The following is a 110003-nucleotide window of genomic DNA, read 5'->3' as shown; positions in this document are numbered from 1 at the left end:
AAGAACAGATCTTACCAAGAAAGGATGAATCCGATTTTCCTGCAGTGCACATGATTCTAACTGGCAAGAAATCAATAGTGGCTTTCCATAAAGAGCAACATACAACCCAATTGTAAGAAAACCCAACTGGAGCCAGCATCATGGTGGGTAATGCTGCCACCAGTGAAGATTCCATATCAGAACACCAGTTCAAGTCCCAAGTACTCCACTCAGGTCCAGCTCCTTATTAATGCACTTGGGAAGGTGGTGGAAAATGGCCTAAGTACTTGATCCCCTGCCAACCACTTACAAGACCCAGATGGAGTTCTGAGCTCCTGGCACCCTCCTGGCTCAGCTGGGGCTATTGCAGCCATCTGGGGAGTGAAGCAGAAGATAGTCATTCTCTCTCTCTCTCTCCTTTCAAATAAATAAAATAAAGGTGGCATGTACCAATGCCATCTCACTTAGTCCAAGTGATCAATTTCTGTTCACATTGATCAGAATGATAGGACTAAGAGTCAAAGGGATCATATAAACAAGACCAGTGTCTGCAAATACTAACCAATAGAATCAAAAAGGGAGAGAACGATCCAACATGGGAAGTGGGATACACAGCAGACTCATAGAATGGCAGATGTCCTAAACAGCACTCTGGCCTCAGAATCAGCCCTTAAGGCATTTGGATTTGGCTGAAAAGCCCATGAGAGTATTTCAGGCATGGAAAGCCAAGACACTCTGGCAAAAAAAAAAAAAATGACCTAAATGAAAGATCTCTGCGAGTGAGATCCCAGTGAAAAGAATGCGTCATCAAAGAAGGAGGTACCTTTCTCTGAAGGGAGGAGAGAACTTCCACTTTGACTACGACCTTGTCTAAATATGACCTGAAACATTTTTGAGGGAAACTGGAATGGCCACACTTGACAAAAATTTTAAAAGTGTCTTCATGTAGCAAAAGAATGATTTACACCAGACAGCTTTTATATTCATTACTGTAACCATAATGGCACTTTCTTAAGGCTAAAGCTGAAATTACAAGCATTTTGGCATTCCAGGAACAATAGAAGCCAACATTTGATTTCTCATCAGAATACTTGTTTATCAATAGATCTCTGCAGACAGTTATTATTCTTAGGTCACTATGACACAAGAACAGAAGAATAGTATAAGGTGGAACACAAAGAAACTTGTACATGTTCTTGAGTCTCTAAATTACACTCCACACAAAGAAGAGGTGAGATGTTTAAGACATTTCAACAGACATTTAGTGTTTTGAGAAATGTATGCTGACCATAAAAGAAAAGAGAAGGCAATCCAAGTAGAACGGCTTGGGTACAGGTAAATGAAATGGCTCTGGCTGTATTTCATTAAGTTCTCAGAAAGCTGTGTAGGCACTCCTTTCATGGTGATGTATTACATAATGCCATGTTTAATTTGTTCTGCTTATAAATTAAGAAACAATTTATTGCTCAGCCACAAAAAAAGAATGAGAATCTTTCATTTGTGGTAATATGGATGGACTGGAGGACCTTCTTTTAAGTAAAATAAGTCAGGCACAGAAAGACAAATATCACATGTTCTCATTTATGTGTAAAATTTCAAAAGATGATCTCTCGGAAGTATAGAGTAGAAATGTGGCTAGCAGAGCCTACGAAGGGTGGTGAGAAAAAGGAAATGGAGAGAGGATTATTAGCAGATACAAATGGAGAGGAGTAATAAATGATCCATAGCAGAGAAGGCTAACTGGCATGGACAACATTTAATTCTATACTTCAAAATAGTAGAGAAGATTTTGAATGCTTCTAACAACAAGAAACAACAAAGGCTTGAAGTGATGGGTAGGCCAGTTATTCTCATCTTATCATTATGTGTTGTATGCGTGCATTGAAATACTGCCTTGTACAATTATCATGTATCAAATAGAAATAAAACATTTAAATATGAAAGAAAACTGAAAAGTCCTGGTACTCAAATATTTATATGAGGTGAGGCCAAATACTCCAATAAAAGGAGGAAAATATTGTCAATTCATTCAATTTTAGCTTTGTTCTTAGGATACATACCAAGTGGATAGCTGTTCATACAAAATAAGATTTTTTAGATTTTTCAAGATGAACGAATTTCAGAAGAACATCCCTGGAAGTTCTTTTACCACTTAAATTTATGTAATTTCCAGTTACTCAGAAAGGCAAACTATGCATATATTGCATACCACTTATTTTATATGACTATTACAAATATTTTGTACCATAGGTAACCTCTCTGGCTGACTTGCCTACAATATTTGATGGTTAGTTAGGTGGTTTGGAAGTTCATTTGGTTAGAAAGTTTTGTATATATTTATTTTTATTATAGTGAAAGAGAAAGTAAATTTTGAATTTCTTGCACAAAAGTGAATGATATCTAAAATCAAACTTCTTACACAAAAAAGTGATCAGCAGTTAAAAATCTTGGTGAAACCCACTTTTAAGCCAATTTTTTCCTGTTATGGAAGGATTAAACCCCAGAAGCATCCCTAATGTAATAATCCCACCTCCTCCTAATACCCTTCTTGCCATAAGCTATAATGAGGCTTTTGAATGCCTCCCCATACCACTCAGGGTGTGAGAGAGGGTAGTCTGTGGGACATGTGATGGGGCTGACCATTGTCCTGAGGCTTACTCTAGAGAAAGGGGAAAATGTGGTGTCTAGAAAGCTACAGTCACAGTTCTGTACCGAGTTTGCTTGAGCTGCAGTGATTTAGAAATGAGACTGGTCATTTTTGGCAAATATGACTGTTCAAAAATGGTCAGAGAAGGTAGGCTTGGTTTATGAGCAGATGATCATGACTTTATTTTGCTTGCTGTTTTGATTTTCTTTCTTATCAGAGGATTTCATGTCCGAAACGTTTATAATAGAGAAGATGACAAAGAGGCTCAACAAGCTTCCTGAACAGTAGCTCACCCAAGACTGTTGGATGTCTGAAGTGTCTAATGTCAGTGCTTCTGATGTGGGTGACTTTCAGATACCTCCTGGTCCTGAAATGGATCAATGTATCGGTTCTAAACGTATCTGAGCAATTCTCACACTTGCGTTGGTTACCTAATGGGGAAGGGATGTTAACTCTGGAAACACAAGAAAGATGCCTCAAAATTGAATTTGTTTCTCTGCTGGGGATGATGTGCTAGGTTGGATATTTAAAGTGAAGATATTATATTTGAGAGAGAAGTGTCAATTTTCTGATGACTTTGGGTCAAGTTTACATGTAAGTTGAAAAACAGTCACAAACTTACATATAGGAAATAACTCTGTTAGAATCTAGACATCCTCTGGATACATAATAAAGTCTAGAGACTTTATTAGAGTCCAGAAGATTCTGTATAAGTATTAAATCAAAGCTGTCTATGAGCGCATGCCCCATGCTTGCTAGTTATGGCACTTAGTCTGTATATGGAATCCTAGATGGGTTGAACGTTATTTGTATGTATAAATATGCATAAATAATGCCTATTATTTATAGTAAATAATATATCCTTACTATCTTATATGTTTATTAATTTTATGTTAAACATATATTATTCAAATATATCATCCATATGTAACACGTGTTATTCATATGCATTATTTATATATGCTCATTATATGAATATATTATACACATATTAGAATAGGTAACTTGCTCTTTCAAATATGTGCCTACATTTAAATTCTCTTGGATTTAACCTTCAAACACGTCAAGATCTAAGAGAATGAGAAGATAAATTGCAAAGGATTAGGATTTAGGCTTAAACTTGAATTTAATTCTAAGTAATCTAACCTAAATTCAATTGATTCAATGCATAGTTTCCCAATAGCTACCATTTTCTTTGTGAGTTAACCTTAGTCATCATCTCCCCACCCACTCCGCATCTTTCCCAACTACCTGGACACAGTGCTCTACTCCATCCTACTAGAGCTCTTTCTCCCAGGTTTGCTTGCAACTATAGATGATCATATGACCTAGTTGTAGCCTATAAATTGCAATAAATCCACTGATGATGATTACGGAGATGCTTTTCCTTTGCTTAAAAAGGGATAGATGTGGCTGAGCTGAAACTATTCTCTGACACCCCCCCCCCCTTTTTTTCTATTTTGAATATAGATGTGATACCTAGAGCTATGAAACCAGTATGTGACTCCAAGGAAAGTCAAGAGTCTCACAGAAATATGGGCTTGATATCCTTGTGTCACTGAATTCAATGCAGCCACATGTGTCAAGGCTTCTTATTAGATAAGAAAAATAAAGTCTTTTTTCTTTAAGCTACTATAATCAGATTTTCTGTTGCTTAAAGCTTAATGTATCCCTGGATGATACACCCTCTTACAAAAATTATTTGAAACTTGGTTTAGAATGTTTCTCATTTCCTAATGATTGAAATTTCAATCTTATTATTGAATGGGAAATGCTTTTCCTCAAGTAGAAATCATTTTTTATACTTTCATACCTGGAATCTACTTTTAAGACCATAGTCTTTCAATCAAAAACTCCATTTTGGAGGCTGTGTGCATAATAAAATTGATGAAATATTCTCATTCAGGAAAAGCATAATTAAAAACTAGAGCACAGGATAAAGAAGGAAAACTAAATTGGCTAGCTGACATTTTTATTACTTTCTTCATATATATGAAAAAATTCATCAAAGTAGATTAATGACTCCCAATATTCCAGTTTCAGGTCCAAAATGGGAATACTCTCAGAAATAAATGAAACCAACATTAATAGATTATTTTATGTGTGCTGGGCACAAATGATGAGAATAGTTAGACCTGATTCCTGCTTGGAAGGTCCTTACAGTTGTTGGGACAGAGTGGAAATAGAAAGTATAACAGTTAGAATTCAGTAAGTGAATAATGAAAGTATGAACATTCTAGAACAAAGTAGAGCTACATAGACATACACAAGGGAAAGTTTTTTATCCCAGGAGTCATATTCATACTGTAAAATATTTCATGCATTCAACATGTCTTCATTGATCCATTCAAATATGTTCCTTTTCGCAAAAGTTCATGATTGACACCGGACTTCTGGCTTTCTAGGTTGTGAATTCTCATGGTTCCCATATATGTGTTGAAGTAGGGATTTTATGCTGTATTTTGATACTCTATCATAATGAAAACTTTAGGGCAAGAGACAGGACAAGTTGAGAAAGTCATTACTTACAGTGGTCACACTTGAACTGGTAGGGAAATTGCAGGGGCTCAACCAAAGTCTTGGCAAAGCCATAGAATCTTTATGAGCTTTGCAACCTACTGGGAAGAATAGGTAAAGAATGGAAATAACTTGAAAACTGCCCTAGAAAGAAACCTCTACCGCACCTATAATTACCACTGCATTATTTTCATTTGGACCAGCAGGAAAAATATGAATGACTACTCCTGTATCCCCAAATAACTTTCCTTTTCCACACATTTTGGAATCAACACTCAGTATAATCTGAATACTTCACTGTAACTTGTCCTTATGAATTTGATGACACTTAAAGAATGACTCATCCACTTACCCCAATAGGCATTCCAGGAAATTGTCCTTGTTTATTGCCATTTTCAAATGATGCAAAAGCACAAAGGAGTGAGAGAAAAATAATTACTTTTATTATCTTATCCTAAAGGTTAAAGAAACACCTTGTTCTTAAAAGCTGTCCCCATCATTTGCAAATTAATACGATGCTAAAGATGCAAACTATCTATATAACTTCTCAAATTTCATTAAAGTTAATCACAAGTCCTTTTTAATGTCTTTGAGAATTGCTTCAAGTGACAAAAAATCAGAAAATATTCCCATATGACACATTCAGTTAATTGCAATTTACTTTTCAGCTCATTCTTTACCCATAGGCTGTACAACTGCATAAAACTGAAAAAAGTCTTTGGAGGACAAATGCCAGTCCAACCAGTTATTTAGTATGATATAATTTTAAATGACCTATTGATTTCCTGTATATTTTTAATAAGTCAGGGTGATGATGGAACGAACTGAGTACAGATAAAATTTGTTAAAATTGCTTTCTCTGTCAAGTCAGACTTGCCATCTATTTTATCCTTAGTTGGTACAGGAGGCAGCAGAGAAATTACGATAACCTTTACAGTGACGAGAACAGAGAGTGACAGATAGTGCATATGTTTGTATGTGCACACTGCTTGGACAAATAACTGATGACAATGAATAAGGCTAAGTTTAAAACAGAACTATGCTCTAAATCTTACTAGCTAAGTTACTAAGTTACCCTTAGGAAAATCTTTTAAGTTAGAAGCCAACTGGGGAAAAGGGAGGGTCAAAATGATATTTTCCTTAGGATTACACTAGACCATGTGTATGAAAACAAAATTTGGTAAAATGTTAGGTGCTAACCAGATGGTAGTCATGGATAGTATAATCTGTAAAAATGAAACCACAAGGATGATATCAAACTGAACATCCATATGTATTCAACAGAGGAAAAATATTTCATTGAAATGGTTTGATTGTGACTTTATCTAAGCACAAGTATTGATACAGCATTTTTTTTGCAATTACCAAACTGATAGTGCTGTAAAAAATCTCTTATATTTTCTTTCCCAAGTATCCCCCCAAACTGCCCTAATACGTGAGGAATATAAAATACATGTTAAACAGAGTTCTTGTTATTAGGGCTTATTTTTAAATAAAAATACTGAATAAGAGGACTACTTAATTTTAAAGTGCAAGTAGATAATTTGAATTTATGAGAAATATTTAATCAGAGCATTATATTCCAGGATGGCAGTACAATAGTTTTGCTGAAAGACAGCATTTCTAGTCTTGATTATTATGGTGGGAAAAGATAAGAAATGAGCAGATACCAGCTATACTTACAAAAAATTGTTTTAGAGCCTTTACTCCCATTGTCCACAGCAGTTCTGGGGATACATGTTTGGCTCAGTGGTTAAGACTTAGTGGTTGAGATGCTCACATTCCTTATCAGAGTCCCTTCCTTCAATATTCAGCTCTAAGTCTTGATTCCAATTTCCTGCTAATGTGCATTCTGGGAAGCAGCAGGTGATGGCTCAAGTATTTGGGTCCCTGCCACTCAATTAGGAGACCTGGATTGATATCCTAAATCCCACCTTCAGCCTGGTCCGTCCCAGGGCTATTGCAGGCATTTGGAAAGTAAGTCAACAGATAGGAGTGCCCCCCTCTCTCTCTCTCTCTCTCTCTCTCTCTCTCTTTTCTCCCTCCTCCTCTCACTCTCATTCTTTGTTTCTCTCTGTCTCTATGACTTTCAATTAAAATAAATTTAAAAAGAGCTGTTCTTAGCCATCTGATTGTGATAGCGATATCATACATCCTCAGCTTCTATAAAATAAGGATGATCATTTTAATTCATTGTCTTCAGACTTAGGAGAAAGGTGAGACTCAACTACAATGGCTCAACTACAATGGCCTTCAATTCACTCTGTTTAAGCTATCCATTTCTTTCTCTCTCTTTTTTTTTTTGACAGGCAGAGTGGACAGTGAGAGAGAGAGAGAGAGACAGAGAGAAAGGTCTTCCTTTACCGTTGGTTCACCCTCCAATGGCCACTGTGGCCGGCGTGCTGCTGCCAGTGCACCGCGCTGATCCGAAACAAGGAGCCAGGTGCTTCTCCTGGTCTCCCACGTGGGTGCAGGGCCCAGGCACTTGGGCCATCCTCCTCTGCACTCCTGGGCCACAGCAGAGAGCAGGACTGGAAGAGGAGCAACCAGGACAGAATCCAGCGCCCTGACCAGGACTAGAACCCAGGGTGGCAGTGCCGAAGGCAGAGGATTAGCCTATTGAGCTGCGGCGCCGGCCTTAAGCTATCCATTATCTATCCTTATCTATCTGTGGTTGTTCTCAAGATTCAGAATACAGAAATCAGAAAATCTGCTTCACTTACATAATCTGAGTCTTAAATTTCTTCCTCACCAGAAACGGCCTGACCTTCAGTATTATCTTTATTCCCCTTATACTTGTTTCTCCTTTCAATGAGACTGCCAATTTCCTTCATTTCCTTTCAGTCTTTCATTTCTGTATCCCCAGCCTCTTCTTTTTTCTGATCTGCTTTACCTTGATTCCTTTGTATCCTTATTCTCCACCGCCATGTGCCTAAACAAAATTCTAGCATTGAATCAATGTCATAATGATCATTCTTTGCTTTTATACCCAGTGAGATGAACTCTACAGTAAAAACAAGCAAACAAACCAAGCTGGTATTTAGCATGTACATGTAGCACCATTCTAAATATTTTCTGTGCATAATCTTCTTTCACCCTCAGCATGAAGGTGATTTACGCTCAATTCACAGGTAAAAAAATTGTTCCAAAGACATTAAATAATTTTCCAAAGTTCATATTAAATTGAAGTTACCATCAATTATAAACATCCTATTATTTGAAAAAAAAATATGTGGGGGCCAGCAGTGTGGCATAGTGGGTAAAGCTGTGGCCTGCGGTGCCAGCATCCTGTATGGGCGCTGATTCCAGTTCTGGCTGCTCCACTTCCGATCCAGCTCTCTGCTATGGCCTGGGACAGCAGTAGCAGATGGCCCAAGTCCTTGGGCCCCTGCACCCACATGGGAAGATCTGGAGGAAGCTCCTGGCTCCTGGCTTCGGATCAGCACATCTCTGGCAGTTGCAGGCATCTGGGGAGTGAACCAGTGGATGGAAGACCTCTCTCTCTCTCTCTCTCTCTCTCTCTCTCTCCCTGCCACTCTGTAACTATGCTTTCCAAATAAATAAATAGATAAATCTTTTTTAAAAAAGAAAAAAATGTGGAAAATATACTTACAATGTACCATAAGCTAACAGATATAACCTGATTTCAACAGTGTTAAAAATGCAAAAAGTGCATCATCAAAGCAAAAAAAAAAAGTTCTTGTCAAAATTAACAAAATATAAGTGCTGTATTCAACACCTGTTCCTCTACTCACCATATCACCTCCAGACGTATCACAGACCCCAGAAGCCTCTCTTTTTCCCTCAGGTTGAGAGGACAGCTATTTTAACTCTGCCTCTCCTGGCCCCTCCCTAGTCTCTTATCCCTATTGCTTCTTATTTCCTCTGAGATTGTTCACTTTCTTTCTGTATCTTCAACCCTTCCCTATATATTGACCTCTCTTCCTCAGATACATGTAATCAAGACCCAGTTCCTGCCCTTCTGCTCCAATATTTCTCTCCCTTTTAGGCTTCACAGAGAGTGAGCGTTCCACAAGTGCTTCCTTCATGCCCTCACTTTCTCCACTGCGACTTCTCCTTCCCAAATTCTCAGTTGAAATTGCTTTAATAAGGTCCTTAGTAAGATATTTTTAGATACAAATGAAATACTTTTAAAAAGATTTATTTATTTGAAAGGTAGAGTTACAGAGAGAGGGAGAGGAGAGGAGGGGGAGAGAGAGAGAGAGAGTGAGAGAGAAGTCTTCCATCTACTGGTTTACTCCCCAAACAGCTGCAATAGCTAGAGCTGGGCTGAACTGAAGTAAGGAGCCAGAAGTTTCTTCCAAGCCTCCCACGTGGGTGCAGAGGCCCAAGCACTTGGGCTGTCCTCTATTGTTTCCCAGGCCATAAGCAGAGAGCCGGGTTGTAAAAGAGCAACTGGGATATGAGCCAGTGCCCATATGAGATGCCAGCATTGCAGATGGAGGCTTAGCCTATTACACAATAGTACCAGCCCCAAAAGAAAGTTCTTTGTCTTCATTTCATTGACCCTCTTTACAGATTCTGTTTGACGAGGTTGGTTTCTTCCTTGTTTGTGAAAAGTCCTTTCTCATTGGTTTCCAAAGCATCATACTTTCTTGATTCTTCTTACCTTTTTAATAATCACTTAATCCCCAGCTTCTACCCTTAGGCTACTACTGATCCCACTTTCCACATGTTGATATGCCTACATGGTGACAACATCCCAAATCTAGGTTTCTTTCCTGTGCTATGTATCTCAAATGTTTGTCTGCATTTCCCAACTCTTCTCTGTCTATATGGCATCTCCATTTGGATGTCACTTGCTTTATGCTTTACATGTTCAAAATCAAATTCTGAATTTTCCCTTTCCAAAACTTAGTCCTCAATTTCTCCTCTCAACTTGTGTTAATTACAAACTTAGAGTTGCTCAGCCCTCAAAACTTGGCATTATCTTTAATATCTCTATCTTTCACCTTATATTCAGTTTAGCAATAAATATTTCCTTTCTACCATCAAAATAACTTTGGGAATCTAATCATTTTCACAGATTCTACTGCTACCCACCTTTATCAATTACACCATCATTTCGCCTGGGTTATTGAGAGAACTTCTAACTGTACTCCCTGCCTCAACCTTTGCTCTCATTCAGTCTGTTCTGTACTGAGAAACCAGATGGATTTCCGACTGCCTCTCTGACCTCATCTCTTACCACTATACCTTGGAAACACTCTTCTCATATTACATTTGTTTCTGTGCTGTTGTGCTGCCTTCCCCCACATCCTATTCCACCTAGAGTACTCTTGATATGACTCATCCTTTCGCTGTACTATGATTTTTACTCAAATATCTTCTAATCAAGAAGCATTTCTTTTAGTATTCTATATGAATTCCTCTTCTCTAATCCTACTTTACTTTCTCTCCATAACCTTTTGCTTTTATCTTCTCACATCTGACATATTACACATGGCTCCACCTCCCCCACCCCTTGGGCTTCAGAATGATAGATAGACTCTCATTATTGATTCATGCCTGGCACCACATTTTAATTTAATTACTTACTTATATGTTTGGTTCTGTAAATAGCTGTAAACTCCAGTGCTCAGTACAGAAATTAGAAGCATAAATCTTTATAGATGAGAGAATTTCAGAAAGTGTAGAAAATAAAATTAAAAGACACTTGCTTTTGTGCAAAAAATTTTGAAATCCACGCATAGCTTTTTCATTTTCTATGAACATTTTTAAGATCTTAGGTACATGCACATGTGTATGCATATATGTGTACTTACATATGTGTATATATATAATTTTTAAATTAAAATTTACATTTATTTTTCTTTTTTTCTCTCCCCTCTCTACTAGAATATTAGCTCCATGGGTGTCAAGGACTTTGTTTTGTTCATTGTGCATACACAACAGCTAAAATAATGTCTAACATAGAGTGCTTGAAAATGAAGCATTGCATATTTATATACCATTTTTTAGATTAGTATGCCCCAACCAGAATTAAATCCAAATCCTCACACCAGATCTGTCTCCTCTCTCTACTCTCCTTTTCTTGGCTTGCTTCCAGAAGCTTAGACCTTTGCACACCTTTTTTCCTGCTATCTTCTGCACCTGGAAGAGACCCCTCATCACCCTTTGATCCCAGTGTGACTATAGATGTCCTTCTTCCAGAAGTTCTACAGTCATTTCCTCCAAAATGCTTCTGTCCCCTCCTGCTCCTTTCCAGTCCTCTGGTCTCTCCTTCACCAGTCTCTGTCCCTGGGCACACTGTTTTAAAATGCCCTGTGTCTCTGATAACCTTCTCCAGAGTCCTTCAAGCATGTCCACGATATCACCTTTGCACTTTCTCCGTATCCTTAAACAGAAACAGGTGCTACTTTGCCTGGTTCACAGATGAGAAGCTGAGATATGCTCTAACTAGATGAGGGCAGGTACCAAGCCTCTCAAGACAACTCTTCCGGGACCCTTCTTCCTGTCACTTGAGGCGGGGGGCGGTGGGGAGGGCTGGTGTTCCCTGGCTTCAGCAAACCTCACTGTAAAGCTTAGTGCCTCTCTGGAAAGTAACGGTGGATTTAACTGTGCTGGCACAAAAGCCTTCCGTTAAGGAAGACCACAAGTGCTTTTCAGGACATTGAGGGGATTTTGGGGAAAAACCTGCAAACATTAGCGAAAGGAGGACTTTAGTCCAGGCTCTCTGGCTGGGCGGGAAGGCTCCACAGAGCCCTGGGGAAGTGACATTTCTCTAATCTGAACTAAGGTATGAGCTAGCTGTGGGGCTAGAATTAAAGAGGATCCAGGGAGCTTCCTTTCTTAGAATGCAGAGTCCTTGCCGTGAAATCTAAAGCAAAGAGCTGAGTAGGGTGATGCCAGCAACCACCCGGGGTGGAGATAGTGGGGTCTCCTGGCAGGACAAATTTACACCCAGGAACCTTGAGGAGGCACTGTACTCCCTCAGAGCTTTTTGGGCCGCCAAGGAGTGCAGAAGATGGGGGATGCCCATATTCCTTCTCTCGTCCTAAGAGTCCAGAATTCTTATATCCCTTCATTCTCAGACAAGCCACGCAAGGGGAACTGGGCAGCCCCACTGTCCCTTAGTGCGCGGAGTTGGGCCCCAACTTTTAAGTCCCTCCTGCAGAGTTACGCCTCCCGCTAAGCCACACAAAGGCTCAAATCCTTGAGAGGAGAGTGTGCAGCGGTCAGGGTCAGTGAGGGTGTGTGAGGTGAGGCCATGCCTGTTTGTTTCCTAAAAGAAAACCCTCAAGAGAGGGCAGAGGAAGACGTGGGAGGTGGACTTGGAGGCGCGAGGTGGAGGCATTTCCATGCGCTTTGACGTAGACTCCACGAGGCACGGGGCACTCCCACTGCATAAGAGGAAGCACCGCAGCGTTGGGGACGCGGCAACCGGGGACAGCCACTCGCGCCTGGAGAAGCCGGAGCGCTGCTTCTTTCATTGCCTCTCCACGCACTCAAGGGAGCCCGATCCCAGCACTCGAGGGACCCCTGAGGGAACAGGGAGCCTGAGTGCAGACAGGCACCCTTCTGCAACCTGGGAGCAGAGTACAGCTTGACGAGGTAAGTGGGGAGCGCAAAGGGCAGAGTGAGACCCTAGCAGCTCCGCCCAGAGGTGGGTGAGGCCACGGAACTAGATGCCGGGGCCAAGACACTATAAAGACTCACGGGGCTCGTAGCGGTGCTCACGGAGGACCCCAGGGTTGAGGAACTCCGGAGGAATAACTCTCCAGGCTTGAGGCAATCTTTACTATAAAGAAGTGAACCTAAATGAGCTCGCCTGAGTGTGGTGGAGTGAGTTCCGGACAACGCCAACTTCAGCACCCAGGACAGCACCCCGCCCTTGGCTTTCTAAAACTTTGGTCTGACAGCTTACATTTAACCCTTGAGGAAAAGCATCCCTCGGGGAACCTCAACTTTGATATTTTAGTTGAGAAAAGGAAAAAAATAAACATAACTTTGTTCAAGTAAACATAATATATAAATAATATGAGAAATTATATAATTTTTTATTTCAAATACACTTTTCAAAATAAGAGTGTGAATGTTCAAATATAGCTTTTGAAATGTTTATTTATTGGAACCTCAAAACCTTGCTACTCCGCAGAAGAGAAAGATTCCATATTGTTGTTACCATTAAATGCTCCAATAGTCCTGTGAGATGTAACTTGCTTACCTTCATGATACTAACATACAAATGTTTGGAAATATAAGATAAGTCATTACACTTGCAACATAAGAAAAATTTCAAGGTGGTAATGTGGATACTTTGATTTTTTTGTAGTCAGCATTGAGAGCTAGAGAAATTGAAAGAGAGGCAAGTCATTTTCCTTAGAATCTTTGAGATCCAAAGTAAGAAAAGAGAATTTAGAAAACAATATCTTTCAGAACATATTAGCTGTTAATAAAATGTCAACAAAATGTACTCAAATGGAATGAATATAATTCTCACATACATTAACTTGTACTTTTAGCATGTTATCTTTCTTTTATTATAATATTTTGTAATTATATGCCTTTGTTAAAAAATTAAAAGTCAGTGTAAAAAACAAAGCATCTCAAGGGTAAAAATATAATCAAATTCCCAACTGTGTAGGAATCTTATATTAGGATAGCAAGGTTTGACATATTGTAGAATACTTGAAACTGCATGTTAAGGTTTAAATTTAAGCATTTAATACTCTTTAAACTTTACTACTCTGGACCAGCAAAAACCTGTTTTACTGATTAATCTTACAAAAGACCATATCTTAAAGATCTCTCAGCTGATATATCTTAGTTTTACACTCACTACCTAGCCTGACAATGATTAATTTTAGCTAGAACGAGACTTGTTAGATGGTGAGTAAGATATCTTTGTTACTTAGTGACAACGATGTGTTTCATTTGCTGTGACCAAGGTTCTTAAGGACGTATTTATTTTCTTTACTACATGGAGCACAAGCAGGGACTGATATGAGATATTTCCATCCTGTGCAGTTTCAGGGCCATGGCTGATCCTGGGAACAGAGGAGGGATCCACCGCCCCTTGAACCTCACCTGCTCCCTGCTCATTGTGGGAATGTGCTGTGTGCCTCCTTTCTTCTGTCATAGCCAGACAGACCTGCTGGCTCTTAACCAAGCTGATCCTCAGTGCTGGGAATCCTCCTCAGTGCTTCTCCTGGAAATGCGAAAGCCTCGCATTTCCAACACTGTTTCAGGCTTCTGGGATTTTATGATCTACCTGAAGTCATCTGAGAACTTGAAGCATGGGGCTCTGTTTTGGGATCTGGCCCAACTCTTCTGGGACATCTATGTGGACTGCGTGCTTTCAAGGAACCATGGCTTAGGAAGGAGGCAGTTGGCTGGAGAGGAAGAGAAAATCTCTGCAGCACAGCCACAGTACACAGGGAGTAAACAAGGTGGTCAATCCCAGCTCCCATATCTTTTGAAAGGGTCAACCAAGTATGAATATGCTGAATCGTGAGGAGGGAAATAGCTTCAGGGTAATCCAGTGTCATGTATAGTTCTGTCAAAGGAACGAACCTAAAGCACACATGATAGGAGAATAGAAAATATTTCCTTTTGCATTTTATAGTAGGAGTTTATGTAAAAATGTCCTTATCCTCATACTTTTTGTGGACCCCATCAAGGAAGAATCAGAAAAGACAAGCAAAGACAAGCATAATTCCAAAACGCAACATGAAAGTAGAAAGAGCTGCCCTGAGATTCACACTGATTTTTAATATTAACTCAAACATAGGTAGTCATGACCTGATGTTTACTTGCTGCGGGACTGGGGAGTGTTCACAGCACACAAATTATTGCCAGTTGGAAATTGAAAAAAACAAACCACATTGTTTTCATGTAAACAGAGAGACTTTCTGAGAAGTACTTACCTGATGAAGTAAAGAGCAAAAACAGTTAGCTTTTTGCAGGTTCAAAGCTTGTTGAATTTTGAATGAATCTTCTATAAGTAATTTACATCCACCAAGATGAGTAATTAATTATTAGTAAGTTGGAACTTCCTACAAATTTACAGGGTCTTCTCTGGCATTGTAGAATCAATATTCCTCCTAGAATTGGAATGAGTAAGCCCCTATAAATGAGTGAAGAGATGTCCTGGGCCCTATTCATGCTGTTTTTATTCTTTCTGTGGTGTCATTTCAACAAATTAGCTTCCAAATCTGGTAGCAAGGGCTATTTATGAGGCAGTATCTCCTTAGAATTATTTATGTACCAGTGAACAACTGAGTCATAGCTAATTCTTACATTTGTACATTTGATTATTAAAATTGTTATATATTCCTGTAATACGTCTATTAAAATAGGAATGAATGGTAGTAATTCTAACACTGCTTTTCTAAGACATTATTGAGTATTTATATACCTAGCTGGTTTTAAACTCAGATATGAAAAATTTTCCTGATTTTCTGACCCACAACACCAGGAAATCCGCTTTTATTTATATATAGGTTTATTATTTTGGTATGTATTACTGTACTTTGAAGTAATTTCAACTTTATAGGAAGTCTCCTTTGGTAGCTTTGGTATTAAAGTAGAAATTCAAAATGAAGGTGTTTAAATAAGGTTGCGAATATTTTAAAAATACTTTGAGGAGAGGCTGCTCAGGCATCAGCATGAGGAAGAATCATCTAAAGCCATAAATGTATTTTCTTCTCTACAACAGGGTGCTCTCTGGAACCTTTTCCCACCCCTCCCATTCATGTTTAACTGTTCAAATCATTACTAACATTTTTTCTATCTTTTACTCTCTGAAAAATTCAAAGAAATGTATACAAAATAATATGTTTAGTAGGAAATGAAAATAGTTATTTATTATTAATTATATGCATGTGTGCATAATATTTCTCCAAGGAAATTTTTGGCTTAGAAGCCACTTCATCTTGCAACAAAGTTGCTGTTGACTCAGCTGGTCTACAAACTTTAGAGAGAGTTGCTATGCAAGAAGCCCAACAGCAGAAGCAAGCATTCCATTTTATTGATGTTATTTTAATGTTCAACAAAACAATTATAGATCATCAAATAAGACTTTCTATTTGGCTTGCATAGTCATAGTCAAAGAAGATTTTGGGTCAAGGAGATACCATATCCAAAAGTTAAATAGTTACAGGAACATTGAGATTTCATCTCAAGAGGTTTCATTAAATCTCTAGTGCTTCAACAGGCTCTGGATGTACCTGCAGGGATCCTCTGATAATAGTTTCTTTTGTTCCTGGGAGTAACATGTTGCAAAGTTGGGTAGTGGTGAGGGTGAAGAGGTGTTTATCTCCACAGTTCTCAGGAAACTCACATCATCAGGGCATAAGGGGAGAATAACTAAAAGAAGTGGCTACACAATATGCAAAAGATTTCTTGTTCTGTTGATGTCTTCAAATCAATAGTTAAGATTAATTTGTGAACTCTCCCTAAGACAAATGTTAAAAACATAAAATTCATATAATTTTATATGTTAATAAATATCATATTTGTTAATATTGGGTCACCAAATACTAGAGATATCAAATAACTATGTAATGTTTTTCTATCAGAAAAAGGGGGGTATGGAAAAAAGTAGGCAGCCCAAAAAGTTTCTTCACATACTAAAATTCTCTGATTCTATTACCAGTATGAAAGATATTTGTTTAACTGTTCATAAACCATGGAAGCATGTTGCTCCAAGTTGGCCAACCAGGGAGATGACATGGACACTGAACAATGGTAGGTAGGAACAGAGGAGGGACAGAAATGAAATTTCCAGTAAATCTGAGGGCTAGAAATGTCATTATGAGAAAAGACTCTAAGGATTACTGTTATTGAGTCTAGAAAGACATGAGTTATTAGTTGAATGCTGAAGTATCTCGTGGAAGGTGTATAGAAGGTGCATACAGGCTAAATTTTGATTTTATGAAAAGGAAGAGACAGACAGTGAGGGATAGATTGATTCGGGGAAAGCATACACAGGTAACTCCCAAAGACAAAATAATGAATTGAGATTAATTGATGGATTAGTAATGGCCTCAATGAAAATGAAGAGATTTTAAAGTACATCTTGTGTAAAAAATGATGATCTCTTCCTAGGAAAAATCTAATTCTGCTTTTAAGAGGACAGAAAAACCTTCCTTCCTGGACCTTGCAGGTTGTATGTTGTAGAAAAATTGTAAATCTTTGTTTTCCTCCATGATGAGAAAATCAAAATTTAGATTTATATCTGATATTGTTTGCAGTTGGGATCTAACTAGCTGGCAAATGTTTATGGTGCTTTTAAAACACTAAATACAAAAGAAAACAATAATTTAGAAACATAGATAATTAGACTCACAAATGTTTGATTTTCTGTTTTACTCAATTCTAAGAAATGTCCTAAACAACCTACTTAGCAATTTCTCACCTTGCAATCTTAGGATACATTTAGAGATATAGCTCATGATGAAGTATAAGGCCTTTCACTGCAATGTTATTTACAGTAATGAGGAATGTGGAAGTATACTAGATGTCCCATAATAGGGTAATTATTAAGTAATCTATGGTATAAAGTATCTGTGCATAAAACTATGGTTATATGGAAGATTATGTGCTTTAAAATTTTTTGTTTATGTTTTTAAGCTGAAATTGTATAATAACCATTCATTTTTAATTAGATATACTTTAGTGCGTATCAGTTGATAATAAATATATTTCATATAATTTATCTAATTTAGATTATATAACAAAACTTCTTAGGACATAAAACTTTGTGCAAATACTGAAATTTTACATATATACCCCGTCAACAAATTTATGTGGATTTTGATAGCAGAGTGGCAGAAACATAAAACTTTCTTTTAAGAAGCAATTTATTGTTATTTAAGTAACATGAAAATAATTTAGTGGCTTTATGAAGTTCTTTTTCTCTACTTTCAGATACATTTTCTCAGCTCCCAAGAACACTTTTCCTAAAGAAGAAAGAATTGATTGGAGATTTAATAAGCATGCATGTCCAAAGGAGTGGATCTAGGTTCGTTGGAAAAATGAACTTGGAAATAAAGAAAAAATAAATCTGACATCAGAGAAAACTCCCACCTTGGAATATATATATGTGTGTGTGTATATATATGTTCATAACTGTTGATCCTTTATTTTAAATGGTGAGAATGCCCAGAGATAAATATTAAGCCACATTCTCTCACAGTACTTAAAGATTTATTGTTTAGGCTGCTAGCATGTAACTTCAAATAATGACATTACCACCAGACTATCCTACTGTCTAAAGGAGTTAAATATCTTCCAAAGATGACTTGGAGATTAGGGTACTCAGATCTTTGTATTCATCTGATAATATGTTTAGGGATGCTTCACATTATTAATAAGGTAGAATGTCACATCTGCATGACTTCCTAGTCACTGCTTAGGGATTGCTTATGCACAGACACATAAGAGAATATATCCATAATTGCCAGTTTCTCTGTGGTATGTGATATCTGAATCTTGTTTGAGACAATATTTTTTCATGCTGAGTAAAGCAAAATATGAAACAAAACAAAGCAACAAACTGGTGAATAAAACATTCATCTAGTGGAAAAAATAAAAGTTCTGGACTCCAAGTAATGTTACTTGATTCTCTTTATTTCATCATTTAATGTTACTACTAGAGATGTCCAAACTGTAACAAGATATCATGAGATAAATAAGTAAAAATTATTTCCCAATTAGCATATTTTCTATTTGATTAAATAGTAATCCTTGATAAGTTGCTACACTTTGCACTGAAAAACAAAATAAAATGAAGAATATTATAAGAGAAAAATTCAAAATTTTTTTCTTGTTAAGTGATTAAGCCTGAATGAGATTCATAGTAGAGAAGTACAATTGGCAAATTCCATAGAGTTCTAGATACAATGTTATTTATCTTTAATTATTCCCATCTCTATTTTTTCATAAATATAATTGACAGCTAGATTAAATTTCGGGTATGTCAGAAATTCCTTTGCTTTTTCCAGGTCCAAAGGAAGTCTCTGTAAGTGTTTCCATTGAAGGTTTAAGGCCTTCCTTGCACACGAAATTTTATCTAAAGGGGCTTTTATCAGAGAACTCAATTTTTCCTATGAGGATTGGTGATAGGGGAAGAAAGCCTATGGATGCAGCAGGGGGAGAAGGAGGCTCAGCTCTCACTTTTACTTGGCTGGGAGAATGAGCACATTAAAAAGTTTTCACCCTTTGACGGCTTTTCCTACATAGGCTCATGATTTTTGCTTTTTTTCTGTTTTTCCATGTCATTCATAACATCCTTCAAAACCACTGGGTAACCTCATTTCCTCTTATAAACAGTTGAAAAGATGTTACTCTCGGAGAATGAGCTTGCAGAAGAGACTGCACTTTGCTCCTCCCTCAACTTGGTATGCCACAATAAGGTTGACAATATTTTTCGTGGAGAGGTCAGATAGTAAATATTATAGGCTTTGTGGGTCATCCTGTCTCTGTTGCAAAGCATCAGTTCTGCTTTTGTAGAACCAATGCAACTATCACAATATATAAATGAATGAGTATGACTGTGCCCCAATAAAACTTTGAATTCATCATTAAAAATTTGAATACATTCAATTTTCAGGTGTTTTAAGTATTATTCTTTTGATTATATCAATCATTTTTTAGAATGTAATAACCACTCTTAGCCCACAGTCTGTCCAAAACAGCAGCTGAGTAGGATTTGTTCCATGGATTATAGCTTGCTAATTCATGCCCTATCAAACTTGTAAGGAATAAGTAGGTATGAAATAACAAGAAGAGTGAATATCTTAAACAAAATCAAAACAAAAAATCTATATAGGCTGGCTGATTATTTAAAAAAATATTAGGATTAGATTGAACAGGGATAACCTAGTTCTCACCCTATCCAACTGGATATCATTTCATTTGCAAATAGTTCTAGGGATTATAGATTGTATAAATAAAAACCCACAAGTTCTCCAAATGAAACCAAAAGGCAAAACATTGAAATCATAACAATATTTATTAAAAGACACTAGAGAGTACTGGCTGGAGTACAGGCCCAGGAGCTAGGTTCAAATCCCAGCTTCTTCAAGTGCTGACCAAATGACTTTGCACAAACTACCAAACCTCTTTGTAACTTAGTTTTCTCATAAAATGAGACACCTATTTCCTGGGTTTGTCATGAATGTTTAATTAGTTGGTACACACAGAATGTCCAGAAAGAAAGTGTTCTGGTAGTCAAAAGCTTTCAGCTATTACTTTGGATATCATCAAATTAAGCATCTATAATCTAATCTGCCACTAAAAGAAAGATGGCACACAATTGATGAAACTCATCAAATGTAGGGTTTCTTAGAGAAACATTCACATAATTTTTATTTTGAGATATTTGTTGATTCATATGAAATTGTAAGAAGTAATAGAGAGATATCTCTTCATCCATTCTTGCCTAGTGTGAACGTCTTGCATGATTATAGTACAATATCAATCTGGAAACTGACATTGGTGCAATCCAGAGTTTATTCATATTTCATCAGTTTTACACACATCAAACTGTGTGTGTGTGTGTGTATTTAGTTCTTTGCTAAGCAACTGGACAGGAAATTAGGTCATTAATTCAGTGGACTTGAAGAACTAAGGATACATGAGTAGAGAGATTAAAAAATAAGACTTCCCTTTTTCATAGTTCACACCAAACTATTGGGAGACCGAATGTCTAATTCTTTTCATGCAGATCTTAAAAATTCATTTTGTCATCACAACAAGGAATCTTTGAGCCTGGATTCCTTTTCACTTCAAGCTGGGCAAGGTGATTTGATCCACAAGGGCAGAGAAGGCTCTGCATACCTGCTCAGCTCCTCCATACAAATCCATGTTTACTGAGGACTGTGGACCTGAAACCCACAAACAAGAGACACTTTCAGAGGGATGAACCTGCAGGTTCTCAAGCTGATCTGCATAAAGCTCTCTCACAAAGAAGAAATAGGATCCATCCCCTCTCAGTTACTGAGTATAATAGCATGATTAATACTACAAATCCAACTAGGTTGTGGTTCTTTTCCCACAGCTCCTATCACTTTTGGGAAACAGGTGGTATGCGTGGAGTGCAAGATAATGAATTCATTTTTAGGAAACCTGTGCACTTTGGGATGTTAATCTATGATGTGCTATTATATTGTATTATATTATACTGTACGTCATTGATAAAAATGATCACAGGAAAGGCTTGTTTTTGCTAGTTACATAATTTTTACCTACACAATTTATACTGTGGCTCAATCTTTGCTGTTTTATGCCCAGCATAAGGGAGGGCTCATGTTTTTTTTACTCCATCCATCCTCTAACATTGTTCCACAGCTCCAAGGACCTTGAATAAATCATATTTTATTGCCTGACTAAAAAGCCTTGTCTAGAGGCAAACTTATTCTCAGATATTCTGTTCCTCAGACTACAGAGATAAAGATCTTAAAATACAGCAATAATGGAATATGGAAGCAATGACCCATTTCATTTATAGCAATTTTTCTTGTTTGGTTATTTTATTTTTTTAACTTCAGTTCCTTGAAATGTTAACAAAGGCCAAACATAAACACCTAGGAACTAGTAGATTGCTTAGCATATACTGGGAGTTCAATATTTATCAGTATTGAATTAATATAGCACATATAATCCTAATGAGATGTTAAATATGATACCTATGAAATAGAACATCCAGAGGAAATCACAATGGCAAAATAATTCACTAACATAACAAAGAAAAGCTACCTGGTCTATGAATAGATTAGAATGAAAGAGAAGACTACAAGAATGATGAATATAGAAATTATAAATTATTAGGTTATCTTGTCTATGATTAATCTTTTTTGAAACTAAAATACTGAGCCTATGTCTTCCTTCCAACAATTATGAATTAAGTAAATTAATATCTATTGAATATCTATTCTGTACGGAGACCTCTCCCTTGAGATCCAGAATGTATACACCAGTTGTCTCTCTGATCTCTTGTTTGGCTGTCTCTCAGGCAATTCATACTTTATATTCTCAAAATAGGGCTATTGATTTGCTATCTCCATCTTGGTTTTCTCACCTTTTCTCATTACAATAAGGGGGACATAACGCACTCAGGTCAATACTTATCTATCACCCCTTGTCAAGACTTTTCTCACTTCATCGCCCTTTTCCAAGCCACTCTCTACACAATGTCAGAATTTAAAAATGCAAACCTACCCCATTTCAACACAAGTGCTCAGCACACCAAGCACAGTGCTTGAAAAATGGTAAATACTTGTTGAATATTTGCCAAATGAATTGGTAGTGGAATGATGAACCAATGGCTTTTTTTCTGCCTTCATGGAGCTTAAATTCTGTAATTCTTTGTCATTGAACAATTACTTCCATTTTTTCATACACATACATATGTATTAACAAATATGTATATTTCAAATATAATCATGTGTAGCTTAATGACAAAGACACATTCTGAGAAATGTGTCATCGGGGATTCCATTACTGTGCCAAAATCATAAAGCATACTTAATCCTAAATGGTATAGCTTAATGTACAACTAGGCTATGTTATTTATCTCTATATCTATCTATCTGTCCGTCTATATACCTACACATCATCTATAGAAATTGTAGCCTACTGTTCCTAATGCTCAAAGTAACATGAGAAAAAGTCAAGCACAAGTAAAAATGATGTAATCAAGAAACCCAGTAAACAGGAAATATATGAGGCTACTGCCAGTGTTAATACAGTAAACTGTTTACAGTACATTTTAAAAATGTAGTTATTTATATAAGAGAGTGAGAAAGAGAGAGAGTAAGTGAGCAAGAAGCTTTCATACATTAGGTCACTCCTTAAATATCCACAGTGGCTGGTTGTAGCCGAAGGGTGAAGAAACCAGGAGCTAGGAACTCAACCCAGGTTTCCTATCTGGGTGGCTGGAACCCAACCACTTGAGCCATCGTCTACTGCTTCCCAGAGTCTGCATTAGCAGGAAGTTGGAATAAGGGTACCCAGGCACTCAGATATGGGACATAGGAATCTTACACAGCACCTTAACTGCTAGGCCAACACTTACCTCAATTGTTTTTATAAGTAGAAAGAATACATTCTCAAATAATGATGAAGAGCATAGAACAGGAAATACATAAACCAGCAATGTAATTGTTTATTTTTATTATCAGTTTTATGTATTTTATATAACAGTATATGTTATACCTTTTTAGAATTAGAAGTAGGTTTGTTTATACCAGTAGCACTACAAACAGGAGTAATCTGTTGTGCCATAGCATTATAATAGCTATGGTATTACTAGCTGATAGGAACTTTTCAGCTCCATTATACTTTTATGGGGTTGTTGTCATATGTGTGGTCCCTCATTGTCTGAAATATCATTATGCAGCATATGACTGTGTGTATATGTATATTTATGATAAAATAGAACGATAGAGAGAGATGCCATTAAGATTCCAGTAAAAACTTCTAGGAGTCCTAGGCAATATCTGAAATTACTTTAAAAGTAAATGAGACAAAAATTCAATGTTGAACTTTCTCCTGAGCTTGCTCAGGTATTTTTTCTTTGTTTCCTTGGAATTTATTTAATCTGAAGCTTAATTTTTTGATTACTTGAAATAATAACTAGACTGAAGGTACTAGGTAGGAAGAAGGACTAGAAATAACCCTTCCACATCCCCATCCTCAATCATGCCCTTGAGATTATGTCATCTGGAAATAGAAATCATTTTACTTACTCCTTTCTGAAGTGAATGCATTTCATTTTTTATTGCCTAATTATGTTGTCTAGGACTTCTAGAACTGTGTTGGATAGAATTGGTGACAATGGGTACCAGTGCCTTGTTCTCGATCTTAAATGAAAAGATTTCAGTTTTCATCTTCAACAAGATGTTAGTCTTAATTATGTTGAGGTAACTTACCGCTGTTCCTGGTTTGTTGAACTTTTATCATGAAATGGAGTTGAATTTTGTAAAACGATTTTTTTCTTATTTTTAAATGATCATGTGATTTTTTATCCTTCATTTTGCTAATGTGTTGTATCACATTTGTTGATTTGTGCATGTTGAAACATCCTTGCATCTCAGAAATAAATCCTACTTGCTTATGGTAATAAATTTATTGCATTATTGAATTCAGTTTACTAGTACTTTCTTTGAGAATTTTGGTATCTATATTCATTAGGTTAATTTATCTGTAGTCTTATTTTCATGTGGTATTTTTGTTTGATTTGGTATCAGGTCAATTCAGAAAGTTATTTAGGTAGGGTTCTCTCCTTTTCCATTTTTTTCGAGGTGTTTGAAAAGGATTGACATTAATTACCAAAGCAATTTATGAAAAACCCATGGCCAACATCCTATTGAATGGGGAAAAGTTGGAAGCATTTCCACTGAGCTCTGGTACCAGACAGGGATACCCACTCTCACCACTGCTATTCAATATAGTTCTGGAAGTTCTAACCAGAGCTATTAAGCAAGAAAAAGAAATTGAAGGGATACAAATTGGGAAGGAAGAACTCAAACTATCCCTCTTTGCAGATGATATGATTCTTTATTTAGGGGACCCAAAGAACTCTACTAAGAGACTATTGGAACTCATAGAAGAGTTTGGCAAAGTAGCAGGATATAAAATCAACGCACAAAAATCAACAGCCTTTGTATACACAGGCAATGCCATGGCTGAGGAAGAACTTCTAAGATCAATCCCATTCACAATAGCTACAAAAACAATCAAATACCTTGGAATAAGCTTAACCAAGGACATTAAGGATCTCTACGATTAAAATTACAAAATCTTAAAGAAAGAAATAGAAGAGGATACCAAAAAATGGAAAAATCTTCCATGCTCATGGATTGGAAGAATCAATATCATCAAAATGTCCATTCTCCCAAAAGCAATTTACAGATTCAGTGAGATACCAATCAAAATACCGAAGACATTCTTCTCAGACCTGGAAAAAATGATGCTGAAATTCATATGGAGACACAGGAGACCTCAAATAGCTAAAGCAATCTTGTACAATAAAAACAAAGCCGGAGGCATCACAATACCAGATTTCAGGACATACTACAGGGCAGTTGTTATCAAAACAGCATGGTACTGGTACAGAAACAGATGGATAGACCAATGGAACAGAATAGAAACACCAGAAATCAATCCAAACATCTACAGCCAACTTATATTTGATCAAGGATCCAAAACCAATTCCTGGAGCAAGGACAGTCTATTCAATAAATGGTGCTGGGAAAATTGGATTTCCACATGCAGAAGCATGAAGCAAGACCCCTACCTTACACCTTACACAAAAATCCACTCAACATGGATTAAAGAATTAAATCTATGACCCGACACCATCAAATTATTAGAGAACATTGGAGAAACCCTGCAAGATATAGGTACCGGCAAAGACTTCTTGGAAAAGACCCCAGAAGCAAGGCAGTCAAAGCCAAAATTAATATTTGGGATTGCATCAAATTGAGAAATTTCTACACTTCAAAAGAAACAGTCAGGAAAGTGAAGATACAACAAACAGAATGGGAAAAAATATTTGCAAACTATGCAACAGATAAAGGGTTGATAACCAGAATCTACAAAGAAATTGAGAAACTCCACAACATCAAAACCAACAACCCACTTAAGAGATGGGCCAAGGACCTCAATAGACATTTTTCAAAAGAGGAAATCCAAATGACTAACAGGCACATGAAAAAATGTTCAAGATCACTAGCAATCAGGGAAATGCAAATCAAAACCACAATGAGGTTTCACCTCACCCTGGTTAAAATGGCTCACATTCAGAAATCTACCAACAACAGATGCTGGAGAGGATGTGGGGAAAAAGGGACACTAACCCACTGTTGGTGGGAGTGCAAACTGGTTAAGCCACTATGGAACTCAGTCTGGAGATTCCTCAGAAACCTGAATATAACTGTACCATACAACCAAGCCATCCCACTCCTTGGAATTTACCCAAAGGAAATTAAATTGGCAAACAAACAAGTTGTCTGCACCTTAATGTTTATTGCAGCTCAATTCACAATAGCTAAGACCTGGAACCAACCCAAATGCCCATCAACAGTAGACTGGATAAAGAAATTATGGGACATGTACTCTATAGAATACTATATAGCAGTCAAAAACAATGAAATCTGGTCATTTGCAACAAAATGGAGGAATCTGGAAAACATCATGCTGAGTGAATTAAGCCAGTCCCAAAGGGACAAATATCATATGTTCTCCCTGATCGGCGACAACTAACTGAGCACCAAAGGGGAAATCTGTTGAAGTGAAATGGACACTATGAGAAACAGTGATTTGATCAGCCCTTGTCCTGACTGTTGATGTATAATTTAATACTTTATCCCTTTTAGTATTTGTTTTTGTTCTAGTACTATTGGTTGAACTCTGTAATTAACACACAATTATTCTTAGGAGTTTAAATTTAACTGAAAAGTGATCCCTGTTAAATATAAGAGTGGGAATAAGAGAGGGAGGAGATGTACAATTTGGGACATGCTCAATCAGACTTGCCCCAAATGGTGGAGTTAGAAACGTGCCATGGGATTCCAATTCAATCCCATCAAGGTGGCATGTACCAATGCCATCTCACTAGTCCAAGTGATCAATTTCAGTTCACAATTGATCATAATGATAGGTCTAAGAGTCAAAGGGATCACACAAACAAGACTAGTGTCTGCTAATAATAACTGATAGACTCAAAAAGGGAGAGAATGATCCAACATGGGAAGCGGGATACACAGCAGACTCATAGAATGGCAGATGTCCTAACTAGCACCTTGGCCTCAGAATCAGCCCTTAAGGCATTCGGATCTGGCTGAAGAGTCCATGAGAGTATTTTAGGCATGGAAAGCCAAGACACTCTGCCAAAACAAACAAACAAACAAACAAAGAAGATCTAAATGAAAGATCTCTGCGAGTGAGATCCCAGTGGAAAGAATGGGGCCATCAAAGAAGGAGGTAACTTTCTCTGAAGGGAGGAGAGAACTTCCACTTTGACTATGACCCTGTCAGAATAAGATTGAAGTTGGCGAACTCAAAAGGCTCCATAGCCTTGGCAACTCATGACTAGAGCCTAGGGAGATTACTGATGCCATAAATAAGAGTATCAATTGTTAAGTCAACAACAGGAGTCACTGTGTACTTACTCTTCATGTGGGATCTGTTCTTAATGTGTTGTCCAATGTGAATTAATGCTATAACTAGTACTGAAACAGTATTTTACACTTTGTGTTTCTGTATGGGTGCAAACTGATGAAATCTTTACTTAATATATACTAAATTGATCTTCTGTATATAAAGATAATTGAAAATGAATCTTAATGTGAATGGAATGGGAGATGGAGCGGGAGCTGGGAGGGGTGCGAGTGGGAGGGAAGTTATTGGGGGGGAAGCCACTGTAATCCATAAACTGTACTTTGAAATTTGTATTTACTAAATAAAAGTAAAAAAATGAAAAAAAAGAAAAGGATTGACATTAATTATTTTTTAAATGTTTCATGGAATTCACCAGTAAGCCCTCTGGTTCTGGGTTCTCTTTCTTGGGAGATTTTTGATTACTGATTCAATTTTCTTATTCATTATTAGATTGCTCAGCTTTTATATCATCTTAGTTCAGAATAGGTAGGTTGTACGCTTCTAGGAATTTATCCATTTAATTCTATATTATACAATTTTTGGTGTATTATAGTCACTTGGAATCCTTTTTATTTCTGTGGCATTAGTTGTAATTTTTTTCTCTTCTTGATTCTATTTATGTTTCTCTTTTTCCCTGTTAGTCTGGCTAAAGTTTTATGAACGTTGTTGATCTTTTCTACTAAGTCTTAGTTTTGTTTATTTTTCCATTGCTTTGTAGTTTCTGTTTTATTTAGCACTACTCTAATTTTTAATATTTCCTTTCTGTTATTAACTTTGGGCTTAGTTTGTTTCAGTATTCCCAGTTTCTTGATGTGTAAACTAAGTTGTTTATTTGTGATCTCTCTTTTTTAAATGAGGCATTTATCACCATAAACTTCCCTCTTAGGACTGTCTTTTCTGCATCCTGCAAACTTCAGTATGCTGTTTTCATTTGCACATGTGTTGAAGTGTTTTCTAATTTCCCTTTTGGTTTCTTTTTGATACATTGGTTATTCAAAATGTGTTGTTTGATTTTATATTTTTATTAGATTGTTTTATTATTCTTTCTGTTACTGTTTACAGTTAAATTTTATTATGATCAGAAAAGATACTTGATATTATTTCAATCTTCTTAAATTTTTTACAACTTGTTTTGTGATACAACATGTGGTCTATCCTGGAGAATGTTTCATGTGATCATCAGAAGAAGGTATATTCTGCTGTCACTGGGTAAATTATTTGTGTGCACCTCTTAGGTCCAGTTGGTTTATAGTATTTTTCAAATACTCTGTTTCCTAACTGACTTTCTGTCTGATGGTCTATCCATTATTGTAGGTGAGGTACTGAGGTCTCTTAGTATTATTGTGATGCTTCCTATATCTTCCTTTTGTTCTGTCAACAACTGCTTTATAATTTTCAGTGCTCTAATACTGATGGATTGACTGAATTGAATTTTATCACTATATCATATCTTTCTTGTCTCTTGTGTCAATTTTTTACCTAGAGTCTGTTTTTTTTCTAATGAAGATACAGCCATCTCTGATCTCTTTTGGATACTATATACATGGAGAATTTTTCCTTTTCTTCTGGCTTGTGTGTCATTAAATCTAAAATTAATATTTTGTAGATGGCATAAAGTTACATCTTTTTTAAACCCACTCAGAAACCTTGTTTACTTTTATCTATTTAGAATTATATTAATTATTGATAAAGAAGGACCATTTTGCATTTTGTTAACTATTTTCTCTTTCCTGAAGTTGTTTTGTCTCTCCTTTCTTCTTTTGCTATGTTTCCCCTTTTCTTTTGTTCTTTCTTGTTTTGTTTTTATGTACTGAAATGATTTGACTTTTTTTTTGTGTGTAACTCTATTGGATTTTTTTGTGCTTACCATGAGGTATACATAAAATATTTTAGTTGATAACAACTTAACTTCTATTGCATACAAAAATTCCTGCTATTAATTTCCACACACTTTGATATCACAATTCACATCTTTTTATATTATATATTCATTAACATATCTTTCTATTCACAGCTATTCTTTTTTTAAAAAGATTTATTTATTTATTTGAAAGGTAGAGTTACAGGGGAGGCAGAGGGAGGGGATGAGAGAGAAAGAGAGAGAGAGAGAGGTCTTCCACTCCCCGGATGGCTGCAATGGCCAGAGTTGTGCCGATCCAAAGGCAGGAGCCAAGAGCTTCTTCCAGGTCTCCCACATATGTACAGGTGCCCAAGCACCTGAGCCATCTTCTACTGCTTTCCCAGGCCATAGCAGAGAGCTGGGTTGGAAGTGGAGCAGCCGGAACTTGAACTGGTGCCTATGTATATGGGATGCCGGCACTGCCAGCAGCGGCTTTACCCACTACGCCACAGTGCTAGCCCTTAGAGTTAGTCTTGTTTGACTTTCATATCATAATTAAACGCAATTTGTAAGTCATTGTTTCAGCAGCACAGTATTTTGAATTTATCTTTCTATTTACTTTCATCAATGAGTTTTTCTGTATAGTATTCATGATTGGCAGTTTTTTCTTTCAGCACTTTAATCCAATTTCTTTCTGACTTAAAAAAATTTCTGCTGATAAATCAGCTTATAGTCTTTTGAGGGCTACTTTGTAAGTCACTTTACTCTTGTTGTTTTCAAAATTCTGTTTTGTGGGTGCCAGCATTGTGGTGTAGCTAGTAAAACTGCTGCCTATGATATGGGTATTCTACAAGGGTGCACTTCATGTCCCGCTGCTCCACTTTTAATCCAACTCCCTGCTAATGGCCTGGGAAAGGCAGCAGAAAATGACCCAAGTGTTTGCATCTGTAAAGTCCATGTGGGAGATCCGAATGAAGCTCCTGGCTCCTGGCTTTGACAGTAGTTAGGAGACCCTCCCTCTCTCCCGTCCCGTAACTCTGGCTTTTAAGTAAGTAAATAAATAAGATTTTTTTAAAAAGTCTTTCTTTCAAAAAATAAACAAAAAACACAAAATTCTGTTTTGTGTTTAACTTTTGATAATTTTGTTGTAATTTAACTTGGTGTATATTTCTTTGAGTTCTTCTAATTTGAGGTCTGTTGGTCTTCCTATACCTAAATATCCATTTTCTTACCCAGATTGGAGAAGTTTCAGCCACTATTTTAAAAAATAAGCTTCCTGACCCTTAACTCTCTTTGGTTCTAAAATTCCTGTATTTCATATATTGGTCTACTTGATGCCATCCTAAATGTCCCTTAAGCTCTCAACTGTTTTGATTTCATTTTTTTCCTTCTCTGACTGTACAATTTCAAGTGCTCTGTCAGTAAGTCTGCTGATTCTTTTTTTCTGCATGATCTTGTCTACTGTTGAACTCCCTATTGAAATTTTCATTTCAGTTGTTATATTCTTCAGGTTGAAGATTGGGGCTTTTAAATTTTTTTTTGTTTGTTGAAATTCTAATTTTGTTTATGTATTGTTCTGAACATACTGAACATCTTTCTGATGTTATTAACAACTCTGTCAGGCAATTAATTTGACATATTTCATGAGGGTGCATTTCTGGAATTTTATCTTGTTTCTTTGTTGAATCATGTTTCCTCAATATTTTTTCACTTATTTATTCTTTGTGTTGATATCTGCACAGTAAAAACATAGCCACATCTCACAGACCTCAGGCATCATACAGATGAAGACCTCCCGACAACCAACCTAATCAGAGATTCTGGGACTTCACAAAACTCCCAGCTGCCTCTGTTGTTCTGAATAGCCTTTAGATATTTAGAGTATGGTGGTCTGTCAGCTCTCTGAGAAAGGTGAGACAGAAGTTAGTCCCTTGGACAGCCTCAGACGACTTAGAATGCTAGATTCACAGTCAAACTGTTTTCCTCCTATGTCAGAACCTGGGATCTGGGTTTTATTCTCCTACTTGTTTACACTAAGCCTGGGGAGGAGTCTTGGAAAATGCTTTCATGCTAGTCCAAAACACCATCTTTGTTCTCAAACCATGCTCTCCTAAACCTATCATCTCTTCTCATCACTGAAGCCCATCAATGGATGACAAAAAGGGATGGGAGAAAAGTTGGAAAAAATTTAGGAAAGTTATACATAAACTTTTGTTCTTAAACGGGAGAAAAAATTAATAAGACAAAAAACTAGGGGATTGTTTCTAAATTTTTCAACACAGGAACAAGGAATAATAGATACTTTTTGACATCTAATTTTTTAAATGGTAAATTAAAATAAGATTTATTTTATTTATTTAGAAAGCAGGATTAGAGAGAGAGAGAGAGAGAGAGAGAGAGAGAGAAATCTTCTATTGGCTGGTTTACTCCCCAAATGACTGCAACAGCCAGAGCTGGGCCTAGTCAAAGGAAGGAGCCAGGAGCTTCATCAGGGTCTCCCACATGGTTGCAGGGAGCATTAGCAGGAAGCTGCATTCAAAGCAGAGTAGCTGGGACTCAAACCAATGCTCTGGTTTGGAATGTGAGCATCCCAAGTGGTGGCTCACTTGCAGTGCCACAACGCCCACCCCTCATAGTCTCTTGAAATCTTATCATCTAAGATCTTGATACTGAGTGACTTTATGATTGTCCAAAAATGATTATCAGGTTTGCTGTTTTATTATTATTATTATTCTTATTAAACCTGTGGTTATCAGATGCACCTGAGATAGAGCTAGAAGCAAATAACATAACTTAAACCTTAATTTAATTTTTTTATTTTCCATGTCATCATCGGTGTGGTTTTCACACTTGTATCTCCAGTTAAGGTTGGTGTAGCTTTGATAAGCATGCATACATTTTTTGTAAATTCTGAAGTGTGCTTTTATAATCTATGTTGGAAATGGCTAAGTGGAGTTTAAAGCAAGATCCTATTTAATACCAGATTGAATAAGTATACAAGCTTAATAGAAATATGAATGAGGAGTGGTATATAATGCAAAACAGTAGCCTTGAGGATTAACATAGATTCTTGTATTTATAGGTCTCTCAGAAATAAGGCTATTACTTGTACAAAAGAAATATAATTATAAATATAAATCTGAATCATTATTAAGTATAGAATATTATAATAAAAGATGAGTACCTTTTGTTGATATTATAAACACAGTTGCAGAACAATATATATATTTCCTACAGAAACATCTCAGTGGTTCCACTGAAATGTAAGTAGAAGTAGAGGTGAATTTTTGAGACATATGTTTTTAAAATATTTTCTATAAAATTGGATAAAGCTAATTACATACTTAAATATTATCATATCATTTGAATTTAGACATATCTTTTTATTATTTTTATTTTAATGATATAATAATGCATTATATATATTTCAATGATATAATTATGCATATAAATATATCTCGATAAAGTTACTTAAAATGGCATGGATCTTTTAGTTTTAATTGTTAAGCTGCATTAATGTTGAAATATTATCTCCTAAGCATGTATAATAGATTTGGCCTATTATCTAAAATGCACAATTTGTGAGGGCTGACTCAACCCAACATTTTAGAAACTAGCAAATTTAATGAGCTCATTTGGAGAAACAACAATACATAAAACTAAGATGAAGATGTCAGACAGAAAAACTTTTCTATAAAGCCCAAATATTATGTGAAATTTCCAAAAAGGTCAAGTGGATTTTGACTTTGCTTTGAATACCCATCATGACCCCAAGGATATTTAGATAGAAATACAGTGGGTTGAATTTTGTGTTGGTTTAAAAATCAGGCACAAGGAGTTCCCATTTTCTTTGTCTCAGGCAGTCTGAGCATACTTCTGGCATCTTTGTGAACTTGTTTCCTCTAATAAAAAAATGATAACTCCCACTCCATTTACTGTAGAGCTTTTTAGAATCATCAGATACTTTTTTCACTGACTTGGCTTTACCAAGTTCTGCATAAAATTTACATTATCATGCCCCCAGTTTATAGCACTACAACTGTTCCGGGCACCACTGCCTCCCTATTTCCTTAAATTCATATACTAACATCCTAAACTCCAGTACCTCTGAATGTGAGGATATTTGGAAACGATATGTTTAAAGAGGTAAGTTAGGGATTGCCATTTGGTACAGTGGGCTAAGCCCCCCACCTGCAATACTAGGATCATTTATGGACACCAGTTAGAATCTTGGCTGCTCCACTTCTGATCCAGTTCTCTTTTAATGCACCTGGGAAACAGCAGATGATTGCCCAAGTGCTTGGGTCCCTGCCACCTAGATAAAAGACCCCAGTGGAATTCCAGTCTCCTGGCTTCAGCTTGGCACATTCCTGGATGTTGAGCCCATTTGGAGAGTGACCCTGTGCATGGAAGATCCCTCTCCCTCTCTCTACCTCCCTCTCTCTCCAATCTCCCTCTCTCTTTCTCTCTGTAACTCTGTCTTTCAAACAGTAAATAAATATTTGAAGAGGTAAATTAAAATGAGATCATTATGGTGGGCCCTAATCCAATATAACTGGCTATCTTTAGAAAAAGAAAAATTTAGATATAAACATACTCAATGGGAAGATGATACTAGGTCACAGGAGGAAAACGGTCATCTACAAACCAAGGAAACAGGCTGTAGAAGAAACCAGTGAGGCTGACATCTTGATCTTGGACTTTTAGTCTCTAGGAGCATAAGAAAATCATTTTTTAAGAATTTATTTGAAATTCAGAGTTACACAGAGAGAGAGGAGAGGCAGAGAGAGAAAGAGAGAGAGGTCTTCCATCCAATGGCTCACTCCCCTATTGGTCGCTGCACTGATCTGAAGCCAGGAGCCAGGAGCTTCCTTCGGGTCTCCCACATGGGTGCAGGGGCCCAAGGACTTGGGCCATCTTCTTACTGCCCTCCCAGGCCATAGCAGAGAGCTGGATCGGAAGTGGGGCAGCCAAGTTTCGAACCAGCACCCATATGGGATGCCAATGCTTCAGGCCAGGGCGTTAACCTGCTGCACCACAGGGCCAGCCCCAAGAAAATCACTTTTAAAGCCACCTACTCTGTGGTGCTTTGCCATGATAGTCTGCAAACTAATTCCCTAACTCAGGAATATTTTTTGGAAGGCCTCCTCTGATGCAGAAACACATCAGAAGGTTGTCCCTCATCTTAACACAAATCTCAATGATCATTATATATCCCAGTTAGAAATGAGACCATGTCACTTTGAATCAGGAGAAATAACTATAGTAAATGACTATTTTTTTAAAAAGCCTTCCGGATTACTCAATGAGCTGTAACTAACTTATGAAGAAGATAATAATGATGCCACTTATAATATAGAAATCTTAATTTTCTTCTAGAGAGAAAAGATCATTATTATCACCATTTTAAAATGATGACATCAGGCTGCCCAATGTGTATGATTTAGGGCTACTGACAATAATAATTGTAGTAAGAAAATGAGAAATATTTATTGAATGTTCACTATGTATTAGGTGCTATATTAAATTCTCACATAGTTTATCACTTTTATTGTTCTCAATAACCTTGAGTTGCCGGCGCCGCGGCTCACTAGGCTAATCCTCCGCCTAGCGGCGCCGGCACACCGGGTTCTAGTCCCGGTCGGGGCGCCGGATTCTGTCCCGGTTGCCCCTCTTCCAGGCCAGCCCTCTGCTGTGGCTAGGGAGTGCAGTGGAGGATGGCCCAAGTGCTTGGGCCCTGCACCCCATGGGAGACCAGGAAAAGCACCTGGCTCCTGGCTCCTGCCATCGGATCAGCGCAGTGCGCCGGCCGCAGCGAGCCGGCCGCGGCGGCCATTGGAGGTTGAACCAACGGCAAAGGAAGACCTTTCTCTCTGTCTCTCTCTCTCACTGTCCACTCTGCCTGTCAAAAAAAAAAAAAAATAACCTTGAGTTAAGTAATGCCAGCAATCAAGCTCACAGATACTACTGATGTCCGAAAGATTCAGTGTTCTGCTACAGCCTAGATAAATGGTAGCCGTTGGTCTTGGATAAAATTAAGTGCTTTCCAAGGCAGCCTGAGTCTCTAGCCATCTCTATGTCTATTGAGTATGAAAGCCTTACCTGATGGCATTTCTACATTGAAGGTATCCATAAGTTTTGTCAACAGTTCTTGCAATTCCTCTTCCTCTAGCTCATCCTTTCTCTCATTGACGTTAACTGCCTCTTTATTTTCCACAGATGCCAGGGCAAGACTGCCCATACCTGTAGGAGCAATTTGCGAGATGTCTTGCAGCAGTTCCTTCTGGCAAGTGGGTAGGGAGCTAACGTTTTCCTTTGACATCTTTTGTGCTTGATTTTGCACCTTTGTGCTTTGCAAACTCTTCTCTGACGATTCTGGATCTGGGAGAGCATGCTTCACATATGCTTGACTTCGGAGGTTTCTATCAATCATGGCAGGGTTAGAAAGAGATTCCCAATCTAAACCATTCTCAGTGGTGATCTTGACCTGGGAAGAATCTTCTCTCTTTAGAAAGTGTTCGGCTGAAGAATGGCTAAACCTGGACTCTCTATTTTGACAGGAAGAAGATGAAGGATGGTGTGGCTGCAACATATCCTAGATTTCAAAAAATTATGAAAGAGTTATCATTTACCTAACTTTATCATAATGCATTGAATTTCAATATTCCAATAAGAAAACTACTGCAAGAATTTTTCTAAATTCATTTTATTAATTTCATTTTGTGCTGTTAATTTGCTGTTAATCTAAAGCTTTCTACAAGATTGGAACAGCTCAGATTCTAAGATATCACATAAAATATAAACAAGAAATCTGGGAAAACTCTGAGCTTTTAAAAGCCCAATTCCTAAAAATATTATTAGAGATTATTATGCTGAGATAAATAAGATATTCTCAAAGAGACAAATACATATGATTGTTGTTGTATAAGGTATCTAGAGTAGTTAAATTCATAGAAATGGAAAGAAAAATCATGCATTTCCTGAGGCTCTGGAAAGGGAAAAGGAGAAGGGGTTGGTTCAGAAGAAAATGAGTTAAAAAGTTATTATTTATTGTTATGAAAATATGTTTTTCCAAATGAAAATGTTTTTGAGGTTGATTGTATGACAATGTGAATATACTTAATACTACTAAGCTATACACTTAAAATGAAAAAAAGTTTTGAAAACAGAAACGTGTGTTGAATTGTTAAATAAAAATTATAATATTAAAACATGTTCATACAGATCTGTCTGGCAGGTGTGTTATGGGGAACATCGTAATAAGCAATAGGCACAAAATTCAGAGATGTGCTCTATATGAAGCACAGCTCTCAACCTGCAGTTCTGTGTGATTCCCAGAACATTGGAAATTACCAAGACCCTTTTAGGGTTCTGTGAAGTTAACACTGTTTTCAAAATGATATTTAGATATTATTTGGCTGTTCATCTTATTGACATTTCTACTGATGGTACAAAAATTAACAGTAAGTATAGCTGTTGTTGTCTTGGCACACCATCCAACAGTCCTAATAATCAGTGGATACTTCACCATCACACATCAGCAGTTGGAAAAAAAGCCAGTTTCATTGAGAACATATTTGACAGGGGCTGGCATTGTGGTATGTGGGTGACACTGGCATCCCATATTGAAGTGCCAATACAAGTCCCATCTAGTCTGTTCCTCATCCAATTTCCAGTTAATGTGCCTGGGAAGGCAGCAGGACATGGCCCAAGTGCATGGGTCCTGCACCCACGTGGTAGACCTGGAAGAAAATCCTGGCTCCTGGCTTTGGATTGGCCCTGCTCCGGCTGTTGCAGCCATTTGGGGAGTGAACTAGCTGATGGAAGACCTTTCTCTCTGTCTCTCCCTCTTTCTGTCTGTAACTCTGCCTCTCAAACAAATAAATCTTTAAAAAAAATCTCCAATGCACACCAAAATACAAAGTTTTCCCCTTGTGACAAAGAAAACTTGACAGATTAGTTAGTCTGACTTGGGTATCTGGCAAACATTTTCCCAAAAATTGAACAAAATGAGAATGTTGTTGCAAGTAAAAGAATTAACAGTTTTTGTTGTCAGTTATAATAGTTAATGTTTCAAATAAAAATTGGGACTTTGGAAAATTTGCATCTGTCACCATAAACTTGATAGCTTTCTAATCCTTAAACATTTTTTTTTTTTTTGACAGGCAGAGTGGACAGTGAGAGAGAGAGACAGAGAGAAAGGTCTTCCTTTGCCGTTGGTTCACCCTCCAATGGCCGCCATGGCCTGCGCGCTGCAGCCGGCGCACCGCGCTGATCCGATGGCAGGAGCCAGGAGCCAGGTGCTTTTCCTGGTCTCCCATGGGGTGCAAGGCCCAAGCACCTGGGCCATCCTCCACTGTACTCCCTGGCCACAGCAGAGAGCTGGCCTGGAAGAGGGGCAACCGGGACAGAATCCGGCGCCCCGACCGGGACTAGAACCCGGTGTGCCGGCGCCGCTAGGCAGAGGATTAGCCTAGTGAGCCACGGCGCCGGCTAATCCTTAAACATTTTTCTGATAAACTAGTGGTGACATTAATGTATGTGATTTTTTATCTTGTACATAATGGAATGTGCATACTTAGAAAGTTCAACACAACTCCAAATGTCCAATTCTTGTTATAAAAAAACAATGTATGATGTTAAAAAAACACTCATGGGTAAAAAAATACATTCAAAACCAAACCAGCTACTGGCTTTTAATGACACAGTGTGAAATAGATATGGTTTCATATTCCATACTGCAACTATCCTTAAGAAGCTATAATTTATCAAGTTTTGCTGTAGTAGAAAATTATCTGAAAGACTATTAAAATACTCTATTTTTCAAGAGAAAATCTTTGTGAGGTCATATTTCTTTATGTGCTTCAACCAAAACATCTTGCAACAGACTGGTTGCTAAAAGTTATGAAAGTTCAGTTCTCTTTTATATTTAAGAGATTTGTAAAAATGCCCCTTCTAAGCTTTTCAAAGACCATATAGTTATTTTTAAAAGCTACATACAATACTTTTATAATTTTAATTTTTTTGGTTAATAAATATATTTCTAAGCCACTTTTCCCATATTTATTTATTTGTTTGAGAGGTAGAGTTATAGACAGAAAGAAGGAGAGACAGAGAGTAAGGTCTTCCATCCGCTGGCTTACTCCCCAAATGGCTACAACGGCCAGAGCTGAGCCAATCCAAAGCCAGGAATCTGGAGCTTCCAGGTCTCCCACTTAGATGCTCAGGCCCAAGACTTGGGACATCTTCTACTGCTTACGTAGGCCAAAGCAGAGAGCTGGATTGGAAGTGGGGCAGCCAGCCCACGTGGGATGCCAGCACTGCAGGTGGAAGCTTAGCTTGCTAAGCCTACAGTGCTGCCCCCCCCCACTTTTCTGCTTTAATTTTGATTTTGGTAAATAGTGACAGATAGAATTCACAGTAGCAAAAGCTCCATGTGGTCCTCAAAAATTTTAAGAATGTTCAAGAGATCCGGAGGGATTGGCATTGTGGTACAGAAGGTTAAGCTCCCACTTGCAACACCAATGTCCTATTTTGGAGCACTGGTTCAAGTTCTGGCTGCTCCACATCCAGTCTAGCTTTCTGTTAATGTGCCTGGAAAGACAGTGAAACATGATCCAAGTACTTGGACCCCTGCCACCCATGTGGTGTACCAGAATGGTGTTTCTGACACTTGACTTTGGTTGGACCAGCCCCAGTTCTTGTGGCCATTCAGGGAATGAACCAGCAGGCAGAAGATTGATCTCTCTCTCTCCACCCCCACTCTGTCAAATAAATAAATAAATCTTACGGGGAAAAAAAGAGAGCTCCTGAGACCCAGAGGTTTGAGAATCAATGCTGTAAATAGGAATTTCTTCCAGGTCTATGGTTTCTAGATGGTCACAAACCTGCTGTGATCCAGTGGTGCTGGCCTTTAAGAAAGGGTAGAATATAATCTGTTGTATTGAACTGGGATGAGATTAGGGCATGGGGAGAGGAGGGCAACAGAGGAAGCCAGTAAAGTGAGGAAGGACGTTTCGGGCTGCTGACCTCCAATGGCTGGGAGACTCAAAGTTACATTTATAGGTGGTCTACCTGGCCAGCATCTCCCATGCTTTATACCTGTAGATCCTGTTTCAGCTTCTGTAGCTTGGTCCATAGACTGTTCTGCTTAGTTGTGAGTTGGTGAATTTTTGCTTCAAATCTGCAACTTTTTTCTTCCTGGGAGATGTATATTGCTTGCAACTTGTCTTTGTATCTGTTTAACTGTTTTTTAAGGAGCCTGAAGAGAAAAGAGATTTGATTGATTTGGAAGGGCAAAAGGCTAGCATACTCCTAGAGCCCCAGAGAGCCCTAGTATGACAGACTCTGGGTCCTCCTTGTGGAAGAAGACATTGGAGAAACCTGTGCTGTGAATATTTTCTAACATTAATTGATACTATTTTATAGCATTTGTTTACCATATATAGCTGCCTTTTGTGTCCATTATGTATATATTCCACTAAGAATTTCATGGGCTTTAGAAATCTGGGAAGGGAGACTGACATTGTGACGCAGTAGGTTAAGCTGCTGCCTACAAAGCTGGTATCCCATATTGGAGTGCTATTGTGCCTGAGAAAGCAGTAGAAGATGGTTCAAGTACTTGGGCCCTTGCCCCAGTGTGGAAGACCTGAGTGGAGTTCCTGCCTTCTGGCTTCTGGCTTCTAGCTTCAGCCTGGTCCAGCCTAGGACTTTGTGACCATTTAGGGAATGAACCAGCAGGTGGATGAGCTCTCTCTGCCTCCCCCAATCTCCATAACTCTTTCACATAAATAAATCTTTAAAAATATATTTTGGAAAACTCAGCAGGCATGGTATGGATTCCTTTTGATGATATATCTTCTCTGCCTGCTTAAATTCAAATATTGTTCATGCAGTAACCTTTTGTCTAGAACACTCCATTCACAACTAGACACCCGACACATGACCAAGACCACAAAGAAACAACAGTGATAAACTTGGGGCTCTGTTTTGGCTTCTTTTTCCATCTGGTTGTTCATTGGCTTAACAATCAATCAAGCGGTTAGGGTAATTCTTGAAAAACATGGGGAAGATTGTGTCACTCCTCTGCTCAAAACCTTCTAGTGGTTCCCCTCCTTATTTAGAATGAACTGAAGTCCTCCCAGAGATGGAAAATACACAAAAAGGTGGCCAAGACCCACATCACCCCCATTCACACTTCCCTTGTTGACTTCAAAGGCTTTCTCTGGATCACTCACTGCCTTTTAGCCACACAGAGTGCTTGGCTATTTTGGAACACAGCAAGTGTTCTCTCTCCAGACTGTTCCTTCAACCACTTCTGCCTGAATGCTTTCTTCCTCCCTAGGTTCATGCTTGGTTCACTCCTTCCCTCCCTCCCAAGTTTGGCTTTTTTTTAATGCTTGAATAGATATATATATGTATGTATCTATATTTATTTGGATATATTTCATAATTACAACTTTAGGAACATGGTAATTCTTCCCACTATACCTGCCCTCCCACCCACACTCCCACCCCTCCTCCTCTTCCTTCTCCTAACAGCACATTTTTTTTAACTTTTATTTAATGAATATAAATTTCCAAAGTATGATTTATGGATTACAATGGCTTCCCCCTCATACCGTCCCTCCCACCCACTACCCTCCCCTTTCCCACTCCCTCTCCCCTTCCATTCACATCAAGATTCATTTTCGATTATCTTAATATACAGAAGATCAGCTTAGTATACATTAAGTAAGGATTTCAACAGTTTGCTCCCACACAGAAACATAAAGTGAAAAATAATAGATGATTTTTTTTAAATGATGATGAAATCAGATCAGACCTATTGTCATGTTTAATCTCAGTGAGAGGGCCGGCGCCGCGGCTCACTAGGCTAATCCTCCGCCTAGCGGCTCCGGCACACCGGGTTCTAGTCCCGGTCGGGGCGCCGGATTCTGTCCCGGTTGCCCCTCTTCCAGGCCAGCCCTCTGCTGTGGCTAGGGAGTGCAGTGGAGGATGGCCCAGGTGCTTGGGCCCTGCACCCCATGGGAGACCAGGAAAAGCACCTGGCTCCTGGCTCCTGCCATCGGATCAGTGCGGTGCACCGGCCGCAGCGCGCCGGCCGCAGCAGCCATTGGAGGGTGAACCAACGGCAAAGGAAGACCTTTCTCTCTGTCTCTCTCTCTCACTGTCCACTCTGCCTGTCAAAAATAAAAAAAATAAAAAAAAAATAAAAAAAAAATAATCTCAGTGAGAGTCAAGTTGGGAGTTGATAATTTCTTTTTTTTTTTCTTTTTTTTTTTCTTTTTTTTTACAGAGGATCAGTTTAGTATACATTAAGTAAAGATTTCAATAGTTTGCACCCCCATAGAAACACAAAGTGAAATATACTGTTTGGGTACTCGTTATAGCATTAAATCTCAATACACAGCACATTAAGGACAGAGATCCTACATGAGGAGTAAGTGCACAGTGACTCCTGTTGTTGACTTTACCAATTGACACTCCTGTCTATGGCATCAGTAATCTCCCTATGCTCCAGTCATGAGTTTCCAAGGCTATGGAAGCCCTCTGAGTTCTCCGATTCTTATCTTGTTTAGACAAGGTCATAGTCAAAGTGGAGGTTCTCTCCTCCCTTCAGAGAAAGGTACCTCCTTCTTTGAAGACCTGTTCTTTCCACTGGGATCTCACTCACAGAGATCTTTGGCCAGAGTGTCTTGGCTTTCCATGCCTGAAATACTCTCATGGGCTTTTCAGCCAGATTGGAATGCCTTTAGGGCTGATTCTGAGGCCAGAGTGCTATTTAGGACATCTGCCATTCTATGAGTCTGCTGAGTATCTCACTTCCCATGTTGGATCACTCTCCCCTTTATTTATTCCATCGGTTAGTGTTAGCAGGTACTAGACTTGTTTATGTGCTCCCTTTGACTCTTAGTCCTTTCATTATGATCAATTGTGAACTGAAATTGATCACTTGGAATAGTGAGATGGCATTGGTACATGCCACCTTGATAGGATTGAATTGGAATCCCCTGGTATGTTTTTATTTTTAATAAAGCTTTCCTTGACTACCCTCCCGGAAATGGCAAACTATAACCCCACAACCTCAGCCCCAGCACCACTCACTTCCCAACCGTCTTTCTTCATTTCCATGTCTAATTGCTACAGAGTTTCAAGAAATCTTAGCTTTTAGCTTGGTCTCCAGAACTCAAATTCTAGACAGTGCCACTATATGTTTTATTTAATATTTAGTTACATATGACTTTCTCTATCACTTAATTGCTTATTTTTCTCTCTATTCTGGTAACCATTTTTTGCTATATTGTTTATCACTGTGCCCAGACCCAGGCCTAAAATAGTCTCTGTCACGTAGTAGATAATTAAAATTGGCTGAATAAAGTAAAGTTCAGGCTTATTCTTTGAACAGTGCTACTGATGTATTTGTGGAATTTGTGGAAGCCAGCTTTCTGGTGTGAAATGCAACATTTACCAGGGTTGCAAGTTTTGAAATTTCTAATTGCCATAAAGCATCAAGAGGTCTTTGAATTAAATTTGAGAATGGAGCCTTTATATGGAATTCATTCATTAATCAGCCTCACACTGCATAAATTGTGGTGATATATTTTATTAGGGTATTATTGATGCATCTAGAGACGTGTTGTGTAAAACTGAATAGTTTAATGTAAAATAGTAACTTTGAAATAATTATTTTAAGAAAATTTTTAAATAATTAAATTTGAAAATTTCCTTTATAGTTCTACATTTTAACTTTCAATATTGCCTTTTTATTTCTATATCATTTTTTAAAATTCTAATTCCGTTTTTATTCTATGAAAAAAGATTTAAATTACTTTAAGATGAATTATTTTGGTTCTTAAAAAGTGTAAAATCTCCTTTTCTTTCTTTTTTATTTTTAACTTTTATTTAATGAATATAAATTTCCAAAGTACAGCTTATGGATTACAATGGCTTCCCCCCCATAACGTCCCTCCCACCCGCAACCCTCGTCTTTCCCCACTCCCTCTTCCCTTCCATTCACTTCAAGATTCATTTTTGATTCTCTTTATATACAGAAGATCAGTTTAGCATACATTAAGTAAAGATTTCAACAGTTTGCTCTCACACAGAAACATCTGTGGCTCACTAGGCTAATCCTCCGCCTTGCGGCACTGGCACACCGGGTTCTAGTCCTGGTCGGGGCACTGGATTCTGTCCCGGATGCCCCTCTTCCAGGCCAGCTCTCTGCTGTGGCCAGGGAGTGCAGTGGAGGATGGCCCAGGTGCTTGGGCCCTGCACCCCATGGGAGACCAGGAGAAGTACCTGGCTCCTGCCATCCGATCAGCGTGCCAGCCGTGGCAGCCATTGGAGGGTGAACCAACGGCAAAGGAAGACCTTTCTCTCTGTCTCTCTCTCTCATTGTCCATTCTGCCGATCAAAAAAAAATCTCATTTTCATGAGTTACCACAGAATTAAAAAATGTTTCTTATGTCTAAAACACTTAGATTATGCAGCATATCTCATCATCATATATAGACATATGTAGTATATACATACACAAAATCATTAATTCACTGAGCATCTACTGAATATTAGACATTAAGCCTGAGAACAAAAGTTTTCCCTCAGAGGAAACTTATGATTGAGGAGCCAGAAATTCTTTTAGAGGAATGCCAGTAGGTTACAGGAGCTCAAGGAAGGATCAGTTCCTTAAGATACAGTAAGAAAATGGTAGACATTTCCAATTGGCCTGATAAACCTGTAGAAAGTTAGATGCTGTTGGCTAAAGTATTGTGGTTTCTTTAAAAGTATGTTTCACAAATACACACACATGCACACACACAACCCATGTGATGTTATTCAAGGAATAAAATCAGACAATTAACAGTTAAAACTTAGTATGTCATTTTTGTTATGCTTAATTACTCACAAAGAATCAAAGTCCCTTTTTTAATCAATGTGTTGGAATCAGAATTTATCTGCTTAAAGAATTTCTTCCAAATTAAAAAAAAAAGAACATTGTAAAGTCTTTGTAGAAAATATTTTTTTATAAAAGTAAGGATATGTTGTTGATTTGTCTCTGCTGACAGTATTCCTGTATACACCCATGGTTCCTACCTTCTCTCCCTGTGGAGGGCAGTAATCGATTCCCGAGTCCTCCACAGTTCATTTTTGATGCTGACTATGGCCTAAAGAAGCAAGAAATGGATAACAGAATTTTTGGTTTGAATTTGACCCACGTTCCAAAAATTTCATGGTAACATGAACTACACTCTATGTTTGTGCTTATGAGTATGTCCAGGAACAATGAGGCAGAGGTTCACATATTCAAAGTACAGTTACACAATCTAATCCATATAAATTAAATTAAAATGTAGAAAAGAATAATTTTGACCCACATTACATTGCTGCCATCTCCTTCCCCAAAGGCAGCTACTAAAAGCAATTGGGTCTCATCGTCTCCCTTGACTGAAGCAGTCTCTCACCACTTCCTCTCGTCATCTACTTTAACTTTCTTGTCTTTTCATTGCTTCCTGCCTCAGCACTTACTTCGGGTCATCATTTCTCGTTGAATTCATTAAGCCTTTTGATTCATGCCTGTTGACTTAGCTTTTGTTTAGGATTTCTGCACCAAAACATGTCTGTTCCATCACATTATGCCTCCTGCACTTCAGTGCAAGAGCTTGTCCTGACCTGACCCAGCTTGGCATTGTGTTCCAAGCCTTAGCTCCTGTAGGTCTTCATGGCAGACTGACTTTCATTCCTTTACATTGGTAAGCGTCTGTGGCTATCCTTGGAAACTTCTCTCATCCCTGAAAATGATCTGAAGAGGGAGTGGCCACTTTAGGAACATCAGTCTGTGGGACCACCCTGACAGAGAGAAAGGCAAGAGTCATTCAAAGAAACTGACTTATACATGGACTGGAAGTCACATTGGTAGCTGGCACTTGTTTTTTGCGGCCTCTCTGTATTTATTTTTGCCTCTTCATTCTAATGTTCAAACAATTGCCACATGCTTAGCATAACCTGTGAAATAGTGAAATTTGAAAGACTAATATGGAAATATCAAACAAATTTTATATAAGTATTATTATATGTTACAAGCAATTAGGAAGTATTTCAGGCTAGCACATATGGACCTACCGTGTTATAACCATAGAATAGGTGTCATGGTTTCTTTAGTAACTCTTGACCAAAGAATGTTAGGCTGTTTCCAACATGTATCCTTGTGCCCAGGTGCAAGGTTCGGGGGTGTTCAGCTTAGTAGATACTACCCATTTGCTCCATTTGGGCACATATGTGCCCGCACATGCACACACATTTGAAAATGCATGGAAAAAATTCTGTAAATACATACTCCAAGAAGATTACCTCTGGAGAATTAAGGACTGGACCTGAGTTGGGAATTATGGTCAAAAGGACCTTAGCTTTACTGTTTAATATCTTACAAGGCGAGAAAATCCTGTATTATTTATAAGGTTACAAAGTTTTAGTCAAAAGAAGAGAAATGTGCTACACATGGAAGATAGGACATAGCAAGTTTAAAAATGGAAAAGAGGCCCTGAGAGGTAAAAAGGAAAGGGGAATAAATAAGGAAAACAGAAACCCCAAAACCTCTTCAGTTTCCCTCAGAACTCAGAAATGTGAGCAGGAAAAAAAGTTCATTGTGAAATGTCTTTTCTTTTGATGTCCTCTTTGATTCGAAGCAGGATATAGAGTAGCTCTTTACTTGTCTTCACACATGTGAGTCCAGCTCTGTGGAGTACTCTGTAAGAGTCATTAGGTGTCTTCAAGTGGCTTAGTCCACATGAGCTGATGATTAAAGGGGCCCACAAGTCCAGAAGGACATTGCAAAGAGGCAGCTTTCTGGGCTACGCAGCCCTGAGGAGTCACAAGATGAACTCTCCACTCACACTTGTACCAGGGCAGCTGCAATATGGGCACTCTAATTTCCCTTTGACGATGGAAGAGTATCATAGGTGATCATATTCTTTAAGATCAGACTGTACTGATGACAAGGACTTTACAAGAATTATTGCTTTTAAATGACTAAAACTTCAAAAAAGGAAAAAAATGGGGAGGGGATCGTCAAAAGCATAACGTTTCAGTTGCAGAAGTTAAGAAAGTTCTGGAAATCCTCTATTCAATAGAGTATCTGTAGTTAACAATACCATACTGTATACTTAGTATTTTTTCAGAGAAGATCTTTTGTTAGGTATTCTTAACCACACTCAGACACACAACAAAAATAACAGTCGTAGTGTGAGAGGAAATTCTGGGAGGTGATGCATATGTTGATGGCCTTCACAGTGGTAATGGTTATACAACTGTATAACTATTCCCAAACTCATTGAGTTGTGTGTCTTAAATATGTACAGCTTTGAACAATTTAATCATACCTCAAATATAAAAAGGAAAACATTGCTGTATAATATGTTAATAAGTATTATAAAGCTATAATAAGTCAAATAATGTTTTTATTTAAAAATAAAATGAAAAGCAATTGAGCTAAGTAAATAGTTGTAAAGCACATTCTAAATGGTGACATTTTTAGCACATATTGAAGAAACTGTTACACAGAAATTGACAAAGAAAAATCTATTTAAGTAAAAAGTAGGACTAGGGAGCTACTTCCATGTCCTGTCATTCATCAAAATAAAAGCCAGATCGATTTAAAAGTTGGACGTCGAGATAAACCATGTTAAAATAAAGCACAGCTAAAGGGTTATTTGATTTCTTAATGGGGAGATTTTTCACAGCCTAAAACTGCATAAAGAATTATAAAGGAAAAGATCAATAGCATTTTCATAGGAATTGAAATCATCTATGTGGGGAATCACATTATAAATAAGACTAAAAGGAAATAACTGGGAAGAAAGATTTCCCAAAGTTAAACTTAAAACATGAAAAAAATTAAATGCATTGGTAAATCTGGGGTAGGTATTTGGCCTAACAGCTAAGATGTTGGCTGGGATACCTGCATCCTATGCCGGAGTGCCTGGGTTCAACTCCAGGTTTCACTTCAGATTCCACGTTTCTGCTAATGTGCACCATGGGAGACAGCAGATGATGACTCAAGTAGTTGAGTCCCTGACATCTGCATGGGAGATTTGAATTGAGGTCCAGCTCCTGGGCTTTTAAAGAATGAACCAGTAAATGTCTCTCTCTGTAGCTCTCAAATGATGAAATAAATGAACAAATACAGTGATAAATCAAACTTGAATAAAAATGGAGAGTCCCAACAGAAGGAAAAATATGATTGTCTTCCAAACTATGTGGGGAAAAAGATTCATTTCACTTATAATCAGAGATATGACCTAAGGCATATAAAGTATATTCTGTGCTTAAAATTAACAAAATCCAAAACATGGCAATAGTCAATATTAACAAGGATCAGGTGAGATCCATGCTTGCATTCACTGCAAGTGTAATTTATTATTTTTTTCTTTTTTTTTTTATTTTATTTTATTTTTTTTTTTTTTTTATTTTTGGACAGGCAGAGTGGACAGTGAGAGAGAGAGAGACAGAGAGAAAGGTCTTCCTTTGCCGTTGGTTCACCCTCCAATGGCCGCCGCGGCCAGCGCGCTGCAGCCGGCGCACCGCGCTGATCCGGTGGCAGGAGCCAGGAGCCAGGTGCTTTTCCTGGTCTCCCATGGGGTGCAGGGCCCAAGCACCTGGGCCATCCTCCACTGCACTCCCGGGCCACAGCAGAGGACTGGCCTGGAAGAGGGGCAACCGGGACAGAATCCGGCGCCCCGACCGGGACTAGAACCCGGTGTGCCGGCGCCACTAGGCGGAGGATTAGCCTAGTGAGCCGCGGCGCCGGCCCTATTATTTTTTTCTAAAAGGCAATTTTGCCATTGAGCTCAAAAAGCCTTAACATGCTCCTTCCAAGTATTCTTCCTGCTTTGATTCCACTTTACAAATACATGCTAAGGCATTAATTGACTCTTTGAGGCAACTGTGTAAAGAATAATATATAAGGATTTTAGAAAGAAGCTCTTAATGGTGGAATAGGGATGGAGCTTACTGCTGCAGCCTAGGGGAAGAAGGTTAAAACAAAAGTGGAGAGAGTACAATCTCAAGGAAGAGTTAGGTAGAGGACAGCAGAGGAAACTCCATGCAAATTAGAGGGACACTGTGGACCTACGTGGAGGGTGTGGACACCCACAACTCAGGACTTCAGCAGCTGAGAGCCTCAACACCAGCTTTCAAGTGATGGGAGATCAGACTATAGCAGCCCAAGCTACTGGCGATAAAGCTTTGGAAAGAGCCAGGTGTGAATCAGGCTTGGAGCCCTGTGGGGACAGTGCACCTGCCAACCTAGAGGGGAAAAAGGGGGGGCACATTTCTCTCTCCCCAACTACACAGTACTGGAGTACTGTAATTTGTTGATAGAAGGTGGGTGCCGTTTTGGACATATGTAACAGCTGTGCCAGCTCATGTCCGCATGTCCAGCAACCATCTGAGATGAGATGCCTGAGTCTGGCTGGGAGAATTGGCAGGGGGCTGGGAGCTCATGCCTATGGGAGTAGTGTATGTCAGGACTGTGAAAATACTGTGGCTCTATGGGAGGGCACAGAGTGTGGCTAGGACTTTGGACAGTCACTTTGGGCAGCTCCACATGCTTGGGGATCCCTGATTCCCTGGTGAGGGTCATTGCTACAGGATCCAGGTTTACACAAGGGGCTGCATGGATGCTTTATTTTGGTTCTTGTGGCAGCATGGATGAAAATTGTACCCACCAGGGCTAGCACCCAGGCATTGGTTTCCTTTGAGGAGAGGAAGTAAGCATATCAAAGCTTATGGGATACAGCAAAAGCAGTGTTAAGAGGATAGTTCACAGTAATTGGTGCCTACATCAAGAAATTGGAAAGTCACCAAATTAATGAGCTATCAATGCATCTCAAGGACCTAAATAAACAACAGCAAACAAAACCCAAAATTAGTATGAGAAAAGAAATAATTAAAACTAGAGAAGAAATCAACAAATTTTAAACAAAATACAAAGATCAGGGAAACAAAGAGATGGTTTTTTGAAAAAATGAACAAGATTGACACTCCATTGCCCCAAGTAACCAAAAAAGAGAGGCAGAAGACCCAAATCAATAAAATTAGAGATGAAAAGAGAAAGGTAACAACAAATACCAAAGAAATAAAAAGAATAATGAGCAATGAAATGCCAACAGATAGCTGTATGCCAACAAATCAGGAAACATAGAAGATATGGATAAATTCCAGGACAGATACAACCTACTTAAATTGATCCATGAAGAAACAGAAAACCTAAACAGAACCATAACCAAGATGGAAATTGAATCAGTAATAAAGACCCTTCCAGCAAACAAAAGCCCAGGACAGATGGTTTCACTGTTGAATTCTTATAGACATTAACAGAACTAACTCCAATTATTCCCAAGGTACTCAGAGCAACTGAAAGGGAGGGAATCCTCCCAGACTCTTTCTACGAAACCAGCATCATCTTAATTTCTAAACCTGAAAAAGAACTACAGAGAAAGAGAACTACAAACCGATTTCCCTGATGAACATAGACACAAAAATCCTCAGCAAAATACTAGCCAAACAAATCCAACAGTATATCAGAAAGATCATTCTCCCAGACCAAGTGAGATTTATCCCAGGTATGCAGGGATGGTTTTTCATTCTTTACAATTTTTATTTATTTGAAAGAGAGACAGCCAGAGAGGAGAGAGGGAACAAAGAGAAAGAGAGAGAGAGAAAAATTGCTCACTCAATGGTTCACTCCCTGAAACAAGACAAGTTGAAGCCATGAGCCAGAAACTCACTCCAGGTATCCCATTTGAGTGGCAAGAACCCAACTACTTGAGCCAATACCTGCTTCACCCTTCAGGTTTCACATTAGCAGGAAGTTGGAATCAGGAACACAGCCAGAAACACAGGCACTCCAATAAACAGGCAGATGTAGTCACTAGGACATATGCTCATTCCCTAATCGACTTTTAAAACTTGTTTTTATTAAAAAAGTTTAATAAAGATGTGAAAATTATAAATACTAGGCAAGCATTGTGACCAGTGGGTTAGCCATCAGTTGGGATGCCCACATCATATATTGGAGTGCCAGTTCAAGCATCAGTTGCTCCACCTCTGATCCAGCTTCCTGCTAATGTACCTGGAAAGCAGTGGATGATGGCCCAAGTATTTGGATCCCCTGAAATCCACATGGGAGACCTGGATGGAGTTCTGGGCTTCTGGCTTCAGCATGGCTCAGCCCTGGCTATTGTAGGCATTTGGGGAGCAAACTAGCAAATGGAACATCTCTCTCCTCTAGCTCTCCTTCTTTCTCTGTCACTCTGCCTTTCAAATACATCAATAAATCAATAAATCTTTTAAAAATTGTATATAATTATGGGGTTTCATGAGATGTTTTGTTATATGTATACAATTCGCATAGGTCTAATTAATGTCTAATCATTAGGAAAAGGATAAATATACTTAGCTTTTCAAGCACTTAATGTTTTGTTATAGTGACAACATCCCCAAGTCCTATCTTCTAAATGTTTTTTGAGAGAAAAAACAGTAAACTGACATTGTCTATCTTTACTCTACTGTTAGTAGAACCCAAGAACTTCTTACACCTACTTTGTATCACAGCAAATAGTAGTAGTAATCTAAACATACAATAACAAAAGAAGGGTAATGTCAACAATATTATGCCAATTTAAATAAAAATTATATGACCATTAAGATGTTTTTAAAGAATTATAATGACAATGAACATGCTCACGATATAACTTACATTGATAGAAGCATAAAGTCAATAAATTTTTCAGATTATCTAAACTAATTTTAAAGTGTTTACAAGGAAGGAAATATACCAAAATATGGTTATGGTTATAAGGGTTATGTATAAGATTGTTTGTAATTTTAACTTTATTCTGTTCTGACTTTTCTAAATTTTCTACAATAGTCAGCAAATTATGATTAGAGAGAGCAAATTATTTCAAAAACATATTCTTAGGTTTTTTTCTCATCACATTAACATTTTGAGAATATCTGCCAAACTAGGGAATGATTGTAAATGGTCCAGATGAATTGTGCGCTAACAATGTTTCCTGTCCCTTTCGAACTCACCTGTTGCTGGGGATTGCGGTCATGCATTTGTTGAGCCTGAGATATCCTTTGAGGTGTGTATTTGAAGGGTTTCATGATTGCTGTTTCCACTGGTCCAGCTGACCTTACATATAATGGTACTTTGGAACTGTTGTACCGAACAGAAAGCCTGTGGTAAAGTAGATTTTTTATAAGAAAGTTCAGCAATTTTTAATTATCAGGTATGAGATTGAGGAAAGCCTTTTTAGAAAATGTTAAATCAGTTGTTGAAACTAATATATATCCCCCAAATAGCAATTAAATAGTCCAATTTTTTATGGTATTTTCCAGATGGCTTATTTAATCGACAGCTAATATCAGCAATGAAAATTCCATCTTCCTCCTCCTTGATCATCTGGAAGTGAGAACAAAAAGAAATTCAAGGATAATGGCAGAAAACCTCTCAGGTCATCTTGTCCAGGTCAAACACTGCAGGATCTAAGCATAAGTATGTGTTTATGATGTCATGTCTGGAAGAGCATAAAATTAACCAGATTAGTTTAAGGTCAGGCGTATTCTATTTTATATTGTTTCATTTTGCTTCATTCATTTGTTGAAAAATTATTTTTAAATCATCTTACCATGTTGAATTACTGCAGATAAAGAAAACAACTAGAAAGCAGAGTACTCCTTGCTCATAGAAAAGCCACATCTAACAGTCAAATATACAATCAATCAGGTTTGACATATTGTGATAATTTCTACAGGATGCAATGAGAGCACAGGAAAAGAATGATTGTTCTGTGGTGCACTCAGTTATATCATTAAAGGAGGGAATTTTGAGATAGAAAACCAGGGTAACCTATAAATTCTTTGTTACACATCTTTTTAAAATTTTTTTTGGACAGGCAGATTGGACAGTGAGAGAGAGAGACAGAGAGAGGTCTTCCTTTTTTCTGTTGGTTCACCCCCACCCCCAATGGCCGATGTGGCCAGTGTGCTGTGGCCAGCGCACCACGCTGATCTGACACATCTTCTGAGTGACACACTCCACTTCTATCTGAGGTAATTTTAATACCTTGAAGTTGTTCCGTGCAGTCTTAGTTCAGGCAGGTATAGCAAAATAACACATGCTAGGTGTCTTATATAATAGACATTTATTTTCTTGCAGCACTTGAGACTGGAAATCCAAGATCAAGATACACACACTGTTTTCTGAACTCACACAAACATCAAAAACACACATTGAATTTGCTTTTGAAACAAATATGTAGCCATTCCATACACATTATTTGTAACTTGCTTTTTTCTCATGAATGGTAAATAACTGTGAGTAAAGCAGGTAGGAGACAAAATTTGTTCTTTTAACTAGATTGATGGTGTTATTTTGTATTCTTTTTTCTTTTTTAAAGACAGAGTTACAGAGAGAGAGACAGAGAGAGAGGTCTTCCAGCCACTGGTTCACTCCCCAGATGGCCACAACAGCCAGAGCTGCGCCAATCCGAAGCCAGGATCCAGGAACCTCTTTGGGTTCTCCCACGTGGGTGCAGGGGCCCAAGGACTTGGGCCATCTTCTACTGCTTTCCCAGGCCATAGCAGAGAGTTGGATCAGAAGAGGAGTGGCCGGGACCAGAACCGACGCCCATAAGGGATGCTGGCGCCTCAGGCCAGAGTGCTAACCTGCTGCGCCACAGCGCTGGTCCCCCTTTGTATTCTGTGTTACATGTGTTCTGCTATTTTCCAACCACAAGACCCTGTTTCTTGTTTATAGCCTTGGCCATTCATGCTACAAGCAAAATTCTCATTTACTCTATGGTAGTGCTTTCTCTTCTATATGGTAGCATCCCCAAAATAGATCCCAGCCAAATCTTGTGTGTATATTAATATTTAGTTGATATTTTGTCCAAGCCAGTGTCTCCGCATTGATTGTTCCAATAGTTCTCTCCTCTTGAACCAAATTATCATTTTTCTCTTTATTAACTAATTTCTTTCAACATACAAATATGTTGTTATTTATCTTATCATTATAAAATAATCTCTGAACTTAGTCATCCAACAACTTACACTATCTTTCGATTCTTTGAGATTTAAAAAAAAAAAAACCTTGGATTTTCTTATTTGGTATCTTTAATTCCTCAACACTCTCATTTTATGCTTTTCAAATTTGTTTAATTTTTCATTTCATTTGAAAGGCAGAGAGACAAAGAGAGATACAGAGACAGAGAAAGATCATCCATATGCTGGTTTTCTCTTCCAAATGCCCACAACAGCTGGGGCTGGGCCAAGCCAAAACTGTGAGCCCAGAACTCAGTCTGGGTTTCCTCATACAAGCGGCAGGAACTCAAGTACTCAGGTCATCACTACTGCCTCTCACAGCATACATTAACAGGAAGCTGGAAACAGAGCTGGGAGTCAAACTCAGACACCCAGATATGGGATGTGTGAGTCTCAAATGCCCACTGCCCCATCTCTCTTAGACTGCCTGTAGTCTGACTTTTTCTACTACTACTGTCCCACAGTGCTCTTTTAAGGTAATCACATATCTTCTCATTGTGAAATGAAAGGTGGTTTCTTTTTTTTTTTTTGTAATATTTACTTATTTATTAGAAAAGCAGAGTTACAGAGACAGTGGGAGAGGAAGTGGGAAAATACCGGAGAGAGAGACTAGCAAAGAGCCTAGGAGAAAGCCGGACGGAAAAGGTGCCGGAAGAAGCTATCGAAAGCCTAGGCATAGACTCGGATATGGACTGTGGGAAAGAAGTTAGGATTTAAAGTGAAAGCAAGAAGAAACTTAGACTCAGATACGGATTGCAGGCTGAAAATGAAAGTGAAACCTATAAGAAACTTAGACTTGGATACGGACTGTGGGGAGAGGCCAGGAGAAATGAGGAAGGAATATTGTTGGAAGAAAACTTAGGGAAACATACTGGGTAGAGAAAAATATGTTAGGGAGGATGTAGCCGCGGGGGCAGGCTGAGGCAGAGACGAAAGCTACTTTGGGATTCGTCGAGTTAGCCCGGGAATAAGGGGCGAAAAGTTAAAACCATAAGCAGAAACGTAAGCCAGGTTGGAATCCGTCAGATTAGCCCAGGGAGCAAAGGACGGGAAGCCAAATCGTGGGGCAGAAACGTGAGCTGGGTTGAATTCGCCAGGTTAGCCCGGGGAACTTGGATTGAATGCTAGTGGTGGAAACGTGAGCTGGGGCTGTGTGACTCGCGGAGGCTGCCGCGCGCAGAGAGAGCGTGCGGGGCACAAGTAGATAGGGAACGCTGGGCTAGTGCGAGGCCGTGGTGCGGGCGCGAAGCTGGGAAGCCGCACAGATGAGAGAAGCTGGCTGAAGCAGCTCAGAGCCGGGAAGCCGCCGAGAAGCAGCCTCGGGGCAGGCGCCGGGAAGCCGCAGGGATAAGAGAAACAGAAGTTTTAGAAGTAAAATGAGAGAAATAGGAATGCTGGTAGATAGAAGTAAAATAGGAGAAATAGGAATGCCTGGAGATAGAGAAATAGAGAAAAATAAGGCCTCCCCACAACACAGCAATGAGAGAGCTTGGATTCGGTCTGCCTGATTAGGACGATAAGTACCTGCGGGCGGCTAGCAGCTTATGCGCCGCAGGTCACCGAAGACAGGCATGAATTAACATCAATAAGTCTCCCCACAATACGGCAATGAGAAGGCTTGGATTTGGTTTGCCTGATTGCTAGGTTTTGTAAGCACCTGCAGGCAGTTCTAGCAGAGCAGAGCATGCGCTGCAGGGCACCGAACACAGGCACGCATCAGCGCCTAAAAACCTCCTCACAACATGGCGAAGAGAGGACCCGGATTCGGTTTGCCTGATTGATAGGACTTGTAAGCACCTGTGGGCAACTCTAGCAAGCAGAGCAGAGTGTGTGCTGCGGGGCACCGAAGACAGGCGCGTATCAACGCCAAAAATAAAAAGAAAGGGGGATCTGTGGGGAGCAACTGGGAGCAACTCGGACTAGACTAAGTTACTGAAATTAAGACTTATTCTATGCATCTGCTCTCCCACAATATGGCGCTGGGAGAGGAGAAAACAGCTTCTACGCAGCTGCCTCTTGCCAACTTGAGTGATGACCTCCAGGAGCTGATCCTGCTCCTGATTGGAGGAGAGCAGCATACTTGGCGTGTGGGCAGCCGAGTTGGGATTGGCGGAAGAGGACTATAAAGGAGGAGAGAGACAACATGCACCAGGAACATCTAAGAGGAACATCTGAAGGAACACCTGTGCAGCCCCCGAGAGAGCCGGCCGGCGGTGTGCCACTCCCCTGCGGAAGTGGGGAAAGTGGCCAGGGGGAACCGCCCTTCCACGGAGGTGGAAGGGATGGTAGCCAACCCGGGAAGAACCAGTAGCAAACCCGGAAAGGGCCGAGCAGACGAAAGAACAGCACAGGGTCCTGTGTCGTTCCTCCGCGAAGACGGGGAGCGACAAAATCAAAAATGCAAAGTAGAGCCATTAGAAGAAAATTGATGAAAATATTGATATAATTTTGCCATTCTTTAATATCAACACAGCAACTAGATTGATGTTTTTAAAATAAGTTAAGAGTAGGTGTTTTGAGTAATGGTTTAGACTCCACTTGGGTCACTCACATCCTGCATTAAAGTGCCTAGGTTCAAGTCCTGGTTCCACATTCAATTCCAGCTTTCTGCTAATGTGTACACTGAGAGGTATCAGATGATGGCTCAAGTAGTTGGTCCCCTGCCACTCCCATGGAAGATTCAGATTAGGTTCCGGGCTCCTAGTTTCAGCATGGCCCAGGCCCAGCCATTGTGGACATTTGGGGAGTGAATCAGAAGATGAAAAATCTTATGTGTCTGTCTCTGTTGCTCTCTCGGACTTTTTTTTTTTTTTTGACAGGCAGAGTGGACAGTGAGAGAGAGAGACAGAGAGAAAGGTCTTCCTTTGCCATTGGTTCACCCTCCAATGGCTGCTGCGGCCGGTGCACTGTGGCTGGCGCACCGCGCTGATCCGATGGCAGGAGCCAAGTACTTCTCCTGGTCTCCCATGGGGTACAGGGCCCAAGCACTTGGGCCATCCTCCACTGCACTCCCGGGCCACAGCAGAGAGCTGGCCTGGAAGAGGGGCAACCGGGACAGAATCCGGCACCCCGACTGGAACTAGAACCCGGAGTGCCGGCGCCGCAAGGTGGAGGATTAGCCTAGTGAGCTGTGGCGCCGGCCTTCTGACTTTCAAATAAATAAATAAATAAAACTTTAGATCCTGTACTCAAAATCCTCCAAAATTTTCCTAAAGTAAAAGCCTAGGTCCTTACATTGGCCTATCAGGTCCTTTAATATCTGCCCCCACTTCTTCCAGTCTCTTCTCTTATTATTCTCCATCATTGCATTCAAGCCACACCAGCTTCCTCATAATTCTTTGGATCAGCTAAACACACTCTCCCTTCATGCTGACTGTCTCCTCAACTTCAGCATGATCTTCTCAGATAGCTGGGTGTCTTACTACCTTCCTTATTATTGCCTACAAGGTTTTTTTCAAATGTTACCTCCTGCTAAGTCACAATATGACAACCTATTTAAATTAGCCACCAACTTTCCCTTTCTACATCCTGATCCCTCTTACCTGGTTCTCCTTTTCTCTTTTACCTTAGTACTTAAATTTTCTAATGTAATGTAGAATTCATTTATATACCATTTGCTTTATCTGGTCTCCCTACTAGGATGCAAACTCCACATAAGCAAAGACCTTTTTCACTTTAATTTCATTAATATTTCCCAAGAACCTACCATAGTGGTCAATAAGTATTTATTGAATCCATAAGTGAATGGCTATTTTCAGAAAAGTCTATAGCCATTTGTATTTCTGCCAAACTGAGGGAGCACCTGTTTTCTTTCATCCTCACCAGAATGATTGCTGTCATTCATTTTGATCTATGCCATTCTAATAAGTAAATGATGGTATATCATTTTCCTCAAATTGTGTGGCATTTTTCTAACTTCCAGTGAGGACATCTTTTATGTATACAATAGCCATTTAAAGTTCCTCTTTCGTGGTCACTTATCTACCTATTTGGTATATTTTCTTCTTCACCTTTACCCTCTTAAGCATTTTTTCTTTGAATTTTCCAATACTTCTTTTGACTGTTGCATGTTCCATTCTGAAAGAGCTCATAATCCACATTATTTATCTGTTCACTATACAGTCCATTTTATTATTTAGTCATTCAACAAACATTATTGAACATTCATCATATTCAGACTTTTTTATAGATTCTGGCAATACATTTGGAAACAAGAATAGATTGCTCCCTTCATAGAGCTTATGCTATAGAGGCAAATACAGCAATAAATAAATTAATTAAAATAAACAGGATAGCCAATGATGGTGAAATGCATTGAAGAAAAATAAAACAAAGAAGGATGACTAGCAGTGCTATAGCAAGGGTGGCGCTGATATGGTGAATGGTTGTCAAGAAAAGTCTAAGGATGAGATGATGTTTTGGTTGGTCTTTGTGCATGCAGAGAGAAGCTGTACTGGGAGGTGGTTTAGGGTAGGGGTGGCCCAAGGTGGCAGCACACCTGGGGTGTTCAAGGAGAGCCTGCGGATGAAATGGAGCAAGAGAGAGGCACAGAAGACTAAGACTGGGGTGGGGAATGGGGTCCTTAGGGACAGGCTACAGGGCACTGGAAGGACTTGGGCTTTCTTTGAAGATGGGGGCCCTCAGAAAGTTTGTGTAGAGGAAAGGCATAATCTAAAAAAGTGTGAAAAAGATCACCCTGCCTGTGACACTAGGGGTAGCCAGTGGTGAAACAACAGAGGAAGCAGCGAAACAAGCTAGGAGGTCACTACAGCAATGCAGAAGAAAGAGGACGAGTGAAGTGGTGACCAAGCAGATAACAAAGCACAGAGTTTGGACCTAATTTGCAAGCATAACTCATACGATCTGTTGATGGACTAAGTTATTTTGATACTTTTATGAGTTACGAAAGTTAATGAAACCAGATTCCTTGATAGAGCTTTTAGCCAAATAGGAACACAGACCGCAAATGGTTGTATAGTTTCAAGATAAGACACATCCTTTAAAAAAAAGGTGTAAGTTTTGGCCGGCGCCGTGGCTCACTAGGCTAATCCTCCGCCTAGTGGCGCCGGCACACCGGGTTCTAGTCCCGGTTGGGGCGCCGGATTCTGTCCCGGTTGCCCCTCTTCCAGGCCAGCTCTCTGCTGTGGCCAGGGAGTGCAGTGGAGGATGGCCCAGGTGCTTGGGCCCTGCACCCCATGGGAGACCAGGAAAAGCACCTGGCTCCTGGCTCCTGCCATTGGATCAGTGCGGTGCACCGGCCGCAGCGCGCCGGCCGCAGCAGCCATTGGAGGGTGAACCAACGGCAAAGGAAGACCTTTCTCTCTGTCTCTCTCTCTCACTGTCCACTCTGCCTGTCAAAAAATAAATTAAAAAAAAAAGGTGTAAGTTTTAAGAGGAGATATTTGGCTTAGTGTTATTGGGGCTGTGAGTGGGGGCAACATCAGGGCTGCTGGAGCACACAGATTGGAGGAGAGGGATGAAACTAGAGAGGTAAACTAGAGAGGAAAACAGGAGGTGTCAAATGTGTAGGACTTTCTGTCATGTTAAAACTTTTAGTTTAAAAATAATGGGGAGACAACTGAGAGATTTTAAGAAAGGTAAGTGAGTTCCTTCTGGTGAGCAACGCCATCACATTTGTGTTAAATATTTATAAACAGGGGCTGGCACTATGGTGTAATGGGTAAGGCTGCCAGTGCTGGCATCCCACATGGGCCCCATTTCAAGACCTGGCTGCTCCACTTCTGATCCAGCTCTCTGCGGTGGCCTGGGAAAGCAGTGGAAGATGGCCCAAGTCCTTGGGCCCTTGCACCCACATGGGAGACCTGGAAAAAGCTCCTGACTCCTGGCTTTGGATAGGCTCAGCTGCAGCCGTTGCAGCCATTTGCGATGTGAACCAGCGAATGGAAGACCTCTCTCTCTGTCTCTCTGCCTCTCCTTATCTATGTAACTCTGACTTTCAAATAAATAAACCTTTAAAACAAAACAAAACAAAAAATATGCATAAACAATCAGTCCACCTTCAGTGGCCAAAAAAATGCAAATTTAAAAAGTATTAGTATTTATGTTCTGACTATGAGAACGGGGGAATTTACATAAGATTTCAAATATTTGATCAATCCAGCTGTTTGATTGATGTGCTTTATTGTTAGCCACCCAAGGAAAGTGAAAATAGCTGACTTGAAGAAGGAAGAACTGGCACCTAATATCTTTAAATTTGAATTTTTGTATTATATTAAAGATATATATCAAGATGATATCCAAATTTCGTATTTTAATTCTGTAGTGATTAAAAACTTCAAAGTAAATGTGACACAGGAATAATAAATGACATCTAATTATGAAGTCATTATGTATTCTTTTCTTTAAAGACCTGTAAAATACATTTAAATCATAAGAGTAATGTAACAAAATGACCACAGAACTGCAGGACTCATATTGAGGTGGGAATTTGCTGTTGGTTTCTGAGAAAAGATTAGAGAATTACAAAAGTAATTAATGAATATCAATCTGATTTAAACTAATGTAACACTCTTAGTAGATAAAGTGGAAATGAATACATATATTTTTTTCAAAGATGTTGTGACCATAACTCAAAAGAAATGACATCTCTTTTCTTTAATAACTTCTCTTTTAAATTACGGAGAAGTGGTTACACCAAAAATTAAGATCAGAAGGTCTTTTATAAAGTTTTCTTTAGATTGGTGTTCAGGTAAGTGATGGTGATTCCACACACTGTGATGGTAAGATGTGCTTTGGAGTAACTACTTTGGAATATAATTTGACACTCTGAATTTTGAGGATAAGCAAACTTCACAACTTCATGTCCAGTGATTTTACTTGTATGAGTTTATCCTAGTAATATCATAAAATATGCAAAAATATACATGTACAGGAACATTGCTACAGAATGTTTTGGAGAAAAATTTGGCAATAACCCAAATGTTCAGCAATAAGGAGTTGCTTGTGAATTATGGCACTGCCTTATAAGATGTGAGCAAGTCCTTTTAAAATGATGTTTTGGAAACAAATGACATGGGTGGGACATGTGCTCCATTTAATGTAGGTGTAAAGAATGAGAAATGGTGTCTAGAACATAGTTTCTGTCTTTTTTTTAATCGTAGTTATTGTCTTGATAATACTAAAATCTGAATAGTTCTTACCTGTGAGTCTGTGAGGCATGGGACACAGAGTATCTTTATTCTCCTTTGTTTGATTAATTAATTAATAAAGTATTAATTCTGGATTAGGCTTTCAAAAGCAAATCAGAAAAAATTAGTGTTATAAGACAAAGTTGATTAAGTATTTTAGTATTAACAATCTTCTGTGCCTAACAACTTTTAATTTTTAAAGAATGTTTACTTATTTATTTATTTTCATCTACTTTAAAGGCAGAGAGAGAGAGAGAGAGAGAGAGACAAAGAGACAGAGACAAAGAGAGATCTTTCCATCTACTGGTTCACACCCTAAATGGCCTCAGTAGTGAGACCTAAGCCAGACCAAAGCAAGGATCCTGGAACTTCATTCAGGTCTTCCTTTTTGGGTGGCTGAGGCCTAAGCCCTTGAGTCATTATCTGCTGCCTCCCAGGATGCATTGGCAGGAAGCTGTTTGGGAAGCATAGTAGCCAGGACTGGAACCTGCTCCAGTAAGGCGTGCAGGCATCCCAAGGGATGGCTTAACTACCATACCAAAATGCCTGCCCTCTGACGTCTAGTTGTAGGAATACCTGTAAGTATTTGGTTGGGTCATTACAAAGTATTATCTCTTGGATCTACTTTAACATGAAATGCCATTTCTAGAGAGTAAAAACTATCTCAATCCATTCCTCACTCCTCCCTCCTGTTATCTTTGGGATGTCAGCTTTAGAAAAGCCATGTTCTGCTCTGTATTGACCATGTTACCCAATACCCATGTACCCTTGGCTACCACCCTGGGAATACACACTCACCAGGCCCTATCCTTTGGGATCACCTGATCCAGCTGCCGCTGTCTTCCTCTAGCTTCCTTCCTTCCATAGTGCCCTCGCAGCAGATTGTTTCGGAGGGTCCCAAGGAGGAGTTTTGTGTTCTCCTTTGCTGACATCTGCTGAAACAGCCAACGTTATAAAGAGCACCTGAACACTCCATACAAGAACTCCCCTTACTTGATTGGACTGGCCACCCTCAATGTTCTTGGAATTTTTTCTCTTACTTCTGTCATCAGAAAAAACTAATTTTACTTCCTTATCTCATGACTTTCTTCGTATTCTGTCAGTATAAACATACACATTGCCTATCTCCAGATTAAATGCCCCCAAATGCCTCTATGACTCTTCTTCCTAGAGTAACCCAGCCATTTGGAATTCTAAAGCAGAAGAGGATATGGAAGAGGACTAAGTCTATAGTTGCTAACATTTGGGGCTGTGGATTCCTTTGTGCATTGGGTGATAATTCATGGATTTATCCTCAGAAAAATATTCATACATTTAACTCTGACTATAATTTCAGTGAAGTCCATCCATCCATCCTACGTTAAGAAACTCCACTGAAAAGGCACAAAGAGAGAAGATGTTTCCTTACAAGGTTTTCAGCACTTAAAATTGAAAGCATCATAACAAAGTGACCACAGGGTGTCACTCTAACATTGACAGCACCCTAATGTTTAGATACAGGAAGATAGATCGTAGGCCAATGAGCATGAAGATCTGGGTTAATACAGCTCAGTGAAGCCAAGCCCACTGTAAACTATTTGGCAAGAAGATTCAGGCAATTACCTTTGTGAACCATTCATGTTAAAGAGAGAGTGAGGGAAAACTAATCTTGGCAGCCTCCTTGTTATTGTGGTATTCAAGCGGGATGCCGTTGGCCTGGAGAAGCTGATTCTTTCTGAGAAAAATTAGAGTGCTTTTTGCACAAATTGTACTATTTTATTTTTTCTTTTTAGGAAGTGCTGAATTTATTTTGTGGGTATTAGTGGTTTTCTTAAAAACAAAGCAAAACAAAAAAACTACCTCAAAAACCAGCTGCAAAGTCTTAATTATACACTCCATTAGTCAAAACTAAGACAGTAGTTCTCCATTTTTCCTAACGCGAAAAATACTTGAAATTTAAGGCTCAGAAAGAGATATGTTAGAAGAGAAAACTTCTCCAAAATTATACTAGTAACTTTAGATGCCTTGTTACCTAATTACCAAATCAGAGTCCTTGTCTTCTTTATCTACACCATTTCCAAGTCTCTTTCCTAGCTTCTTACAGATACAATCTAGTACACAGTAGGGCATCAACAGCTTCAGACTCGATTCTGGCCTTTTCTTTCCCCCAGAAGCGTTTGTTAAGATCTACAATGTAAGTAAAGCATATTTGCATCAAGACATATTTAAGGCTGAATTGGCCACTTCCTTAGCTTTAAATATCAAAATGAATGATAGGAGGAGTCTGTGGTTTCACTGGAGCCAGTATTCCTTGATGATGATGATGGGTTACATTGATTGGATGAATGAGTAGTTTGGTACATTGCACTAAATCTTACCTGAACACAGTGTTCAATTACAGGATGAGACTTCTGATGGGACTTGCTGTGAAGACCAGATAAGAAACACACCTGGCAGATGTCAAAGTTCAGACACTTCAGACATTTGTATCTGCCGATTAAAATGGAAGTATGGTTTATATCATTACTGGTAGGTGAACAAAGAAACCAATCTTTAAGTGGATAATGAATACTCAAAAACATACAGGAAATGGGTAAACTATCAAGGGAGTATGGAGTTTCTCCCAAATTTTACAGACATAATAAGTGGCTTTGTTATTTTTTCTTTTTATTTTAAGATTTATTTATTTATTGAAAGGAAGAATTAGAGGGAGAGAGAGGAAGAGATTCCCTCCCCAAAATGCTGCAACAGCCATGGCTGGGCCGGGTTAAAGCCAGGAACCAAGATCTTCCTTTAGGTCTCCCGTTCGGGTGCAGGAGCCCAAGCACTTGGACCACCTTCTGCTGCTTTCCCAGGCACATTAGCAGGGAGCTGGATCAGAAGTGGAGCATCTGGGACTCAAATGGGCACCCATATAGGATGCTGGTGGTGCAGACAGTGGCTTAACCAGTTGCAACACAGGGCCAGCAGTTATTTTTTTTTCTTTTAATTTTTATTTATTTATTTGTCTGAAAAGCAGCAAGATAGAGAAAAGGAGTGGATGAGATCTCTCATTTGCTGGTTCATTCTTCAAATGTCAGAACAACTGGGACTAGACCAGGCTGAAACCAGGGTCTAGGAACTCAATCCAAAGAGCTTTTATCATCACCTGCTGCCTCTCAGGGCAAGCATTAGCAGGAAATTGGATTGGAAAGTACAGGCAGGACTTGAACCCAAGCATCCTCAGTGGGGGCATCCTCAGTGGTTTCCCAACTGCTATACCAATTGATCATCCTTGTTGCTTTTATTTAACCAAAGAAATGTTCTTTTGATAGTGTCTTCTATATGGTATTATATTAATATGATTTTATTAACAAGCTATGGTTAAAAAATCTGATCCTTCCCCAGAAGATACAGTGTGAATTCTTTAGGTAGAGTACTGTGTGCTATAAGCCTTATGAGAGATCTTTAAGTCTGCAAACCATATTTTGCATCATTGCATAATGCAATCAACTACCTTGAATTTTATTCACTAACAACTACAACAAAAACCTCAGGATTTTCCTTGGCTTCACTAGAAAAATCTATGAAATGCCATAATATTAGAACTACATTTTTGCATGGTTTTGGGGAGAATTAAGCCATTGACAAAGAATGTTGAAATAAGCTATGGTCATTTTCTAGGAGTTTGTACATAGGAAAGAAAGCAGAGGCAGGGGAGTTTCCCATCAGTCAAAAGTTGAGTGACACCATATCTGCATTTTGTGACAAGCTGACATTGCAGACTTTCTTTTATAAATGGTTACAAACTTAAAATTCCTTGTGGTCCAAAGAGGAGAAGAGAATCTTGAGATACTCTCGAAAGGAGGGATATCTTGTAACACTTGGAAAATACTATGGTGTCAAGGCAGAGCTGATGAGACCTAGTAGTCATGAATTAGTAACTTATAAGCATATGTGAATGAATCATACAGTTGTCTGTACAGTATCAGAACTCTGTACAATTGTTCCTGATATTTTGACTCTTCTATAGCTATGAGTTTATTTGACATAAAGCTCTGTCTTCCTCCATGCCAATGACTGGTAAGAACAAAGTGACTGCTAGTCCTTTTAACCTGGACATAAGCTCCTCAGCTCAGTACAGCCCCTAACCACCCTACTTTTCTCTTATATGTGACTTGCCTTGTCCCTGTAAGCATTGGAGTTTTCAACTTTTTTTTATATTTTAATTTTTTAAAATTTTAATTAGCTTTTAACAGATTCAATGTGCTTTGTAGATATGATTCTAAGAACATAATGATATTCCCTTCACCCTTAAAAAGTCCAAAAAACAAACATAAAAAGATTCCAGTGCTTTTCAAGTTTCTGGTCTTGCTTCACAAAGTTGACATGGAAGCTTGAAGTGTCAGTGAGCACAAGGAGGCGATATGTGGTTAAATGCCAAGTGCAAGTCAAGGGAAATTAGTGCTACCAGAGAGATGCAGAGGGGGCTCCCTGTGGGCTGGTATGGTTGAATGCGCTTCTGTGGAAGAAGTGAGACTAAGGCTGTCTATGAAGGCAGGGCTGAAGATAAAAGCAGAGGAGGGGCCGGCGCCATGGCGCACTAGGTTAATTCTCTGCCTGCGGCGGTGGCATCCCATATGGGTGCCGTTTCTAGTCCCGGTTGTTACTCTTCCAGTCCAGCTCTCTGCTGTGGCCCGGGAGTGCAGTGGAGGATGGCCCAAGTCCTTGGTCTCCTGCACCTGCATGGGAGATCAGGAAGAAACACGTGGCTCCTGGCTTCGGATCGGCACAGCTCTGGCCATTGCGGCCATTTGGAGAGTGAATTGTGTCAATGGAGGGAAGACCTTTCTCTCTGTCTCTCTCTCACTGTCTGTAACTCTACCTGTCCAAAAAAAAAAAAAAAAAAAAAAAAAATTGGAGAAAATCCCAAATAGAAAGAAGAGGAGGAATAAAGTAACACAGACTGCAGTAAACAAGAAGGGTTTAGAGGACATCCAATCTCTCAGTACCATTATTCATCCTGAAGAACAGAGGAATAAAAATTTGAGGCCAAGATAGCAGAAGATTTTGCCAGTCTGATCCAAGCCATGTGAAGGCAGAACAAGAGTATATAAATGCCTTGAGATCGACCTCAGCTGCCTTTGTTTACTGCTTTACCTCAACAGAGTCTCATGGCAGGATATTAATAAGTAACATTGAGTGGCTATGGCAACAGCTACAGTTTTGAGCACTTTCTATGCATAGCAGTTTACAGGTGTTGAGCAGTCAGTCTCCATGGAAGTTCTTTAAGGTAAAGTATTCTTGCTATTGTACTCTTTTTACAGATTGAAGAAATTGAATCAAGAGACTTTAAGTAACTTCCACAAAGTTATATAGCTATTTAGTGTTAGACAAGGTTTTGAGCCCTGGTATAACACTGGAATGAAGAGACTGCTGTTTTAACTATTAGATCAGACCACTAAGGTGGGAGGCTTGAGGTTTTTATTCATACACCACCATTAAGAACTGGAGTACTAATAACAGTTGGATTGGAAACTGAAACTCACTGCTTTAGAGCATACATGATATCTGGGAGCTTTTCAATGATTGTTATTTGAATGACGTTGAATGAATGATTAAGTTTCTTCAATAGGAAAGTGAAGCTAGCAAACCTGCCCTAGCAGCCTTGCAACATAATACCAAACTTTGAAAAGTGTTCATCAAGCACAAGAGAGAAGGCATTCGCTTTTCAAAACATGGGGAGGCATTCACTTTTTCAATACAGTGTATCATACAATAAAGGGTTATTTGATGAGCTATCCATTCTAGCTGCTTTGTCTAGCACTACTGTATAGCTACATTCGACATGTCTAGGACAATATTCTGACTCCAACCTTGAATCTGTTTCTCTATGCGCTATAAAATTCCTACAGGTGTATGAAATGAGAGGGGTCCATGTTGATGATTTTGCCCATAAAGAACCAAGGTTTAAGCAGGCACCACGACTCAATAGGCTAATCCTTCACCTAGCGGCGCTGGCACACCAGGTTCTAGTCCCGGTTGGGGCGCTGGATTCTGTCCCAGTTGCCCCTCTTCCAGGCCAGCTCTCTGCTGTGGCCCGGGAGTGCAGTGGAGGATGGCCCAAGTGCTTGGGCCCTGCACCCCATGGGAGACCAGGAGAAGCACCTGGCTCCTGCCTTCGGATCAGCGTGGTGTGCCGGCCGCAGTGCGCCAGCCGTGGCGGCCATTGGAGGGTGAACCAACGGCAAAAGGAAGACCTTTCTCTCTGTCTCTCTCTCTCACTATCCACTCTACCTGTCAAAAAACAAAACAAAACAAACAAACAAACGAACCAAGGTTTACCCCCAGTCACATCTAAACCTCACAGGGCTCATGGAGGACATGAACGCGACTTATCCTTCTAGGATTTAATTGCTGGTTTAGAAACAATCTCTGGTCTTTGTGCATTTCTTTCTTTGAAAGGCTAAATCTTTGTCTTCTTCCGACTACTTGTGGATCTTTAAATGCTTCTACTGTAAAATGGCTTCATAAGGTTCCCTAAAACCAAAGCTATTATTTGTGTTTTCTGAGAGCCAAAAACACAAGTTTAAGATTGGTACTGTAATACATCCAAGGCATCTTCAGTATACCCAGAAAGTTAGAGTTGCAAGAAGCCTCAGACATCATTTGGTCCACCCCTCCTTATTCACCTTTGCCTTGGATGTTTAGGGGGAAAGACAATTCACATGGAAGCATTTTTCAGAGGAAGCTTAATCTCACTTTTGAAAGATAAGGGTGATCTGAGATATTTTCTTAAACTCTTTGAGACAATTTTTTGCCATCTATGAAATAGGAATAATGTCAGATTTATGTTATATATAATGACTTTGTAAAAATTTCAACATAAAAGTGTTTTATGTAATTTCAAAGTTAATTTTGCACCTTTATGACATATAATAACTACAAAATTATATAAAACACAACTTTCACAATACTTTTTTGTTAAATGATTGCAATATGCATAAAACATAATAATATTCATGTTCCTTCATTGTCCAATAAAAAGAGTTTATTTTTCATTCTAGTATAGAGATTCCTTTGGTCATGCTTGGCTTGCAACAGTCTTTCTCATTTATATTACATAGCTTAATGTTGTTATTTGCAAGGAGTTTTTCATGAATGAAGTTTCACGGTGTCCTCCAAATTCTCTGCAAACTTAATTTGCTCCCTCAGTGAAACTAAAACCTGGGTTTTAGTAGACACGGAAGAGCGATTCTCTGGGGAGCATGTTTGAAGTCTGAGTTAGTGAATGACGGAAGTCCTGAGGCCCTTGGCTCCTTCCCCTTCTAAGGACCCTCAGCTTTGATGTGTTTTTGGTTACCTGGATGCCCTAGTGTATCAGTCCCACCTCATCTCCAGTCCCTACACCTGTGTTCACCCAACATGAGTAATTGGGTTCCCACACCTGGCATTTACCTAAGTTCCCTGCTTTATTCTTCCAGCCTTTAATAGAGATTCTTATTTTACTTCCTTATTGCTTTATTTATGGTACACATATAACTCTCTTTCTCTCAGATAAAATACTTTTCCAAAGATATGACTCTCTCATCCCCAGACCCAGCTTTCAGATATGCCTTTTCTCCTAGATGGAGAGAAGATCAGGCCTGTGTTGTTCTACCATATGCTGATCATTTGTTTGGACTTGAGGTCTTGTTCTTAGTTGTCTGTACAGGGAGACAGCATAGTATCAAACCATCAGCCCCTGCCACTTGTTAAACATGTGAACTAAGACATTTAACATCTCTGGAAATTGCGCATAACAGTATTACTCTTATAGGAGCTTATAACTCGTTTTAATGTTGTTATGAAATGTTGTTTAATGTTGTTTAATGTTATTTAATGTTGTTGAAATGTTGTTGTTTTTGGTGGCTCCAAAGTATTTAAGAGTTTTTTTTTTTCCTGCAACCAAAAATAATTTTTTTTCTAGGAGCAATAAAAATGTTACTGGCTGGGGATGGCGTTCTGGAGCAATGGGTTAAGCCACAGCCTGCAATGCCAGCATCCCATAGGAGTGCCAGTTTGAGTCCCAACTGCTCTGCTTCTGATCTAGCTCCCTAACAATGTACCTTAGAAATCAATGGAATATGACCCAAATACTGGGGCTCTTGCCACCCACATGGGAGGCCCAAATGGAGTTCTAGGTTCCTGGCTTTGGCTTGGTCCAGCCCTGGCTGTTGTGGCCATTTTAGGGGTGTGAACCAGTAAATGGAAGGTCTCTTTCTCTCTCTCTCTCTCTTTTTAAAGATTTTATTTATTTTATTTGAGAGTTAGAGTTACAGACAGTGAGAGGGAGAGACAGAGAGAAAGGTCTTCCTTCTGTTGGTTCACTCTCCAAATGGCTGCAACGGCCAGAATTGCGCCAATCCAAAGCCAGGAGTCAGGTACCATGCGGGTTCAGGGGCCCAGGGACTTGGGCCATCTTCTACTACTTTCCCAGGTCACAGCAGAGAGCTGGAGTGGAAGAGGAGCAACCAGGACTAGAACCAGCACCTATATGGGATGCCAGCACTACAGGCAGAGGATTAACCTAGTGTACCACAGCGCTGGCCCCCTCTCATTCTCTTCCTCTTTCTCTCTCATCTTTCTCTCTCTCTCTCTAACTCCACATTTCAAATAAATAATTTTTTTTAAAAGTCAGTTTAGAATTTAATATCAATCAATTACAGAATCAATCAATTATAGAAAATGAATAGAATTTATTGTCAACCAAAGTGCCTCATGCAGAGAATTATTGAGCCCATGAAGCCAACTGTGTTCCAGATGTATGAGAAGGACACTGAAGATAATACTGTTCCATGTTCAGAACCATTTGGAGAATGACAATCTGTGGATACTGATGGTGACTATACCTCAGTCCTAAGATCGGGAAGGTCCGACAGATGCTGCACCGGACAGGGTGAGTGACAATTTCAGTGACTGATAGTCTATAACAGGTTGGAAGCCACAGGAGGATCAGAGGCTCAGACTGCATCCAAGATAAGAATTTCTCCTCTTTAATTGTAGGGCTCAACACCTGAAAAACAATGGCTTTCTAAGATGCATTTCTAGGTATAGCTGTGTATTTTCATCCTTTTTTGTGGCTGTATTTCTGGCAACTCTGCTGAAAATGTTTATCACATGAAAAGTTGGAGGCAAGTCTACCTCCTAAATGAGGTTGTCTAGGATGCCATATGGGGTCCATAATTTAAATTAGTTGGCAAACTCTTCAATGATGTCTGTCCCCAACTCCTAGGGACATGTGCATGGCACTCACCCCTTGGAAACAGCCTCTTGTAGCACTTTCCACAGAGCACAGAGAGCAACTCTCGCCCACAACAGCTGGGATCTGCAAGAAGCAATCATGTCAGCTTTTAGAAAATGTAGAAGTATATGGCCACTTGAATCAGCAAACCTGAGTGAGAGGGCTTACGGCCAAGGAATCACAAGTATTTGTTTTCTGAGCTTGAGTGAACTGTCTCAATAGACGCAAACAAAATACATTTCTGTATTTTGGCAGTTTGAGTTGAGACAACGAATGAACAAGTTGAGGTGGGTGAGAGAAAAAAGTCTGGTAGTTGGGGCATTAAAGAGATGGCTTATGTTGTTTCACTTATTATGGCACTGTTCAACTTATTTTGACCTTTCTTTGCCCTTGTTACCTATGGAATGTATATCACAATGATACTTATTGCAGTTTAGGGTAATTTTGGGGGATATCTTTTAAAACTATTTAGCATCATCTTATTTAACAAACACCAATGTCTGAGGTAGGGTGGTGATCATCATGTTTATTAAAACAAGGAGTGAAAGGAATGAAGTCCGTATGTTGAAGAGACACCTGCATTCCCATGTTCTTTGCAGCCATTTTCACAATAACCAAGATGTAGAATGAATCCAAGGGTCCTTGACACTGAAGAATGAATAAAAAAATGGTACACACATACAATGGAATACAATTCATTCTTAAAAAGGAAGGAAATCCTGTCCTTTGCTACAACATGGCTGAACCTGGAGTACAAAATCCCAAGTGAAATAAATCAGACACAGAGAGACAAATATTGCCTGATATCATTTGCATGGGGTAAAGAGCTGAACTTATCAAAAGAGTAGAATGGTGGCTTCTAGGGTCTTAGGTGTAAAGGATATAAATGTTCAGTTATTAAATGATGACTAGTTAATAATATTGTATTTTATTCTCAAAATTTTATATAAGAGCAGATTTTAAGTGTCCTCAACCCTCATGTTCCATATATGGTAACCATGGGTGATTGATGTATTAATTTTTTTGTTGACTAAACATTAATTAAGTTGTTCACATTTTCATTTGAAAGACAGAGGGACAGAAATATAGATCTTTCCATTGTTATTTTACTCTCCAAATACCTGCAACCACAAGATCTAGGCTTCCTTCATGGGTAGCAGGGACCCCAGTACTTGATCCATTGCCTGGTGCTCCTCAGGGTACACTTTAGCAAGAAGCTGGAATTGGAAGTGGAGTTCCAATCCAGGCACGGTGGTATGGAATTAAGGCATCCCAAGGCGCATCTTAACTGCTATACCAAATGCCCTGAGTGTTCATTAATTTGACCGCAGTAATCATTACACAATGTATTCCCATGTCAAATCACCATATTGTACACTTTGAATATGCTCATATAATTTTTATTTATCAACCAGCTATTTTTTAAGATTTTTAAAATTTATTTATTTGAAGGGCAGAGCTACAGACAGAGAGAGGGAGAGACAGAAAGGTCTTACACCTGCTGGGTCACTCCCCAATGACTGCAATAGCCAGAGCTGGGCCAATCTGCAGATAGGAGCCAGGAGCCTATTCCAGGTCTCTCATGTGGGTACAAGGGCCCAAGTACCTGGGCCATCTCTGCTGCCCTCCTAGGCCATAGCAGAGAGCTGGATTGGAAGAGGAGCAGCCGGGACACACATGGGTTGCCGGCACCACAGGGTGGGGCTCAGCCCACCATACCACAGTACTGATCACTCAACCAAGTATTTTTAAAATAAAGAGAACAAGGGTTGATTGATAGTCAGCATTTTGTATAAGATCAAAAAAAGCAAGTGTGCTGCAGAAATGGGAGTCGCACTCCAGAGTGCTTTATACTCTTGGTTGATGGATGTCACAAAAATTTTGTAACATTTGAGTCTAATGTATATCGTAGTAGCTCAATGTATACAAACTTATTCAGTGCTTTTCATCTTTTAATCACAGTCACTATAAGTAGGTTAACTAAGAGATTGAGAACTCCTTATGACTGCCAAGATGGTGAGGGATTTGGCTCTGACATCATACAGATGAATAGATATATGTATTGTCACTTCTATTTGTTCCCATTTGGTAACAGGTCCTAATTTTGCATCTGATGTCTTCTGTACAACAGACTCTCAGCAGGCATTGCCTGCAAGCTCAAAAGTAATCTCAGAGACCCCCTGCTGAGTCCATCAACTTGAATCAACATTCTTCTAATCAGGAAAGTGGCACTTAGAATCTCTTTGCTGACAATTAGCCAGGCAGAAGTCAACAAACATTTGTGTAATGGTGACAAGATGGCTTGTACTCTAAATGGATAATAACCCTGTCGTGACTGTAAGTAACTACTCCCAGTGTTATTTAGCTTTTGTCTGGAAAAAAAAAACTCATTACACATCTTTTGGCCTGTGAGTACTGATGAACTAACTGGACCACTTATTTAGACTGTGTTGCTGATTCAACATTAAACCTCCTTTCCTGTCCTTGAGTCCCTAGAAAGGAATTTTACCTAATTTGTAAAATAAGGGAGGTAGATAATATGGCATTGACTTGCCAGTTCTGATTCTGACATCAGTGAAAATAAAGCTAATTCTGTCATGGGTTTTGGCCTAAATTTTTGCTTGTAAGTGTGTTCACAAAGATTTTGTGGATTAATTGCCCATTTGACTAATTTCTTGCAGGTGTTCTATGGAAGAATTAAATGTGGCCTGCTGGAACAAGCAGAGCACCACTTGAAATGATAATTAGGATACTTAGGGGAGGATTTGAATCACATAGTGGGGCTTGGAATTTTCTATGGGAATACATCTGAGTCCATAATGGAAGTGGATAGGATGATAATTTGCTATGCAAATCTCTGCCTTCCTAATAGTTTTCTCAGGAGTGCACTAACACATGGGATGTGTGGGCCATGTGGTGCTCAGGAGCTGCCATTTCAGCAGCTGACTGACCTCAGTTGAGTCTGAAACAAGGGCAATATTTTGGGACCCAAGTCAGGAAGGGAGTATAAGAAATTCTAATGAAGAAAGAAAAAGCTCCCTCAGCCCATATTCTTTCTTAACAACCATTTTCTAAACACGCTAGTCTTAACGGTTTGATCGTGTACATGGATGAACAGATTTTCCTATTCTCATAGGCTCCCCATCTGCTTGAGTTGTGAGATGTGGGGTTATTGAATAAGGGCCTATGCTGTGGTGGTTCCCTGAGACATTCCTGGGAGTCCTCAGAAAATGGGCATAATCACCAGAACAGATTGAAAGTGTCTATACCTGATGTTTTAGCCTTATACCATGTTTAAAAATCATCATTCTAATTAAGAAATATACACATACACATCTTGGAGAAAGATGAGGATGGTGGAGCAAGATGGTATAATAGAACTCTCTAGTTATCATCTCTACAGAAACATCAATTTGAACAACTATCCAGGCAGAAAACTACCTACACAAGAGCTAAGGAGACCAGGTACTAGGTCATAGTATCTGTTTATATATCATAATAAAACAGGTGACTGGAAGAAGGTACAAAAGAGAATTTTTATATTACCTGCAGCACCCATCCTCCCCCAAACCACAACAGTACAGCTTGGAAAGATGCCATCCACTTGGGGGAAACAAAGGAAAGTAGCATGGGACTTTACATTGGGCTCCATTACTGGGCTCACTACCAGTATTCAGCACTAGACAGAATACCATCATGCCTAACTGCAGGCCATACCTGAGAACAGAGCATTTAGATGTGCCCTGGTCCTGCATGGGAGATCATAGGCTCTGTGAGATGAACTCAAGTTCCACTTGCTGATTACATGGCTTTGGGTTCTAAATAACTCACAGTCATAGGCAGGACACAGTGGCTGGGAGCTTGAAATTAACCTTGTATGGCACAGTTGTGGTGCTCTTGGGCTTAAGGCGCCTCCTAGTGCTGTGATAGCTGCAGTGTTCATGGGTTTAAAGGCCACAACAGATGATCTGCCTTAAATTTCTAGACAGGCTTACAGCTGAAAGAGGTTCCCAGGCAGAGTTGGACCAGAGCCAGAATAACTTCTATGCAGAGATATCAAAACATAACTACAGGATCAAGAACCATCAGGAAATATTATGTCACCAAACAGACAAAATATAGTGCCAGGGACTGATGTCACAAAATAGACATATGAAGGTGTCAGTGATGTAGAGATATATGAGCTGCCAGACAATGGATACAAAACAACTGTTTAAGGGATGCCAACAAATTACTAGAACACACAGAAAGATAATTCAGAAGTTTATCAAAGAAATTTAACATAGAGGTTGAAACAAACAAAAAACTTCTTAGAGAAGAAAAATAAAATGCACAAAATGAAAAATGTAACAGAGAACATCAACAGCAGGATTCAATAAGCAGAATTATATGTGAACTCAAACACAGATGGTTTGGAATATGAGTTTTACTGTCAATAGAGAAAGAAGAAAAAGACTTAAAGGGAATTAAGAAAGCTTATAACTTATAGTATGAATCATTGACATTCAAGAGGGAGTATAGAAAGATAAAGTGATAGAAAGTGTATATATGAAACAATAAATGGAAACTCTCCTAACTTGGAGACAGATGTAAATATCTACATATTGGAAGATCAAAGGTCTATAATCAGATTCAATCTAAATAAGACAACTTCACAACATACAGTTGTCTTTTTCTGTGTATATGGATTAAATCAATCCCAGATTCAGGATTTTTTTAAAAGTTGTATCTGTACTGAACATGTGCTGACTTTGTTTTGTTTGTCATTGCTCTGTAGACTATATAGTATGCCAACTAATCTCATAGAACTTACATTGCATCAGGTTTTATAAATAATCTGGAGATTATATTATATTAGGTGCTATAAGTAGTCTGGAGGATGTTCATAAGTTATATGAGAATACCATGCCATTTAATACAGCATTCTTGGATTTTGTTAGCTGCATACATCAAGATACGACTGCATTATAATTAAATTTTCAAAGGCCAAAGACAAAGAGTAGATCCTGAAAGCAACAGAGGAAGAGCAACAAATCACATATACGGGAGTTTCACTGAGCAGAAAGTTTATAGGTCAAGAGAGAGTACTGAAGTGAAACTACAAACCAAGAATACTGCACTCAGCAAAGATGGTACAGAAGCGAAAGAGAAATAAAGACTTTCACAAATGGAAGCTGAGAGTATTCATTACCAATACAACTACCTTATAAGAAATATTAGTTTTTCAAGTTGAAAAAGTCTACTAATGAGTAACATGAAGACCTGTAAGAGTATAGAACTCACTGGTAACAGTAAGCACACAGCAAATTCAGAATGCTAACTTGAGGGTGGTATGTAAATCACTTACACGTTTATCTTCATTAGCAAAAAATTAAATGATAAAACTATTAAAATCATAACTGTACTAGCTTATTAAGGAATATGCAATGTAAAGAGATGTTAATTGCAAAATTCAGAATGGGGGGAGTAATTAATATGTAAAGGATTTTTTGTAATCAAAGTTTAGTTGATAGAAGTTTAAAATAACCTGCTATAATTGTAAGATTTATTTGAAAGCCTCTATTATAAGCAGCAACTTTTAATAGATGTACTAAAACAAAAAAATCAAGGAATCAGAACACATTACCAGAGAAAAACACTTACTCACAAAGGAAAAAAATAAGAGAGGAAAAAAGGAAGGATCTACAAAACAGCAAGAAAACAATTTTAAAAGTAGGAGTAGTTGTGGTAAAGTAGGTAAGCAGACACCTAGGATAACCAGCGTCCATAAGAGTGCCAGTTCTAGTCCCTGCTCCTCCACTTCTGATCCAGCTTTTTGCTAATGAGCCTCGGAAGGCAGCAGCAGATGGCTCAAGTGTTTGGGCCCAGGCATATGTGAAACTCTGATGAAGCTCCTGGCTCCCTGCTTTGGCCAGGCCCAGCTCTGGCCATTTCGGCCATTTGGAGAATGAATCAGCAGATGAAAGATCTTGCCCACTCTTTGGTTCTCCTTCTCTATCAAACAAATAAGTAAATAAATATACATTTTTAAAAAAATGGAAGCAGTAAGTCCTTATCTATTATTAATTACCTTGAATATAAATGGATTAAATCCCTCAATTAAAAAACATAAGGTAGCTGCTGAACAGATTTAAAAAAACAACACTCAGGTATAGCTTTCCTAAAAGACACTCACTTCACCTGTAAGGATACATACAGAGTGAAAGTAAAGAGACTTTTAATCAGCAACTACAAAATGAGACAAAGTCATTATATAATTAATTATAAAGGAATAAATTCACCAAGAGGAAACATTTTAAATATATATTCAGCCAACATCAGGACATCTAAATATATTTGAAGGGAGAAATTAACATAAATAAAATATTAGAGAACTTTAGCACTTGACTTGCAGCTGTGGAGAGATTGTTTAGATAGAAACTCAACAAAAAATATTGTATTTAAACTGTATTCATGCTCAAATAAACCAAATATCAACAGAACATTCCTTCCAATTCCTGCGAAATAACACATTATTCTCACATATGAAACATTTTCCAGGATAGATCGTATGTTAAGTGACAACATACATCTTTAAAAAATTTAAGAAAATTGGGGCCAGCATTGTTGTGTAGTATCTAAGGCTGCTGCCTATGACTTCCGCATCCCATAAAATATTCAGTTCTTGTCCTGGCTTCTCCATTTCCAATCTAATTCCCTGCTAATGGCCTGGGCAAAGCAGCAGAGATGGCCCAAGTGTTTAGGCTCTTGCTACCCAGATGGGAGACTCAGATGAAGAACCTGGCTCCTGCCTTTAGCCTGGGGAGTGAACCAAAATATGGAAGAGCTCTCTTTCTGTCTCTCTATCTCTTTGTAACTTTGACTTTCAAATAAATAAATCTTTAAAAAACTTAAGAATATTTAAATCATATGAGTAACTTTTCTCACTACAATGTTATACATTAGAAATCAGTAACAGCAGAAAACTTTAGAAATTCTACATGATATACGGGAGTGAAAGGGTATAGTCTACAGAAAAAGGAAACACTTTGGAATGAGAAAAAGAGACTAGACATCTCCTCAATTGTACTTATCTGAATCTACAGAGATGCACCATTGTCTTTGACTAGGCCATTTTACAACTCTGTAGAGATTAGAGTTGACTTATTGAAAATTGATAGCTATTCAAATAATTCTTATCTACATGGACATGTAAATAAATTCTGTCCTGGTGGAGAAGCAATCTGCCATCTCTGATAAAAGCCAGTCTTACATTTACTGAAATTTGCTTTTATACTCCTAATCTGTTAGTTGCTCCATATCTATCTGTCTGCTCTTTGTTTTCCCCCTTTTTGAGTAATTGTACATCTTAAGGTGCCTTCTTTTAATTAATGAATTAAATAGATTTAAAACATTTTTATATATGAATATGAAATGCAGAAAAAGAGAGAGAGAGATCTGAGCTGCTGGCTCATCCTTCAAATGGTGGCAAGAGCCAGGACTGGGCCAGACTGAAGCCAGGAGCCAGGAACTCAATTTGGGTCTCCTGTGTAGGTGGCAGCAGGACACTGGATCAGTGGTAGAGGAACCAGGGCTTGAACTCAGGTACTCTGACATGGGATGGGATATGAGCACCCCAAGCAGCATCTTAACTGCTGTGCCAAACGCTTGTCCCCTGACTAAATAAATTTTTAAAAATATGTATTTTTTGGGGAAAGAGGAAGAGAGAGACATAGAGAGGAAGGAAGGAAGGAAAGAAGAAAGGAAAGAGAAAGCAAGAAAAAGAGAGAGAAATAAAGAGATAAATAGAGTGCACTCATCCTCTGGTTCACTTCTCAAACACCTGCAACAACTGGGGCTGGGCCTGGCTGCTGGGAGCTGGGAAATCAATCCAGGTCTCCCACATGAGTGGCAGGGTCCGAATTACTTGACCCATCACTACTTCTTTTCTGGGGTTTACATTAGTAGAAAGCTGGAATCCAGGGCAAGATATGGGTATGAACTCAGGCACTGCAATATTTGTAAAAGCATCATAATTTTATGTTTTATTTTTAAAGAGAAGAATCAGGTAAATTCAGTTTGCTTCGTTATGCTAAGGAGCTCAGACTTCATCCTACAGATATGAATGTCCAACATAGAATGTCAAGCATAAGAGTAACAACTGCATTTTGGAAAGGCCACCATCTCAGTGTTGAAGAGTTGTGGGTGTGGGGGCAGGTGAACTGGAGAAATCCATTAAACTGCACTTGTAATAGGTCAGATTAAAGTTAATGGAGCCCATACTAAAATAATAGCAGTTACTATAAAGGGGAGAGTGCATGGAAAGCTATATAAAGATAGAATTGACACCGAACAAACCAGATTCTTTAATAATAGATGTGGCTACTATAACTGAAATAAATTTAGAATTCTTAAGTAGGGACTTACCTGCTGTAAATCTGTTAGTAGGTTTCTCAAAATCCTTCGAGTCATGCGTGCTCCAGGATCATAACCTCCCTTGTTATTTTCTGCATAGAGCTGAAAAAGAGCTAGATACATGGGGGAAGGGAGGAGAAGAAATCCTTAGGTTGAATTTTTGTGTTGTATTTTTGAATAGTATGTGATTTGAATGAACAGTTTGTGGGCATGAAAAGAAAGGGAGAATAAATTTATATTCTTGATAATTTACTTATTTTGAAGGCGTTTTACGCTAAATCATTGAATAATGAAAAGTCAATCATAGTTCAACCCCTTGATGATTCAGTGTGTCTCTGATGAATCATGATGTTGGTAAATGACAATATGAGGATCATGCCAGTCTTTAAAGAAATAACAATTACTGATATGTGAATACTTCCTAAACAAATAAGTGTCAAGGTCAACTCATTAATGCCTAATTAGAAAGTTATAGATCTTTTAAAAATCCTTAATTCTACAAATATTAAGCATTTTTCTTTAATAAACAAGCAAGTCATGCTGATTCCATGCTGAAGAATGAAAGTCATCATGTTGGGGTTATAGGAGTGGTTGAAGAGGACAATGCATCTGGGACTCCAAGTCACAGCAATTCAGGACACTCAAACCTCCTGTCCATTTACCTCTGTATTTTGTGAGAGGGCTGTCCCCCGAGAGGGCAATTAGGGCAGCAGCCACAGGCAGGAGCTTGAGAAAACCTGTTCCTGTGCTGTATGGCAACAAAACACATAAAAAGTGGAAAGAGTAATGTTATTCTCGATGAAGTGATTTATAAAAACTGTAACTATTAATGGATGTTTCTTACATGGAGTTATGAGTTCTAGTTTTCCATGGCCTCTCTTCCTGTATCTGGAATTTGGAAGGATGAACATTGAATTAAAATGTTTTATCATTCATTCATTCATTCATTCAGGAAATTTTTGCTGGATGCTTCTCTGTGCTAAACACTGGGAATGCAAGGACACATTTCGTCTTCTTCATGAAGCAGGCAGCCTAACTCCTTAGTTCTCAGCTGTCTGGAAACCAAGCAACAAAGACAAGCACAAAAACGCAAAAGGCGCAGAAGTTTATGTATCCATGCCCCAAAAAATCCCCAGTTCACAGCTCTTGCTTGGAGCCTAACCATCTTTTGCCTACTCATTATGTAGCTTATAAACCTGCAGAGCAATTTTCAAAGGCAGGAAGATGATTAGAGACAGGGACTGATCATAGAAATGACAGTCAAAAGTTTAAGGCAGCTAAAAGCATGAATGAGTAATTTGAAAATGTTTTTATACTCATATATTATTCATGCAATTAAAAATTAAATGATAAGCCAGAAAAGAAAACATGTGTAAGGAAATTGCCCAGTGGTTTAATGCTGTACTTGTCCCGGGAGACAGACTTAAGGGTACTAGGAGGGTACATCAAAAAGTTCCTTTAAAAACTGAAATTTAAAGATAAGATTATTTTGGCTCAAACATTGTGAAATTCATGCATTTTTATACACATTTTCTATGAGCTTTTTGAAGTCTCTGCATATTTCTTCTTCTTTATTCTTTTTCCCTACATCCCAAATGTTTTGCCCACTGTACAGTTTTTAAAAAGTTTATTTTAAAGAATGAGATCTACTGAGTCAGGACTATACAATATAAGGCAAACTGAGAAGGGGCAAAAGACTGTGAACCCTGCAGCTCAGCAAAACATATACTCACCACACACACACACACACACACACACTCATACTAGCAGAATCATTGACTCCAAAGCACCCACAATCAATGGTTTGATACACTCTAAACTGGCATATAATTTATCCAGTCATGTACAGCTTGTCTAACGTTATTCCAACTAAAAAGTGAAACAGGGTGCTTGCACTGTGGTGTAGTGGGTAAAGCTACCACCTGCAGTGCCCACATCCCATGCAGGCACTGGTTTGGCTCCCAGGTGCTCTACTTCCAATCTAACTCTCTGCTATGGCCTGGGAAAGTAGTGGAAATTTGCCCCAAGTCCTTGAGCCCCTGTACCCATGAGGGAGACCCGGAAGAAGCTCCTGGCTTCTGGCTTTGGATCAGAGCAGCTTTGGCTGTTGCGGCCATCTGGGGATTGAACCAGCAGATGGAAGACCTCTCTTTACCTCTGCATCTGCCTCTCTGTAACCCTGCCTTTCAAATAAATAAATAAATCTTTAAAAAATTTAAAAAAAATAAATGAAACAAAAATTGATAATTGGTTACAAAGAAATGAGCAGAGATTCAAAAGCAAAGGGTAGTTTTCCAGGGCTTATGTACAGAGGTATGATTGCCATAGCAAAAGTGTGTATGCTTCCCTAGAGTGGAACTGAGTTTATGTAACAGAATGAATAATATGGAGGCTCTCCCTCCCATCTGTTTTTTCTATTCCTGGGCCATTTACTGTAGTGAATCTGATAAGCACATATGAGTTTGTTGGCCCTCCTGAATAAGCAATAAATTTTTGGAGAACAAACAAGGTTTGTTATATGCCAAACATTAACCAAACTTTAGACAGCACAAAATAGTCAGTAACAAATGGCAAGTAAATATGGCCTTCAAGGTTGCAATGTGACATCCACCTCCTTACCTGTCATATATGGTTGTGAGAAGGCTCAGAGTAAGTTCTGACGCTCTGGGATGCACCTGTCCTGGTTTTTCCAGCATGGCTTTCTGAAAAAGCTCTTCGAGCACCTGAAAAAGCTGCTGCACAGAAAGTGAGCTCTTCCTAGCTTCCCAGAAACTTTGACGTAGTAGAACATGCTGAATCAGGGAGCTGTCTATCAAGTCCACTGTAGGAAGCAGATGGAGAATTGAGCCTTATTTTCTGATGGGAATAAAAGGTGTCCAATAAAGCACAAGCCATCTATTGTTTAATTGAGGCTTTTCATGGCAGTTATCTTCTATTTTTTTATACTCAATTCATCTTTATTCCTCTTTCTTTCTTAAAAAACTGTAGTGTTTTCAAGTATTTTCTATTTTTATATTTTTATTTAAGGTAAATAACTTTCTTGTAATTAATATATACAGACTTAAGAACATAGTGATATTTCCCACCTTACCCTCCCTCTGGGCCATGCTCCCACATTTCCCCCTCCTTCCTTTCTTACTCCTTCTCTTAATTACAATGATCTGCTTTCTTAATTACAAAGATCTACTTTCAGTTTACTTTATGCTCATAAGATTATCCCTATGCTAAGTAAATAGTAAGCAAATAGTAAGCCCTACACGAAGTAAATAGTAAGCAAAAATTAAACAAAAAAACCACTATTACTTGACACTAGAGACAAGACCTGTAAACAATCATCGAATCTGAAAATGTGAATTTTATACCTATACACTACAATTTTTAGTTTTTATTTTATTGATTTTTATTTTTTGACAGGCAGAGTTAGACAGTGAAAGAGAGAGACAGACAGAGAGAAAGGTCTTCCTTCCATTGGCTCACCCCCCAAGTGGCCGCTACAGCTGGCGTGCTGTGCTGATCTGAAGCCAGGAGCCAGGTGCTTCCTCCTGGTCTCCCATGCGGGTACAGGGTCCAAGGACTTGGGACGTCCTCCACTGCCTTCCTGGGCCACAGCAGAGAGCTGGACTGGAAGAGGAGCAATCGGGACAGAATCCGGCACCCCAACCGGGACTAGAACCCGGGGTGCCGGCGCCGCAGGTGGAGGATTAGTTTAGTGAGCTGTGGTGCCAGCCTACACTACATTTTTTATATATATTTGTTATCACAGATCAGGGAAAACCTATAGGATTTGTGTTTCTGGTACTGGCTTATTTCATTAAATATCATAGTTTCCAGTTGCATCCATTTTGTTGCAAAAGACAGGATTTCTTTCTTTTTTATGGGTGAGTTGTATTCCATACTATATATATATATGTGTGTACCACAATTTCTTTATCCAGTCATCACTTGATAAGCATCTTGGTGGATTCTATATATTAGTTATTGTGAATTAAGCTGAAATAAACATGGGGGTACAGATAACTCTTTCATATGCTGATATCATTTCCTTTGGGTAAATTTCCAGAAGTGGGATTGGCAGGTCATATGGTCTATCTATTTTCAGTTTTCTGAGGTACCTCCATAGTGTCTTCCACAGTGGCTGCACCAGTTTATATTCCCACCAACAGAGAATTAAGGTACCTTTTCCCCTACATGCTCACCAGCATTTATTGTTTGTTGGTTTCTGTATGAAAGCCAGTCTAACTGGGTTCAGGGGCAGCCTCGTTGTGGTTTTGATTTGCACTTCCCTGACGGCTAGTGTTCCTCAGCATTTTTTCATGTGCCTATTGGCCAATTGAATTTCATTTTGAAAAATGCCTCTTTATGTCCTTTGTCCATTTAACTGTATTTTTTATTTTGTTGTTGAGTTTCTTGAGCTCTTTATAAATTCTTGATATTAATCCATTATCAGTTTCATAGTTAGCAATATTTCCCCCATTCTGTCAATTGCCTCTTCACTTTGCTGAGTGTTTCCTTTGCAGTGCAGAAGCTTCTCAACTTGATTTAATCCCATTTGTCTATTTTGGCTTTGATTGCCTGTGCTTCTGTGCTCCTCTCCAAGAAGTCTTTGCCTATGCCAATGTCTTACAGTTTCCCCAATGTTCTACTCTAGTAATTGTACGGTATCAGATCACAGATTTAGATCCTTGATCCATTTTGAGTTGATTTTTCTATAAGGTATAATGTAGGGGTCTTGTTTCATACTTCTGCACATAGAGATCCAAATTTCCAAGCACCATTTGTTGAAGAAACTGTCCTTTCTCCAGGGATTAATTTCTTTTCTTTTCTTTTCTTTTCTTTTCTTTTCTTTTCTTTCTTTTTCTTTTTCTTTTTCTTTTCTTTTCTTTTCTTTTTTTTTTTTTTTGACAGGCAGAGTGGACAGTGAGAGAGAGACAGAGAGAAAGCTCTTCCTTTTGCCGTTGGTTCACCCTCCAATGGCCGCCACAGCCAGCGCACTGCGGAGGGCGCACCACGCTGATCTGATGGCAGGAGCCAGGAGCCAGGTGCTTTTCCTGGTCTCCCATGGGGTGCAGGGCCCAAGGACTTGGGCCATCCTCCACTGCACTCCCTGGCCACAGCAGAGAGCTGGCCTGGAAGAGGGGCAACCGGAACAGAATCCGGCGCCCTGACTGGGACTAGAACCTGGTGTGCCGGTGCCGCAAGGCGGAGGGTTAGCCTAGTGAGCCGTGGCGCCAGCCCAGGGACTAATTTCACTCCTTTGCCAAAGACTAGTTAGTTGTAGATGTGTGGATTGATTTCTGGAGTTTCCATTCTGCTCCACTGGTCTACATGTCTATTTCTGTGGCAGTACCAGGCTTTTTGGATTAAAATTGCTCTATAGAATGTCTTGAAATCTGGCATTGTGATGCATTCAGCTTTGTTTTTGTTATTTAAGATTGCTTAGATATTCAGGGTCTCTTGTGTTTCCATATGAATTTTATCATCTTTTCTAGATCTGAGAAGAATGTCATTGGTATTTTGATTGGGATTGCATTGAATCTGTAAGTTGTTTTCAACAGTATGGATATTTAGGTGATATCAATTTTCCAATCCATGGACATGAACAATTTTTCCATTTTTGTGCCTTTTTCTATTTCTTTCTTTAATGTTTTATAATTTTCATTATAGAGGTCTTTTACCTCCTTGATTAAATTTATTCTCAGGTATTTACTTCTTTTTTTATAGCTATTTTGAATGGGATTGATCTTAGAAGTTCTTTCTTAGTCATGGCATTGTCTATGTATACAAAGGCTATTTATTTTTGTGTACTGATTTTATATCCTGCTACTTTACCAAACTCTTCTATGAGTTCTAATAATCTCTTGGTGGAGTCTTTTGGATCTCCTATATATAGAATCATGTCATCTGAAGATAGGGATAGTTTGATTTCCTTATTCCCAATTTGTATCCCTTTATTTTTTTTCTTGCCTAATGGCTTTGGATAAACTTCCAGGACTATCTTAAATATCAATGGTGAGAGCAGGCATTCTTGCCTGGTTCTGGATCTAAATGGAAATGCTTCCAACTTTTCCCAATTAAATAGGACACTGGCCATAAGCTTGTCATCAATTGCCTTGGTTGTGTTGAGGAACATTCCTTCTATATAATTTCTTGCCTCCTACAAATTTTGGGTTTTGTTTGTATTTTTTTAGTTCCTTGAGATGCATTAGTAGCTCATTTATTTGGTACCTTTTCAATTTCTTGATGTAGGCACCCATTGCTATAAACTTCCCTCTTAACTTTGCTTTTGCTGTATCTCATTTTTCTTATTTTAAAGATTTCTTATTTATTTGAAAGTCAGAGGTACTTGAGAGTCAGAGGGAGGAGAGGCAGAGAAAGAGTTCTTCCATCCTCTGGGTCACTCCCCAACTGGCTGCAATGGCCGGAGCTGCGCCGATCCAAAGCCAGGAGCCAGGAGCTTCTTCCAGGTCTCCCATGTGGGTGCAGGGGCCCAAGGACTTGGGCCATCTTCTACTGCTTTCCCAGGCCATACAGAGAGCTGGATCAGTAGTGGAGCAGATGAGACTCGAACTGGTGGCCGTATGGGATGATGGCATTGCCAGCAGCAGCTTTACCTGCTGTGCCGCATCATCTCCCCCCATATATTTTGATATGTTGTATTGTCATCTTTATTTGTTTCCAGAAATATTTTTATTTCCCTTTTGATTTATTCTATGATCTGGATATTCAGGAGCATGTTTTCAGTCTTTATGTCTTTGAATATTTTCTAGAGATTCTTGAGTTGTTAATTTTAAGCTTCACTCCAGTTTGGTCAGAAAAGATGCATGATACGATTTTAGTATCCCTATTGTTTGCTTTGTATTTCTTTTGTACTTTCGCTGGGAGATTTTCTGCCTTCATATTCTTTCATAATGATGATTACCTTTCTGTGTTTCTGTGTATAGCACATCCTTAAGCATCATTTATAAAACTGGACCAGTGCTGACAAAGCTACTTGTTATGGAAGGTTGTTATTTCCCATTCATTCATAAATGAGAGCTTTTCAGGGTTGACTTTTTTTCTCTTAAGACTGTGCTATGTATCTCCATTCTCTCCTAGCCTGTAGGGTGTCTGATGAGAAGTCAGCTGTGAGTCTAATTGGAGATCCTCTGAATCTGTTTTTTCTCTCGTACACATTATAGAATCTTTTCTTTATGTTTTAGTGTTGAATGTTTGGTTAAAATATGTCATGGTGAAGGTCTTTTCTGGTCCTGTCTACTAGGAGTTCTGTGTGCCTCATGTACTTGGACATCCCATTCTTTCTCCAAATTAGGGAAGTTTTCTGTAATTATTTCATTGAATAGGCTTTCTAATCCATTCTGTCCTTCAACACCTACAGGAACTCCAGAGACCCATATGTTAGGTCATTTGATGGTATCCCATAAATTTCAAACATTGTTTCTAATTTTCCTAATTTCTCCTTTTCTTTCTTCTTTTTGGTCTGACTGAGATATTTCCAAAGAGTTGTCTTATAGCTTGGTTACTCTTTCTTTGCCTCACCAAGTCTGTTGTTAAGGTGTTTCACTGTATTTTTATTAGAAATATTGAAATTTCATTTCCAATTTTTCATTTTGATTTCTCTTTAGAATCTCCATTTCATGGGAAAATGTTTCCTCCATGTCATGTATGGATATCTTAACTTGTGAATTTGCTTCTCATCACTTCTGAGTAATACTATGATAAATCTTTTTAATTCCTTTTCTGGCATTTCATCAATCTGTTTGTCCTCTCAGTACAATACTGCAGTGTTCTTGTGTTCCTTTCAGCAGTGGTGGTCATGCTGTCCTGTTAATCTTCTTTCTTGAATTCCTGTGTTTATCTTCAGGCATTTGTAGAAATACCTGTTGGTTTTCTCCTCTGATGGATTTTATCTTTGAACTATGTCTTTGTCATTTGGTGGAGTGTCTGCTCTCTCAATACCCAGAGTCCTGTGCTGGGTGTGGCCAGGGAGCTCTGGTCAGTGCTCCATGGTGGAGAAAATACCCAGGATAACACTCAAGTTGGGTGTTGTAGATCTCTGTTGTCAACAGGGGGAAGAGTATGATCTCCTCTGTTGGAGTAATCACACTCTCACCTCCTATCCTCCAAGGTGATCAATGCCTGAGTTTCGCCCACTGTGGGTACAACACTCAACTCTCATCTTCATGTACCACACAAAGGATCTCTGCAGTCCTCAGTGTGAGCACAGATCCCTGACAGCTATTTTCTTTAAAGGGAACTAAATAAGATTAATAGTAGACATATATCTTTTGTGTAGTATCAGGTATTACCATTCTGACAGTGACTTTTATTTTGGAAAAGTTTACTGGTTGATAAAGAATAATGGTAATATTATCACCAGTATATTTTTTAGGATATTATTTTATAGACTGAAGCTAAAAGGAGAAGAAGTGAGAACTCTGAAAAATAAGCAAATCAAGGGAGTTAGGACACCATAGTTAAAAGCTGGAAAAATATTTTTGTGCTCTTTTTTAAGTGGATTGAGAAAATTTACCTATCATATTTAAACACAATTTTTCCTTTCTGCAGCCCAGCTTCAGGAGAAATATTTTGTTATGCAATTTCCACAGTAAAAAAATACATCTTTACAAAAGCAGTATCTAAATTATCACATATGTTAGGGCCCATTTTTTCTTCAGTAAAATCCCATTTTTTAAAATCTTGGTTTCTTTCCTATTATTATCTAGGGAAGGCTTTTAATAAAACTAGAGTTACTAAGAAAAATAATAGTTTATTTCTTATATAGATTTTTTTTTTACCATCTTCTCCTAAAAAATTTACAAGGCAATGAATTGAAAGAAAAATGAAACAAAGCTAAGCCTATGGTTTCTTGCAGACAGACAATGACAGAGAATATTAATAAACTCCCATTTGTACCATCTGAGCACTTGAGGTGTCAAGAACAGCCACAGGAACAGTTGTTTAAAAGTCTTCAAACTATGAAAGTATAAGGTTTTATACTTCATCCATAGATTAGTAATCTAGCAAGCACAATAAAAAATTTTATTTGTTCTCTGATATTGCATTTAAGGGGAAAAGTCAAGGAATAGAGAACATGGCCTGCACCACGGCTCACTTGGCTAAATCCTCCCAGATTCTAGTCCCGGTTGGGGTGCCGAATTCTGTCCCGGTTGCTCCTCTTCCAGTCCAGCTCTCTGCTGTGGCCCGGGAAGGCAGTGCAGGACGGCCCAAGTCTTTGGGCCCTGCACCTGCATGGGAGACCAGGAAGAAGCACCTGGCTCCTGGCTTCGGATCGGCGCAACGCGCTGGCCATAGCAGCCACTTGGGGGGTGAACCAATGGAAGGAAGACCTTTCTCTCTGTCTCTCTCTCTCACTGTCTAACTCTGCCGGTCAAAAAAAAAAAAAAAAAAAAGAATAGAGAACAAGGTTTTGGTAATGTGACTTAAATAAGAACCTAGCACAGGTGATAGAGACTGTAGACTCTTTTATCTTCATTCAGTCCAGCACTTGTCATCCCACTGGCATTCTGAACACAGGCTTTTTTGCCTTGAGTTCTGTATTATAGCCAACCAGAACTCTTTTACCACAAGATTTATATAGCTCTTTCCTTTAGGTCTTGTTACTGGTAACTCAGTGTTTGGGGCCTTTTGTTTTCATGTTTATTTGGATACATTTTTTAGGCAGAATTTTCTACCACTGATTTTGTGCATTGTTAATATTTCTTCAGAGTATTATTTATATTCACCAATTCTGATGCCAGGGATAATAAAATGTCTAAAAACATTATCTTCAAATTACACTATTGTACATATCCAGGCATTACTGCTACAGATTTAAGGAAAATTTTTGAGGGTAATCTTCTTTAATTGGAGTTCTTCAGGAAAATAGCATAATTGGAGGTAAATTTTTAGCACATACATTTTGTTTTTTATTTATTTGTGAGATAATAAACATTAGTTACAAGTGGGTTTATTTGTTTAGAGCAATGCTCTTCATTTCCCCTTATAATCATAAATTAAAAAGGAACTTGATATAGAATCTCAGTATGGTAAGTGGGGAAATATAGTTGTTCTTACTGAGAACATGGTTTTTGAGTATTTCTGCTGTGCCTATATTTCTTCCCACCTTGCTACCCTTTTTACCTCACAGCATGTATGTTTTGTGAAGCGCAGTTTGAAAACCACTGATCTATATAAATTATTAGGTGAAAGAAACATATTTAAAAATTTAATCTTCAGTAGAGATATCATATATATGAGAGAAATCAATAACTTTAGATGTACTAAATACCTGTTGTTTTTCACAGCTAAGATATAACATTTCATTTTGGATAATGTTTAAAAGATAAATATTTTTACTCTTTATACTTTGTTTTGTCTAAATAACAGTGTAAGAAAAGAAATTATAGTATTCAATCAGACATAAACGCAAGTGAACAATTCTTAGGGAATTCTTGAAATAGTGTTATAATGTACAGCTCATAGAATATTCATTTGAACCTACTTTTTTGCATGTTAGATATAGATAAGAAGTGCAACTTGAAATGAAATCTCATGAGGTAGAAGGAATTTTACATTTTCATGCTTAAATCTACAAATATAGATTCTAAACAAATTTTTTTGTGGTCATTTTGTTTTATGTCAATATTGGTATCCTTAAAATGAAATGAAGAAATCTTGCTAGAAGCCAATTAGGGAAAATATAAGAACAAATCCTTTTCATCCACAGTCATTTTCTCCAGTCAACGAAGCCAATGTGTTTTGTGTGGACACCTGCTCCCTACACCCATGACATCTCTGTTTCACATTAGCTGAATGTGCAAGTCCAGCCTTGTAGAGCCCAGAAGTCACTTGCATGAGTTCGTTTTCTCCATGAATATCATAGCACATATTAGAGGAGATTTTTGAAGTGTTTCAAGAGAGCCTGTACTTACACTGACACAGAGTTTGCACTGATCGTAACTTGAAGGCTGTTCTATAAATGGAATTCTCAATGTTATTCAGAGCACCTGTAAAAAAAACAAGTATCATGGATAAAGGACCATCTCATCATATAAATCCCACATCCTAGAAAGGAATCCTAAGGATCATGTATCCCTACTTTATTTTTCAGGTGAGTAAATTAAGGTCTATGACTCTCCTTTCTTCCTGGAAACAAATAATAACAGGCTTACAGAAGTCCTGAGCTATGGGTGACCTGAGGCAGAACTCTACAAATCTGTTAAATGGAGGAGTTCACCAAAAGGTGGGGAACACTCCTTCATCAGTCCGCCAATTTTTAGAAAAGAAGGTGTGGGGAGCAACCCGGACTAGACTGTTACCGGAATTAAGACTTATTCTATGCATCTGCTCTCCCACAATATGGCGCTGGGAGAGAAGAAAACAGTTTCTACACAGCTGCCTCCAGTTCAGCCAATAAACTGTAGGACTTGCTCCTGATTGGAGGAGAGCAGCGTACTCGGCGTGTGGGCAGCCGAGTTAGGATTGGCGGAGGAGGACTATAAAGGAGGAGAGAGATGGCATGCACCAGGAACATCTAAGGGGAACATCTAAGGGAACACCTGTGCAGCCCCCGAGAGAGCCGGCTGGCGGTGTGCCGCTCCCCTGCGGAAGTGGGGAATGTGGCCAGGGGGAACTGCCCTTCCACGGAGGTGGAAGGGACAGTAGCCAACCCAGGAAGAACCAGCAGCAAACCCGGGGAGGGCCGAGCAGACGAAAGAACAGCGCAGGGTGCTGTGTCGTTCCTCCACGAAGAGGGGGAGCGACATAATGGTGCCGTGACTCGGATATGAAGCCTAGGCAGGGTTTAGTGTCGTTCCTCCACGAAGAAGGGGAGCGACATAATGGTGCCGTGACTCGGATAGGAAACCTAGGACGGATAGGAAACTTAGGAGGGAAGAAACGGGAAGAACTGGGAAAATACCGGAGAGAGAGACTAGCAAACAGCCTAGGGAAAAGCCGGACGAAAAAGGTGCCGGAAGAAGCTATTGAAAGCCTAGGCATAGACTCAGATACGGACTACAGGGGGAAGCTGGGAGAAATCTCTAAGGTCGAAAGCGAAAGTGAAAGCTAGAACAAACAGACTCGGATGCGGACTGTGGGGAGAGGCCAGGAGAAATGAGGGAGGAGTATTGTTGGAGGAAAGCTTGGGGAAACATACCGGGTAGAGAAAAATGTTAGGGAAATTGAAGCCGCGGGGGGCAGGCCGAGGCGGAGACGAAAGCCACTTTGGGATTCTCAAGTTAGCCCGGGAATAGGGGGCGAAAAGTTGAAACCAGAAGCTGAAACGTAAGCCAGATTGGGATCCGTCTGATTAGCCCGGGGAGCAAAGGACGGGAAGCCAAATCGTGGGGCGGAGACGTGAGCTGGGTTGAATTCGCCAGGCTAGCCTGGGGAACTTAGATTGAATGCTAGTGGTGGAGATGTAAGCTACGCTGTGTGACTCGCGGAGGCTGCCGCGCGCAGACAGAGCGTGCGGGGCACAAGTAGATAGGGAACGCTGGGCTAGTGAGAGACCGCGGAGTGTGCGCGCAAAGCCGAGCCGCGCAGATGAGAGAGGCGCGGGCTGAAGCGGCTCAGCCGGGAAGCCGCCGAGAAGCAGCCTCGGGGCGGGCGCCGGGAAGCCACAGGGATAAGAGAAACAGAAGTTTAGAAGTAAAATGGGAGAAATAGGAATGCTGGAAGATAGAAGTAAAATGGGAGAAATAGGAATGCCCGGAGATAGAGAAATAGAGAAATAGAAAGGCCTCCCCACAATACTGCAATGAGAAAGCTTGGATTCGGTCTGCCTGATTAGTGAGGCGATGAGCACCTGCGGGCGGCTAGCAGCTTATGCACCGCAGGTCACCAAAGACGGGCACGTTATCAACACCAATAAGTCACCCCACAACATGGCAATGAGAGAGCTTGGATTCGGTCTGCCTGATTAAGGCGGTAAGCACCAGCAGGCGGCTCGACCAGAGTATGAGCCGCAGGTCACCGAAGACAGGCACGCATCAGTGCCTAAAAACCTCCTCACAACATGGCGAAGAGAGGGCCCGGATTCGGTTTGCCTGATTGATAGGACTTGTAAGAACCTGTGGCAACTCTAGCAAGTAGAGCAGAGTGTGTGCCGCGGGACACTGAAGACAGGCGCGTATCAACGCCAAAAAATAAAAAGAAAGGGGGATCTGTGGGGAGCAACCCGGACTAGACTGTTACCGGAATTAAGACTTATTCTATGCATCTGCTCTCCCACAATATGGCGCTGGGAGAGAAGAAAACAGTTTCTACACAGCTGCCTCCAGTTCAGCCAATAAACTGTAGGACTTGCTCCTGATTGGAGGAGAGCAGCGTACTCGGCGTGTGGGCAGCCGAGTTAGGATTGGCGGAGGAGGACTATAAAGGAGGAGAGAGATGGCATGCACCAGGAACATCTAAGGGGAACATCTAAGGGAACACCTGTGCAGCCCCCGAGAGAGCCGGCTGGCGGTGTGCCGCTCCCCTGCGGAAGTGGGGAATGTGGCCGGGGGAACTGCCCTTCCACGGAGGTGGAAGGGACAGTAGCCAACCCGGGAAGAACCAGCAGCAAACCCGGGGAGGGCCGAGCAGACGAAAGAACAGCGCAGGGTCCTGTGTCGTTCCTCCACGAAGAGGGGGAGCGACAGAAGGCAACAGCTATAATAATATAATAGGACAAAAATATAGAGAGAACAAAAGTTCAATTTTCTTAACTTGTCTAGTTATATGTGTATGCATTTATGCATATATGAAAACACCCCAAGAGCTATCCATCCATTTATGAATTTAGAAAATATCAACCAAGCTGTTATATATGACCTGGGCATGATTTTAAGCCTCTGAAATATAGCTGTTGACTAAACAAATAAAAATTCCTACGTTGTGAAGCTTAACCTCTAGTAACATCCACCAAATTGTTAGCACATCTCCGAGACCTCAAATTATTAATGTTGATAGCTATTTTCTTTCCACCTGTCAATATATCCTATATTTTCCATTAAGAGTATATGTTATTTTATAATTATAAAAAATTATTAATAAACCTTCTTTTGAGTGTTATGACCACCAAACATCACTGACACAATTGTTAGTCTTTCTGAGCACTCACCAGGCACTGAGAGGATATTTGCCCTTTCCCTTAATGGGGAGTAGGAGAGAACTCCGGAGCCAACATGCCTAGTTCTATTACTTTCATTTTCCTCTGGGGAAATTAGTCTAGGGTTTGAACTTCAGTGTCTTCATCAGATAAATAGGGATTATAATACATTCCTCGCCTTACAACATAACTTTCTGTAGGCTGAGACTGAAATGATCAGTCTTCATATCTAGAAAAAAAACCTCCAGAGTAGCTCTTCCCATTTATTTGTATTATCTGTAATGTCATTCAATAAAACTTTACAAGAGCATATCCATTAATTGTTTAGTTTATCTTAGACACTAAAAATGGTCTATTCTCAGTCATTATTGTCCTATAGAGTAGTGGTCCTCAAAGCATGGTTTCAGAGTGAGCAGCCTCAGCATCACCTCAGAACTTAGTAGAAAAAGAATTTCTAACCAAACTGTAACAAGTATTCAACTCCAGAGGTGATACACAGAATCCTGAGTTTTGCAGGATCTTAAGATAAATTTGATGCAAATTAAATGTAAACATTACTGGTAAAAAGAGTTTATTAATTCTAGGGGCCTGGTGTTGTGACATAGCAGGTTAAGCCACTGCCTGCAATGCCAGCAACCCATGTGGATGCCAGTTCACGTCCTGGCTGTTCCATTTTCAATCCAGCTCCCTGCTAATAGCCTGGAAAAAACAACAGAACACGGTTCAAGTATTTGGGCCCCTGCTACCACATGGGTGACTTGAATGAAGCTCCTGGCTTCAGCCTGACCCAGCGCTGGCTGTTGTAGCCATCTGGGGAGAGAACCAGTAGATGGAAGATCTCTCTCTCTCTCTCTGTCTTTCTCTCTACCTCTCTTTCTCTGTAACTCCTTCAAATAATAATAGATAAATAATTCCAAATAAATAAATAAATAGCTTTTATCTTTAAAAAGAAAAACAAACAGTTCATTAATTCTAGAGCCATTGTCCTGGATCCAGCCAACTATGGATTATCTAGAAAGACAATTAGATCTTTTGCAAATTCTGATATCATCATTTCTTCCTTTTAAGTATTCATACTGTGTGTGTTTAGATTTCAAAAATAGCAACAGGAAATAAGTTTCAATTCTGTTTCCATGATCCAACTCCAACTGCCCAAGACAGATTTCATGGGGGGCTATCTTGACATGACCTGTCAAGGAGACTCTGCTCTTTATGCCAAGTGTGAAGGTGACAGCAGTGACCCTAATGCCCTATACTTTATTTCAGTAGTGTGTTCTCATTATTTTCCCCTAATATTATTAGAGATGTCAAAATATTAGTTATTATATAGTCAATATAAAATTATTAATGAGCTACCTTATTAATAAAAATTAATAATTTAAAAGATCAATTCTTTGACATTTGATGTCTCATGTTTTCACCACATCTCAATTCAGAATAGCCATATTTTAAATGCTCAGAAAGATGACTAGCTTATTGACAGCTCTGTTTTTGAAAATATGAAGCTGGAGCTGTTTAGAGTGCTGAAAAGGTCCTCAACTTTCTATTGTGCATCTGGAAGTCAGGATTTCCATTTAGCCTGAGACAGATATTTAAGAGTCTTTGGTGTTGGATGTGGGTAATATAATGTAAATCAATTAAATCATATAGGTATTTGGTGAGGAGAAAACTAGGCTAAAAGATGCTTGAGAAAATTAATTAAGGCTAACAGAACCCCAAGGAAAATAATTATCTAAATAACAGAGGAGGAAGAGAAACCCAAGAGGAAGAGTGAGAAGGGGGAGTCAAATAAACCATGAGAAATCAATGGTGGGAAGCTGGGTTTCAGAAAGGAGAGAGGTGTTAGTGGTTCAATACCTGGAAGCCATGAGAAGATTAATTATGGGTAAAAAGAGCCTCTAGGTTTTATGATTAACTTGATTATCGAATATCTTCTCAAGAACGGTTACAGCAAGTCAGGGGGTCAAAATTAAAATGCGAAGGTTTGAGCAATGAATGTAAGGTGAAGATGAAACATAAAAAAAGACAACTTTTTCAAACTATTTAATCTGAAGAGAAAAGCAGAGAGGAATAGGCAGAAACACACATAAAACTGAACTTGGTTTTCAAAGGCAGGAAAGATAGCATAGCACATGCGTGGGTCAGGAAGCAGGGTCCAGACGAGAGGAAGAGGTTGAGGGTTCAGGAGGTGGGGGCATCCTGGTGCTACCTGATGTGGAGAAGTCCTTCTCAGAAGGCACATGTTCCCTTAGCCACAGCATATCTTTTCACCCTTCATCTGGTGAACAACCTTCTCCTAATCTGACTCCATGAAACTCTAATAGTATTAATTCCAATTCTTTCACTTCCATCAGTAGCATATGGTGATGGTGTAGCCCCTCAGGGAGTGTATCATTGTGAATATATAACCCAAATCAGGCAAATAACACATTGAAGAAATTTCGTTCAAGGACTCTTTGTTCAAATAATCAGGTAAGCAGACTTATTTATTTCCTTCTGGACTTGAACTTAGAACAGTAGTTTAGATCAGCCGTCACTCTCTTGTCAGGGTGCCTAGTTGCAGAACAAAACCATTACACAAAGGAGAGCAGAGGCAAACTTGGAAATGGACAGATGTCACTTTTTGATGACAATTTCTAAGCCCAAGACAAGCTACTCCTTCTTTGGGCTATTTCATTTTATTTTAATTGACAAATGATCGCATATATTTATTGTAAAAATTATGTTGTTTGAAATATGTCTACATTGTAGAATGCTATATTGAGGTCATTAACATATACCTGACCTCATGCATTTACTATTTCTGTGATCAGAACATTTAGCATCTGCTCAGTAACTTTTAAGAATATAATATTATTAACTATTGCCACCATCCTGTGAGTGAACCTCTTGATTGGGTATTGGATTATAGAAAGCAATAAAGCCTCTTTGAACTGAGTTTTCTGTCACAAACAGCAGAAACCTTGTAACTGGCGCAAACCTCGAGGGAAAAACGGAAGATGGAAGAAGACGCAGAGATGAAGGAATGAACTTTGATATGAAGCTTGTCCCTCATTCTCTGAGAAGAGGAACAGAGGAATGGGTATGATAACAGTGAGAGGAAAACTTCATGTCTGAGGGTTTCTGGATTTTTTTTCTTCAAACTGGACAAGTTCAACCACTTAGAGTGAGCAGGAGGTGGTGGGATAGAATACTGAACAAATAATTAAGCTTTGGACTAGTCATGGTGGGGAGTGGGAGAGGAAACTGAACACAAACTCTGCGAAGAGTTGCCAAGCAACGTTGCCTCTTCAATATTTCCTGTGATCACAAATTCCAATTAAATAGAATTTCAACTCATAAGGCTCCAAGGCAAAGCTTTCACATACAAACAAGTTCTGGGACCAAGACTTACTCATATTTATTATACTAAAGGGAAGAAGTCTTGAGGAAAATAAAACTACTTTCAAGATGAATATCAGCTGATTAGCATAAACTGTAGGCAGTCTCTGGGGATGTTTCTCCACCCTTTGTTAAGAAGACCTCAAGCAACAGATTATCAAGGGGCTGTTCAGTCATTTCACTGATTTAAAACATATGTGACAGGATCATTTATGATGACACTAATTTTTTATTGTCCTTGCTGCAATGGGAGAATTTCAAGAATAAAAAGACAATGTTTCCATGTCCATACTTGTGTGTGCTACAAGACCTAAGCTCTTTTTCACACTTTGAGTAGATTTAACAGCTTGTTTGTATTTAAGGGATCACTTTTGAAGTCAAAGTAGGAAGACAGCTGGCTCATCAAAGAATTAATCTGTAGTTTTCCTGGATGGGGAAAGAGGGTAATGCTTGGACAGAAAGTTGAGATTGGGAGCAAAGGGAATGTTTCCATGGATGCCATTAATAGCAGCTCCTTGGGCAGAAGGAATGGCTGTGTGGCAAGACTAGGGAGACCAAGTGTAGAATGGATTTCTGTGCCCAGTCTTGACGCAGACTCCCAGGTCCTCAAATATACACCAAAGCCAAAGGCAACGATCATAGCAAGTTGCAGCAAAAATGGAACCTCGGATCAGGACCTTCGACAGACGTTCAGGACAAAACTCTTAGAAGTTTCTGTCTCCACGAAAGGCTCTTTTCCAGACTTGGTCAAATTTTCATACTGGAGTAGAATGACTTGATTTTTAGCTTGAAAAAAGTGGTTTTTTGGCCATTGAATATTGTAAAGTCCTGGCAATTATACAAGTGGCTATTGAATACCAGGTACTGCGTCAAGCTCCTAAGGTGCTTATGGTATGGAACCAGACCAGATCTGTCTTTGAGGAATGAGAGAACATCACATACATCTTCCAGAACATACAGTCAGTCCTCTGTAGCCACAGGGTCTATATCAGGGTCTATATGAATTCAACCAACCACAGGTGAAACACTTGTCTTGTACTGGATAGATAGAGAAATTTTTCCTGTCATTATTTCCTAAACAATATTCTGCACAAACTCTCTCTATAGAGAGCATTAACATTTTAAATGTTATATAATCTATCAATAATTATTAATGTTAATTATTAATATCAATGTTAATTATTAAAATCATAAATAATCTAAAGGTGATTTTAAAGTAGACAGGGGGTTGTGTAGGGTATATGTAGATACTACATCCTTTGGTATAAGAGACTTCAGCATCTATGAATTTTTTATTTACAGGCAGTCCCAGAACTGCAGATACAAGGGAACTGGATATTGAATCAATGATCAATATACAATCATAAGTAGAAGACACCTACTGTAGATGAATGTAGGCTGTGCTTAAAACTGTCATCCATGTAGATCAATGGAACAGAATAGAAACTCCAGAAATCTCAAAACTCCAGAAATCAATCCAAACATCTACAACCAACTAGTCTTTGACAAAGGAGCTAAAATCAGCCCCTGGAGAAATGAGTTTCTTCAACAGTGGGGCTGGGAAAGCTGGATCTTCACATGCAGAAGTATGATGCAAGACTCCTACCTTACACCTTACACAAAAATCCACTCAAAATGGATCAAAGACTTAAATCTATGACATGATACAATCAAATTAATAGAGAACATTAGGAAACTCTGCAAGACATTGGCATGGGTGAAGACTTCTTGGAAAGACCCCAGAAGTACAGGCAACCAAAACAAAACTTAACAAATGGTATTACATCAAGCTGTGAGAACTCTGCATTGCAAAGGAAACACTCAAGAGGTAATCAACAGAATGGGAGGAATTATTTGCAAATTATGCAACTGATAAAGGTTTAATATCCAAAATCTATAAAGAGCTCAAGAAATTCAACAACAACAAAACAAACACTCAGGTTAGGAAGTGGGCAAAAGACGTGAGCAGGCATTTTTAAGGAGAGGAAATTCAAATGGCCAACAGACAGTTGAAAAATGCTCAGGATCACTAGCCATCAGGGAAAAGCAGATCAAAACCACAATGAGGTTTTACCCCACTCTAATTAGAATGATTTTCATACAGAAATCAACAAACAACAAACGCTGACGAGGATGTGGGGGAAAAGGTACCCTAATTCACTGTTGGTGGAAATGCAAACTGGCACAGCCACCGTGAAAGACAGTATGGGGATACCTCAGAAATGTGAATATAGACCTGCCATATGATCTAGCCATCTCACCCTTGGGAATTTACCCAAACCAAAAGAAATGAGTATATGAAAGAATTGTCTGTACCCCCATGTTTATTGCAGCTCATTCACAATAGCTAAAGTTTGGAATCAACCCAATGTCCATCAACTAATGACTGAATAAAGAAAGTATGGCATATATATATATATATATATATATACACTATGGAATACTACTCAGCTATAAAAAAAGAAAACGAAATCCTATCCTTTGCAACAAAATGGATGCAACTGGAAGCCATTATACTTAGTGAAAATAAACCAGTCCCCAAAAGACAGATATCATGTTTTCCCTGATCTGAGGTAACTAATAGAGTACCTAAAATATAATGTATAGGAGTGAAACAGACATTTTGATATTCGATGGTTATTTACAGCTCTTGTCTTTACTGTTGAAGAACAGTAAAGACTATTTGTTGAACTCTTTACTTAGTATAGGGTTAACCTTATGAGTATTATGTATACTGAAAATAGGTCTTCATAAAAATTAAGAGTGGGGATAGGAGAAGGAGGAGGAAGAGTGGTTGGAACATGAGTGGGAGGGAGGGAAGGGTAGGAAATATCACTATCTTCATAAATTTGTATATACAAAATACATGAAACTTTAGTAACTTAAATAAATAAAACGTTAAAAAATTGCCATCAAGAGATCTTTTTTCCAGAACCCTCCACATTTTCACCCTTCCTTTTCCAACAGGTGCAAATGTATCAAAATTCACCATAAATATTTTGCTATTTACTCTTTTCAGTTTTAAAAGTGCTTGGGTTTCAGATAACACCCAAATGTTACAGAATGGGAGGAGTCAGGAACACCTCTGCTCTGTGTCTGGAGGAAGAAGACAAATTGGAAATAGGCATAATAGTGTGAAAATAACGTGAAAGCGTGACTTGGGACATTTTTTCTTCCTCTGGAAACTGGCCAGGTTTTGTGCTCCAGGTCCTCTCACGTGCACCAAACAGATCTATAGAGTAAGCAGACTTGGGCCTCTGCAGGTTTTCAGATGCTGCTCTTGTGCAGGAATGACTCTCTGGTGACTCTACCACCCAGCCCATCCAGCTCCTGTCAAATGATGCTTTGTGGTATCATCTGATTGAGCTATGCAGCATAACATGGCGAGCTGTGGTGCAGTGCCATGTGCAAATGAATGAGTATCCTGGGGGATCTGCCATCAGCCCAGCTTCTTCAGGCTTCATCCTAAAATTTTTCTGATGGCACAAGAAAACTCAAATAAAGAACAAATTGCTGTATGTATCAGGTCCCAATATGAAAAACAGTTTTTGATGCTTAAAGGAATAATAACACAAATGACATGTGTTCCTGTGCACGGAAGCAATTTAACTTGGATCCATTTACATTCAATTACCATGGTTTTTGCTTAGCCACATCAGCATGTTCAATTTCCATAGATACTAAGATGAATGTAATGAAATCTCTTTTAGTTATCTACTGTCTAGTTTGAGGATTCAGATATAGCCACTTTATGTCACAGGTCCTCAAGGCATGGTCCCAGGAAGCAGGATCAGCATCCCCAGGAACTTGTTAGATAGTCACATTCCCAGCCCCTGCCCCAGGCCTCCTACCTAAATTTTGCAGGTGGAGCTCAGTAATTTTACAAACCCTCCAGGTGATTCTAAATGCATACTAAATGTGAGCAACTCTCTTCTGGGGAGAGAAAATTGAGCTGTGAGTGGGTTACCTGCTGTTTGGTATTAAGCTAATTGATATGAGGGCTTAAATTTGGAAAAATATCAAAGACCATTTGAATTATTCATAATGTTTTTGATAAATGACTTCAGATAGTACAGACTTTTATACAAAACAAGTAACATTACCAATCTAGATTTTAGCTAGAGGAATAAAGCTGCAAATAGATCCAGCAATAAAAATGTTTTAGACCAGTCTTGGGCATAATCTGGCCTTTGAAGTGTGAGAATGCACAAGAATTAGTTTCTCTATACTCACTTATCAAATATCTATATGATGATAGCTGTGGGGTCTTTCTACCATCTTTGGGCCCACTTAGTACTGGGAACTTATCTTTGACATTAAAATATCTATAAGGATGCCATCTTATTAGTAAAGCATGAAGACAAAAATAAGACTTTTTGTGACTTTGAATAGCCATTTAAAACATAACTGTATTGATATCAAATCTTTTGTTAAACTATTTTGCTGCTTTTCAGACAACAGAAAAAATACTCTTCAAGATATTATTTTTCTTTAAAAAAAGAGAGAAAGAGAGGGGCAGGCATGTGCTGCAGTGGGTTAAGCCAATGCTTGGGATATCTGCATTCCATATTGGAGTGATAACTGGAGTCCTGGCTGCTCCACTCATGATCCAGCTTCTTGCTAATGCTTCCTAGAAGGCAGTAGATGATGGCTCAAATTCTTGGGTCCTTGCCATCTATGTGGGAGATCTAAATGGGGTTTTGGATTCCTAGCTTCAGCCTGGCCCAGTCTTGACTGTTGCTGGCATTTGGGGAGTAAACAAGTGGATAAGAGTGCTCTCTTTCTCTTTCTGTCTCTCTCCCTTCAAGTAGATGAAAAAAATAAACGTTTTTTAAAATGAAAGAGAAAGTCATTTAAGCACCTGAAAATTGCTTTTTCAACCAGTAATTGGACAAATATCTACTCTTTTGCAAGTCAGAGTTCTGAAAATATTCCTGTGTCTATTTTATTTTGTTTTGTTTTCAGAAACTTGACAATAATACCCACCTTGTTTATCAGGGTCCATTTCATGAAATTCCTGGAATGACAGATAGCAAGTGGGTTCTTGTTAAGAAATGAACCAGTATTTTCAGCAGAAGGTTTTTCAGTGACAGTGGGAGTGGGGAAGAGACAGGCAACCATTTTACAGGTAGAACAATGCATACGAAATGTTCAGGGAGCCTGTGAAATCTCTTGGGAGGAGAAAAATGAAGAACATAAGGATTAAAACTCATTATTATGGTCACACTTAGAGAACTGAGGAGAGATTCTGAAGCTGATACTGTGAATGCTCAGAACTTTGAACCACATAATTTTGAGTGGACTGTAGTCTCAATGCAAGAAAATATGAATTCACTTGAATGTTAAGGACAGAATGTAAATTTTTCAATGATTTTTTTTCCATTTCCAGCGTGCCTCTTTATTTTTTTTTAAACTTTTATTTAATGAATATAGATTTCCAAAGTACAGCTTATGGATTACAATGGCTTCCCCCCATAACGTCCCTCCCACCCGCAACCTCCCCTTTCCCACTCCCTCTCCCCTTTCATTCACATCAAGATTCATTTTCATTTCTCTTTATATACAGAAGATCAGTTTAGCATACATTAAGTTAAGATTTCAACAGTTTGTACCCACACAGAAACATAAAGTGAAAAATACTGTTTGAGTACTAGTTATAGCATTAAATCTCAATGTACAACACACTAAGGACAAAGATCCTACATGAGGAATAAGTGCACAGTGACTCCTGTGGTTGACTTAACAAATTGACACTCTTGTTTATGGCCTCAGTAATCACCCTAGGCTCTTGTCATGAGCTGCCAAGGTTATGGAAGCCCCCTGAATTCACTGACTCTGATAATTTTTAGACAAGGCCATGGTCAAAGTGGAAGTTCTTTCCTCCCTTCAGAGAAAGGTACCTCCTTCTTTGATGAACCGTTCTTTCAATGCTTTAATGACATTATGCTAAACAATTCTATGTATTAAATTTCTGATGACTATAATCCATTAATCATATATATGTATGCATACATATATGTATCTACATAGAAATTAAATAGTCTAGAGCTGGCACTGTGGTGCAGCAGGTTACCACCCTGGCCTGAAGCGCCGCATCCCTTATGGGCGCCGGTTCGAGACTCGGCTGCTCCACTTCCTAACTAGCTCTCTGCTATGGCCTGGGAAAGCAGTAGAAGATGGCCCAAGTCCTTTAGTCCCTGCACCCACGTGGGAGACCTAGAAGAAGCTCCTGGTTCCTGGCTTCAGATCGGCGCAGCTCCAGCCATTGCAGCCGATTGGGGAGTGAACCATCGGATGGAAGACCCCTCTCTTTCTGACTCTCCTCTCTCTGTGTAACTCTGACTTTCAAATAAATAAATAAATCTTAAAAAAAAGAAATGAAATAATCCGATACATACTTTGTTAATTGTTTTACATTGTGTATATTATTCAAATTTTGTACAAACATACACATGCCCTTTCAACAAAAAAAAGGAGTTATGCTATGACAGCCTTATTCAGTTCTAAGAAAAAGCAGCATTATTCGTTCACATGGGCATTTGAAAAAGTTTTTAAAAGTTACATAATACTCAAATTTAATAATATTTTTCCCTCAAATGAACAAGTTAAAATATAAAATTTTATGGAGAGATAATTAACATTTTACCAAAATAAAAGAGCAAAACTCTTGAAGTGGAAATGCTCCCCCCAGCTCTGCCTGAAGTTCCCAGGTGGGCATAGAAATGTCTGGCTTTCATCCAGTCAACAGTACAACTGAATACAATCTATCTACACCCAGACCAGGTCCTTACCTTTCAGTTCCCCCTGGAGAAGCATTTCAGTCAAGCATTCTGTATGACAGGAGAGGGAAAAAATGTGGAAATTACAGATTTCCAATGTGGCATTCCCATGTAGAGTTCATTTCTTGTTCTGACTGCCCAGCAACTGCCTTCAAAACTGTAACATTTGAGCCTGCACCATTTTTAAGTGCTCACAGAAGTACATTCATTAGTAATAAGATCATGAATCATTTAAAGACATGCCAACATCTCTGTTTCAAAGGGTTATTTCTGTATTAGTTTCAAGTGTAGAAGCAAGAGAAATATCTAGGTGCTATTGAGAGCAAGGGTTACCATGGAGCTTAGGAACTACTTAGAGGAACTCTATATCCCAGGTAATGACTACTTTACAAACCGACCAAGGTAAGAGTGACCTAGGAAGGGAATCTAATTAATTTTATTTACTCTTTTTTATAGTTACAGAAGTATGGTATTTTCAAAAAGTATTCAACATAATGCATGTCTTCAAAAGGATCCTAATACAGGCATGAATCACTTAACAATGGGGGTACATCCTGAGAAAGTCACTGTTAGGTGACTTCTTCATTGTGTAAACATCAGAGTGCTCTTACACAAACCTGGATGGTGTAACTTACTACATACCTAGGCTGGATGGTGCAGCTTATTTCTCCTAGGATTCAAATATATACATCATGCTATTCCACTGAACAGTGTAGGCAACTGTAATATAATTATTAGAATTTGTATATCAAAACATTCAAAACATAGAGATAGTACAGTAAAATATAAGTGGTAGGGCTTTTCAGCTGCGTTATGATCTTATGGTATCACTGTTTATGCCATTCATCATTGACTGAGATGTCATTGTGCAAGGCATGTCCGTAGTTAGCTGTGGATGCACATTTCCTCTTACATTTTAACTGTATTTTGAAAATACCTTATTTCTAAAGGTGTTTAGGTTAAAAATAAATCTGTTCTAATCTTAATAGAGTTTTAAAAGAGCTGTCATATGAACCATATTTTTAGAATGTGGCCATTCACGTCCTCAGTCTGATTAGAAGGGAATAGTTGATTTTAACAAAAATCCAAACTGTTAGAACCCAAAGTCAGGGTGTTAGTCTAAGCAATACCTGGAGAAGCCAAATGTCCAAGAGTCCATAGTCCCAACTGATACACTTAAAATAACTGTGATAAGTAGCCACAAATCTTCTCTAGAATATTCCACCACAAAAGCCAATTTTGAAAAGGGAGTATGGTGTTCAAGAATAATCAATTTACTCTTTTCTTTTCGAAAAGTGTTAATATCACAGTACTGGTTTCTTACAAACTGAAACCTTGGAAATTTATTATGAAAATTACTTAGTAATGGGCAAGACTGGGGGCAAGCAATCTACCACTTGTCTTTGTTTATATAAACAGTATTGGTTTTCTGGGAACAGATAAGACAAATTTAGAAAGAGAACAAGTCTATCTCACACAAAAATCTATGTTTATTTGGACTGCAGACTCAAAGTTGAAATGACGTTCAGAAGTTTTATATTACATTTTATCTACATCTACACCTATCATAGCACTTGAGATATTGACAATGAAGTGAAGTTTGAATGTTTTTCTGAATGCTACCCATGTTCAGATTTAATCAGATTTCTGGCACTGAGTAGTTTTGTGAAATTAAGAATCTTGGTAGCAACAACAACAACAAACATCTTGAAATTCCAGTAAATAACATACTTAACTCATCAAATGTTTAAGCATGTAAGAATAAACTAGGCTATGTTGGAAACTAATTTAAGCAAATGAGTAATTGATAGTCTCAAATTCTTAGCCTGGCTTACAGAAAAGATCTGAGAACTCTTTTGGTTTCACTTACTTGTGCTAACTGAAACTTTTTAGGTACTATTGTACCCACTCATTAAAGTTCAGGCAGACCTAGTCACTCTAAGACTGTTTCACTTTTTCTTTTCTTTTCATAAGATGCTTTGAGTTGTAGATCTAAGCTAGTTATTGTGATTTTATAACATCATAAATGATGGAGGAGAGTTTTTTTTCTTTTTCTGGCTAGCATGGTGGTAGTCTCTGTAAATCCCCAATGGTAATTGAGAACTGCCTTGCCTTCTGAAACAGCTCCATCTTGAGGAAGGAGGTAGGAATAGAGTTTGCTATTCCTACACAATCACAGGTTCCATACCAGCCAGAAACTGGTCAGTGGCTCCTTACTGAGAGTCAGCAATGGTGTTGATTCCTGCAGTCAATGTGTTGTTCACTTGCTATACAAACATTTAAAGACTGTAACTCCCAGCAGAGAAAGAGGAGGCTGGATACATTAATACTCCAAAATGTGTAAATAATCCTTTATGGAAATTACAGGACAATTTAATGTCTTTATTTACTTGATGAACAATTTTTTTATTTTTATTTTTTATTTGACAGATAGAGTTATAGACAGTGAGAGCGAGACAGAGAGAACGGTCTTCCTTCTGTTTGTTCACTCCCCTAATGGCTGCTACGGTCGGCGCTGCGCCAATCCAAAGCCAGGAACCAGGTGCTTCCTCCCAGTCTCCCATGTGGGTGCAGGGACCCAAGCACCTGGGCCATCCTATTCTGCCATCCTGGGCCACAGCAGAGAGCTGGACTGGAGGAGGAGCAACCGGGACTAGTACCAGGCGCCCCAACTGGGACTAGAACCCGGGGTGCTGGCGCTGCAGGCAGAGGATTAGCCAAGTGAACCACAGTGCTGGACCGATGAACTATTTTTTAGGAAGAAAAATTAGTTGCTAAAATTTACTTAATAGCAAATAGAAAATCCATATCAAGGAAGATAAAGCCAATCATTATTTTTACATACTTATTTATTTATTTACATTTCGTTTAAAGGCAGGAAGATAAGAGAGACAGCCAGAGCTCCCATTAACTGGTTCCTTCCTCAAATGCCAGAAACCTGGAACTACATCTAGGTCTCCCATGTTGATGGAAGTGTCCCAGGTACTTGAGCCGTTACCTGCTGCCTCCAAAGTGCATTTAGCAGAAACCACAAATTGGAAGTGGAGCTGAGACGCAACCCAGGCACTCTGATATGGGTGCTGGTGTCCAAGCTGTGTCTTAACCACTGCACCAAATGCCTGCCACAACAGCTATTATTTATTCTAAATATAAATTCATTTTTCTAGATATATCAGTATAACTTTGTTGACTTTCTAGGTGAACATGTATCTTTTTCCAGTTGTTTTACATATTCTGCTTCTTGTTTCAGGACCTTGGTTATAGCCTGCAGAACAAGTTACACATACAAAAATATTCCAAAAATCCAGCCAGAAAATGCAATAGAAAGATTTATTTCACAATTGGACAAACATTGTAAAATATTTTTGTTAAAATATGGCAGATGCTTTTTCCTTCTGAGTGCATTAATTTAGTGGGCACATGATGTCAGTTTATCTAATTACTGAGTGATACTACCTTTATGCACTTGGTGAGGGTGTTATCTCTAGAGGGTAGAGTCTGTAACCTTTGTACACATCTTATCCTATCATCTTTTGGGAGGGGAAATATTTTCCCATATTCTAGCTCAATGGGATGTTACAGATTTATCATATACTTTGTCTGTCCTAGTCCTAGAATCAATGATTTCTTAACAAAGCCTGTTTTTTTCAGAGGAGAATGGTTTAGAACCCAAAATCTGGGTGTAAAGGGTGTTTACTGCTATGGGGATGCAACTGTTGTCTTGGTCTTTTTTAAAGCTCAATATTTATACCTTTAAATTCAATCCAACAATCCAAAGCCACAGGGTTCCTCCTTTCCTTCCCCCATTCCATATTTGTTTTGTTCTCCAATATGGATGACCATGGCTTCCAAACGTATTGATATATTTATTTACTTGTTCATTCTTTACCATCTCTTTTGAAACCTACACATTTAAAATAGTCTCTTTTGGTCTTTACAGGTTCTCCTCCAACCTGAAGTCTATTTCTTCTGTGTCTCCTTTGTTGGCTCCTCTTTGTAGACCTGACCTTTATTTTTTTTTTTTTTTTTTTTTTTTTTTTTTTTTTTTTTTTTTTTTGACAGGCAGAGTGGACAGTGAGAGAGAGAGACAGAGAGAAAGGTCTTCCTTTGCCGTTGGTTCACCCTCCAATGGCCGCCGCGGCCGGCGCGCTGCGGCCGGCGCACCGCGCTGATCCGATGGCAGGAGCCAGGAGCCAGGTGCTTTTCCTGGTCTCCCATGGGGTGCAGGGCCCAAGCACCTGGGCCATCCTCCACTGCACTCCCTGGCCACAGCAGAGGGCTGGCCTGGAAGAGGGGCAACCGGGACAGAATCCGGCGCCCCGACCGGGACTAGAACCCGGTGTGCCGGCGCCGCAAGGCGGAGGATTAGCCTAGTGAGCCGCGGCGCCGGCCAAGACCTGACCTTTAAATATTGGGGTGCATGCCTTCCAGAAAAGTCTTTGACTGCCTTCCCTCCCCTGCTCTTTCTTCACATGATATATGTCTATTAACACCTTTAAGCAAGTGATCCACGAATTGACTAACTTGAGCCCTAATCTCTCCTCTGAACCATACATTCATTGATAACTTGATAATGCCATTTTTTTTAAAGATTTATTTATTTATTTGGAAGTCAGAGTTACACAGAGAGAGGAAAGGCAGAGAGAAAGAGGTCTTCCATCCGATGGTTCACTCCCCAGTTGGCCGCAACAGCCGGAGCTGCGCCGATCCGAAGCCAGGAGCCAGGAGCCTCTTCCAGGTCTCCCACATGGGTGCAGGGGCCCAAGGACACATGCCATCTTTCACTGCTTCCCCAGGCCATAGCAGAGAGCTGGATCGGAAGAGGAGCAGCTGGGACTACAACCGGCACCCATAGGGGATGCCGGCGCTTCAGGCCAGGGCGTTAATCCACTGCGTCACAGCGCTGGCCCTGCCATTTGTTTGTAAAATTGACACACTCTTGATTTTTCTATTCTGTCCTCAAATCTGTTCCCTTCTCCTTTTACATCTCAAGAAATGGCATGGCCACTCACCTGATTGCTCAAATCAAAACCAAGTAATCTTTGATTTCTCCTTTCTATTTATTCCCCTTGCTACATTTATTCCTCTGTCAAATCCCTTGAGCATTACCTGCAGAATATATTTCACATATTCCACTTCTTCCAGTAATTCAGAAGCTTGGCTTTAAGAAGATTAAGTCTGGATTCAGACAGGCCAAAGAAAAGCTTCAGAGCCTTCTGTAGAATCCTTTTTATTCTCACAGTGGCTGGTGAGGGTTCACAGGAAACGTACCCTCTGGGATACTGGCAGCAGGTGAACCGCAGCAGAGGCGTCTTCACCCGCTCTGCCCTCAGTTTCTTACATATGCTCACATAATAGTGGCAGGGGGCCAAGAAGTTACAGAGCAGAGAATGTATCAGCCTTTGGGCCTGCTGACTAGCAGAAAATGTGTTGTCTTCAGGGCCTGCTGGTTGCCAAGACAGTGAGGGAGCCTAACTGATTCCATTTCCTTGGCACTTCCAATCCCCACTACATTGGTTTAAGCCAGTAGAATCCTTTGCCTAGACATCCATAATAGTTTCCTATATGTATCTTTGCATTTGCTCTCACAGGCATTTAACTTTGCCTTCACAAGATACTTGCTCGTAGCTTCAAAATACAGAATACCAACCAATACTTAGTGAAACTTTCCATGAGCTACCTCTTTCCCCAAGCCCATCTCATTTCTTTTTTGTACTTATGCTCTCTGGCTTCTTTCTTATGTTTAAAAACATACTAATCATACTAATCCCTTCTCTTAGCCCCAACTCTGGACCTTTGCATTTACTATGGGCCCTGTTTGGAATTCTTCCAGCTCATCTCATGACTTCCTCCTATTCATTCTTCTGACTCCACTGAGGCCCTCCATGACTACTGTATCTGGGGTAACTTTCACACATTGCTCCATTTTGTTCATAGCCCTTAGCACAATCAATGTTCATCGTGATTCTTTATGTTTACTTCTTCAGCATTTATCGTCTTCACCAGAAAACAAACTCCACAAAGGCAGGAACAAGAGCTCCTTTATTTTGTTTTTCTTGTATCCTAAGTGCCTGCTTCCCCCACCACAAAATCCATCACTCAAGAGAAACATTCAGGATATGTACCGAACTGATGAGTCAAGAGAGGCTAGTTGTTGTTGTGCAGGGAAAGTACGCCATGCATGTGATCTCAAGCGTCTGTCTGGATATGGTTCTGTTGAGGAGGTACAAGTTAATTGCATTCGAAAAATAAGATACCCCTGACTCCTTGTCTTCTGATTATAATTTGTGCTTCCATGTAGCTTATACAGGAAGTGAATGTACCATTAGAGATGTGTGTATCTGGTATCTTTGGTACTTCTATTTTAAATCAAAGATGGTTACACTGGCATTCCTGTTCTATTACTAGTCTTGTTGGTTTGGTTATATGAGGAACATTAATGGTGTATTCAAACTACACTTAGCAATACTGCAAAGGTGAAAAATATAATTTGGTGTGGGAATTTTTTTTGTATCACCCTGGTATAATTCATTTATTTCCTTGAGACTTATTGACATTCTCTTTACTTTATAGTTTGAAAAGCAATGAGGATTGTTGGAATTTAGAAGAGGGATCAAAAACATATTGATTACAATTTTGCGCTAGTGTTATTCTGTATGCTTAGAAAGTACCAAAGAACAGGGGAGTATCTCTGCCACTCTGGATCTTTCATTCATGTGTAGGAGATAGACAATATTCAGTAATATATGAACAAACAACAATAATGTATTATTGTGAGTGCTATGGAATAAAACATTGTTGAGAGAGACAGATTGCAGGGTAAAATTAGCAGGTTACATGCAGCCTTCACCAACAAAGTGAAATTTGAGCAAAAACTTGAAGGAAGTAAAGGTATTGGGCAAGTGTCACTTAAAGAACGAGTGTTCTAGGTAGACAGAGGTCTACAGCAAAGGCTATGAAGTGAAAATGTGCCTGTCAGAAAGAGTACTGCCAAGGGACCACTGTGGCTCAGGCAGAGTGAGCATGGTGATGGTAGTAGCAGAGTACATCAGAGAGATGAAAAGTTGGGGGTGGGAAAAGAGCTTACAGGGCCTTTTAGGTCCCTGTAAGGATTCTGGCTTTTATTCTGAAGTAAGTAGAGAGCCTTCACAGGCTTTTGAACAGAGCAGTATAAGTTGATTCATGTTTTAGGGTGTCATTTTTACTACTATATTAAGAATAGTCTTTAAGAGATGAAATATCTAAGAAGAGAGCTGATTTAGGAAGCTCAGCAATAATCCCGAGTAGAAATATTAGATGCTCAAATAAAGTTATGGTGGAGACTGACTTCTGGTAAATTCAGAAGATTATTCTGAAGGTAGAACCAGCAGGATTTCCTGTGATGGGATGCAGAATGAAAGACACACAGAAGTCAAGGATGACTCCCAGTGTTTTAGTTTGAGCAAACAGAAGGACAAATTCCTCTTTATTGTGATTTTGTGGAGGAGCATGCTTGAGATGGGAGATGCTGGAATTATGAATTAAGACTCTGGGATTTTATTTGCCTGTTACCATTTAAGTACATATCTCAAATAGGATAGAGAGCTCTGAGGTTTGGAAGAGATTTGGTCTGGTGATGTTAGTTTGAGAATTATCTGCATATGGATGGTATGTAAAGCCATAGGATTGGATGGGATCATTAAAAGATGAATGCAGATAGAGAAGAAAACCAAGGACAGATTTGGGGGACACTCCCACATTACAAAGATA

The 110003-nt window shown here is 39.1% G+C and overlaps 2 protein-coding genes across 3 annotated transcripts; one reads left to right on the top strand and one right to left on the bottom strand.

Annotated features, from left to right (window-relative positions):
- The first annotated feature begins 330 nt into the window (after window positions 1-330).
- FAM237A (family with sequence similarity 237 member A) lies at window positions 331-18885 on the top strand. 2 transcript variants are annotated; one of them, XR_007920309.2, is made up of 2 exons: window positions 331-1314; window positions 18038-18169. XR_007920309.2 is itself a non-coding variant. In XM_002712586.5 (2 exons), exons 1-2 carry the CDS (start codon window positions 14145-14147, stop codon window positions 18169-18171), a joined length of 546 nt encoding a protein of 181 aa, XP_002712632.1. In that variant the 5' UTR covers window positions 13714-14144; the 3' UTR covers window positions 18172-18885. The 2 variants fall into 2 exon arrangements, 1 of the variants encoding a protein (XP_002712632.1); XM_002712586.5 differs by lacking the exon at window positions 331-1314 and adding an exon at window positions 13714-14556 and having other exon boundaries at window positions 18038-18885.
- Window positions 18886-20614: 1729 nt separating this feature from the next.
- Window positions 20615-108214, bottom strand: DYTN (dystrotelin). Its single transcript, XM_070071596.1, is given in 15 exon segments — window positions 20615-20898; window positions 20900-20997; window positions 35217-35709; window positions 39216-39375; window positions 44211-44281; window positions 51207-51354; window positions 61166-61299; window positions 62725-62836; window positions 69217-69380; window positions 69621-69692; window positions 78015-78115; window positions 78665-78750; window positions 80622-80823; window positions 88934-89008; window positions 108124-108214. Coding segments are annotated over 15 exon segments (2046 nt in total). The 3' UTR covers window positions 20615-20859.
- Window positions 108215-110003: the final 1789 nt, after the last annotated feature.

The sequence above is a fragment of the Oryctolagus cuniculus genome, chromosome 3, assembly GCF_964237555.1.
Source record: "Oryctolagus cuniculus chromosome 3, mOryCun1.1, whole genome shotgun sequence".
Lineage (NCBI taxonomy): Eukaryota > Metazoa > Chordata > Mammalia > Lagomorpha > Leporidae > Oryctolagus > Oryctolagus cuniculus.
Note: the sequence above shows the minus strand (reverse complement) of the source record. Positions and strands in the feature narration are given on the sequence as shown.

Coding starts and splice junctions, on each gene's coding strand:
- FAM237A (XM_002712586.5), top strand. CDS start 14,145: ATGGCTGATCCTGGGAACAGAGGAGGGATCCACCGCCCCTTGAACCTC. Junction 14,557..18,037: donor GTACACAGGGAGTAAACAAG/GTGGTCAATCCC, acceptor CTCTACTTTCAG/ATACATTTTCTCAGCTCCCA.